This window comes from Manis pentadactyla, chromosome 2 (genome assembly GCF_030020395.1).
Source record: "Manis pentadactyla isolate mManPen7 chromosome 2, mManPen7.hap1, whole genome shotgun sequence".
NCBI lineage: Eukaryota > Metazoa > Chordata > Mammalia > Pholidota > Manidae > Manis > Manis pentadactyla.
Genome location: NC_080020.1, coordinates 48,816,385 through 48,955,921, shown reverse-complemented (window position 1 = coordinate 48,955,921; position 139,537 = coordinate 48,816,385). Strand labels below are relative to the sequence as shown.

Below are 139,537 nucleotides of genomic sequence, written 5' to 3'. Positions count from 1 at the left end.
GTGGTGCTAAAACAGGAAGGAGTGGGTTTGGGGGGGGTCACTGCCTTCAAGCCTGTTTTCCTTAGGAAGGACTTACCCTTCCCCACTTGGCGCAGCCTCGTCTGCAGTCTGAGTGGGGCTGGCCCCACTACCAGCTCTAGAGGTGGGCCCGGACTGGCTCAACACAATCCAACAGCCCCATCACCTGGCCATAGTCCTTGACTCAAAGATGGGCAAGCAACCTAATTCAGGTCAATGAGTGATGCTGAATTCCAGAAAAGAATCCAGAGAGTTTCTCCCTTTCTCACTGGAAAGAACAAAGCAACGTGTAATCTGAAGAGCTTACCCTTAGGATGAAGCTGTGGAAAACGACGCAGAGAGCTGGAAAGAAATCAGATCCTGGGGAGATAAAATTCAGCTCAACCCTGCATTACCTGAAACCTGACCTACCACTTGACTTTTCACTTACAGGAGCAAATATATGCCGGTTTTTTAAAGCCAGTTTGAGTTTTGTCCTCCACCTCTTGCAACCCAAAGATTCCTAAGTGACAGAGATGGTATCAGAGAGGAGACAGGAGAACTGAGGTTCCCTAGTCACCCCCTTATTGCATACATCTGAAACACTGGCCTAAGAGCATCATGGGATTTGGTCGGTTCTGCTTAGAGCACTCAGAGCTGGCGGGTTCCCCTGGCACCTTGCTGCACCCACCATGGGCCTCCAGCGCCCTTACTTTTCAGACCTGTCCACTTACTCCATGCAGTCTTGAGCCTCTGACTGTTCCCAAAGCCCTGGGAGTCTGGAGTTGCTGCGCCATACATCAAAAATGCTTTTGCATGGTGGTCGTTTTTCAATGCATGTGGCTACCTCGGAGCAACTCTGAATGCCCCAAGTGGAGCCAGGAAGCAGGGCTTGATAGATGGCATTGGTCTCCGAAGGAGCCACCTACGTCTTCCTCCTTTCCCCACCCAAGGTGGCGGAGGTGGGGGGCCTAGGGAACAGGCTGTCTGATATTCCCACCCCTACACGCTCCCAATAAACAGGGATAAGCTTGTCTCTCTCTGGATTCCAAAGCATTATTCCAACCCTTAGACACGGAGAGAAAACTTCTTTTGTTATTTTTTTTTAAATCTTGTTTTGCCAAGGAGAAGAAGAAAAAAAGGCAAGCCCGTCAAGTCATTTATTTCTAACACTCCAGCCATCACAGGCTGCTGGGGCTTAAAGAAAAATCGAGAAAATGAGTGGTCCTGAATGGGAAAGACAGCGAGCGCGGTTGGGCAGACACGGCCGCCGGCCCCGCCGTCTCCCTCGCAGCCCCTCCCGGTCTCTGCTCGCCCCAGACCGCCCCGCGCTGCTTTTCTCCCCTCCCGCCGCCCGCTGCCCCGCTCCATAGCCTGACAGACAGCGCCCCCGTCAGGCCACACTCCGCCCCGGCGGCGGCGACCTGCCTGACAACGACTCCTGTGGGGGGCTCAGGAGGAGGACACAGGCGGACCTCCACTGGTGACCCCAATTCCAGATTCGAACCCGGGTCTCCAGAGGTGAGTATGAAGAAGATGCCTAAATTAAAATGCTAATTACCGTCTTCAGCAATTCGTTACCAGTCACGTGTATCTATTACTAACAGCCTCCCGCGACAGCCCCAGCTCCCCAAGAGACACGGATGATTTAAAGATTCAGGGGCAAGAGAAAATACCAGAAAACCCAGACTGCAGTGTGAAGCTCAGCCAGCGGAGGTGTCACCCGACTCTGCCCACCCGGCAGAAACAAGATGAGAAAGCCCGCTGAGGACAGCATGAGAGGCCGCCCCTGGAAACCCCTCCAGGGACCCCCAGGTGGGAACTTGGGGAGTGGTTAGATCAACCTGATGCACAGAATAACCTAGACCCGTGTGCTTAAAAATACCTTATGGCTCACTGGTACCTCCACATTTTCTTAATTAAACATCTGGATTTGGAGAAGGCAGGAGTGTGGGTTTTGACACCCAAGCAGGAAGTGGCCCAGCTAAGACGCCACCCCAGGCTTTACAGCTCTTCCACCACCCTGCCTGCCCCTGGAATCTGGGAGGTTTGCTGCCGGGGAAAAGGTGGCCCATTAGCAGTTATTCCCAGGCAAACCCGTGCTGGCACTTTGGGGAGCCACACCTGTACCTCAACTTCACTGTCACACTGAACTCCAGAAACAGACAGAACCGGTCTGGAGGGGAGCCTTGGGTCCTTGGCAATGCCCATGGAGGGTCTGCCTGGGCCCAGGACTTAGATGGCGTGGAGAGAGGAGGCAAGGAATAAGAGGAGGGTGGGATACAGAGTAGGTGAGGATTACAGGATGGCACAGTGGAAAAGACCTGAGCATGCACCCTCCTCTTTGTCCACGGGGGGCCGAAAAGGACTGAACTGCCCTAGGTCACAAGGAACTGCTCCATCAGGACAAAGGCAGGCTCACGGCTTCTTCCTAGACTCAGTCTGGACACCAGAGGGGCTACAGACAAAGACCTCCAAGTCACATCGCCCTCCACACGCACACACACCACCCTGTTCGGCTGCTGTCACAGGAACTCCATCGCACTCTGAGAGAGCTTGTCCTGTATCCGTGTGCTCACAGAGGCAGGTACTTGGGGCTTCCTGCTGTCCTCTATGTCTGGACACATAGAGGGTGCTTGTGATCTCTTATGGATCAATGAATAAATAAATTCAATGCTATACGTGAACAGCCTCATACACAGGCCGGCTTCTACTGGCAAGTTGGAAGCAAATATTAAATATTCAAGATTCATGAGCTGGTTGTTAAACAACTGGTAGTTTGAAATCAGCATGGTGAGTGTATTTACAACACAATAATCAGCAAATGCTACAAATCGTGGCTAGTTTTCCCTGCCCCACCCCTCCCCCCAGTGAAACACCAATAGCCAATCCTAATCTGCAAATCTTCCAAATAGAGGAAAAGTTGAAATGCCTCTTGCATTTGATTCCCTCACTCTGTTTCCTTTGATGCATAAGGCCCCTAATTTTCAGCCACCCATTGCAAGCCCCAGCACCTCTCCTCTATGTTCCCAAGCCAGACCTCCTTCTGGAGACGGTGCCAGAAGAGTTAATTCCCCACCAGTTCCCACGCCCTCTCAACACACCACCTGTACTGCCCAGGTTCTGGCCCCAGGTGGGGTATGAATACCCCCAGTGATGAATGGCCCTGAAAGCAGATGCTAGAGCCCTCTCCTCCCCCTCTACCACCTGTTCTGTCCCAGCTGGAGGGAGGGGAGAGGAGGAGAAGGCTTCCATCTGAGTCACAATCATCCATCCTAAGTAATTAGCTGCCAAAGAAAATGAAAACCTGCCAAAGGGGAGCAGAGGTCCCCACACCAACTTCTCCAAACTCCTCCTGCCCCAGGCTTACTGCTGGGAGAGCCAGAAACCTGAGGAGACCAGGAAGCCATCTGCCAGGGCTCAGAGTTGCCTTGAAGATCGAAAGTTCAGACACTCCTTTCAAGATGTGGTGACCAGCCTACATCTCTCCCAGGGCCTCTCAATGATCCTCTCCTCAGCCCAAGAATGGACGGTGTATTTGGCAGACACCACTGGCCACCTGTCCAGTGCCCATTTCCTTCTTACCTGACATTGTTCAAGTAGACTCTTGGTGGTCCCATGTCCCAGATTTGTTTAGGGGGAATGGGAGTGTGGCCCAGTAACAGTAACATGTGAAGAGAGGTCTCTGAGGTTTCTTTGATGCTAAGAGAGAGTTATCACAGGGAGAGATGCTCTCTTCTATTTCTTGGCCTTAAGGCATCTGGACATGAATCTTGGAGCTTCAGCAGCCACATTGTGCCCCTGAGGAGTGCCGGACTGAAGTTGGAGCTGACATACCAACAAGGGCAGAGCAGAGGCAGGGAAAGAGACGAGGTCCCCGGGGATGTCACTGGGCCTCTGATTCCTGCCAGAAGCACTCCTCCCCTAGACTGCCTGAGAGGGCAAGTAAGACAGGCCCTTACCCATTTTGAATTTGATTGGTTGCCTGAGGCCAAAAACATCCTAGCTCAGGAAAAGCAAAGCTGAGCATCATTGTCCAGCCAAGTTAGGTCCTGATCTTGAACTCCCACGGGGGCAAAGGAGTTTAGGTTGTGCCTGATGCCCAGGCTTCATCCTCGGCCCATTTTGGTGCCTCCCTGGGGCCTTTCTCTGACATCTGGAAGGCCACTCTTCCCTCCATTATTACAGGACAGTAGTGCTGGAAAATAAATCCCCTAAAGAATAGCTCTCAACTGATAACTGACAGAAGATGTTGTATGGAACCCCATATCCCTCTCCCATTGGGTGAGAGGACTCTGAGGCATGCCATCTCTACTAGCTCCCAGAGCTCCAGGGTTATGATCTAGTTGCTCACAGTGGGAACTTGCTGGAGAACACTGCCTTTACTGGGTGCCTCCCCATTCCCCATCACCTCCCAAATAAGCCACTTACAGTTGAAACCTGTCTCAGAGTTTGCTCCCAGGGGGACCCAAACTGAGACTACCTCCCTCCAATTACTGAGACTTGCTCTGTGGTGGGTACTACAGAGGGACCAGTAAGTGGGATGCACAGGCTCCCTGCCACAGAGTTCAGTTTCAGGCGTATAGACAGGTAATCCACAAGTCAGCCAGTTATATCATTTTAGGTGGTCTTAAATACAGTGATCAAAATAAAACTGGATGACAGCAGTGATGGAGAAGGGTGTGAGGAGGGAAGGAAGGTAAGAGAAGGTCTAAGGGCTGTCCACATGAAAAGCTGTGGGAAGATTCTAGGCAGAGGAAACAGCAAGTGCAAAGGCCGAGGTGGGAGCACACATGGTAGATTTGAGGAGCAAAGAGAAGGAGGTCATGTGAGGGAGGTGAGCCAGGAGAAAGTGGAGGAGCCGAGGTGGAGAGGAGCCGAGCCCAGAGGCCAGCCCAGGTGGGCTCCCGAAGGGTGTGGGAAGGAGTTTCGGGGTTCAGGGGCAAATGGGAAGTCATTGCAGAGTTGTAAGGTGCAGGCAGGAGGTACTTACCCAACCCAAGGCAGCAGCCTTCTGCCTACTATGTGGAGACTGGTTGGGACGAAGGCGCGAGAGTGGCTTAGAGAGGTCAGCTGGGGCCATCTCAGTCACCACGTGGAAGATGCTGGTATCTGGAGCTCTCCCGTCTTCTCTATAGGTGCATCTTCCATTTACAAACTTCCCTTTTTCCTCTCTCTGCCTGGGACTACACCCTGGCCCATGTGTACCATTTCCCAGTCCCTTTCCCTAGCTGGAGGTGACTCTCTATACCTAAGGTCAGTGCCTGAATCCTTGTTGCGTCTGGACGCTTGCCCAGTGCCAAATCTCACTGCCCACCCACCTGCAGGGAAACACTCCAGCTTTCTGAGTTTAAGCATCACCAGGGGCCTCCCAGCCCAGCCCCCGATTTTTCCTGAATGAATGAGCAGGTGTCATTCCAGACTGCGGCACCACCCCCACCCCGACCCCAGACTGGATGCTCCGTGTAAACAGCTCCCTTGCTGGGCAGAAGCCCCCTCCCGGGGCCCCAGGCACTTATCATTTAGTGGCACCAAGGGCTCGGTGCAGCAGCTTTCCCTGAGTTTCTCAGAACACATTACCCACATTATTTTTCACTTGATACCCGTCAAGAAACCCTTGAGAGAGCTAAAGGACGTGGCTTAGTCCTAGTTTACAGATGGGCTGTGCAAACAGAAAAGCTTACACATTTTTCAGATGCACAGAGTAACAGAGTTCACATTTGCTAGAACCTAAACCAGTATCAATAACCAATGGGCACAGTTAGAGGAAGACCCAGAAGCCTTGTACAGAGACAAGCCTGCTGGTTTGAGCCATGCCCCCTGCCTCTTCAGGGTTCTGGGGACCCAAACCCACAGAAGAGACAGAAAAGACCCTGTTCCTTGAGAATATTCAGGAAGAGCTAAGATCTACGTACCAGGGCCAGGGCAGGAGCAAGGAAAGGCTAGAAAAGGCAGGAGAAAAAAGAGATCAGAAGGTATGCTGTGCAAATCCTCCAGCGTCTCTCTGCCTCATCTTGCTCACCTATAACATAGGAAATACAAGTTCCCTCTGCCAGGGCAGTGGGTGAAATAATGGATATGAACAGATTTAGGGATTCTGAGCTATAGACTGCTAGTTATCCCCAATATCTGTTCTTGTCACCCTCTGATCTCTAGCTGCGCCCATGGCTACCTGGAATCAAGACTCTTCCCAACCTCCCCTGCAGCCATTTTGGCCACATGACCAAACTCTGGCCATAACATTGTAAACACAAGTGTGGTGTGCAGTTCTGGGGAGCATCCTTTTAGGGAGGACATGCACTTCTTTGTCCTTTTCTCCTCCAGGAGGCTGTAACAAGCAGCCATCGTGGACCATGAAGTAGAAGCCACTTGAAGAAGACAGCTGAACAGTTAAGAAAGAATGATTGGTATTGACGTTGAGAAACCTCTCTTCCAGCCTCTAGGCTCTTGATTGAGAGAGAAATAAACTTCTATCTTGTTTTCAGCACTGTTTTTTCTTTGTGATGGTGTCTGTCACTCACAACTAAACCTGATCCTGGTCACTGTAGACTAAAACCTAGATCTGTCTGTCCCCAAAGCCCAGGCTTATCCATTGCAGCTCACTGTTTCATTGTAAGTCCTGATGGAAGGTTATATGCTAGGAGTGGGTGGTTACAGCTAAAAATGCACCAGTGGGAGGCCCAGGAGAGCAAGCAGGGCCCTGGCTCATGGAACCCTGCACTTGCTGAACTCCAACCAGAAGGTACCAGTGGCTGACCCTGTGGGCTTTCCAGGACTGGCTAGAGGTTTGGTTTTTGAGAGGGGCAGGAAAAGAGTTTGAAGAATGGGGAGGTAGAGGACAGGAAGACTGCCTGGAAATTAAATTGTTGTTGGCTGGCTCAAATTCAGCATCTTGGAAAGCAGAAAGTAAATTCTCAATCAGCTGAAAATAGTGTGAAGAACACAGTAGCAAGAGGGCCACAGATGTCTGACCTCATCCCCGCAGTGGCTGGCCAGTGAGTAGCTGTAGCCACCACCAGAAAGGACTCAATGGCTCCCCATCCCTCCACCTAGGAAGGCAGTGCCATAGCCCACTGGTGGCTATATAGGGGCTGCCTGTGCTCCAGCAGCCCAGTACCCGTTCACCCTTTCCAGGGCTAACAGCACCCCGTTTTTCTCTGGGAACGTCCACCTGCCTTTCAACTTAAACGGAGTTGACGGGATCCCAGGTACCACAGCCACCATGTGATTCAAGCCTGGCCAATCAGAATGCCTGTATTCCCTTGCTTCCCTGATTGGTCTGGGAAGAGTATATGACCCAGTGAGAATCAGTGAGCGAGATTTGCTGAGTCTATTCAGAGAACAGACTTTCTCTTCCCTGGACTTGAACCTGGTCGGTGTAACCCTGGGGCTGCTGGCAGCCATTTTGCTACCATGTGGAACCTCAGTAGGAAGCAGAAATGGGCAGAGCCAAGAGACAGGTGTCCTGGTCCTATCTTGGATCCCAGCTGGAAGCTCATGACCCCTCACATTTAGAGATATCAGTAGGTTTCTTCCCCCAGCACCACCCAGAACTACTTGCTTGGGCACATTCTGATCTCTCTAACTGAAATGACTTTTCTTTTCCAGCTAGCAGGCAAAAAACCCCTTCTAGCATCTCAAGGCCAATTTAAACCTCCCCTCCCCTGAGGAGACCAGCTGTCCTTCCGCTGCCCTGGTTGATCACAGATCATGCTGGTTGATCCACGTGGGCTTCTCGACCAGTATAGGCGTCTCCCAAGGACAGGGCCTTCATCTCCTTTAACTCTGTATCCAGGGCCAGCATCTAGTAGGCGCTCACTAAATGCTTGTTGGAGAAACAAATGAGTGACTATAGAGAAGCAAGCTAATCATTCATCAAGTTTATGCATGACATGAAATTGGGAGCAGTTTGTAGCCAGAGGTTAGAATCGTAAAGCAGATTGGCTTTCGCAAATGAGAGTATGGCAAGGCTGAATCGGAATTGGATGACGTTCATTAAGTAACTAGTTTGAAGAAGTCATTGCCAGGAGTCTGTAAGAGCTGGGGATGTAATGGTTTCTGTGCCCGTTCCAAGACAAGCTGTGGGTGGCAGGCTCGATGGAGAGAAAGAAGCTGGCCGTGGAGGGCTGGCCTCCCCATCGAGGTCAATTCATGGGTTTGTGACAAGAAAAACTCACAATCCTTCTGCCTCCAGGAAGGCTCTCCTAGCTCTGAATTTTGGCATAGAAGATTCAGGGAAGCAAGAAAAAAAGCATTTAAAATAGTTAAAGGGACGACAAATTGGATTTCTGAAGTCACGTTAAAGAGACTAGAGTTGCTGCATCCGGTAGGAAAAGACAGTAAACCATTTCCCCAAGAGGGTTTTCATGAAGGATGCCCCCCCCCCAGGGTGCACAAGGGGCCACAGAAGGGGAGTGTTGGGCAGGGAGTATTGGCAGCCCGCCCAGCCCCCACTGCAGTCTCCAGAGCTGCCGCCACCCCTGCTGTTTACGCTTTTATCGTTTGCAATGAAAGACGATGATGTGTGTGTGCGCTGTATTGATCGTGCCTCTTAGATTTTTATGTCATTGTGGAAAGCGGCAATTATGCTTGCCGGCTCTGGAGGGAGCAAACGGCTCCAGGGAGGACGACGCCCGGCCAGGAAAACTCGGAAGGCAGCCTGAGGGGTCCAGATCTGGAGCTGGAGGTCTGAGTCAGGCAGTACAGGAAGGGGCTGGGGGAGCCTGAGAGGGTTAGGAACCCCACCGAGTGGATGCACCGTCTACCCCAAGCTATAGCCATTTACTGAGTGCTTATGGTGTACAAAGTACTCAAGTTATTGTCCCACACTCCTCCAAAAGCCCTCCAGCGTCTTTCCTTTTGCATTTAGGATAAATCCACTCTGCTGGCCAAGACATATGTCATCTGACACCCCACCCACCTCTCTGTTCCCACCTCCTCTCCCCTCCTCATTCACTGCCACCTACCCACCTAGCCGTCTTACTGGTGGGCCCAGTAGCAAGAGTCCTTTGAAATAGAAAAGGGAGGCAGAAGAGAGAACCAGATAGCAACATGAGAGCAACTCGGCCCAGCGTTGCCAGCTTTGAAGATGGAGGAAGGGGCCAGGAGGATGGAGGAAGGAACGAGGGCAGCCCCTAGAGGCAGGAAAAGGCAAGGAGGCAGGCTCTCCCTTAGAGCCTCCGGAGGAAGGTCAGACTCCTGCCTGCCCAGTGAGATTCGGTTTGGACTTCTGACCCCCGGGAAGGGTCAGATAACAAAAGTGTGTTGTTTTAAACCTCTAGGTTTGTGGTCATTTTTTACAACAGCAATGGAAAACTAACTCAGGGCAGGGAAGGCCTCTCTGAGAAGGTGACAATTAAGGTGAAATCTTCTGTCACGTTGTTACTGGCTTTCTTTTTAAGAACCTCAAACATGTCAACCTTACCTGATTCAGTTTGTACACCCACTGCTTAGTAGAGGCCCCCCAGGGACAAACCCCTCAGGAATGTTTTCCTTCACAGTATTTTGGTTTGGTTTCTTTTTAAAGTACAGTAAAATTGTCTTTGTGTGTGTGTATAGTCTATGAATTCTAACACGTGTAGATTGGGGTAACCACCACTATGAGGATACAAAAACATGCCTCCGCCCTTGTGAAACTCCTGCATGCTGTCCCTTTATAGGCACACACTTCCCACACCCACCCCTAACTCTGCCAACCTTTAACCTATTCTCCATCGCCATAGATTTGTTTTTCTGAGAATGTCATGTAGAATTATACTGTATGTCATCTTCCTTCACTCAGCATAATCAAGTTGTTGCTCTCAAGTTGTTGTCCGTGGTTTGTTCTTTTTTATTGCGAGTAGTATTCCACCGAATGGATGGACAGTTATACGTTGCATATTGTACTACAGTGTATCCATTCACCTGTTGGAGGACATTTGTATTGCTTCCTGTTCTTGGCAACAGTTGATAGATTGTGTACCAGTTTTCACCTAAGCATAAGTTTTCATTTCTTAGGGTAAATACCAGGAGTGGGATTGCTGGGTCATATGGTAAGTGCATATTCAACGTTATAAGAAATCGGCAAGCTGTGTTCCAGAATGACGATACCATCTTCCATTTCCACTAGCATTGTCTGAGAGTTCCCATTGCTCTGCGTCCTCAACAGCACTTGATTTTGTCATTTTGTCAGTATGTTTTTTATGTTGTCCATTCTACTAGGTGTGTAATTGTAACTTTTTGCCTTTGTGGCTAATGCTGTTGAACATCTCATATGCTTACTGGCCTTCCTTATAGCCTCTTGGGTGAAGTACCTGTTCAAATCTTTTGCCAGGTTTTCAAATGGGCTGTTTGTTTTCTTAATGTTGAGTTTTGGAGTTCTTCATATACTTTGGATACAAATTTTGCTGGATATGTGGTTTGCATTCATTCTCTCCAAGTTTGTAGCTTGTCTTAGTCTCTTAATGGTGCTCTTCTCAGAGCAGAAGTTTTGATTTTGATGAAGCTCAATTTACTCTCTTATGGATTGTGCTTTTAATGTCATAACTCTGTCTGCTACTAGGTTACAAAGATTTGCTGTTTCCTTCCAGTTTTTATCTATAATCTATTTAGAATTAATTTTTGCATGAAGTGTAAGATTTAAGTAAAGATTTTCTTTTGTCTATGAATGTATTCTATTTTATCTTTTTTTTACTAGATCTCTTTGAATAGTTTTTTAAGTGGTTGCTCTAGGAATTACAATAGACATGACTTAACTTTTCTAGTTTATTTAGAAGTAATATTTTACCACTTCACATGGAATACAGAAACCTTGCCACTATCTAGGTCCCTTTACCCTCCTCCTTTCATGTTGTATTTTGTCTCCTATGTTAATTGCATCTACATCCATTGAAAATCCCATCAATGATTTTTTTTTATTTTCAACCATCAGATGTATTTTTAAGGAACTCAACATGCAATTCAACAGGAGAAAAGTCGTGTTATATTTACCTAAATATTTACTTTCTGTTGCTCTGCCTTTATTCCTAATGTTTCAAGTTTCTTTCTGCTATTATCTTCCAACTGTCTCAAGAACTTCCTTTATAAATCTTTTGTGCAGGTCTCCTGGTAACAAATTCTCTCAGCTTTCCTTCATCTAAGAATGTCTTTATTTTACCTTCATTCCTGAAGGATATTTCCTCTAAAGAATTCTTAGTTGATAGTTCTTTTACTTCATCATTTTAAAAATGATGTTCCACTTTCTTCTAGCCTTTATGGTTTCCAGTGAGAAATCTGCAGTCATTTGAATCACTGCTCCCGTATAGGTCAAATGGCACTTTCTCTGGTTGCTTTCAAGATTTTTCTTCATCTTTAGTTTTTAGAATTTTGATGATGAAGTGTCTGGGCATAAATTTATTTATGTTTATGATGTTTGGAATTGACTGAGCTTCTTAAATTGGTAGGTTTCTGTTTTCACTGAATTTGGAAATTTTCCATCATTTCTTCAAATATTTTTTTTCTAAACTGCATGCTTTCTCTTCCCCTTCCAAGACTCTAAGGACATGAATATTTGACCTTCTGCTATTGTCCCACAGGTCCCTGAGGCTCTGTTCATTTTTTCCCCCAATCTTTTTTCTCTCTGTTATTCAGACTAGATAATTCCATTCAGCTATCTTCAAGTTTACTATTTCCTCTATCATCTCCATTCTGCTATTGAGCCTCCTTGGTGAGTTTTTATTTCAGTTATTGTATTTTTTCACTTATAAATTTCCATTTGTTTCTTCTTGATATCTTCTATTTCTGTGCTGAGATCCTCTGTCTTTCCATTCATTTCAGTAGTATTTTCCCTTACATACTGAACCATTTTTATAACAGCTGCTATAATGTCATTCTTTGATATCTCAGTGAAGTCATCTCCCATTGGCATCTGTTGGACTGTCTTTTCCCAAGTGAGTATTTTCCTGGCTCTTCCTATACAGAGTAATTTTAATATTTTGGGGGGATAGGTAATTGACCCTGTTGGGTTCAAGCCACAAGTTCCTACCAGCCTCGTGCAAGTTTGTGGTTCCAGTGTCAGTTCCATTTTCAAAGCTTTTGCAATAGCATTTAGATCAGTCCCGTGTGCACCACCGCCCAAGGCCAGTCTGAGATTTGGGTGGTGGTCTGTCCTCGGGTGTTCAGTTCTCAGGTCTATGCATGCTGTTTAGGGTCAGATCTTGTACAGTTTGGGGATGAGCCTAGGATTTCATAAATAACTTTAAGGGGCTGCTTTTCCCAGCTCCTCCCTCTCTGTGATCTCTCCTAGACTTTCCAGTTCACTGAGCTTCCTCTTTTTCAGTCCTCAGGCCAGAAGGCTAGAGCTTTATTTACTTCCTCCTGCCATGCACTTCTGTAACTGCTTGTGCAGAGCCCAAGGAGCAGATAGGAAAGCCGCAGGGGCTTGCCCAGCCTCGTGGACCATGGCAAGGGAGCTTCTCCTCCCTCAGATTGTAGGTTCCTGCCAGCCCCCTCACTGCTGTGACCACACTGCTTGGATGCTGGGGAGCAACAGAATGGAAAAGGGGGTCAAAAAGGAGGAAGACAAACAGGAGACTTCTGCTTTCAAGCTCTGAGCTATAGGAGACCCCTTTTTTGGTCTTCAAGCCAGAAACAGAGGGCTTCTCCTAGAACTCTCTCTGTGGATGCTAATACCTGCTTCAAGATTTGGGGCTGCATTGAATTTGGCCCACAGGATACTGGAGTGGGAAAAAATAGTAAACTTACCACTGATTTGGTGTTACTTTGATACCTGATCTTCTTTTCAGAGAGTTCAAATAGCTAATCCATGCATTCTGTCCAAGGTTTAAGCTGCATTCAGTGTGTGGGGGGTTGGGGGGAGCAAAATAGAGTGGGTTTACTTCATCTTACCTGGAACTGGAACCTCCAAATATTTTTAATGGACATGTTCCATGCATACACACATGGTGCTAAAACCATCATTTAGTGAGCTCCTCTGTGTCACACACGTGAACAAAGTTTTGCACTCACAGAGTTATGCTCAGGTAGCTCAGGATTTGAACCTGGCTGTCTCTTTCTAGCTGTGTGACACTGGGTAAGAATCCAAACACACACAGTCCTCAGTTTACTTGCCATGGTAGGGTGGCAAGGGTGAGACACAATAATATATATAAAGCCCTTTATTATATATTGCATTACATATTGTATATGATATAATAATATACAATTATATACAGTATATGATAATATATGTATATGTATATGATGTGTAATAGAGAGAGCGCCCCCTCTGTCTGAGGCCCTGCATACATTGGAAGCAGGGTACCTACTGAATGGGTTCCCTTGCGTGCACAGTATGTCTCCTCTCAGCACACCCAGGGCCTGCTCTGTGCTTTTCTCATGAAAAATATCTGTTAATTTGGATGAAACCATCAGGATGAGAAATCTGTTTGCAAGCCCACTCATGAGCTGGGGACAGGGCAGGGTCCCCACTGGGCTTGTGGGTGGAGGGCTTTGGCAGGAGAAGCCCTGAGCTGAACAGGCATGCTGGTCACATGTGGGGGGTGGCAGCTGGGACAGGGCAGGCAGCAGGACTGGAGAGCCAGCAGGACAAGAAGGCTGGGGCAAGGGAGGCAGAGGAACCGCACGAGACCCATCGCGGGGCAGCAGGTGATGGTGCTCTAGACGGCAGGTCATTTTCTTTCCGTATTTTCTTTTTTTTCCCCTCCACTTAAGAAAAAACTGTAACGACATAGCCTATGGAACAGCAAGATCAATTGTGTCGTTCTGGCCTTTGAGGGAAGAGAGGGGAAAAAATCAAATTATCTGACAGGGTCCTTTTAAGGAGCTGCTGCTTTAATTTATTTTCTTATATTTTGTCAATAGCTGTTGTTTTTTCTTAAACAAGTGATGCACTTTATAAATGGATTTTGCTTGGGCAATACAAACATGGTCATTTCATACTTTTCCTTCCTTCTAAACGTACCCTGTGGACACACAGGGCCTGACCACTTGTGGAAGAGCGACAGGTGGTTTTAGAGAGACACCAGCCCAGAGTGGGGTGGGGACAGAAAGGATGTTGGACACAGCAGACCTGTGGCATAGATGATCACCTCCTGGCAACACAGTCGGGAAGCCCAACCTGTTGAAGCTCCATAGCCCTGTTCTCCCACATGGAGGGACATTTTAAAAAATACAGATTGCTCTGCCCACTCTTAAGAAGTCTAACTCATTGGGTCTGAAGTGGGTCCCCAGACTATGGGATTTTTTTTTTTAAGCTCAGGTGATTAGGTAATAAATCCCAGCTCCTCAGCTTGGCCTTCAAGCCACCCCTGGGTGACCTCCCTGCCTTCATCTCACTCCAGCCCAAGTACCCCAAACTCCAGGGCCCCCAGCCTCTGTCCCTCTGCTTCTTTGGCCTGCAATTCAGACTCACCTTTTCAAATGGCAAAATCCTATCTGCCTCATAACCCTGGGCAGGGGTCACTATTCATTCACTCATTCATGCTGCTGCTCATTGAAAATGTATTTATTCAGAACCTCTGTATGCCAGGCCCTGGGGCTTGGCATTACAATGAGTAATATACAGACATACAGAGAGAGGAAGAGAGAATCCTTGCCTCCGAAACCCACAGAATAGCTGAGGGGAAGGAGCAGCTCTGACCTTCTGGCCCTGCTGTGTCAGATCGGGGCAGGGGTCTCAAGCCCAGACATCCCCCAGGGCCGGGCAGGCCCCTTAGTGAGTGAAGAGACAGGGCTTTGGCTAATGCCGGATACTGGACGCAGGCCCCTTCCAGAATCAGGCTGCCAAGCTTGCCTTGTGGAAGGCTGGTCGGTGTTGACAACTAGTTTTCCAGGAGAAACTAGAAATCCAGATATTTATATGAAATCTGGTTTTTAAATGCGACTGTGGTTTTCTTTAAATCCACCCTCCCTGGTTGCCACACAACCCTGCCTGCCTGGTGCAGGGGCTCTCTGGGGCTGAAATCTTCAAGAGCCCATCTCCCACAGAGGGAGGGAACCAAGCACCGTGGGGGCAGGGGGTGGCTGGAACGGCCCTGCCCTTCAAGGCACCACCCTGTGTGGGTGATGGCTGACCAGATAGCCTGAGCTGGAACCACGCTCCTGACACTGGGCCCCCAGCTAGGCTCAGACGCCTCCCTGGACACCCCTGCCTAGCTCCTGCGCCTGAGCCAGCCTCCTCTGGTGCTTCAGGAGGCCTGGCCAAGGCGGGTCTCTTTTTTTCTGCTGCAGCATCTCCCAGGAAGCCTGCTTCACCCTGGTCGCTCTGAGGACTTAAATAATAAATTGCAGCAGAGAGAGGGAAATTAAGCAAAGCAGGGTGGGGAGGTGGGGGCTGAAGGCTGGAAGCTGAGATGGAAAATCTGATGAGGAGTCAGCGAAGTGAAAAGGAGCAGGCGGGCAGGCTGCAGGGGCGGCTCAGGGTGAGCTTAGGCCTGGAGTGGAGCTGCATTGCAGCCTCTCTCTGCAAACCAGGAATCTGGTTCAGTCCTGCTCCTGCTTAAAGCAAGATGAAGCCCACTGCCAAGCCCCTCACCCCCTCAGGACAGTCCCTCAGCACAAGCCTCACTCACACACACGTGGCACCCAGGACCCCTCCAGTTCGTCCCCCTCGTTCCATCCTGATGAGCGTGAGTGGACGCATACCCATCTCCCCATCCCCCGCAGATTTCCTCCTTGCACCCTCTGCCCCACCTTCCTCTCTATATTCCAGTACCTTGAGGACCCCAGGGAACCCTGGGGGGCCTAGGACTAACATGTATGGCACAAGCAATAGGTCAGAGTTGGTTTCTGGTCAACACTCACTAGAGCAAGACCCCCAGGCTGGGGAGAGCCCTGGAGTGAGATGGGGGAGGGCATTTCTGCCCTTTCCTGTATGGGAGGAGTGGGGAAAGCTGGGCTGGCCTTGTGTGCCCCACTTTTTGACTCAAGGCCTGGGGAGCAGTAGGCCCACCCACCCCACTCCCAGCCAGCCAGACATAGGAAACTCCTTTAGGGAGGGGTCAGGACCGACAGAGGGTTCCCTGGGCCCCACAGAGGCAGAATGTCTGTCTTGGAATGAGATGGTCACCAGAGTGGCCCTGAAGTGTGACTGGGGTCCACAGTGGCCAGCAAGGGGCCTGTGGCAGGGGACGGACCCCAGACCAGGAAGGACCAAGGACCTCAGCAGGTGCCAGTGTGAAGGGCAGGAGAGCTCTGGGAGTGTGGATACAGCCGGTATAGATACATGGTGGGCTTGGCCGCCATTCAAGGCCTCCGGCCTTCGTGGGCCCCTACCTCACCTTGGGGGGTTCTTGAAAGTTGGAAGTAACTGAGGAGACCCTGGATTGCCCAAGAGCACCCCAACTTGACTACATTTATACTCAATTTACTAAAATGGGGTTTAAGATAGAAATTAAGTTCCATTTCAGAAAACCTCAGAACTGTTCTTGCATGCCCAAGTTTGTAACCCTGGACGTTCTGCCTGTGTTTGGCACAGAATTCTCAAAGGCCTTTGGTGGGCAGTCAGGGACTCTCCTGAGTGTCTGCTCCATGCTGGGCTCTGTCCTCACACTGGGAATGCCGCAGTGAGCACCGCCAGGGTCCCAGCCCAGGGGTGCTGATCCTGTAGGAGGAGGAGACCGTCAGCACAGAAGCGAAAGTAACTGTCAGCTCATGGTAGGTGATGTCAAGAATAAGCAATGGGTCCTGTGCTGAACTGATCTGATTACTGCCTTTAAAGGGTGGCTCTTGGTGGGCAATCCTTAGGGAAGCCCAGGGCAGGCTGCAGTGGGTTCCTGGGCCTCTTGGAAACCGTCTGACTCCGTGTCCATGCCAGGCTCATGGCCTCGCTGGCCCAGCCCACAGCCCCCAGCACACTTCCATGAGCTTGCCCTCCACCAGCATCTACTTCTCAATACCAACCAGCAAGTAGCACAGGAACTTAATTTGCTGGGAACCAAATGTTTCTGACAATAAGTCCTGGCTTTTCTCTCTTCTCACATTCTCTCCAAATAACATTTCCTGTTGTCCCTTTACCATTTCTGCATCCTTCCTTCCCTCCCCTGATTTGCCTTTCTTTATCTTCTCCCCACTGCTTCCCCCTCCCCACATTTGTGCTTTCTCTCCAGGGACTGAATGAGCACTTCTTCCCCATATGCTGTGTGCTAAGCACATACCTGTGTAGTTTCGATGACACTTGTCACAGGACTCTTGCATGCAAGTTGCAGAAACCCAAACCACATGGCTTGGAATGGAAAGACTTATGTAACTGGCAAGTCCACGAGAAATCTGGTTTCAGGCATAGCTGGACCTGGGCATGCAAAGCATGTTTCTAGAACCCTGTTATGGACTTAACAAATGTGTCCTCTCAAAATTCATACATTGAAGCCCCAAGTCAAAGTGACTGAATTTGAAGTTAGGGCCTTTGTGGAGGGAATCAAGATCTCAAATGAGGTCATAAAGGCTATGATCCCATAGCAGTAGTGTCCTTATGAGAAGAGACATGAAAATGCTGGCTCGCTCTCTCTTCTTGCCCTGGCATGTGAGCACACAGTGAGAAGGTGACTACCTACAAGCCACGAAAAGAGGCCTCAGAATGAAACCTGCCTTGCCAACCCCTTGATCTTGGACCTCCTAGCCTCCAGAGCTGTGGGACATAAAAGTCTGTTGTTTAAGCCCAGCTAGTGGTATTTTGCTGTGGCAGTCTGAGCTGAGACACACTCTGTTGCTTTCATCTCTCAACCCTGCTTTGCAGTAAGTTGGAGTCACTCTCAGACAAACCCACCTCTTCATGGAGGCCCCCAGCAACTCCAAGCTATGTACTCACTGCCTGCCACCCCAGGGGCAGTCAGCTTCTCTTTGCCAATCGTTCTGACAAAGGCGCCAGGACACAGGCATACATGATCATGTTTGCCTCGTCACGTTTCACAGATCCTGTGTTTTCCAAATTGAAGGTTTATGGCAACCCTGCATTGTACAAGTCTATTGGTGCCACTTTTCCAACAGCATTTGCTCACTTCTTGTCTCTGTGTCACATGTTGGAAATTCTCACAATATTTCAAACTTTTTATTATTATTTGTTATGGTGCTCTGTGATCAGTGATTACAACTTGCTGAAAGCTCAGGTGATAGCATTTTATAGCAATAGAGTATTTTTTAATTAAGGTAGGTACATTGTTTAGACTAATGCTATTGCACACTAATAGACTACAATACAGTGTAAACATAACTTTTGTATGCCCTGGGGAACCAAAAATTCACAGGATTCACTTTATTGTGAGATTCACTTTATTTTAGTGGTCTGGACCCAAACCTCCAACATCTCTGGGGTATGCCTGCCTAGTCTTGTCATCCAGGCCTGAATCACCTACCCATTCCTGAAGTCAGGGATTTCCCAAATGAGAAGCACACAGGGGGAAAGATGTGTTCAGGCAGAAACAGCAGAGCCCACCTTGTCTTGGCTGAGGATTAGAGAACTTAGGGACTTGCTCAGGAGCTCTGGAGCTAATTTATGCTCCCAAGTCTGCTGGTTCTTCACCCCATGCCGACTCCAGGACACCTACGTGTCCCAGCAGCCTCCTCCAGGCCTCTCCTACAACCATCAGGTCACCCAGCACACCTGTCTGCCTCCTTTCTCCCTCCTCATTGCTGCTCCTGCCAACGTCACTCACCCAGGTACAGGAAGATAGGTGGTTCTGCGCACCACTCACTTGGCCCTCTTTAGCCCCCAGAACGTGCATGCAGCCAGACAGAAGAGGCCCAAGGAGGGGTGTGGGTTGCACAGGACTATGTCCATGCCCACATCCATCTGCATGGCCCAGGGAGCAGAGAGGGGAGCCATACTCAGCCCCCTCTGCGACCCCCATGAGAGTCCCAAGCTCGCTCATGCTTTGTGGGTATGACTATTCAGACCACTCAGTGTGCCAAAACCACCACTTATGTTCCTACTATCTGAATTTGTCTTTATTTGGAACCCCCACTTTCAGCAGCAGAAAATGAGTCTTGGTCAGTTCAGCAATTAGGGTTTAAACTCAGTTGATTCACGGTTCCCCCTCCCCTGTCTCCTTGTCGCTGGATTCCAGTGAATATGTGATGTCACCATGTGGTGGGCAGGCGGGGAAGGTGGCAGATGGGTCATGGGCCGATTTTCCCTGCTGGCACCCCCAAGACATACACGGGCACATCTGGTTCTCAGCTGTCATCTCCCTTCAGTGTGGGCAGCTGAGGAGGTGTCTGTCCCTATCTGGTCCCTGCTTATAAGGAACAAGACAGTTTGGGCAGTGGTCTCCCCTCCTCACAAGTGGAAGGCCCCTCAGGCCCTCTGGGGGGACTTGGCTCCGCCTTCAGTGCTCTGAGGCTGGGAAACTCACTAGACTGTCTCAGGCCCTCGCTACAAGCCATCTCTCACCTCCTGTCTACTGTCACCACACCTTGTTAGGACACAGGGTACCTGGGGACCTCGTCCAGCCAGGAAACAGGAAACAAAGTTCAGATCCTCAACTCCCCTGGGAGGCGCAAGCCCCCAGGGCCCCAGGTATTTGCATCCCCCCATCCCTCCACCCCATACCTACATGCACTCTCACAGAAGAGAGCACCAGCAGGGCCCAGCTCACTCGTTTCATTCCTTACACTTCTCTTTCCCAGACAGGTGGAATTTGTAACCTCATCTGTAGCGAGGGCGAAAAATGCGCTGGGCAAGCACAGTTCCCAGTGTTCTGTCTGTGATGGGACTGGGCCTCTGGAGGCTCAAAACTAAGATGTAACTTATTTTGTTTCTCTTTATTTCATCCCTTAGGCCTGAGTGGGGTGGGTGGTGGGGAGTGTGAGAGGGCAGAGGGGACATAAAGGCATCCGCAGCCCACATTGAACCATCTTCACAGGGTCACCCGCCTGGCACTGGTTGGGGTGAAGACATAACCTGGGAAGACAAGGCCATCACTGGAGAAACTGCTGAGAGCTGCCCTTGGGGACTGGGGGCAGCTACACAGGTAGGTTCCTCTCTCTGGGGCAGATCTGTCAAGGCATCAAGACTCCCTGATGGCCAGAAAATCTACCCTGCCTGTCACCCAGAAGCCAGTGGACCTGGAAATTGAGAGCACCAGCCAGCAGTTCGTGAACAAGGCCCGGGGACTGATACTGGGGCTGGAGGAGCCTGGTGGACTGGGCCTGGCCGGTGCCTCTTGGGTCCTCTGTGTTTATACTTTTGTGAAGTCCCAACAGTAATAAAGTGGTGCTCAGGGGACCCAAGAAAAAAATTATTCACCCAGAAGCCAGGAAACAAAAAGGGGCAGCACTTGCCACTAACCTCTGAGGAGTGGGTAGCAGGAATCAAAGGAGAGAGTGAAATGCAAGCAGAGTCCAGTTTTACTTAACAGAAGCAGATGTCCCAGGCTCCCAACTCAGAGGAAGGATGGCAGGCTCCCGACAGTGGATGCATTTGCCTGATCACATCAGAGAGTGCCACTTGTCCCAGCAGGTTCCTGAACGCTTGAGTCCCTCAAAAGTCCTGGTGGCATCAGTCAAGTACCTTTCCACTCCAAGGGCGAAAGCCCCACTGTGACCACCAGTCATAGGAGGAAATACACTGACTCACAACCCCAAGTCAGGAGGTGGCTGAGCTGGTCACTGAGAGCCTCTGTGAAAGTTAATTTCATGTGTCAAATTGACTGGGCCACAGGGTCCAGATATTTGGTCAAATATTATTCTGGATGTTTTTATGACAGTGTTTCTGGATGGGTGAATGACAGCGGTGGGGGCTGCTGGAGGCAGTTGGCGGGAACCCCGCAGCGGGGATACTTCAGGCAGCGATCAGGCACATGTCCTCTCCCTGAAAATGCATGCCCCTCTCTTGCCAGTGCTCAGCGGTCCTCAGGAAATTGTCCCAGGCGCCCCGTTAGAGGACAAGGATCCTGGCAGCATGGTTTGTAGTTGTGAATGCTGGAAGCCACCCAAGTGTTCATCAAGGGGACACCGGGTGGCTAAAACAGGCCGGTCGTGGAAGGGAGAACCACGTGGCAGTTCCAGAAAGGACTGAGACCCAAGTGCATCTATGCACAGAGCTTGAAAACACAGTGCAAAAACAAGAAGCTTGATCATACAGTACAATACCATTTACAAAAGGAAAAGAAAATCCACAAAGGAGTACACTGCCTCTTTTAAAGTATCTATATATTTGTAAAATCAAGAGGAAAAAATATCTTAGTAGTACCTCTGGGGAAGAGGGACTATAGGTGGGATTGCAGGGACCTTTATCTGGAATGTTATAATTGTTTCAAAAGGAGAACAGATCCTTGAATGATGTGTGTAATTTATCGTAACTGAAGAAGGAAGAAGAATCCCAACAGCTGGGCCACATGCCCCGTGACAGCCTTGCTCCTGGCGCCCTGCCCATCCCCCATGCCCCCACTCCGCCCATCTTGCCCCCCAGCCCTCAGGCCTTCCTTGAGTCCCACCCCTGCTGGAGGACCCAGCGCTGGAGGCTGTTAGATCTTCCACTTAAAACTCCTCATCCGTGCTGCACTGGGGAGTTTCTTATTCCCTTTCAGATGTAACTGTCTGTCACCAATAATAGTCTTTTTCGATTTCATTTCCTTCAGCTCCTGCCAACCACTCTGAGAGACTCCTTTCCATCCTTACTGCCTCCCTCCAGCCCCAAGTCAAGGGAAAAATACATTTTTGCCTTTACTATGATGTATGCAATCCCATAAAATAGTGAAACAGATATGAAAGGTTGAGAGAAGGTAGATAAATGGCTCTTATTATTCTACCAATCAAATGAAATACCTCTCCACGTCCTCATTTGAATGATAATAAAACTCTGGAGAGGCTGCTGGTTGGCTGTTGTCATCACTGGCAGCAGCTCGAGCGGGAAGCCACAGGCCAAGGTAACCTTGGGTTGTCCTCTGCAACTGACAGGGGCCTGCAGCCCCCGTGTCTTCTCCTCTCCCCATACCCAGGGTTCCCTCTACTCCCATCCTCTTCCTTCTTTTCCTGCCCCACCACCCCTAACCCCAGGTCACCTACTGGACTTTTAAGAGCCTGTCTGCACAGTGCTCAGCTCCCTCTAGGGCCACAAGACAGAGCCAGGGCCCCAGCATAAAAAACCAGGGTCCCCGGGAATGCTTTCTCCCTCATCTTTCTCAGCCAGAGCCCCTCTGAAAGCCTCTGGCCTCCTGTCTAGACTGGCCACCCATCCTGGGCATTCCCTTGACACTGGCTACACTCTGCAGCGACAGGGCTGTAGCCTGTGTTTTGTTCTGTCCCTAGTCCAGGGCATGTCTGTCTCCACTGCTTGACTCTGAATTCGGGAAGGCAGGGGCCACGTGGGACTGGCTTGGCAGCAGCCCCACAACCCAAGCACATGTGCCAAGTCTCATTCACTCCACCATAGGCATGGAGCCCTTCCCGGGCTCAGATGCTGTGTCAGCAAAAGAACAGGTAGGAAGCCCTTCCCAAGGGTGCCCACTCCATAGGTGCAGGGTGCAGGTGAGGCCACCTCCACTTTTGAGCCCTGTAACACCATAGCCTTATGTGCTTACAGTTAGGTTTTCCATGCATTTATGGGGCCTCCCGTGAGTCCTTGCCAGACAACTAGGCAACACCTGTGGCCTTTTTCTTTCTTGCATTTTCCCCACTTTGCAGGAAGCAGCACCTGAGGACTCACTCCTTCCCTATTGCCAGGCAGTCCTGACAGGTTGTCAGTCATGAGACCTTGTACCCTGGTGGGTACTAACACAGGCCAGTGAGGCAGGGCAGACCCCTCTCTGTGATGTGGGCTCTTCAACAGAGTTTTTCATCCTTTATCATCACCACACCTAACCCTAAAGAGATGTTAAGTTCTCACTACTTAGATACCCAATGCTGCCCTGATTTCTGGCCTGTCCTTCCAATAAATTCCAGCTGCTTAAGGTGGTCAAGGTCAATTTCTGGCCCAAGAACTGACCAAGGTCTAGACTATGCCCCAAGTTGGCTTCCCAGACTTTGGGACTTGCTCTGTCATCTTGTCCAACTGTGACATCTCATTGTTTGCCCCCTATCAAAGGCAGGAACAGAGTCATCTCTTCCCTCTGTCTCTCCAGCACCAGGGACAGCGCCTGTCCATCAACAATGGGCAACAACAACACATGAAACGGGCAAGGGTTCCCATTTTAGAGATGAGGAAGATGAGACCCAGAGGGAAAGAGACAAGTCAAAACCCAAATCTGAGTCTTCTCTCCCCAAGCCTGGGACTCCTCCTTCTGCACTGGTTGCTTCCAAAGCCCTGCTGGGCTTCCTCAAGCCAAAGGAAGTCCAGAGGCAGTGTCTCCCAAGAGATAAGCTGGAGCTGAGGGCTCAGGTCCAAGAGCAAGTACAGTACACAGGGTTAACAGACTGCGAGCAGCAGAAAGCTCCTGGAAACACTGGAAGGTTGCCCAGCAGCTCACTGAATTAACAGCTGGCAGGACATCCAGGCCTGGAAAGGGCCAGGAGCAAGGGCTGCTCAGAGCCTGCTCCAGCCCCTTCTCAGTCCTGTTGGGCCTCAAAGCCCCGGGACAGAAATGGGCATGTGATCCTCCTCTGGCCAGGGTAAGGCCTTGCTGGATAGCCCTCACTAGGCACACATGATGGAGAAGGAGGACCCCTGTGAGAAATAAATTGGTACTGTCACCTCTAGCAAAGGGAGGGGACTCAGAGCAGCTGAAGCCCCACAAGCTGACAGGCCAGGCCGCCCAGACTCTCATTCCTGGTTCTAGCCTGGGTTGGCCTCCTGAGGGCCTGGCCCTGTTGCTCAGGCTTCCAGCAGGGTTCAGATCAGAGGCTTGGGGAGCCAAGGGCTTCCTGAAGGGGTTGGAAACTGCATGGGGAACCCAAGGCCCACAGAGAGACCGTGAGAGCATGGAGCTGACCCTGACCAGGGATGTGCAGACCTCCCCCAGGGAAGACAGTGTGATGGGGAGCAGGAGCCCTGAGCTGTGTGACCCTTGGCAGGCCACCACAGCTCTGAGCCCCTGTCTCCTCTTGTATAAGATGAGGCTGCTTTGTAGGACTATTGTAAAGATTAAACCAATATGAAATTGATTTGCTCATATGAAAGTACTTGGAAAGGAAATGAAAACATATGTCCACACAAAGACTTGTACATGAAAGTTCATAGCAGCTTTATTCACAATCTCCAAAAACTGGACACCATCCAAATGCTCCATCGACTGGTAAATGAGTAAGGAAACTGGTGTAGCCACGTGACAGAAAACTACTCAGCAGTAAGAGGAACAAACTACTGACCTTCCCAACAATGTGCATGAATCTCAAAGGCATTATGCTCAACAGGCTGCCTCCGTATGACCCCACATACAGTCTACTCTCCCTATTCATGGTGATGTTCTATAAAGCCACCATAGGCACTGGATTTGTCAATATGAACCACCGCTCCTAGGGGTGGTTCCCACAAGCCTCTGGTCATGTTTTGATCAACCAATCAATATTTAGCCTTGTGTTATGTGTATTTCTGTTTAAAGAAAGAAATTATATTTAATGTACATCATTGATTCATCAACATTGGACTCACTATAACTCTTGTCTGAACAAAACGAATCCGACACTCACATTTTCTCCACGAGGTGCATTGCAGCTTTCTTGCTAGACACTTCAGCACTATGCTTGGGGGTCATTTTAAATAGCAAAACCACCAACAAAAAGCACAAAAATGGGGAACATGGCACTAAATAGACTGCAAAATGGGTCCTTGTTTATGGTATGAGACCTGGAAGAAGAAGGCAGGTGTCGCCTTGTTCAGCCTCAGCTGGGAATGTGCATCAGGCGGATTAAGTGTGTCCCCTGTTTTGCATATGTCCACAAATGATCATGAAAGCACCACGAGCATTGATTTGGGAGTTACAAGTAAATTTTAGTGAGTAGGCAAGTTCACAGATATGGGATCTGCAAATACTGAGGACTGACTGTATGTGAAACTGTAGAGAAGAAAATCTAGCTCCAGGTGGCAGAAGGCAGATCAGCGGCTGTCGGACAGTGGGGTGAGAAGGACCAGAGACTCCACTGGGAAGGACCGCAGGATGATGGAAACCTTCTGTCTTGCTTGTGGTAGGAGTTACACACGGCAATAAATTTTTTAAATTCATTGAAATATATACTTCAACTGCGTACATTTCATTGTTTACAAATTATACTTCAATGAAGTTGACTTTACAAAAACAACTTTGGGTGATTGATCATTCTGCCATTCCTCTTGGGGTCTTGGGGCCAGCCCCCTTGGGCGGGTCAGCACAGGGTACAGGATGAGGCTGGGAGTGCTGACTTGGGCTTCATTTGGAAGCTGTTTTCCTCCCACCCCCGCCCCCATGAGATGGCATGTATGACCCAGACCTTTGGCCTCTCCCACACCCAAACATTCTCATCCCCACTGCGTTAATCAGAACTCTTCTGGTTGCAGGTGACAGAAACCCAACTCAGACAAGCTTAGACAAAGAAGAGTGGGCAGAGTATTTTTGCTCACATCATCAGAAAGAAAGCTCTGCATCAGACATGGCCAGGCCAGATCTAGGGCTCAAATGTCACCAGGCCAAGGCTGGCCACTCTCTCCTGGCTCTGTTTCTCTGTGTCAGCTTCACTCTGGGACCATGGGCAGGAAAATGGTCTCCAGCAGCCCCAGAACTCCAAAGAGAGGGAGTTTCTCTTCTCTGTCTCAGCGAAGACTTGGGAGCAGGCATCCTTTGCCCAACTCTGTACGGTGAAAGGGATGGGACTTGTTGACTGGCCAAGCCTGGGTCCTATTCCCACTGTCCTTGAAGAACAAGGACCAAGGGTGGGAGAGGATCATCTCCAAAAGAAAATGCAAATGCCATTTCTAGAAGATGGAGGGAGAGATGGGGACCAGGCAGGAACAGTAGGTGCCCAACACCCAGTCCGCCTTGAGCCAGAGCTACTTTCCCTGGGCATGTCAGACAGACACATCAGGAACCCGAACCTGTCAGGCAATGGATGGAAAGTGGGAATAAAAACCCAATTTTCTAGAAACCCATGGAGAAAAGCAGGATATTCTGACTCTAAGTGTCCCAGGAGAAAGAGCAGAAAGATTTCCCAGGGCCCAGACCTCTTCTCTCTACAGCTTCCACTGGCTAGAAGACACTGCCTGGCTTTGCTGCCCAGCTCCCGGCTCCCTATGCAGAATCCAGGTTACCGTCTACACCTCTTATTACAGAGATTGCACTGACCTAAATAAACATCTTGTCCCTGTTTGGGGACCAACACCAATTATTTCTAAAACCAAGTCTTCCTGGCATCCCAAGAGCACTGTCATTCAGTTCCAGTCTCAGAGAAATAACGTGCTTCTATCTTTTTGGCAGGATCGTGATCATTGAACCACTTGAGCACCAGTGAATTGTCTCAGGCTCTTGCATTAGAGCATCAGTTCTGCCACCACCCCCTCCAAGAACCTTCTTTGGGGATACACTATTCTCTATGTTTGGCAGCACTGAGATGCGTGATAAAGATGCCCTCTATCAGGTTAAAGAAGTTCGCTTTTTATTTCTAGGTGCTAAGAAGTCATGATTTTTTAAAAATCATAAGTTGATATTGACATTTATCAAGTGCTTTTTCTAGATCACATTTCACTGGAATTTGTAATCCAAAAGCTATACTACAATGAACTCTAGTAGATGGTAGGCAGGAGCCTAGAGGGGGAGTTGAGGAGGACTAGGGACAGCTAGGGAGGTGAAGAACCATTTGAGTAGGTCCTTCAAGGAGTGAAGAAACTGAGCAGCATCGATGAGGGGCATAGCATTGTGGGCTGGGGGTACAATCTAAGCAAGGACATGGTGGTGTGAACATACCTTAAGAGAATGGGGACTAGTCTGGAATGGTCCTTTCATGTGAGACCCCTCCCCTGGTTTGCAAAGGCCTGTGTAGTGTGGATCCAGGACATGCCGCAGCCCCACAATGGCAACATGGGCATTCAACAGTGAAGTCAGCAGGTATGGCAGATACCAGAACAGTCAAGATTACCCTTGGAAATTGCTTAAATTGCCCATCAAACACACATGTGGGTTTTATGTCTAAAGATCTGTAAGAATTCTGGAGTGTTCCTGCTTGCCTGCTAGGCTGATTCCAACCAGCTTCTGTATGAAGCTTTATCCTGTAACATTAATATTCATTAATAGATTTGTTAGTTGCTGCAAGGATTACCTGAGTTGTATCCAGGCAGAAGTTAGATATCCTGTTGCTGTGCCATGAGGCAGCAGGGGCTGGATGCCTTCGCCCAGAATGACCAAGAAGGCCTCTGTGTCCTCTGAGTCAGGCTGAGGCTACGCTGGACATGCCGGAGAGTCCCCCTCTCCCCTCGCAGCCTGCAGGCACAGTGAGTGACAGGGGTCTTCCCGGGCCTGGCCTCCCCGGGGCCCTCCAGCCTAGCTGTCTCAGACAGGACCTTACTCTTTGCCTTTGCCTGGCCGACATCATCTCTGGAAAGGGATCCCTTCGATCATGGCCCCACAGACTGGCAACTGGACTCCTGGCCTTGAACACGACCCTCATTGCTTTACTGCCCCGATTTCTCAGCTCACCTCCCCCACACAGATGTGCTCCAGCCACACTGGCCCCTCTTCTTCCTGAAACATCCCAAGCTCATTCCCACCTCAGGACCTTTGTGCCACCTGTTGCCTTTGCCTGGAATGCTTTTCTTTCTCACCATTCAGGTCTCAGCTCACATGTTATCTCCTCAGAGAGATTTCCCCCTGCTCCTTCATAAGGTACCACTTCTATTCAGTCACCCTTATCACATAACCTTGTGTATTTTCTTCTGAGCAATCATCACCATTTATTACCATCTTAAATACATAAAGTTTCCCAGTTACTATCTCCCCTAACCCACGAAGAAGATCTTGGCTGTCTTGGTCACCTTGCGGCTAACCAGTGCCTGGCACACAGTAACCACTTAATAAATATCCGTCAGTTGACTGTGCAATGTAATCCTTGTTTCTGGTCAGCCCCATGGCTGCCTGGTTCCCTCCCTCCTCCACACTAATCGGGGTACTATGTGCCTTACCATGGGGCTCCGGTGCTCACAGCTTTCCGAGATGCCATCCTGGAAATCCAGCCCCAACTCCTAGGCCAACCTCTCTGCCCCCTTCCCAGTGAGCAGCCAAATCTCAGAGACCCTCTGCCCACCTGTGTGCTCACCCTGCTGCAGGGCCTGTGTTAGGAGCCAGGTGGGCAGCAGGCAGAGGCGGCTGCAGGCTCCCCATCTGAATCACGGCCTGATCAGCACATCTCCATCTCCTGCCTGCCTCTCCACCCTGGGCAGACCTCCTGGCAAGCGTCCCTCAGCAGCGCCTCCTGCCCCATTCATCCCCATTAGCCCCTGTCCACACTGGGCCAGAGGGAGATCAATTACCAGCGCTGGCCACTGAACCGTGCTAATGAGGATGTAAGCTCACCGGGCTGAGGGTGGGGGTGGGTGGAAGGGGCACGGGAGGCCAAGGGACAGAGAGGGATGACAGGGCTACCTCACCAAAGGCTTGGGGAGCAGGCTCCCTTTGGGAACCCTGGAAGAAGCCCCCTGTGGGGCAGGGACCCCAGGAACTGAGATTTAACTCAAGCTGTGTAGGGGAGCAGAGGAGACAGTCTGGCTGAGCATTAGGGTCTCAGGGAGCAGGGGTAACACTGTTGAGCAGAGGGGTGTCCTTAGGCCTGGCCAGTCCAGGCACCTCCTGAGCCTTTGCTCAGACCCTCCCTGCCTCTGCCGACATCCCAAGGGCCAGCTTAGCTGTCTTCACTGCAATGCTCCCAGACCACCTCCACCTTCATGCCAGACAGAAAAATCACTGCAGCCTCTTGGACTTTGGCCCTTGTGCTGTGTCACTCTGACTGTACCATATTGTGCTGACTGTATGAAAAGATGCTCAACCTCTCTCATAAAAGCAGCACAAAGGAAAACCCCGAGGGTCATTTTCTTCTATCAGATTGGCAAAGATAGAAAAGGTGGATAAAGGTGACGGTGGCTGTGGCTGCTGGGAGCAGGAGGGCAGGGGGCTACCTTACATAAATGGGTGGGACCTCATCGGGGGCGATTTGGCAATAGCTAGATAAATTAAAAATGCACATGCCTTTTAACCCAGCCATTCTCTTCCAAGCATTTATCCTCCAAGATACAAGTACTTTTATCAAAGATAAAAGTACAAGGATGTTCACTGACTGGAAACACCCTATATGTTCATCAGGAGCTGCCGTGAAGGTCAGTCTGGCCACATCGCACAATGGGCCATTCCGGGCCTCCTCGCCTGTGGAGCGAGATAAGCAGAGTGCCCATCTCTGAGCTGTGTGGGGGAGCAGAGCAGTTAATATAAAGAAAGTGCTTAGAGGAGACTTCAGCACATAGTAAGTAGAGGTTCTTGCTATTATTATCGGTTTGATGGTGTTGAAAAGAATTGGGTGGATATATACATACTGGTATGTAATTATCTCAGAGAAATGCTGGTCAGTGAAAAATGCAGACAGAAGAGTGTGTGTAGAAGTTGCTGGTTGTGCAGTACGTGGACTGGGTTCTGGCTCGCTTTGTTTCTTAAGATCTGCTTTGAATGCACAGACCATCTCCTGGACCCACCATGGTGGCTGCTTCCGGGGAGGAGAAGGAGACCAGAAGACAGGTGAGAGGGAGATTTGCACATACATTTCCATGCAGTTTGCAGTTTTTAATCTTACGCCTGCACTGCCTAGTCAAACAAATAAATCACTTGTAAAGACTGGTGATTCACCTGTCTGAGTCTTCTACCAGACCATGAATCCCCTTAGGACAGGAGCTGTGTTGGAGGCACCACCAAATTCCAATCACCCAGCACAGCCTGGCACACAGAGGTATTTAACAAATGACTGGCAAGAAAGCCAGTTGGAATTCTCTGTGCCCCTCTGCCAGTACCCCTGTCCCCAGGCACGTTTCCCAGGAGACTCCCAGAGATTGTGGGTGGAGCATTCTGGAGCGGCCTGGGGAGGATCTGGCCTAAGCAGGAGGCAGACCTGGAGAGCTAATTCCCAGGGAGGCTCATTCCTAGCAGCAGGACCCAGGTGCCCAGGCCTCCAGGTGCCTAAGGCAGCCTCTGTCAAGAGCTGGACCCTCAGAAAACAGCAAGAGGCATGTCTGTATTCAGGGTGCTGGCATCCCCATCTGTGCATAGCTGCACAGGAGCCTGGGGAGGCATTATCGTGGCAACAGACTTGGCAGTACCAAGGGGCTAACTGTGTGGCTTTCACACCTCTGATGGGCTGAGTTCCAGGCCTCCAGATCTGTGGTAATGCTGCCCCTCAAGTCAATGCCTGGGTTGAGGAGCAGAAATGAGGCCCCCTCGGCCTGGGAAGGGATAGCCTTGCCTGTGGCCCGCACCCTCCTGTGTGCAGCAGTGGCTGCTCCAGCCAGAAGCCCTAGAGGGAGGGCTTGGCCATGCCTCTAACCAGAGCCTTGGGGTGAAAAGAGCCCCAAAGCAGGAGCAGCTTGACTGTCTACCATCCGCCGGGTAAGGGATGGAGAAGCAAACATGGCTTATCTGCACAGTCACTCAGGGAAACACCCCAGTGACATGAAGTGAAGCAGCTTTACATGCACGGACATGACTAGGCCTTCAAAACCCATCGTGTCGGGTGGGTGAGCAAGCTGCAGCAAGATGGGGACAGTATCATGCCACCTAAAACACCCAAAACAGTGAAGAACATTTTCTATGGGTACACAATATGAGTAGAACATGTAAAAAATGTAACAGGTCCCAGAGGATCTATAGCTCACAGCTGTGATGACACTGGAGGAGAGGGGAGGAGATCATTGAATGGGGCAATAAATTGGTAATAAATAAATAAAAAATCCATTTTTTAAGTGGATTGGGTTCTTATTTTACCTGTGCTATTAAAATAATTTCATAGGTCTTTGCTCCATTCTCGCTTTCACATGGAGGCCCCTCTGGCCACTCCACTTAATGGGAAGGCCTGCCCTTGCCCCCCACACCCACCAAGCCCCTCATTCATTCTGATATTTCTAGAGCATTCGTGCTCTCTCCCAGGAAAGAGCTCATTAGGGTGTTCATTGTGCATCTTTCCCCTTCCTGGTTGGGTTGGGGAGAGCAGTGACTCCAGCCAGGAGGAGAATCCAGCCTGTTTTCATATATCCCCAAAGGACGGTTGCATGTTTTAAAACAGTTATATGTTTTAAAATTAAAAGAGGGATAATATTTTGTGACATAAGAAAATTATGTGGAATTCAAATTTCAGTGTCCAGAAAATTTTACTGGAACACTGCCATGCTTGTTTGTGTTATCAAGACTGCTATCTGCCATAAAAACTGTTGAGTGCACTCATATGTGGAGTATAAGAACAAAGAAAAACTGAAGGAACAAAACAGCAGCAGAATCACAGAACCCAAGAATGGACTAACAGTTACCAAAGGGAAAGGGACTGGGGAGGATGGGTGGGGAGGGAGGGATAAGGGCAGGGAAAAAGAAAGGAGGCCTTACAATTTGCATGTATAATGTGGGGGGAGACATGGGGAGGGCTGTGCAACACAGAGAAGACAAGTAGTGATTCTACAGCATCTTACTATGCTGATAGACAGTGACTGTAATGGGGTTTGTGGGGGGGACTTGATGAAGGGGGGAGCCTAGTAAATATAATGTTCTTCATGTAATTGCAGATTAATGATAACAAAAAAAAAAAACTGTTGAGTGGTTGTATGGCCCAAAAGGCTAAAATATTTACTATTCGGCACATTGTAGACAAAGTCTGCTTACCCCTGGTCTGGACTGTGAGAGCCACAAGGGTTGGGTCTTCCGTTTGTTCCTTTATGTACCCCAAGTACCTGTCAGTGTCTGGTACATAATAGGCGCTCAGCGAATCTGGTTGAATGAGTGAAGGGAGGTGTTTGTGTTGCATGTCACCTCCTAGAGAAAGTGACTCTCCTTACCCAGCTCTGCCTGGCAGACTTCACCACCTGCCAGAACAGGAAGGTGGGCTCATATCTCCTTGAATACTGGGAGAGGCACCTGTGGGACAGGCAATGTGGTTTGCTCCCAGTCCTTGGAGAAGGGAGGGCAGAGGGTGGCAAAGCCTTGATTTGGCACCAAAAGGGTGGGCCCCCAGGCCTCTATTAGGCTGGCATGGCCCTGCTCAGGCAAGGGGCCTCCGCACCGTGGCGTAGGCTGCACTTTGGTGCCCTCTGGTGGTCCCTGCGAGGGGCTCCCTCCAAGGCTTCTGGGAGGCTTGAGCCTGGCCTCCTTAGCCCATCTGCTCTCACCCAGACACCCAAGGCTCTCTCCGTCCCTTCCAGTTCCCCTCTCTGGGACAGCCTGATGTCACAGTATACCCTCCCACTGAGCTGAAGGGGAAGCTGCTGGCTGCTTCCCCTCTGGTTAGACTAGGCAGGCCCAGGGCTCCTGGGGGACGCCTAGGATGCCAGACAACGCCCACTCCTGTCTCCGCCAGGGTGCATCCCTCCCTGACAGCAGGGGCAAGGGTGGCCTTGGTCCCCAGGGCCCAGGGCCCCACTTAGAGGGATGGGCAGGGGACAGCCTTATAAGCTTCCTTGTGTTTTCTACACATCTGGAGAGATCCCCATCTGGGCAAGGGCTTCTCATGCAAGGAAAAGAACTGCTCTAAGTTCTACTTTGGAGACAAGAAATTTGTCTGGAACTAGTATGAAACACCCCTGAGCAGTGACCGTGTGCTAGTCACATGTACACACTGCACCACTAGCAACTGTGCCATCTACCTCTTTCAAGTGGGCTCCAGGAGGGCACGTGCAAGTCTGAGTGGTCTCAGTAACCCCAGCTCCAGCCAGGGCCCGCGCAAGTAGTGAATAGGGGATGGATGGATGGACAGGTGGTTGGGTGGGTAGATAAGAGGGTGGATGGATGTCCTGTAGCAGAACTGAGCTCTGGAGAAGTCTGCGTTGGGAGAACTCCCAGCAAGGATCGCAACCACTCCTACCCATTCATTCCTATCCCATCTCATCAGTCCTATTTCTGAATATATTCTGGTTCCACTTCCTGTCCATGCCCTCTGCCCGTACCCACTCTCACCTCTCCAGCACCCTAGGCTCCCTCATGCAGAGCCCATCCCATCTTCAGGGCCTCTAGGGCAGCTGGTACCAGAACACTGATATAATAGTGTTCCCCTGGAGCTTCCCAGAGACCCCCTCCACCACTCCATTAAGGGGTCCCTTCTCCCAGGCACCCCAGCTGCCCGTCAGTCTGCCACTCTTCCTTCACAGCATTTATCACTAACACACACACCTATCTGCCTGTGTTTCTGTGTCTCCCCCATGAGAATGCAGCACGAGGACCAGGACCTTGCCCTTCTCGCTCCTCTATATCCCCAGCTGCTAAGTAGATGCTGTTCTACAACATGCTTGGGGACTGTCACTGCCCCTTACTGTTTGGCACTTCACCCTGATGTATCACAAGGGCAGGGCGGTTGTGGGGTAGAACTCCACCAGAAGGGGTCAGATCTGGGTGCCTCCTCCCAGCTGTGTGTTCTGGGCAACTCCTTCCCCCCTCTGAGCCACTCTTTCCTCATCAGAAGAATCTCCACCTCACAAGGTGCTGCAAGGTTTGAGAGAGAAAATGACAATGAAAACATTTAAACTGAGAAAATACAAGACTCATGCACAATATTGTGAGCTGCATTTATTACAGTGTGTATAAACCACCCACAGCTGGACTCTGTCAGAGACCCCAGAACACTGTCTGGCCTGCATCTAGGATCCACATGCTGGGTTCATGCCCCACACCCTGCCCACCTGGCAGCAGCTTCCAGCATTCCTGAATGGCACAGCAGCCAGGCCCCTTGGGTGACTGTCCCAGAGGAATCTATGGGGGCACAGCGGCCAAAGCTGCCCCACATTTTTTGTTTGGCTTACAGTGTTTAAAAATTTTTTTCATTAGTTGCCATTAACTTAAAAATCAAGATATTTCACATAAAAATCTGGATTTCTGGCTTCTTTAGATTTCTGACATTAGACCTGCACTTTACAGCAATTAGCTACAACTGAATGACAGCCACCAACCTCAGATGGGGGTCTGTGCTTTGCCAGTCTCTACCACAGCCTATTGTCTCTCAGGGCCAGTTGGCATTGTCAACTCAAATGTGCAAATATTTCTCATCACAAAGCAACATGTGTGTGTCCCTTCTCCAGTAACGACAGGAAAGTTGCACTGCAAAGGCCTCACAACTCAAAGGCCCACTTCATTCATTTATACAACGTACATGGCCCTGAGGGTATCTGTGTTAGAGATCTGTGAACTAGCCTAAATGCTTCCTTTCATCCACAAAGGGCAGCTCAGAGAGAAGTGGGGCAGTCACTCTACACATACCTTTTCACGCAGCTAAAAGGCAGATCTGAGAGCAGCAGCCAGCCTTCCTAAATATGAGCCCATTTGCAGCTTTAGAAGTTTTCAAGTTCCCTGAACCCCAAAGCACTAGTGAGCAGGGTGGGCACACTAGGGATAGGGCTATACCTAGGTAAGGCTGCCCCAGGGCAAAGGCCAGACCTTGGGAATGCTGTGCTGATGTGCCCTCTGGTGGCCATGAAACAGCTCTACAGGCCACTGGGAATATTTTGAATTTGATTTCAAGTGAGCCAAGGAGACCCCCATCCACAGCCCCCAAACCAGACTGCCTGACCTCCATCCAAACCCTTAACCACTCTCTGGGCGTGCTGACACTCATCTCAGTCCCCAGGAGGGCCAGAACCAGGATACGGCCTCCTCAGGACAGGCCCAGCCTCCCCCTTCTTCACATCCTTGTGTCTCCATCCAGGCTTGGCCCACAGCAGCTGCCCAGAATTTGTAGGGGAAACCCCTACCAGGGTGAGGGAGGCCAACTCCCAGCCTACGGGGCCAGGCAGGGCCCGCAGAGAACAGGAAGCACATGTCCCAAGAGAAGATGCCATTGAAGAGCCTCTGTGGCCAGACGGTCATTCTTCACGAGAAGCCAGGGATCTGGACTTTTACATGATATATACCAAGTTTAAAAGGTTGGCTCAAACAATAAGCACCACCCAGGCCAAGAAAACACGTTGGCAGGGTGGGTCCAGGCCAGGGCCCCAGGCGGAGAGCTCTGCTGAGGCCCTCCAGCTGACAGAACCTCCGAGATGGTGGGCGGAAGCCAGTGGTTTTCAAGGTTTTGTTTATTTGAGTAGTTTGTAGCCATCATCATGTTTGATCCTGAGAGGCAAGCAAGGGAGAAAAAATTCTTGGACCTATTTTAGTCAGACATCGAGGCTGTAGTAAGCTTCTGGAAGGGTCAAGGTCATAGTTAGTCGAGAGGAAAGCTCTGAAGTTACATGAGGCCATGGCCTGGGCAAGAGCAGGCCCCAAGCCTGTCCCACACAGCCATGCACAGAGAAGTGTGTCCCAGCCTAGTGGGGACACAGGCAGTCCCCTACCACACTCCACCTGGCCAATGACTTAGCTAGGCCATTCCTAGTCCCCAGAGAGCCTGTCCCCCAACAACAGCTGAGATGGTGGCTCCCTGCGCACACCCACCCACCCACCCACCCACTGTGTGCACAGCTCTGGGATAAGCAGCCCAGGCAGACACGTGCGGCTTTCTCCGCTGGCACCCAGCACACCCCCACGTGAGCCCAGTGCGGAGCTCAGGTCCAAGCATAAACACCTCCTGCAGCCTTGCCCATCACGGGCACAGCGTGGGGGCGGGGGTCCCTGGGTAGGCCAGGCAGGTGGCCATGGCCGGCATGGCAGCCTCACCAGTTGGCCTTCACTGCCTTGATGTCACTGATGAGGTTCTGGGCCAGGCAGATACCAAAGATCTGTAAAATGAAGGGCAGGTGAGGGAATGTAGGACAGGGGTCGGGGAGGGGGCTTGCAGGGCAGCAGCAGTACCTGGAGGAGGGCGATGCCCACGAAGACCCCAGCCACAACGATCAGGTTGTCCTGCAGCCACTTCTCAAACTGGCCCACGCAGCCTTTGGTGTGGATAGAGCCCTGCTGCTCCAGCTCCTAGACACGCAAGTTCAGGGCTCTACCCTCCCACCCTGGAGGGCCTCACCTCAGTCCAGCTGGCCAAGCTCATCTCTGCCCCAGGGCCTTACGCCTTCTGCCTGGAGCCCTGTAGCAGGTCTCTGCATGGCAGGCTCCTCACCATCAAGGTCTCAGAACAAACTCCTCTTCCCTGATGGCCCAGCCCCAGTTCCATCACCTCCCTTATTTTATTCTCTCCCAAGCTCTTAGTTGAAACTGTCACATTACTGTTCACATTTATTTATCCATGAGCTTACTGTCTTTCTCCCCTCACTGGAATGGAAGCCCCTTGAGAGCAAGGGCTGTCTGCCTGTTTCATGAGCACAAATCCCCAGCATCTCAGGCAATGTCAGGCTCAACAAAGAGCTGGAATGAGCAAACACATGTGTCTGTGCCCACAGGTCTGCTGCCCCCCATGGTAGGCAGTCCAAGCTCCGGTGCCCTGCATGGTTCCCAAGATTCAGAATCCCTGAGGCCCTTCAGGGGACCTTATGGGAGGCTGCCTTTCCCATCTCAGGGCCAACTCCGCCCCTGCCCCTCTCACCAGTTTGAGCCGGACATCGTAGCCACACTGGGTGTTGAGAACGTCTTCCTGAGGAGAAATAGGCTAATAAGACACTCAGTGAGGAGACACCACCTGGGGGCGCATGGCACCCACCACCACAGTGGTTCTCGCTTCTCAAGGGGAGTCAATGGAATCACAGATTCTGCCATGCCCACCACTCCTAAGCATGGCTCACTGAGGCCCGTGCCTCCTTCCCTGAGCCAGGGCACACAGTGGCTAACGCCAGCTTGAGCTGCCCCGTTTAGGAATCCTGCTTGCTCCTGTTTTGTAAGAATGGGAAGAACGCTGGCCCTCAATGCCCCAGGTGATATCACTGTGAGAGGTCTCTGCTCTGAAGAAAGCTACAAAGGTGTCAACATCCCCCCACTCCCTGCCACCCCAGCACAACAGCCCAAAGGTGTAGTGCCTGGCTCACCACAGAGACAGGTTTTGCCAAAGAGGTGCAGTCCCCACTCCACAGGCCTCCATGCTGCCCACAGACACAAACTCCCCAACGTGGTAGGGGTACTCCCACGTAAAATGACCTCCCCTGACATCCATGGCCGAGCTGAGCCCTGTGGTGGGTTTTTCCAACACTGGACCTGCACACTGCAGTGCCCCCCACCCCCCTCACCAAGCCCCACTCACCGCGGGGTCCCGGACGCAGCAGGAAAAGGGCACCCCACAGCGCTCCCGGCTTGGGTTCAAGTCAGTGCAGTTGAAATAGATATTGAGGTTCCAGTCATTGGGCCCTCGGGCTCCACAGCAAGACCACTGAGGGGTGAGAAGAGAGCCCAGGTGAGCTAGGCCCACCCTATCCTGTTTGGGGACAGGTCCAGGCTGCAGGGAAAGGGCTGGGCTGGGAGAGGGCCTCAAGGCAGCCAGCGAGTGGGCACCTCCTCACCCCCGCTGAAGGCAGGCTGGGCCTGGGCCCAGAGCATCAGAGCAGTTCTAGGCTCCTGCCTAGGTTGGTGGGAGCAGGGAGGTACTGGGAAGGGGCACCCCGAGGGGTGGGTGTTGAGCCAAGCCCTGTGGGAAGAGGCACCACTGAACCCCACATCTGTGCTAAGTCTCCCCACCCTGGCCCCAGGGGTTTATATGAAGACCTTCTCTTCCTCTCTGCAGGGACAGGAGGGTAATCCTGCCATCCTAACCACCCCCATTGTACTGTGTAAATGCTGCTATGAGGACCTGTATGGGGGTCACCTCTACCCAGAGCACTGTGGGCTTGTCTCCCTGGGGGGACAATGGCAAGTGTGGGGCTGTGTTGAAGCAAAGAGCACATGGTCTGTCAGGGAGACAGGAGCACACACCTTAATTCCCTGACACAACACAGGCCGCCTACAAGCCGACCCTTGAGGGACCCGCTCAGAGGCCTTGCGGGCTGAGTCAGCAGACTGAGGCCTGGCCTTGTGGCTCTCTGTGCACAGGCCACAGCGCACAGCCTGGCCTCTGCCTGCCTCCTCTCACTCTGCTCAGCACCTGCTATTCCTGCCGGGGGACCCTCATCCCTCTCTCCATATTCTTGCTCCTTTTCCTTCTCTACCCTTCCCCATTTCAGCCTTTACCACAATTTATAATTTTATACACACACACACACTATGTGTTTGCTTTGCTTTTTATCATTTGTCTCTTCTAGATTGCCATCCCCATGAGGACAGGTCCCAGCTTTCATCACCAAGTAGTCCCCAGCACCTGGCCCAGGGCCTGGCACATGATAGGCCTGTAACAATTCTGTATTAATGAACAAATAAATCACATCCTAACCTCCTGGCTTTAAGTCGGCCTCTGCCCTGGGTTGGAACTCCTCAAAGCAGAAACCAGCTCTGGATCATCTCTGGACCCCAGAGCAGACTCCTAGGATGGATAACACGGAAGGCCCACGACTCTGAGTGTGAGTGGGTGGGTGTAACTGTAGGTAAGTGGGTGTGAGTGGATGAGACGGTCCAGGCGGGAGGTGCCTAGGAGTTCTGAACTCTTCACCGACTGTGTTTTCACGGGTGTGAGGTATACAAGCTTGAGGGCAGAGCTTCACTGGGGTGAGGGCAGGGGAGTGGGGAGTTAGGAGTTGCCAGTCTGGAGCCTCTGGCCTCTGTTCCCAGCCCTGTGTCCCTGAAGAGCTAGGCACATGCTGACCCACAGGACCATAGGCACTGACTTCCCCCCAGATCTGGCCCTCTTCTCTGGGGCCTGTCTAGCCTGGGTGGGCAAGAAATGGTCCCAACACACAAGGAACTTGCTCCCTCATGCATATGCCTGGCAGACGCTTCCTCAAGGTGGCCCCTGCCGGTGTGGACTCACGTATTCCTGAGCAAAGTCAATGAGGTTCTGGAGGTCAATGTCATCCCGATAGGCCTTGACGTTGTTGTTGATGAAGAGGTTGAGCTGGTCTCGAATCCAGTCCTTGAAAACGAAGGCCAGGATCCCTGTTGCCAGCTCCAGGAAGAAGATGAGGCCAAGGAACACGGAGAACTGGGGTTGGGGGCATACAGACGGTAGGGGTCGGAGACATAAGGCCTGGAGGTGCCACAAAGTGGAGCTCAACCGGCACCATGACCTTGGAAAGCCCAGAGTCCCCACCTTCTATCATGTTGGTATTATTTTATGACGGTAAAAGACAGTGCGCTGTTGTTAGTTACCCATCCATTCCACTTCCTCTGTAATCAACCCATTTTCTTTGAGAAACCACCCTCCATCGTACATCCTCGGTTCCTGCAGCTCACATGGAGCCATCTCCACCATTTCCCCATTCCCAGATAGAGCACTGAGCTTGGGACAGGAGCCCGCCCATCAGAGCACTACCCCCACCCTGGGGCCACAGGGATTGGTCCAGAGACACCCAATCAGAACCAAGAGACGCAATTAAAGGACTGGCCGAATGGCTGTGAAGAGAGAGCCTTGGTCTCCAGTGGGAGTTCCTGGAAGGGCAGTGGGAAGCCAGTACCCACCTGCTCCTGGGCTTCCTTCCACCCTATGGGCAATGGAGCCAACCCCGAGTGACAGAGCTGAGAAACAGAGAGACCAGGCCAAGTGACACTGTGGTAGTCCCTACTTCCAAATGTGCTGGTGGCCAGCACACCCTCGGGGCTTTTCTTAGCGCATGGAAACCCCCTTTTATGCTTAGGCCACTGGGTTTCAGTCACTTACAACAGAAAGGATCCTATAAACATAAATAATTCGAATCTGATGATTATTGGTACAAAAATACCATAATAAAACTGTTGCCAGAGACTGACGAGAATTAGGCTTGGGGTGGATTAATGATTGTGCATTGAGCATTGAGTCCCCTATACAGAATTTTATTGTTGTTAACAACCATTTGATCAATAAATATGAGAGATGCCCTCTCAAAAAAAAAAAAAAAAAAACTGTTGCCAAGCACGCAGTAAACCAAGAAGCAGGTAGGAGGAGGCAGGGGCCCCCAGTGGATGTGGGCAGCGTGAGGTGAGGGTACTCACAAATTTGAGCAGGAAGGTGTTCTCCCGGAGGGCCCCAATGCAGCCAGCAAAGCCCAGCACCGACATGATGCCTCCTACCACTACAAACAGCCACACAGGATCAAGGCCTCCTAGATCTGTCAGCACCGAGATGTTGGAGAGAACGCCCTGTGCCACAGGAGCAGAGGAAGTGGGGAGGCTGACCCTCCCACCACCTCAAGCCAAGGAAACCCTACACCCTAGTACATTGCCTTACCTTCTCAGCCCAGGCCCAGAGGCCAATAGCCAGGAACAGGGCTCCCAGCACCTGCAGGAGCAGAGCAAAAAGCTGAGGGCTGGGGCACCATAATCCTTCCTCATCCCCAGACCAGCTCCTCCCCACTAGGACTCAGGATCTTCTGGAAGCCAGGGAGAGAAAGGAAGAAGGGGAAAGGCTGTAAATGGGATCCAGGGTCCTTTCCACCCTCTCAAGAATATATCTCAGTGCTGAAGATTCCACAGGACACAGGCTGGAAGACTGACCCCTCCCTATCCCTGGAACTCAGAACAGGAGCAGAAGGCAGCAGACACACTCCCACCAAGCCACAGCAGCAGTCTCCTAAGCCTCTTCTCTGCCCCTCCCAAGTCCAGCCCTCCTGCTACCCTGCTACTCTGACTTCCACCCCACCCCACTCCTGACCGAAGACCCCTGAATGGCAAGGAATCCAGATGCAGAGCAGGAGCCAGCTGAGGGGCCCCAGCCTGTGTCAACGGCTTTGCCCTAGGAAACATCTAACCACAGCTCTGTCCAAGCCTTCCAAACACCACCCACCAACCTGCCTCAATTCCTTACTAGAAAGAGCCCTGGATCTTGACATACAGTCTTAAAAGGAAACCATCCCTCCTGCCCAAGCCCAGGGCCACGACCCCACCTCTGCAGACCTACACCACCCACCTGCTTTCACAGACTCCCTCCTCTCAGCACACAGCCTCTGCCAACCACAAGCTCCACCAGTGACCACCCACTTTTAACACCTTCCCCTTCCTGACCTCAGGCTCCTCCCACTGCTATACTCTCTCTAGAAATGTTTTTCCTTCCCTCCCCCAACCAGGGGGTTCCACATGTGAAACCCCTGCCTTATCCCACCTGACTGCCTGTGACCTTTAGACAAGCAACTAACCACTACTTTCTCTTTCTTGAGCCCCTCCATGGTTAAGGTAACTCAATGCCATTCCTCCCTCTGCCCCTTCTCAGCCTCCCTCCCAGGACACTCTGCTTCACCTGCCCCATGCACATGGCCACCCCCGCACTCCTGCCCACCACGAGGTTCCAACCTCATCCTTCTGCCCTTTGTCCTCCTCACCCTCATTTTCCACCCCATCATGATACTGGCATCTCCCAGATCTCCATCCAAACCTCTCCCTGGCTCCAGACCCCTCCAGGTCCCAGACTTTGTTCCATGCATTGGGCTACACCAGCAAACAGAACAGATGAGTTCTCAGCCCTCATGGAGTTTACCCTCCAGGGAGGTAAATCCACAGTGAGCAAACAAGGTAATTTCAGATACCAACAGATCCTTTAAAGAAAATCACAGAGGGTAATGCAATGGGGAGTGACTGGGGGTGGTGGGAGCACACTTTAGTTAGGGAAAGTGGTGACATTTTAGATGAAGTTAGAAGGCTGATGAGGTAGGGTGATCAGAGAATTCCAGGCAAAGGGACTGTCAAAGGCCCTGGAGGTAGTATCATACTTGGTGGTGCAAGTGCTAAAATGAAGGACAGCAGGGCCAGACCCCACAGGGTGTTGGAGGCCATAGGGAGGAGTCTGGACTGTATTCTAGTGAGAACCATTGGGAGGTTCTGAGTAGGGTAACACCAGGGTCTGCTTCCCATTAAAAAAAAAAAAAAAAATCTCTGGGCCTATGTCATTGGCACCTCCCTCAGGCCACGTTGACCCAAACCTGAAACTCTCCCCCAAGCCCCCAGGAGGCCCAGGCCTGTCAATTAAGCCTCATAACTTACCCTGGAGCCTTCTTCACCTTTTCTACTCCCCACCCCCGCTGGTCTCTTCACCTCCAAGCCCTGCACCTCACCCACCCACCCACCCCTGGAGACAGTCAGATCCACTACCCAGCATTAAAGCCCTCACTGCTCCACAGTTCCCTCAATATAAAACTCAACTCTGCCCCAACCCTGGGGCCTTTCAGGCTCTGTCTCTCCACCCCCACTCACCTGCCTGGGAGGCCCCCCAGGAGCAAGTCTGGGTCTCTCATGCCTGTCCCCACTTGGCATTTGGGGGCCCCCTCTGCTCAATGCTCTGCCTCAGAGCTCTGCCTACTGCCCACTGGGCTGTTACCTTGGCTCTGTGCTTACTAGCTGTGTGATTTGGTTAAATGACTTAACCTCTCTGTGCCTGTTCCCTCAACTGTAAAATGCAGTTATTAATAAAGTAGCTATGCAAATACAGGAAGTTAGAATTCATTTAATCTACCTAACAACTCCGCGGGACAGCCTTCATTATCACCCCCTCTCAGTCAGAGAAGCTGAGGCCAGGAAAGGAGAAGTGACTTGCCCCTAGTCTCACAGGAGGCCTGCTACACCCACGCCTCCAGGCTTCCCCACCAGTGCCCTCTGCACAATGCCACACCCTCCTGAGCTGAGCACCACTAAGGCCAAAGGACACCCGCCCACGGGTGACTGCCTGAGCAGCATGTGGGAAAAGGGCAGCACCTCTGAACCCTGCTGAGCAAAACTCAATGGGCCTGGCCTGTGGACCCAGGGTGGCAGGAAGGCCGCAGGCGCAGAGACTGCAGAAGCAGCAAGCAGCCTTGGAGAGATGGGCGGGAGAAAGGAAAGATGACTTGGCAGGGCCTAGGGGTATAGATGCCACCCTGGGAGAGGCACTAGCAGCTCCCTTCTCCAGCCAAAGGCAGCCCCGCCCTAGAGAGGTTTTGTCAGCTGTGGAATGTTGAATTCTGTTCCCTAGGGCCAAGGCCAGCAACTCAACAGAGGAGATGTCCCCGACTGAAAAACTAGGCTTATTGGCCCTCCCAGCCCGAAAGCCTCTCAGTGTGGGACTAGGAGGGTGCAGGTTTGACCCACCCATCTTTGCTGGAGCTTAAGAGGAGGCCGCAGGCCCAGGTGTTGCAGGGGCAAAAGGGGTGGGAGAGCGGATTCGGCCCTTCTTGCACCACAACTCTGCTCTCTACCGGCTAAATAAGGGGTGGAGCTGCGCGCGCAACCCACACCCCAGCACAGCAAGTGAGCTGGGCGGGAGAGGGGGTGACCCCCACCAATCTTGCCCCTGGGGCCGTCAAGTAAACACCTCCCCTTTCTCCACCTGGCTTTGGGGAAACACCAGGAGGCTTCCCTCCCCCACCCTACCCCCTGCACCCTGAGCCGCTCCAAACCTCCCTCAGGTGGCCTTGGGGGTGGGCGCGGAGCCGGGAATGGGAGGAAGGAGTAGGGGGACGGTCCCAGCCCCTTGTGGTGGGGAATGATCTCCCCCCAGTAGGGCACTGAACCTCCCGTCCCGCAACCCCCAGGACAGGGCCCGGAACCCAACCCCGCGCTCACCCAGAAGACAATGTTGAAGCCGAACAGGAAGTATTTCCCACAGCAGCCGACCTCGGGTTCCTGGAAGTGCTGGTGCTTGCCTGGCATGGTGAGCGGCCGGCCGCCCGCCCGCTGGGGAACGGGAGCCGGGGGCTGTACCCAGCCCTCCACGGGCCGCCCTGGGCTGGAGCCGCCCGGGGCCTAGCCCGGCGGCTGCGGCTTCATGGCCGCCACCACACAGAGAGCCGGTCGGGCCCCGCCCGCCCCCCAGGGACCGCCCCCGGTGCCCGGAATGTCCAGCTGGTAGCCCACTTGGTTCCCTCGGAGCCACGGCCGCCTCTAGGCCTGACTCCGCCCCCGCCCTAGGCCCCGCCCCCAGCCAGACTCGGTCTTCTCTGAGCTTTGCTCCGCCCCCACCTCCTCTGTCCCCTCTGAGCCCTGCCCCACACAGGCTCCGCAGTCGCCCCAGGTTCCGCCCTTCGGAGCCCTGCCTCCAGGTCCGAGTCCGCGCTCGACCCAGGCTGTCCCACGCGCTAGCGGACGCAGAGTTCTCCCGGGTCCTTCAGACCTGCCTGCGACGCGTACTGATGGTGCCGCAAGTCGCAGGTACTAAGGATCGCCAGTTCCCCCCACCCCGCAAGGCTTAATACGAGCGCCACCCCAATCCCCGGCTTTGCTGTTGGAGCCTGAAAAGAAGTAACTGCTGCGCTGGTGAGCTGATGGAGATCGTATTTTTAACACACGTGCAGGACGTTTTATTACAGCGGAGTCCAAGCAGAGGCGCTATTCGCTCAACGGAAATTCAGCTCTAGGTATCCTGGCTCAAACTCAGGCTAGGTGACCCCTGGGGTCTTGTGAGGGACTTGACCCGCTCTCCCCTGCCCCTTCAGTTTTGCTGGGAGCATATATACCCCACTCCCTGGCTCAAACCCCTTTTGCTTTTAAAGTACTTCCTTTGTCCCTCACCCCTTTCCATCACACCAGCTTTGGCCCTGACCAGGCTCCTTGGTACCTGCGGGGGTCTCACATGAGTTTTCTCAAGGCAGTACAGGAAGAAATCAAGGTTTTGAGAGAGCCTGAATCTTACTCAATTTTAGAGCCCTCAAAAATAATTCCAATATTGTTCAAAAGTGAGTATTTATTTAGATAGAACAGGGACAGAAAGAGCCTTAAGCTTCATCACGTCCCAGTTAATCCTCCTCTAACAGACAAGGTGAAGTCTGACCACCACCCTCCTCTCCTGGCCCTCACCCACCCACCTCCACTTTAGCCTGGCCATACAGGGCTGTCTCATTTGTCAACTCCCACCTCTGTGAGATGATGGGGTTCTGCCTCTAAGCCTCCAGCCCTTCAATGGCCCCACCCCAGGGACCACCCACAGCTGGTTGAGGGAAAGTACAGGTTATAGGGTAGGCTCCAAGGCTACAGATCTGATGAGAGGCTACTCAAAGGTTTTAAAGCAGAATGGTCACAGAAAACTCTCTGTGCCAACTCCTGTCCCTAAGCTCCAGCTTTCAGTGTCAGTGGCTTTGAGCTCCCTACCCCAAAATGGAAGAGTCTAGCCCTCAACCACCAGGTGCCTTTCGCAGGGGGCACAGAGTACTAAATCTGAGGATTCTCTCCCATCTGTTCTCTTCCTACCTTTGGTTGAGCCCTCCTTTCCCCAGTGACTCACCCCACCTCCCTTCCCAACCCCAGGGATGGAACAAGGAAATCCAGGGGTTTCCTCCACCTTTCCTCTGCCCTGGGTCCTCAGGCTGACCCCACTACCACCACAGAGCTGGCCCTAGGCTTAGACCCCAACTCCTGTTAAAGAGTGTTCACATTCCTCCAGGACAGGTGAAAACTGGGTTATCTGTCCCCCAATCTTGCCCAACATCAGCAGTGCAGCCCAGAACCTCCCTACACACCCAGCAGTGAGAGACTCAGGAGGGCCTGACTCAGGGGGAGTGGCATCAAGGGCCCCTCACATCACAAACTTGTTCTTGGCAAGAGAGTTGCTCTTGGTGGCTGTATCTGCATGGGCCTGGTACCCAATGACCGTCTTTGTGGAGAGGCCCAGGCGCTCTTTGTAGACACGCCTGGGGAGTGAGTGGGAGAAGAAATGAGACAGTCAGCAGCAGGTCCTGGAGATAACCTGGGACCCTGGGTCCTTCTCTGGTTAGTCACTCCTGTTTTGTCTGTCTTACCCATGTGGAAAGCCTAAATACGGCTCTTTAGTGCAGAAGAGTTCTGCTAGAAACAGTTTGAAATCTAGATTCCAAACCTTTTATATAGGTGGGTAAGAAGAAGGGGGAGATGACATGAAAGTTCCAAAGGTCACTCTGGCAGGCCAAGCCACCCTCAACTCACCTTCTCCCCTAGAAGGGGTCCCCCACCCTGTACCAGAGATACCCCTCACCCGATGTGCAGCACACCCTTCTGGTTCTCTGCCGCCCTTGTCCATATGGCAATCTTGTCCCCCTTGGCTCGGATATTGATGACGGCCCCACACACCTCCCGGCTGTGCTCCTCAAAGCTCTCCCCGATGAGACACAGCAGCTGAGGCCAGAAGGGGGGATGGTGAGACCTCCAGCTTGGGCACAGGGACTGTCCCCACCATCCTTGAGACCACTGCCGCACCAACCTGGCCCCTCCAGCCCCACCACTTACTGTCTCCAGCCACAGGCGGTCCAGCTCACTGTGGCGCTGCTGCTTGGCGAGGCTGACCAGCCAGCGGCCACCTCTCTTATTTCTGCTGTCTTCCCACATGGGCTGGATGCCATCCTGGGAGACAGGATGGCAAATCAACTGCCCTCCTTTTGTTCAAAGGGAAGTGGGAACCTAGCCACCTTCCCAGGCCCTGCTCTAGCCCCTAAATAGTCCTCCACAGGTCAGGCTCTCCCTTGCCTGCATTCCCTCTGTATAAGCAGGCTCCATCACCAGCCAGCCCCTCAGCACCCCCACACCCTTCTCTGAGCACCCACAGGTCCCTAAGCCTCAGTACTTGTCACCTTTTGTAGCCTTGCATGTGTCTGTGTATGTCTCCTATATTGAACTGAGTTCTTAAGAGACAAATTTCAAATGGGTAATTCAGGAAGCCTCTGGGGCAACCAGTGTGGCCAAGGGCAGACAACCCAGGCTCAGCTGGGACCTGTCACCTGGGGAAATCTTTAAACACTGATGTCAGGGCCCTGCCTCGCACACCTGCAGGGCCAGCACCTCTGGGACTAGCCTCAGACATTGCCTAGGGGTGTCCTCAGGTAATTCTGATTCCTTCTCCTAAAGAGCCAGACCACAAACCTGGGCTCCTGGTTCCTGAACCTTCTTCCCCCCTCCCCTTCCAGACTCTTAAAGGTCCTTCGAAGTACAGCTGTGTTCAAGCTTCTGTTCAAAAGAGCCTCAAATGGGAAATCCTATGTACACTCCGAGGGAGACTGTCCAAAGCCCCCCACCCCCAGCCCCCTATGGGGAGAAACACAGCAAAAGCTAGGAAGAATCAGTCCCCCCAGTTGATTCGAAGGGGCCAGAATCAGAGGAGCTGCCAGCAGAGCCTACCTTAAACAGGGCGTAGTCACAGCCGGAGGAAAGCTTACTGGCCAACTGGATGTGACCGTACATCCTGGAGAAAGCCCCCAACCCCAGGCTGAAAGTCCAGGCTTTTTAGGGCCTGCTTCCAACTGGCCTCAGTCCCCTCAACTTCTTACCGGCCCCGCTGCTTTCCTTCAGGCCTTCAAGCTTTGTTCACACTTGCTCTTCTTCCCCCAACCAAATTCCATTCCTACTTACCCAAACCCTCAGACCCCACCTTCTGCCTGGAGCCTTCCCTGACCACCCAAGCCCCTGGGGAGGCTTTCAGAGCCCTGATGCCAGCTTTGTTTCTGGTACCCCTCCACCTGAAGCCCCAGGCCCCTCCCCTCCACCCCAGGGTTTGCACAGAACTTTGCAGATGCCCCCATCACCCGTGGACACTCTCGGGAGGCCTAATCCTCAATTTGTGGCTGAGACAAGCTCAGAGAGTAAAAGGAACTTGCCTAAGGTCACAAAGTCATGGAGTGGCAGAGCCAAAGTCAACTCCTTGCTTCTCCCACCCTCCAGGCTCTCTCCCTAAGCCCTAAGAAGTCTCTGGGGTGGCCTCTACCCCAGCCCCATTGACGGCACCAAGCCCCAGCCCTCAGCAAATGCTGAAAGGCCCCAGGGAGGGGCTAGGAAAGCTGTGTAGGAATGCCCCCCACTCCCTACTGGGAGTATGAGGGCTCAAGAGGCCCCTGGCTTTGGCCTCCCTTTGAGGGGGTTAGGCACTTACGCCCAGAAGTCCTCCACAGTGTCAAACTTGGTGACCAGATGCAAATTGTCCTGCCAGGCCCGGCTGCGGTCATTCTTGAAGAACCACAGAGCCCACCTGAAGAAAAGGGTGGCCAGGAGGAAGCAGAGAGCCCCCAGCCCCACCCTCAGCAGCAACTAGGCTGGCAGGACAGTCCTGCCCTTTCAAGGACAAACTGGGAGATGGGATTTGGGATACAGGCTCCCCAGAGGGCCAGGGAAGAGTGAAGGCATTTAACCCAGACTCTCAGCTGGGTAAAGGCTGGAAGGACCATAAGGGACCAAGCGTTAGGCCAGCTCTGACCTTTCCCAGATGAGGAACTGCAGCCCAGAGAGGAAGGCATGGTCGAGGCCACAGCCCTGGGGCCGGCCTTACCTGTTCAGCAGTGGGTGCAACTCCAGCTTGGCTCCCACAGGGCCCTCATCCTGGGCCTTCTTCCTCAGAGGCCGCAGGGCCCTGGGAGAGCTTAGAGCCTCCTCTCCCCCTGACACCCACACGGCAGCTGTCTCCTCTTTCTCTTTCTCCCGCTTTCGGATTCCACCCTCAACCTCTCTGGCCTGACCAAAGAAAGGAGTCAGGGCGGGTAGTGAGCCCTGGCCTGGCCAGCCCAGCCCCTACCTTCACTGCCCAAGGGGCGGGCAGATGGACTTACAGGGCTGGCAGTCGCCATGCTCCTCGCAGGAAGGTAAGCATCCAAGGAGGCGCCCAGCTGCCGGCTTTTAGCCCTCCGGGGTCCTGCCCCCACTGCCCAGGGGAGAGCGAGAGGGAGGAGCCACCATGAGGGTGGAGGAGGGCTCGCAGGGGGAAGGGCTTATATAGTCCTTCATTAGCAAGCATTTAATGAGCACCTTCTGCATGCAGGCTGATGACACAGCTATGACAAAGCAGACCCAGTCCCTGCCCACATGGCACTGATCATGTCAAGCCTGACAGGAAAGTAAGGGTCTGCCTTAGTGAAACAGCATCCCACCAAGGATGGACGTCAATTGGACAGGCCCAGAGACAGCAGAAACAGCAACTGACGTAGCCAGGGGCTGTGGCCACATCAGAGACCTTATACATGCATAGTGGTGTCTCTCTGTTTGTCTCTGCTGCCACTCACCGCCTTGATTTGGCCACCAATGTTGTTTGACACAGGCATTTATCTGGTCTTCGGAACCGTCTGAGGGGTTTTTTTTAATGTAATCATTTAGAAACGGAGATTTCTACTAAAAATCCACATTTTTGGTTACCCTTGAAAATCTGGGAAGGTCTGGCAACACTGGGGCTTCCACCTCACAGGCCCATGATGGGCTGCAGCTGAGGCTGCCCGCAGGAAGGGCAGACGGGGCTCCACTCAGCCCCACTGGCCCGTTGCTCTCATGCTACTTACCTTCTGGCCACCTGAGTGTTCTCCGCCTGGGCGCTGATGGCAAGGGGTAGTGTGACAGTCACCCCGCCTGGGTTCAAGTCCTCCCTACGCTGACCTAAGCCAAGTACTTGGACCTAATGAATCTCAGTTTCCCCATCTGTAAAACCAGAATGTTAATGATCCACACTCAGAAGCTTGTTGTCTTAAATGATATAAAACACGTAAAGCCCATAAAACAAGGCCTGGCTCAGTGGTCAACAGAAGTCAGCTGAGTGCTCCCCTAGGCTAGAGGAGGAATTGGGAAGAGGAATGGGAGAAGAGGGGGAGGGGAAAGCTCTGGGTACCCTTTCCCTGCCTTCTGAACAGCACCCTTTCTTGCAGAGGCTGAAACGTCCCAAGTTTCTTAAGATTCATCACCCTCCCCATGGTTTTTTAGGGGTCCAGATCTGTAAGGGGTACCCTGGTCTTTCAAGGGGGGCAGACATCAGATAACCTCACAAAGACCTGTGTAATAATCATAAATGAATAATCATAAATTCTGAAGAAAAGGAATTTGCAGATGGAAGAAGGTAAAGTCCGTGACCTGAACTGGGGTCTTTTGAGTGGCAGTTCTTACCTGTATGGATCAGAATCACCTGCAGGGCTTATTAAACACAGACAGCTGTGTTTTACCCCAGAATTTCTGATTCTTTAGCTCTGGACTTGGGCCTGAGAACTGGCATTTCTAACAAGTTCCCTGATGATGCTGGTTAGGGATCCCATTTCGAGAACTACTGGCTTAGAGGCAGTTCATGGATGAGGTGGTGTTTGAGCTGAGACCTAAAGCATGAGCAAAAGTTAACTAGATGGGTGGAAGAGGGCATCTCAGGGTGTGGAAACAGCATGTGCAAAGGCTCTGGAGCAAAGAGAACATGGGGTACTGGAGGAAGAGAAGACAGATTAGTGTGGCTGAAGCCCAAAGGAGGAAAGGATAAGTCTTGATCTTAGGAGAGCAGAAAGCCACTCAGTGCTTCAAGTAGGTGCAGATGGGCTGGGGAGGTAATCAGATGGGTTTTCCAGCAAGTTCCCTGGACTGCTGTGTAGAAAACAGGCCCTGTGGTGGCAAGAGTGAGTGGAGGAGATCTATTAGGATGCTAACATAGTTGTCAAGGGGACAGATGGGGTGGTGGGGAAGACAGAAAGGACATGATGGATTTCAGAGGTATTTAGAAGGAACACTTAGTGGTGTTTGGTGATGGATAGGCTCCAGAGAGGTGAGGTCTGGTGTCCCAGCTACCTGTTGGTGCATAACAAACCACCCCAAACTTAGTGGCCTAAAACAATAATCTATTTTGTTCACAGACCTGCAGTCTGAGTAGCAGTCAGTAGGGACAGTTTGTATCTATTCCAAAGCACTATAGGTTGGAGTGGCTTTCAGGCTGGGGCATACACAGTGGGGCAGTTGCTGCTGGCTGTCAGCTGGAACCTCAGCTGGAGGTGTCCACTGGGACAGCTCTACGTGGCCTCTCCATGTGGCTGCTTGGCTTTCTCAAAGCATGGTGGCTGGGTTCCCAGAATGAAATCCCAAGAGATGAGAAGCAGAAGCTGCCAGTTTCCTAAGACCTGAGCCTGAAACCTGGCAAAACATTACATCCACTGTTTTCTACTAGACTCCCAAGGCCCACGTTCAAGGACAGGACATAATTCCAGCTCCCAGTGGAAGGAGTGTCAAAGAATTTTGGACAGATAAAGCACTGGAGGAGGGCCAGGCATGGGGAGAGATCATGGAGATTTGGTGGAGAAAAAGGGAGAAAGGACCCTCTGCAAGTGCTGGGCATGGTCTTGGCTGCTTTAGGGTCCTGGCCCAGAGCCCAGCATTGAATGACCCTGCCAGCCGCACACCCCTTCCACCATCTGCCACAACTTCCACTGTGGGGCAGCCCCTGGAGTCTGGGGTTGGGTGACTGAAGAGACACCCTGGGAGCAAATCCCTGGCCCTACTTGGATCCTGGTCCCTACCCAGGGCCTTTCCAAGTCTACCTGTGGGGTCAGCTCTTGAATTCCAATCCTGCCTTTCTGTTCCTATAATATCTTGAATCTTCTCATTCCTTCACTCCCCACTGCTGCTACCCCAGGTAAGGCCCACCATCTCTGGCCTGGGTCTCAACTAGCAGTCTCCTTCTTTATGCTCCTGCCTCCCTATGGAGCATTCTCCATGTGCCTCAGAAGGATCATTTAAAATATTAATCTGATCACTTAAATCCTCTGTTTAAAACTTTCCATGTCACCCAGGGTATGATCCAAAGTCCAAGGTGTGGGCCAGCAAGTTGCTGCATGATCCAGCCTCACAGCACATGGACCCTCCAACAGGCCAGAATTATTCCTGCCTCAGGGCCTTTGCACTTGCAGTTTCCTCCCCAGCTCTTTATATGACTGACTTCTCCTTTTCCTTCAGGGCTTGGCTCAAATGTCACCTTCTCAAAGAGGTCCTCCTTAACTGCTCTAAAGTTGATGACTCTCCCCATGCACTCTTTAACTGTTTTATCAACCTGTTTTATGTCCCTTTTAGCACTTAGTCCTACTCATTCATTTATTCACTCAGCTATTCATTCAACAAACACTGACCTAGCAGTTACTTTGTGCCAGGCGCTGATTTAGGCACTGGGGATCACAGATGTGAACAAAATTAGTGGTTTCTCCTCTGCTTCAGAAGACCTGAGGACTAAGCCCTTGGACTTCTCTGCTCTGTCAACACCTGCTGTTCCATGATTTCATCTAGTCATGGGCACTAAATGTCATATACACAGTATACCTCTGGCCCCAACTTGAAATCTAGAAGAGCACATGCTCACAGCTCCACCCAGGTATCTAATGTGCATCTATCTTAGACTTATTGCATCCAAAGCTGAATTCCTGACCTTCCCCTAGCCCCAGACCTGCTCTTCCCATGATCTTCTCCATCCTTCCAAGTGCTCAGCCAAAAATTCTGGAATAATCCTGGAGTCCTCTCTTTCTAATCTATCAGTACATTCTTTTTCTGTTTTATCTCAAAGCACATCCAGGATACAACCACTTCTCTCCATCTCCAGTGCCACTACCCTAACCCAAGTGACTATCATCTTCCCTGTATTATGGTGATGGCACCTGGACTGGCCCCCAGTTTCCATCCTTACCCAAGAACAACCTGCTCCCTATACGGTGACACTAAAAATGAAAGTTGGACCACATTGCTCCTCTGCTCACAGTACAAGCGTCTGCAAGGTCCCATCATCCCTCTGCTCTCCTCTCCTGCCCCCTCTTCTCTGGCCACACCAGCCTCCCTGAAGGTCTTTAAACATGCCAGGCCCACTCCTGCCTTAGGATTTACACATTCTCTCAATTCCTAACTCAAGTGAGGCCTTCCCTGCCTACTTAACTGTTTAAGCCCTCAGCTGCACTCCAGCACCCTCCACGCTCTTTTTCTTTTTCAATTTCCCTCCCAGAATTTATCATCTCCTGACTGACTCACCATATATATTTTATGTACTTATTTTACTCATCATCTGCCTTCTTCCACTGGAACCTAAGGTCCCCAAGGTCTCCTTCATTCATGCTGTGTTCACCAGCATCTAGAGCAGGGCCTGGCTCATGGCAAGTCCTCGGAGGTCAGAGTGAGGTGGGGGAGTTGACCATTAGATTTAGCAAGGTGAGTGTCACCGATTTTGACAAGAGCAGCATAATCTAACCTATCTTGATTGGTCATTTGTTAATTGCCTATCACTTCCTACTAGAATGTTAAGGTCTAAAAGAGCAAGGACTTGACTGGTCTTGTTTTCTGCTGACTCTGGTACCTTGAGCAGTACCTGGCACACAGGAGGCACTTGAGAAAAACTGATTGAAAAGAATAGATGCCAGTTTCTGTACCACAAAGGACACCATCAACAGAACAAAAAGGCACCCTACAGTATGGGAGAATATATTTGTAAATGACATATCCGACAAGGGGTTAACATCCAAAATATGTAAAGAACTTACACGCCTCAACACCGAAAAAGCAAATAACCCTATTAAAAAATGGGCAGAGGATATGAAGAGACAGTTCTCCAAAGAAGAGATTCAGATGACCAACAGACACATGAGAAGATGCTCCACATCACTAATCATCAGGGAAATGCAAATTAAAACCACAATGAGATATCACCTCACACCAGTAAGGATGACCAGCATGGAAAAGACTAAGAACAACAAATGCTGGCGAAGATGCAGAGAAAGGGGAACCCTCCTACACTGCGGGTGGGAATGTAAGCAGTTCAACCATTGTGGAAAGGAATATGGAGGTTCCTCAAAAAACTAAAAATAGAAATACCATTTGACCCAGGAATCCCACTCCTAGGAATTTACCCAAAGAATACAAGTTCTCAGACTCAAAAAGACATATGCACCCCTATGTTTATCACAGCACTTTTTACAATAGCCAAGATATGGAAACAACCTAAGTGTCCATCAGTAGATGAATGGATAAAGAAGAAGTGGTACATGTACACAATGGAATGCTATTCAGCCATAAGAAAGAAATCCTACCATTTGCAACAACATGGATGGAGCTGGAGGGTATTATGCTCAGTGAAGTAAGCCAGGAGGAGAAAGACAAGTATCAAATGATTTCACTCATACGTGGAGTATAACAATGAAGCAAAACTGAAGGAACAAAATAGCAGCAGACTCACAGACTCCAAGAAGGGACTGGTGGTTACCAAAAGGGAGGGGTGTGGAAGGGTGGGTGGGGAGGGAGGGAGAAGGGGATTGAAGGATATTATGTTTAGTATACATGTTGTGTGGGATCACCAGGAAAACAGTGTAGCACAGAGAAGGCAAATAGTGAATATGTGGCATCTTACTACACTGATGGACAGTGACTGCATTGGTGTATGGGTGGGGACTTGATAATATGGGTAAATGTAGTAACCACATTGTTTTTTCATGTGAAACCTTCATAAGAGTGTACATCAATAATACCTTAATAAAAATTACAAAATAAAAAAGAAAATAATAGATGCCAACGACCAGTTACATGGCTACTTTTCTCTGGGTGTTGCTTCCCTCATCTGTAAAGTGGGAATGAAAATGCTTGCTTTTAAGGATTGATTTTAGGGCTTAATGATATAATGATGTAGTGCCTGGCACAGAGGAGGTATTCAATAAATATCACCCAGTCTTCTCTCCATTCTCAGCCCCCCACACCACCATCCTGCCTGCCTGTCTTCCTCCTTACCCTGATATCTCTGGGGAGCAGAAATGTTAATAAATGTTTAATCACACTGTCAGTCACCACATACTGAGTTATAAACGCACATCTGGAATTTTGCAGAACCCAGGCAGGGCTGGGATCCTCAGGATACTCTTAAGAAAACACCTTCTGCTCCAGCTGTGATTTTCTCCCACCTCTTCCCCACATCCTCCCACCCTTCCCTCCCCTGAAGCTTCACTAGGCATTCTCCTTAGTATGTTCTTAGAAAGGTGAGAGGGAAGAGAGGAATGGAGAGGCCCATTTTCCTGGGGTAGAGTGAGCAGAAATAAGGAGAGATTCCCAAGAACTCACAGGTTTAGGGCCTAGCCAGAGAGACACCCAGGGGCCTCGGCTCTGCCACCCTATTCCCCAGTGTGACATAGTATAAAAAACCCATTTTGCTAGAAAGTGGTGACCTAGTAACCATGCCACCTTCTGGGGACAGTACACATGGAGAGACATAAAGCAAAATGTAGCAAATGTTTACAGCTGGTAAATCTAGATGAAGCATTTTGGGGTATTCATTGTACTAAGACTGCAACATTTCTGAAGGTTTTGTTCATTGTACTATGCTTACAAATTTCCTCTGGGTTTAAAGTTTTTCAAAATAAAAAACTTAAGGGCAAAAAGAAACAGTGATAGACATGCTAGTGGCCCACTCAGTAACCATTCTCCCCTTCTCATACTTTGCTTCAGAGAAGTCATATGCCTCGCTGCACCCAGGCATAGTCAAGCGATGTTCAGATGTCATTGGCTTCTGGGCAAATTCATGAAAGAGAAACAACTGGTGGGTGCTCTTTTTAACCCTACTTCTCTTTCTCCTGCTTTTTGTGTAGACATGATGGCTGGGGCTGCAGCAGCCATTTGGACCATGTGGTAGGTGACCTTGAAGGTAGAATCCATGAAGCAAATAGGTAGGAGTCTGGGTTTCTGATGACTGTGAAGTCTTCGTACCAACTGTGGACTGCCTACTGCTGGACTTCTTTAAGTGAAAGAATAAACACCCACTTTACCTAAGCTTCTGTATTAGCAGCCACATGAATTTGCTGCCTGATTTAGAATTGAACCTGTTTTCTGCTTCCTCTGCGCTCTGGACTTTTCCACCTGCCAGATCCTCTGCTGGGAATGCTCACCACCACTTGTGAGGTCCTTCTTATCTTTCAAAACCCAGCTCCAACGTCACTTTCTCCTGGAGGCTTTCCCTGGGTGCCTCTCCCCTCCTGGGCTCCCATAACCCCCTGTGCTGCTGTTAAACTCCCCACCAGCCCTCTTGCTGCCTGTCTGAGGACTCCCCTTCTCAGCACTTTGGACTCTCAGTAGCATTTATCCACTTGTCGTCCTCTAGTCCCCTTGGCTTCCCTGCTACTCTCTCTGCAACTGTCCTTCTCTCTGTTCTGCTCCTTCTCAGTCTCTTCCCCAGGGTCCTCTACCCCAAACACACATAAAGGTTGCAGTGCCTCATAATTCTGTTCTGGATCTCTCTTCGCCATGTTCCCCTAGACAACTGAATCGCCCCTTGGCTCCAGCCACCACCTCTGTACTAATGACTCCAAAATCCAGTACTGGGCTGCCTTGGGCCAGCTTGGGAGGACAACTATTTAAAGTTTCAGGAATTTTGTGATCTGGGTGTTAAAAGAATTATATAAATTATGTTAAAAACAAAGATAAACACTCAAAACACAACTTCCTAATTCCCCATTCCTGCAAGAGGAAGTACACAGATCCTTCATGTGATCTTCTTTCTCTCTTCTTTCTCTTACCTCCCTCCCACCAGGCCCTTCTTCATCACCTACTCTGCCATTAGGATTCTTGAGAGTCACAAAAAATCACTTCTGGCTAATTCATTAAAGCAGATAAGTTATTATCCAATGCTGGCAGCTCAGAAACTCTCCAGGAAGGCCCACTTGTAGACGCACAGCCTGGAATGATGCCCCAAATCACAGTGCCAAGCAGGCCTAGGAGGACTCCCCCAATGCCATGGTGGGGCATGGACAGTGCAGAGTCACTGCTGCTCATGGGCCCTGACAAGAGCTGCTACCACCACCACCACCCGTCCTCACCAGAGCAGACTCCCCCCCTTCCTGCTGCTTCCTGGCACTAGCTTCAGATTCCAAGTCTGGGGCTGGGTGGGTGAGGCTGAGGTCACATGTCCTTGCCGTAAGGAAGGCTGGGAAAGCATTGTCGGTTCCTAGAAGGAGAGACGGGCTCTGTGTCATATGGTGGGGGATCCGCCACACAAAGGAAGGGGGCAGTTCCAATACTGAGAGCCTATCAGTAATGACAGATGTCCCCTGGGCTAGCTTTTTGAATTATACAAGTAAAATACTATTCAAGGTAAAATAACTAATAGCCCAAGCAGGAAGGTGATGAAATATAAAAGCTTCTCTCCCTGATTCCCATTTGCAAAGGGTAACTACAGTTAACGTATTGTTTTTTGGAAGTCATTGCAGATGTATTCTTCATCTCTCCAGCTATAAGGATTTATATATTTATATGTGTGTCTGTTTATTACTGTGTGTGTGTATGTATTCTCTATATATCAAAGTTGACTAGTTCTGCACATTACAACTTGGCACCTTGCTTCTCTCACTTCACACCATATCTCGACACACTTCCATGTCCCTGCACATGGATCTGGCTCAATCTTTCTAATGGAAATACAGCATTTCACTGGGTGGATATACCACAATTAACTAGCCAGTCCTCCACAGATGGACATTTAGGTGATTTTCAGTTTTTTGCTACAATAAGCCACACTGCAGTGAACGTCCTTGCACAAATGTCTGCTTGTGCACATTGAGGTCCAAGGGATAAATTCCTGGAAGGGGAACTGTTGGCTCAAAAGGAGTATGCATTTATATTTCTGATAAACATTGCCAAGTTGCCTTCCAAAATGAGTGTGCCAGTTCGCAGCTCTACCAGTGACCTGTGAACATTACTTTTCCAGGCCCTGCACAGTTTGCCTGATAGCTGCCTCCTCACTTCATCACCTGTCACTCTCTCCTCATTTCCAGTCACAGTGCCTTTGCCCATGCTATACCCACAGCCTAAAATACTCCTCTCTGTCTGTCTGACAAAATCTTACCTGTCCCATGAAGCCCAGCTCAGGTGTGACCTCCTCTGTACAGCCTTCCCTAACTCCTACACTGTCAGAGTACCCTCCGTCAGAGTTCCCTCCGTCAGGATCCCACAGTTTCTTGGGCACAATTCTGTCATAGCACCCACTGAGGGTCTATGTGTGCTTGGCATTCTATGGCCATTTGACAATCCCCACCATAATCACACAAAAAAGTGGTCTTCTCCTCCCTCCCTCCTGGCTCTTCAGCTGCACTGCCGTTTATCTGTTCCTAAGCACAGTCCTGCCTCAGGGCCTTTGTACTTGCAACTTCCTCTCATGGATCTTTCCCTTCTTGCCTTTGGTGCCTCTCTGTGGACTCTGCTCCCATTCGCCCCGTTACAGAGTACTTCCCTGACCCCTCTGTCTCAAGCACCCCTCCTCTAGTTGTTCTGTTACATAACCATTTTATTCTCTTCATTACACTTCTCACAAGCTGAAATAACCTTGTTAGGTTTAAGTGCTGACACGTTTATTTTCTGTCCTGTGTCCCATCGCTGCACACACGCAGATACATCACTGTAACCTCCCCAGGAGCAGGGTCCTTGTTTTCCTTTTCCACTGTCTCCAGCCTAGAACCTGCCTGGCACCTGTCTAAGCGCTCAATCAACGTTCGTTGAATGAATCATCTGTCATTTTACAGAAAAAAGAAGCTGGCATTCAGAAAGGAGAGCTGAGAAGCAATCCAAGGTCCCACAGTTAGTAAAAAGCACACCTGGGATTCAAACCCGTCTGAACTCCAAAGCCAACAGCAGTATTTCTTCCCTGTTCAGCGAGCTGCATCGTCTCCCCCACCAGACTAGGTTCTTGGGGGTACGATGCGAGTCTGACGGCCCGGGGCCCCTCAGTGGCGCGTCCCTGGCGGGCCCCGGGAGGATAGCGAGCTCAGCGGAGATGTCACCCTCCCCGCCCCCTGTCAGTCAGGCCGAGGGGGAGGCGCGGCCGCCAGGGGGTGCGCTGAGCTCAGAGCTGCCGCAGCGCGCGAGCTGGAGCCGGAGTCCGAGCGCGTGAGCGAGCTGGGCGCTAGGCGCGAGCGGTGGCTGCCGACGCACCCAAGGCGCGGACAGTACTGCGCCCCTGCCCAGGGCCCGCGCCCCGCCTGCTGCAGCCGGACCTGAGCACCTGGCCACGGCTCGACCTCCCATCGGGCCCTGAGCTCACCCCAGCACTGCCTAGCGCCCGCGGCAGACGCAACAGCAGCTCCATCCCCAGCCCCCGCCCCGCACCCAGGTGAGGCGGTCGCGCTCCGGGCGCGGGGGTGGAGAAGGCACTGGGGAAGTAAAGGGGACTGGTCTGGTGTGGGAGGGGCTGGACAACTGAGAGAGGTCTGCAGTGGGTGAGTGTCACTGAGCCCCGGGGTATGTGTGTCTGCAACTGCCTGGGTGGCCCTGTGGACGTGCGTCCGCTCCCGTGTGTCCGTGTGTGCGCGTGTCCGTGCGCGTTTGGACTTCTGTGTGTCCTGTATATGCACGTGAGCGTGTCCGTGGAGTATGTTTGTGTGCATGACCGTGTGACTCTGTCATGTGTGTCCAGGCAGGCCTCGGGGCTTCGCGCCAAGCTCAATATACCGTTTCCACGGGGCTGCAGGTTGCAGGGCCCCGGATAACCGAGGCGGTGGCCCCTCCCGCGTCCCCAGATTTCAAGGACGCGAGGACTCGCTGCGGCCCAATAGCCTTGAGCTGGGGAGAGGGTAAGGTGGCAGGGAGCTTCGTTCCCTGAAGGGCTCAGGAGCATCCTGAGCTGCCAGCAATCAGTAGGGAGGGGAGGGGGCACAGCGTCCACAGGAAGGGCTGTGGTGAGGGGTGCAGGGCCAGCGCACCCGTGCCCGTGTGTTCACCCTCCCCAGGACGCCAGGATGGACGTGTTCATGAAGGGCTTGTCCATGGCCAAGGAAGGCGTCGTGGCCGCCGCGGAGAAAACTAAGCAGGGGGTCACCGAGGCCGCAGAGAAGACCAAGGAGGGCGTCCTCTACGTCGGTGGGCGAGGGGCAGGGTTTCCTGGGCCACAGGGTTCAGGTGTCCTCCTAGGGAATGGGGCCTGGGTCCTTAGAGGGAGGGAGGGGTCTGGGCAGGACAATATGAGTCAGCAGACAGGGCGGGTCATCAGGGGTCACTGGGGACATAGACAGCTTTAGGTAGCCTGTGTCAGTGATGGGACCTTCCCAAGGGGGAGTGGGGGTAAGGGTTGGTGAAGGTGGTGTTCAGCTGCAAGACCAGGACCAGTGCAGTGATCAAAGCAGACAGCCTTCCTTTTCTTACTCTTCTTCTCATTAGTTACCTGGTGAGCCCTTACTCTCCCCCAAGTCCTGTGGGACATGGCCTAACATCCATTAACTCATTTAATGTTCCCTGCCCATTTCACAGACCAAGGGAACTGGGGCTGCTCAACTGTCTTGCTCAAGGTCACACAGCTGATAAAACCTGAGGTTGGAGTCTGAGCCGAGCTATGGACTCCAAGGCCCACCCATCCCCTTGACGGTTCTCCCACCTGTATTACTGGGGCTCCTTCCCAGCCCACCTCTCCAGCTACTTGCACCTGAGTTTCTCTCCAGGTCCTCCTGCCTCCCAGTGCCTGTGGTTCCACCATTGCTGTCTCTCCTCTGAGTCCACCATCCTTTCAGCTGGCAGCTATCTTTAGGAGAAAGGCCAAATGGTTAAAATCTCTCACCATGAGTATGAAAGGAGAGGGAGCCTTCAGGGTCATTTGCATAAAGACAGGCAAGGCCAGGAAATTGATATCTACTGAATCTAGACACAATTCAGGGCTTACTTGTGTGCAGGGGGCAGAATCATCCCTTATACAGGCTGCAGAGGGCTGGTTCACTTGCCCAGCATTGTGGCATATTTGAGGTTGTGGTAATTTGAAAAGTATTTACTGACCACCTACTATGTGCTGTAGGTGCTGGCTCTCCTGATAGTGATACAGAGTATTCTGATAGTGGGATTTCACATCAGAAATCTATCCCTTTCACATCAAGTGACTGGGATGAGAACTACTTTGGTAAAGTGACCAAAGAGGGTGGCATTTGAGCTGAGCCCCAAAGAATAAGGGGCTGGGGTGGAGGCTGGGGGTGTGGAGCAGAAAAGCCAGGTGCAGAAGCCCTGGGACAGGCTGAAGGAGGCTGGGCTGGAGAGCAGAGGGCAGGAAGCAGTGGGAAGAGTTGAGATCAGAAGGTGGGCAAGCATCAGTCCATGAGGGGGCCCTTCTAGGACGGGCAAAGCATTATTAGAATTGCCTCGAGAGATTGTAAGCTAGGGGCTGACAGTCAGAAAGTTCCCTCAGGCCTCAGGATAAATTACAGGGAGTCCCACTGGGAGCTAGTATAGCCACCAGATAAGGGTGGCTAGAGCTAGGGCAGCTGTGATAGAGCAAGGGAGAAGGCTTGAGCCCACACCTGCTGGACCCCATCTCTGGCCTCCCTCCTGCCTCCTCCTGCAGCCCATTTTCTCCTGTGGATCCCTGGTACCCCTGACACTGCCTCCCTGCTAACACACTCACCCCTGTCCTTCCCCTTAGACTGGCACCTCCTCCCCCTGCCTAGGTAGCCCCAATGTCCCCCAGTTCCTACATGTTAAAGCCTCAGCTCCCTGTAGCCTAGCATTCAACACCTTCATGGTCCTGCCTCAGTCTGTGTGTGCTCTGGGCACATAGACTGTGCTGATGTGCTCCATCCAGGCCCTGAATGTACACATCTCTGTGCCTCGGCTGCATGGTTCCCTGTGCCTGGAATACCCTCCTGAGTCTCCTTTCTGCATATCCACCTGCTCCCCATTTGTCAAGGGCAAGGCAGTGCCCCCTCCCACATCATGTACCCGCTAGAGGCTAGAAGTCATCTCCCCACTACTTGAGGTACAGGACACCATATCTGTTCTCTTACCCCTGCCCGACAGTGAGCCATTGGCCAGGGCCTGGCACAAGCCAGGTACCCGCAAATGTTTGTGGGAGGAATGAATGGGTTTATGTGTGCAGCCCAGCCCCTGCTGTCTCTGGGTCTGGCTGGCCTTCATCCTGAGAATCCTGTTTTCCCACACTGGCCTCTCCTCCCACCAGCCACCCAGACACCCATTTCTGGGTCTATCAGCTGTGTGTGGGTTGACAAATTCTTGGGAGGGAAGATCACCAGTGCCCTAAAGACTCCCACCCTGCCACCTTAGCTCAGGCCCTCTGGCCCTTCCTAGTCACTGCCCTCATGGGAAGGCCCAGCCCATGTCGTGGGTGTTAGTCACAATGTGCAAATCACCCTTAGGACCATCCTGTACCTAAGACTCTCTTCACTTCAGCCAGAAGGAAGGATTTGCACCCTAGTTAGGAGAAGTCTTCAGAAGAAATGGAATGGGGGCTGGCGGCATGTGAGTGTACACAGGTAGGGGGACGGGCAGCCATACATCAGAGGCACTGGGGAACCTTTCCAAATACACAGCCTTTCTGCGCCCCCTATAGCTCCACCCCACTCCCACCGCCACCCCAGCCTGCTCCCATCCTCAGCAGATGATTAAATGAAATGGGGCAACTCAAGTACTTTTCACAGTGCTGGTACTCAGGCAGCACCCACTAGAGGGGTGTGCCTATCATATCAAGTGGGGGTGGGGGCGACAATGGAGGAGAACTAGAAGTCCTGAGGAAGTAGAGGAAGTAGGTGTATGATGAAGGGGGCACTTGTGGGATTTGGGGCCGGAGGAGGCAGTGATGAGGCCAGGGTGCCAACTGGGTCCCTCCGCCCACTCTGTAACCACCATGCTTGCTGGAGCTTCTGTTCCCTCAGCTCAGAGCTCTTGAGTGTGCTTCTTTCTGTTCCTGCAGGAAGCAAGACCCGAGAGGGGGTGGTACAAGGAGTGGCCTCAGGTACCAGCCCAGCCCTGGCACAGCCCCTTTCTCTCACCATGGGCCAATGATCTAGCTAGGACTTGGGTGGGGGGAGAGGCGGGGGCGGAGGAGGGCACCCCAACTCTTCCTGGGGGTGTGCGCCATGGGGAAGGCAGGCACTGGGACACTACCCACTACCGGGGAGGTAGTCCTCTATGCCTACTTCACCCTAGCCCCCAACCACTTCCCCATCCTCTCCCTGCTCCAGTGGCTGAGAAAACCAAGGAGCAGGCATCACATCTGGGAGGAGCTGTGTTCTCTGGGGCTGGGAACATCGCAGCAGCCACAGGCCTGGTGAAGAAGGAGGAATTCCCCGCCGATCTGAAGGTGAGCTGTCCTCTCACTACATACACATTCATGCCCACACATGCCAGGAATGCCCATCAACCAGGCTCCCCACTCCCCCAGCCAACTCAGGGCACAAGCCATCTTGCCTCACTTCTTCAGGGCCCTGCTAGATTCAGCTCACAATGTGTCTGCATGAAGGTGTGTTGGCCATGGTGTTCCCTGTGACCGTGACCCAGATCTGGCTGTATAGATGTATCTTGCTTGTGAGTATGACCCAGACCACTTTTCACCATGTCCTCATGCATTTCTTTTCATTCAGTCTTCAAATCAGAGAGGAATTGTTCTAGGGGTTCCCACAATGAATAGGTTCCTACATTTGTGGAGCTGACAATGTAGTGGGAGAAGATAGTAAAAAGCCAATCAATAAGCATGATGATTTCAGATGGGGACATGGGCTCTGATGAAAAGACAGGGTGGTTGGGTAGAAACCCAAGGGGTAAGAGGCCACTTTTGTTGGGAGGGCTTCTCTGAGGAGGCAACATTTGAGCTGACATCCAAGGGATGAGGTAAGGCATGCAAAGAGTGTATTTCAAGCAGTAGGAACAGCATGTACAAAGACCCTGAGGCAGGCATGACCAGGCCTGGGCCATATGGGAGGGGAAAATTGTGCACCACACGTTTGTGCAGGCATGTTCCCCCAAGGGAGTGGTGGCAGCTACCCACCCATGTGTTCATGCAGACAGCACTCCATTAGGACATACTGCGGGGCCAGAGATGTGAGCTCTGGGGTCCCAGATCTGGATCTGAATCCCAAATCCACTAATTCCTGTCTGTGTGACCTTGGGTAGGTCTCATCATGCCTCTGAGCTCTATTCTTTGCCTGTAGGACAAGAGAGGAACACAGTAGGACTCTTACATAGATTAGAGATATCTATCAGAGAGTCCCAAAGCTCAAGTGTGCATCACAATCACCAGGAGGCCAGATTAAAATAAAGACTGTTGGCCCCATCCCTAAAATTTCTGATTCAGTGGGTCTGGGGTGGGGCCCGAGAATTTACATTTCCAGTAGGTACCCAGGGGATGCTGCTACTACAGGTGCAGGGACTACACTCTGAGAACCTCTGATGTAAAGAGCCCAGCTTGTACAGTGAGTGCTCAGTGAGAGGTGGTGGCCCCATGATCACATGAGCAACAGAGTCTGTCCTCAAGGGCTAATGTGACTATAGGTGTGTGTAGGAGTGTGCCACTGTGACAGCGCACCCTGGGTCTGGACGTCCACCTAGGTATTCCTCCTGCAGACTCCTCTGAGCATGTCCACATACAAGGGCAGACTCTGCCTCCACGGGCATTGAGGGACTCCTTCTTCAGTATTTGGTTTGGGAGATCAGTGTACATTCCACATGAGCATATTTATAGGGCTGTAAGAGGAGACCCCACACAACCTCCATTCCAGACATTGTGCTTCCTTCCCCTCTCAGAAGTTTGGGACTTAACTCACAAGTTCTGGTTCAAGTCCTGCCTGTGCATTCTACCAGCTGTGTGACTTCCCATTTCTTATTATGTTTCCAGTGTTAGCTCCCATCCATTGATCTCTTGTATGGGCAGGCACTCTTCTAGACATGTTACAGGGAGTAACTCACTGAATCTTCACAGTGTCTCTAAGAAGAAGGCACACAGCTAGCCCATTTTACAGATGAAGAAACTGAGGCCCAGAGAAGTGAAGTGACTTTCCCAAGATCCCAAGTCCTGCCTGCCTCCCTGAGAAGCTGGTTGGTAGGATAAGCTCAGGTTCATGTCACCAGAGTCACTTCGTGCTGACACCGGCCAGGCCATGTGCTGGGAGCTGAGGTGCAGAGAGAGGCAGGTGTGGGCCTAAGCTGTCATTCTCAAGGCTGTTCATGAGAAGCCTTTGCACAGAACCATTTTTCTCCAGCCACCTTCTTCCTATGAGCACTTTTGACATAGGGAGATCTAGGGAGTCTCAAGGGAGATCTAGATCATAGATTTAAATCCAAACAGCAGCCCTTCGGGTCACCAGGCATGGGGGAACCTGTGCAAGCGCAGGATGCACATTTCTGAGTGTCTGCCTTCAGCCTGCTTGCATTTATTATCATAGATTCCTCCCCCAACTCCTATAAAGCAGAAAGCACCATTTCATTTCCCATCCAATCTGAGATCAGACATGAAGAGACTTACTGATGCCAAATGGCTAGTGACTAACCAGGCTGGGATGTTTTTTAAGTGAACTTTTTATTGAAGTACAACATATATGCAGAAAGCACACAGCCCCATAAAATTTTCACAAAGGGACTCCCTCATGAACCAGCACCCAGATCAAGAACATCAGCACCTCAGAAAACCCCCTTCCAGTCCCTAAGCCCAGGGCCAAGGCTAGAATGAGATGAGTGAGTGTCTGGGGCACAAAATTCAGGGGGACACTCATTTTGGAGTCCCACTCACCTGGCCCTGAAAGCCGGCATCTTAACACATGCACCTTGGGTGCCTTATTCTCCTCACCTTCTTCCTGGCCCTACCTCCCCTCCAAGGGCCATTGCTTCTGAACTTCAATTACCACAAACAAGTTGGGTGTTTTCAACTTCATATAAATGGTATCATGCAGGTCATGCTCTTCTGTACCTGGTTTCTTTCACTCCACAGTAAGTGTGAGACCCAGCCATGCAGTGGCATGTAAGCACTGTCATTCTCCATTCTGTTGTACAGCACCCACTGGGTGATCAGACTGCAGGACGCACATCCATTCTACTGGTGGTGGACATTTGGGTTGTTTCCAGACAATGTGCTTGAGCTAGGATTGCTAACATTATGTTTCTTTCCTGGGTTCTGGTCACAACTGGGTGACTTTGGGCAAACTAGTATTTCTCCACACCCTGGGCCTTGGTGTACCCGTCTGTACATGGATAGGGGGAGTGGAATGAGCCCAGTCAGGAGTGGTAAACTCATGTGCCCACAAGGCCCACCTAGACAGATAATGTGAAGGAGCTGCATAGGGCTGGGACAACTGGAGAGTAGAGGTGGTCAAGGCAGGTCTTCTCCATGCCAGGCCTCCAGGAGCCCAAGGTTCTTATTTCTACCCATAGGGAAGGACAATGGTTATATGTGGAAGTGGGTGAGTGGCATGCCTTCTGCCTACAGGTTCCCCCAGGGGTGCCAGCCCATATGTGGCCTTGTGCTGCTGTGCATGGACCCCAGTTTATTGTGTGTGCCTATGTTTGCAGTCAGCTCAGTCCCATGTTTGTCTGCATATATGTGCTCACCTGGAGGTGGCTTGCCACATGTGTGGTAGCCCTCAGTTTGTGTGCCTGCTGGGCTAGGCAGCAGATGCAGGGGGGAGGGGAGAGTCTTAGCTCACACATCCAAGCAACACCATGAGCTGTTGCTTCCAGCTTATCTTAAAATAGCAACAGCTGAAGAAACCAGGCCATGCAGGATCCTGGGGGAGGGATGGTTGGAAGGTGGCAGGGGAATGGCTCAGAGCCACTGCCCAGTACTGTCCCTGAGCTTCCATCTCCCTCCAGCCCAGAGGAGCCTCCAGGGTTATCTCTGGGGTCCCAATGCCAGCACAGAGCCCAACACAAGGGAGGCAGTGATAAATGGGTGACTGAATGTGCTGCCCATTTCTCCATTCCATACAGTACAAATGATGGAAGTTCAGGAGGCTGCCAGGTGCTCAGGAGATGGGTATGGAGAGCCCTGCCCATTCCCCTTCAATTCCCCCAGCTTCAAGTAGTGATTTGGAGGAATGTCACCCCCACAACTTCATCCCATTTCCAAGGCACTCCAAATAAACAATTAATTCTGGTTGCACTGCCAACAAAGCCTAGTCTTCTCCCAGTCAGCAAAAATCTTCCCAGGATAGGAATTTGGGGGGCATCCCCAGCTGCCCTCACAAGCCCTGTTCCTTCTCTGCCCACAGCCAGAGGAAGTGGCTCAGGAAGCTGCTGAGGAGCCACTGATCGAGCCCCTGATGGAGCCTGGAGAGAATTATGAGGAACCACCCCAGGTGAGGGGCTGCAGGGCTGGGTGGGGCTTTGGGCATCTGGGGAGATTGCTACCATCCCCAGCTGGAGTAGGAGATCCCTGGCAAGATAGGGTTGGGCCAGGGAGCTTCAGGCTCCCCTTTTCCAGAACCCAGGCCTCAGGAGGTGGCAACAGGGAGGGAGGACAGATGGGGCGTCACACTGGACCCCAGGAACTTCCCAGTTCCTGGCCCAGGAACTTCCCAGCTGTCCCCAACTTCCAGGTTCCTCCGCTGTCCAAGGGGAGGGACATATATGGTTCTTCCTTGAGGAGGAGGGGTCTTGGGACAAGGGCCACCCACTGTGTATCCAACTCCTTCCCCTTTTGCTCTTCCCTGCTCCACCCCCATCTCCCTGATGCAGGAGGAGTATCAGGAGTATGAGCCAGAAGCATAAGGGCCCAGGACCGCCCGCCACCAGCAGCACAATCCACTCCCTGTCCTCCGCCCCCCTCCCCAGAACCAGGGCTGTCCTTCTGCCCCTTTCCCCCCAAACATGAGATCTTCCTTCGCTCCAAGGCGCCTCCTTGGAGCCTGTGTTAAGTGTCTGTCTGTCTGTCCTACCCGCCCGGGTCCAACCCTGTGGCGCATAAGGGGTCAGGGCTGCCGCCAAGGCTGGGAGCCTCACCTCACCTGTGTTGCCTCCTCCCTACCCGTTCCCGCCCAATGTCTGCGCGAATGTAGCATGTTCTATGTGTTTTTAAACGGAGATCCGAAAGAAAAGACTCCCCGCCCCAACCCCAAACAGAGGCTCTCCGAAGGGGTCACGGGGCAGTCCTAGAGCCCTCCACCCTACTCTTACTTCGACCCCAAGAGCCCTTTTTTTTTTTTTAACCAAAACCAGGAGTTAGGCTGTGCCATGCCCCCTCCTCCAGCCGGCCCGCTCCGCACGGGCGTCATATGTCGTGATTGTGGCATGGAGAGTGCCCCAACCCCCGTGTGAGCGTGTCCCGGGCGAGCGGGCCCGGCCGCCCCACGAGTGCCCCTGAATAAAGCCAATCTGTCTGTAGCCGGCGCCGCGGACAGAAAAGGTGTGGGCTGGGCTGCGCTGGGCGGCGGGTGGAGATGGCGATGGGCTTCCAGGTCCCAGCCTGCCCCACTCCCCTCTTTGGGGCCCAGCCACACTCAGCCCAGGTATAACAACGACCACCTCGGCCTCAGCCTCGCCATCTCCTATCCACCCCCAGAGATGACCTGTGGGGAAAGGGGTCTCTCCAGTCTGGAACACGCAGTTGACCAGGAGGCGGGAAGGTGGCCGCAGGTGCCACCTGCTGGACCGTACAGCACCTGCTCGGGGTGCTAGGCAGAGGGAAACTCCGAGCCACCGCGGCACAGGGTGAACCGACTCCCACCTCGCCTCACAAGCAGTGCAGGCGCGCAGATGGCCACTGGCGCAGGGACATGCGTAGGCTGGGTGTTGGACGTCAGTGTGAGTGTATGCACCGAGGCAGGTGCGCACGTGCAGACACGCGTGCACGCACGCTGGCAGGCCCGCGCTCGCACTCCTAGTTGTACGCGCTCCACGAAGATGCTTTCAAAAATCAGCAGCGGGGTCACTGAAAAACATTACTCTCAGACCTCTGCCCCCCAAAACGTTTACACGCACACATCCCTGTGCATACCTGCCCAATTCAGAAAAACCCATCCAAAGGTAGGGGAAATGGGCAATTGCCCCAGAAAGAGGCCGAGCTCGGGTTACCGCGGCTTCCCCCATCCCGGAAAGACGCCCGAAGGTTTGTGACCTCGGCTGAGGTGAGCTAGGGTCCGCAGAAAACTGAAAGCCGGCCAGGAGCCTTGAGCCCATCAGGACTGGCACTAGAGGGCCCCCAACACCGCCTCAGAATGGGGAAGAAGGGGGCGGGGACGCTGTGGTACAGGGCCGAGGCCCCGCCTCCGGCGCGGAGAAAATGCTGCTCTGATTGGCGCAGAAGCGCCCCACACCGCACCTTCGCTGAGGCCCCGCCCCCGTCGCTGCGGCGCTCCTGCGCTGTTGCCACAGCAGCCTCTTCCCCGGTAGCACCGGAGACCCCGCCCCGGCCTTTGCGCCAACGCGGTTTGGTTTTGCCGCAGGGGCCCCCCCAACCTCGCCAGCTCAGGACCTCACCCCTGTTCGGCGTAGTGCGACCTCCTTTGCGACTCCAACTTTGAGTCGCCCTCCAGCCTCAGGGCTGGGAGAAGCTTGCTATATTCAATCAATACCCAAGTGTTAGAGCCTCCTCTTTCCCTGCGTCATGGGGGTGGGAGGAGGTGCCAGGCCCGGAAAGGCTTGAACGCTGCGGGAAACCCGTCCACTCGGGGTCACCTTGGCCTGCATTGTAAGCGCCTTTATTTCCGGAAATAGGAGACAGCTGGCCGACGTGTGTGTGTAAGGAGAACAAACGGGTGGGCTTAGAGTCTCTGACTCAATGTACGCATGCCAGGATCTCAATCAAATCCCTTTTGGCTAAGACACTGTTTACAACCCACAGTCCTCAGGGATTGTAAACTCTTAGCCCTCAAGTTGAATTTGGCCTGTAGGGATGTTTAGTTTACTAACACAAGGTTTACATTTTTTTTTCATTTGATTTCAGTAGGCAACAGTCCCTTTCCCTCCCTATTGTATTCCTCCCATCCGCTTCCACTCATTTTCATGAACGCCCTGGCCTCTGAATTTGTTTGCCATCTCCTTTCCAGCTACCAGCACCTGAACCCATTTTTAGATGCCAAAACCAGTTTCACCATCTAGGGAGGTTTATTCCTCCTTCCCAGGCACCTGGTTTTCTGCTCACAGATTAATGCTCTCATTTGCCAGGGTCACTTTAAATGCATTTCTAGGCACAGGACCAGAAGTATCACTGGAGGATGCCAGCTCTGTGTCAGAGCACAGTCCCAACTGTGGGTGCATGTGTGAAAACACATCTTGGGCTCCTCCCTTGTGACAGGGATGGAACCATTTCCCCAATGCCCAGTGTGTCCCAGGCTTCCGACATTTGTCTCTATTCATTTCACTTGAAACTATCCTCAAGAATTCCTTGTTATTAGCTCCAGTTTACAAATGAGAGAGTGGAGGTCAGAGGGGCAACGTTACCTGCTCCAGGTCACATTGTTGCAAAGTGACAAAGGCCACATGCAGTCCTAAGTCTGACCCCTAAGCCCAACTGCTTTGGAATTTTCCCAAAAGGGTCCTTCTCTGAGAGGAGACAAACAAAACCCACCAACAATAGGAAAATGTGGAGGCAGCAGAGCAGAGATGACAGATGCTCCTGCGGCTTCATGGAGACTGAGATTTGGTGGTGCTTGTTGGTGGGGGAGTGGGTTTCAGCTATGTGTGCACACTTGCCTTACATGATGCGGGTGTTGCATCTGTGTTCACGTGTATACATTATGTTGCCCTCATGTGTTGTGTCCATTTATTTAGTCACTAAACAGCACATGCTGCACACCTGCTCTATTCTTAGAGGTGAGGGGTTGCAGTTCACTGTCCTGATACAACTCACACCCCATGAATCAACAAACACATGAAACAAGATGATATTAAGTTTTATGAAGAACATAAAACAGAGATGTGATAGAATGTGACAGGGAGAGGATAGTGGCACACCCTAAATTGGGGTGGTTAGGCATTCGAGGAGGTGGGTTTGGAGCTGAAACCTTACTGAAAATGGAGTGGTGTAAAAAGTTGTGGGGAGACCAGCATTGCTGCAGAGGAAAGAACCACCTCTCTGCGTGGACACAGGGGTGTCTTCAATGATGCCTCCTGAGATCTGTGGGTCCAGTTCCACCTCACCTGATCCAGACCTTACTTCCCTTTGCTGTGCTATTTCCTCCACCTGGACAGCTGCCCACATCTCTGCCTGTTGAAACCCTTCTCTCCTCTGAACTTCCCCTGGTCTTCCAACCAGAAGTGACCCCTCATCATCCCCATCCTGCTCAGCTGAGCACACAGGGACCCTCCACTCCCACCCATGTCAGTGCTCTGAAGACCTTCACTGGCTGACTCATCTTAAAACTGCCCTTTCCCACTGATGAAGGGCTGGGGGCTGTCCTGCTGCCCACACCATTTGCCTGTCTCCCTCCCAGTCTTCCTACCTCCACCTCTAGTAATTTGGCTCCACAGCTTTCTCTAGAACTTTATTTTTGTTTTCTCCCTTCCCTATTTATAGCTCTCTCCCCTCCGAACCATCCCTGCATCCACCCGGTTGCCTAGAAACTGGCTCTGGGCTGAGGGTGGGGGAAGGCCAGGCTGAGCCCAGGCAGGAGGAAGGAAGAGCTGTCATCCACTCCCCCTTTCAGTACCTCCCCCAGGCTCCCCTGCCCCGCTGTCTGCCCAACACCTACTGGTGTTTTTTAAAAGATAAAACAAAATGTGAAAAAACAGCAGCCTTTATGAAGTCCTTCACAGCTTCTAAAGGGCATGGTGCATGTGATTTCACTTGTGCCTCTCAATAGCCAGTCCAGCCGAGGCCTTGGACCTGTTTGCAGATAAGGAAACTGAGGATTCAGGCAGCAAAGTTTCACAGCTAAAGTCTTCTCATAGAAACTCCATGGCTCTGAATTTGTTAGCCTTGGGACACTGGCCTAAAACACTGAAAAGAAGACTTAAAAGCATAAATAACTCCATAATCCATGAATTGCAGAGGGGAGGAGTAAAGAGAAAAGCGTTGTCAAGGTCCTGCCACACACTAAACCACCAGTCATGCCCCCTGCCATGCCACTCCACCACGCTCCTTTCCACGGCCCTACAATGCCACCGCCATGCCACCCCACATCCCCACTGCCATGCCCCTACCAGGCCCCCACTATGTCCAACTGCAGCTCAACTCCGGCCCTAATGCTTACCTTCTACAGACTGGGCCATGAAGCCTAAGCTTGGTTCCTGGTACTACCATGTCACCAACTGTCACCTTGGATAGTTTATGGGGCCTGTCTGAGCCTCATTTTCCTCAGCTCAAAAGTAAGGATGCTCATTTCTACACACTAAGAACAGTTAGAGAAGTAAATGCAATCGAGATGAGAAAGTGCTTTGAAAACCATAGAGTGCTGTAACATGTGAATGATCAATTAAAATAGTAAATATTGTTATTGTTGTAGCTATTAGGGCCAAGAGGTGGGAGAGGGGAGCCAAAGTGGGCCCTGGCATCAGAGAGGGAGACCCTGGCCCACATCAGGGCAGAAGGATTCCTTTGCCTGGCAGAATGAGGGGCATGATTGGGGGCTTCCTGAGAGCACCTGCAGACCTCTGTGGAGTAGAGCAGGGCACAGAGGGCCTCTTGTGCCTGATTCCTCCTTCTCAAATGCCCCTGTTGCCTGTCCCCATCCCTTACTGCCCCCAATCCCTGTCTCCCACCCCAAGGTCTGCCTCTTCCTTCAAATAGGCTGTCTGGGCAGAATGGGAGAGAGGGCTGCCAAGGAGCAGCTGGGCCATGATTCAGCCTGAGTCACCCATCCAAATCCTGGGACCACCCCCAGCTGGGCCAGGGCCTGCACCTGCTGGGTGGAGGGGGATGTGCAGAGGGAGGGAGGGGGCCTATGGCCGGTATGGGCAGCAGGCTCTGCTCATAGGTGCCCAGGCCAGTGGCTGTCATAAATATCAGGGCAGTGCTGTGAGGGCCTGGGAGTGGTGCATGTGGAAAAATCAGGATGGGGAAGGTGATCCTATGGACATCAGTTATATGGGCTGACTGAGGCAAGGTTTTCGTGTATGTGCATGTTTATGTTTGTGTGTGTGTGTATGTGTGTGTGTGTGTGTGTGTGTGTGCATGTCTGCACATGCCTGGGGTATTACAAATATATCTGACTAAATGAAGAGGGCTAATAGTGTGGGTAGAAGTTTGGCTCCCAGTTTTGTTACTTTCTAAGCAGTGTGACCCTGGCAAGTTACTTAACCTCTCTGGACTTGTTTCCTCACCTATGACATGGGAATGATAATAAGATCAATCTCAGATGGTTTTCCTTAAGGATTAAATGTAATGAGAGAATGACTGTAAAACACTTAGGTGGTCAGTAAATAGCACACCACCACCACCATCATCATGTAGAGCATATCAGGTTGTAAACTGCATGTATGAGGACAGATACATATCTGAGTGTTTGTATTCAAGGATGTGTCTGTACAAGTCTGGTTGGGGGGAGGGAGGCCTTGGTGAGCATTTCTTGATGGAGTAGATGAATATGTGCTGTGTATGCATCTGTGAAACAAAGGTAAGAACTTTCCAGAAAGTTGGCTTTATATAGCACTGCCTGCCATATGACCCCACTCCCCTTTCTCTCCATCTCTTCCTCTCTGTCACACACACACACACACACACACACATACACACACACACACACACACACACACACACACACTACACCTTCCCTAGAGACTATGATTTACTGAAATTTGGCCTAAACCAGGACCAGTGTCCAAGCAAAGGGATGAGAAACTGTGGATACTGTTGTATTGGGAATCTCAGACCTTCTCAAAAGTCTTCAGCCTCAGGCAAAACTGGAATGGGGACTAGAACCCAAGGGTGGTGTGCCTGGGTGTGAAAAGGAACTGAGTTTGATGGAGTGGATGTGAACATGAGAGAGCACAAGAAGTGTTATATATGTGTGAATGTGTGTGTGTGCAGGAGTAGCGTTGGGGGGTGGCTGCTGTCTCTGCTCTGTACAGTCTGCTTGTCTCCATGGTGCCTGTTGCCACACACACACTTGCTTTTCAGAAAGTCACTGGGATTGTTTATTCCACCCCCGGCCTGGGCGCCAGCCAAGGAGCTGCAGGCACTTGTTTATCTTCTGGTGCGTAAGAGTGTGTATGTCTTCCCAGCGGCAGACTGACCGGAGATAGGCGCGCACACACACTCACATGGGTGTGGGTGACCATGTTGGTGGTCACAAGATGAGCCCAAACCCCGGCCTGGGCAGTCTTGCTCCACATGGGGACAAAGACAACTCACCAACAGCTCCACATGGACACACCACCGATTTAGCAACTCCAAAAGCTCCAGGGACATGTGAGAGCCAGTTGCCCTGGCTGTGGTCCTGTGCTTTACCCCCTCCCCAGGAGCTCATCACTACATAGTGATCGCCCAGTCCTGGGTCACTACCCACCCCTACAGCTAGCAGTGGGTTTCATCCCACCCCACCACATGGACTGGGGTGGGAAGGTGGTTCCCAAGGAAAATGGAGGTGCTATAGTGAGAAAAGGATGCACAGTACTGGGCTTGCGGTAACCCTGGTGTCCACCGTGAGTGCTATACTATGCTTGGTGCTTGGCGTGGTTTCTTTTCTCCCTACATCCTCTCAGAGTTCTGAGAGCTAAGAGTTATGCCTTTGAAATTAAGGCTCAGAGAGACCTCAGTCAAGGCTACACAGCTAGTAACTGACAAAGTCAGGATCTGAGTCCACACTGCCTGCCTCCTTGCCCTTTGTGAGCTCCCACTCTGCCTTAGCAAGTGTTGTGTTTTGTTGTCTAGAAATTTTCACTTTTAAATATGTTTTTATCAACAAGTCCCCATGGAACAAGAGTGGTGGGAGAGTGTGGCAAAGAACATAGTTGGAAAGATGTGCTCATGTAGCAGACATGGCCAGGGACCTGACCACTCAGATGCCCTTAATGTTTCTGTGCCAGTCAACAGGACTCCCAAAAGCCAGTACCTGCATCTTTGTCAAGGATTTGCCTCCTGGGCTGTGGAACCCATTTGCCCACATGCACTGTGGGCCAGAAGTGTCTGGAAATTAACACACAGCTCAACGGGTCTGCCAGGTGCTGGGATCCAAATATGCCAGCTCCTTTGCTCTCCGCCAGGGGAATTCTGAGGTGTGCATTTATCCCACTTCCTGAGATTCCCTGCAGGATTAAGTTTCACTCACCCACCGGGGTAGCTGGCTTAATAGCCACCTCTTATTGGATGCCTTCTCTTCATGGGTCACCTTCCCACTCCCCTGCTGGTGTCCTTGCACCTCAGGGTCTGTGAGTGCCCCAGGGCTCTGGATCCTATCCTTTCCTTCCACCCTAAGCATCTGGGCCCAGCCATTATGCTCTTCCCTTCCTGGCATCTTCCCTTTCCCCCACCTACTGGTTCCTCCCATCGGTATTTAAATACCTCTATGTCTCCTCAACTTAACCTCTTATCTCCTTGAAGAGACTGTCATAGTTCCTTTCTCCCTCCAAGCCCAAATGAGCTGAGAGAATCATCTGTTTGCTCTCTCTACTTCCTTACTTCCATTTACTTATCAGTCTCCTACCCTAAGTTTGGCTTCCATACCCACCACTCCACTCACTGGGCTTTCATCAAATTTCCATTACTTTCTTTGCAATTCCAGGGAACATCTCTCAGGACATAGCTTGTGTTCCTGGTGTGGTTGTCCCTGCCCTCCTTCTGAAACATTCTCTACCCTTGGTTTCTGAGACATCACACTCTCCTGAGTTTCTTCTGGTTTCTCAGACCACTATTTCTCACTCTCCTTTGAAGCCTCCTTTTCCCAGCTGGTCCCTTAATGTTGGCATTTCACAGGGTGGACCTGGGGCCTTTATGTCACCTTATTTGTTCTATATTCTCCCCTCATGTACTGACAACCTTCTCATGACTTCCATCATTAGCTCCCTGACCTGTCTCCAGCCTTGGCCACTCCAGAGCTCAGTTTGGACTCAGATACCTCAGCATGGCCATCCCACAAGCCCTTTCACCCCAGGGATCATCAGGTATCTGTTGTCTATCCACACAGATCCTTAAACAAGAATCTCAGAGAAGTAGCAGAATCCTCTCTCCCTTTACACCCACTCCATGTCCAAGGCCTGTTGACTTTACCCCTAAATAGGTATCAAATCTGGGCCCTCCTCTCCATCCCAACAAACGCTGCCATGGTTTGGACATCGTCATCATTTCTCATCTGGACAACTGCCAGAGCCTCTTCACTCATGCCCTGGTTCCACTCCTATCCACCCTCACCCTGCCCCAGCAGGTAGCTTTTTAGATCACAGGTTGGTTCTTACCATTTTCATGTAAACTTCCCCAAGCCTCAGTGTCTTCATCTCTATCATGGAGTCAATAATGTTTATCTTGAAGGGCTGGAGGAGGAATAAAATGAAACAACGAATTTAGAATAGGGTTTGTAAACTTTGGAGCGAAGTGCCCTTTTGGGCAGTGAATAAGCAATTTTTCAGGGCCGGAAACAGGATGCAAGCCCGGTGTGGGTGCTGTCCATGGTGCTGAAAATTGGTCCGGACCGCTGAGGTTTTCTGCTTCCCAGGGATGATGGCTGAAGACTCCGGTCCGATAGATTTTCTTCATTTGCCATCTAGATTAAAAAACAAAGCCAAAACTTTTTTTAAGATCACCGCGACTTGTGGTTGTTTCACTAGGTGAGAGGAATAGAAGTTAGCTCCGCTACTAAATCTAGCTGTGTGAACACAAATGACCTACCAGTATCTCGGTTTTCTTATCTGAAAACTGGGGATGTATTAAAACTAACTTGCTCCTAAGTAATTAGAAACTGAAATTAGATGAAACCTGCAAACAAAACCTTAGCACAGTATCTGTCCCTAAATAGGGGTTACATTAACGTTAGTTGTTACCATTTTCAGTAGGTGATTTCACAGTACAGGCGAGAGGGTTTTATTACCTCTTAGAAATTAAATAATTATTTTTCTCCTCTGGAAATTCAAAGAAGAGGGGCTTATTTCTCTGCCAGGACACGTGGAGGGAGGTGTGCAGCAAGTCCTCATGTCCTTGGCAATTCAGATGCGACTGGAAACGCCTGAATACCTTCTTCAGGCTCCTTCATCCTTCCAAGACCGCTGAGAGGAGACTGATGTTAGTCCCATTTTATCGATCAGGAAAATGAGGCTCTGGGAGGTGAATTGATTGCTGAAGGATATCAGCGAAAAGACCTGGGCTTGCACAGACTGGAGAGGGGCTGGCAACCTGGCCGGTAGCGAGGGAATATAAGGTGCACCCCCGCACCCCCGATTCGCGTCTCCTCCACCCGTCGTACCGTGGGCTACGGCCAAAGGGCCGGGGGCAGGGCTGAGTGTGCGGGGAGCAGGCTGGAAGTGTGGCCAAGGTGGAGGCGGGAAATTTCCACGCAGGGGGAGCTCGGACATCCAGCCGACCTGGGTCCCCATCCAGAGGCCGAGTTTCCTCTGACAAGTGGCTTTCCCTCTCTGAGCTCCCATTCCCTCCTCAGTAAAACACGTAGGGGGCGTTCGCGGGGCTGTATTGAGTGAGACTTTACAAACAGCGCGCCCCGCCCTCAACAGGCGCGCAGCAAATGGGCAGCCGCTCCGCCTCTCGGTCTTCTCGTCTGTGAAATGGGAACCCAGTCAAGGAGGGCGGGGAACCCAGGGACCTCGGTGAGGGACCGCGGCCAAGAAGCGCCCCTCCCGCCCCCGCGCCCAGCGCCCCGCACTCAGACAGCACCACCCCCTCCTGGATTCCGCGGCCGGGAGTCGACCAGCGCGCATGCCCGGGGCGGGGCGAGGGTGGGAGCACGAAGCCGGCGCGGGGGACGACGGCGCGGTGTCCGCGGGTCCGCCCGCCAGCCCGGCCGGAGGCAGCCGAGGCTGCTCGGGCGGCGGCGATAGCCGGAGCGCTGCGCGCGGAGGAGACAGAGCGGCGCCACGGTCGGGTAAGCGCCACGCCAGCACCCCGGGCGGGCGGCGTCGACCCCCTTCCTCTGCTCGCGGCCAACCCCGGAGCCGCTGTCCAGGGTCCTCGAAGCGCCTGGGTGGCCGGACTAGGGCACCGCGCAGCGTGTGCCAGGCGTGCCTCCCGGTGTGTGTGTGCACGCGGCCGAAGGCGGTGGGTGTCCATTTCCCGTCTCTTCGCTGGGGCTGGGCTGGTGTGGGTCCCACCGCCCGGGACCGAGCACCGGAAGGGCCAATAGGGTTAGAGCGCCCAGTGTGTAGGACCCGGGCCCGGGCCCGCCCTCGTCGCAGGCGGCCGCATTGTTCCGCACGGCTGTGCGGGCGGGGACGCTTCCCGCCACCGCGGGGAGGGGTCAGCCCGCGTTGATTCATCTTCCCTCTGGAGCGAGCTCGGCGCTCGAGTGGCTACTGGCACCACTGAGCACATTCACTGCTGCACACTCAGTGTAACACACACTCTGGGCACTGTCACACACTCACCACGTTCACTTATGGGCACATCACTCCAGAGTGAGGCCAGGGATCTACACACACACTGTGGCCCTTGGGCATCCTATCAGACTCATGCACACGGCCACCTGTGCCCTCAACCCAGTACACCAAGTGGGGACCTTGAGTACACACCCAGGTACAGCTATGCACTCACACCAGCCATCACCTGTCACAGCACACTCAATTCAGCAGTACTCCCTGATCATAACACCCTCATGGCCACCCTGCTCTGGCCTGCTTGTGCCTATTCTCATCAGCTCATGGTGTCCCTCATATACCTGGATGCTGGAATAGGCTATGCATATACTCTCTCTTACACATTCTCTGTCTCTTAGCTTGCTGCCAACCCGTCACCCTCACTCGTCCAAGTGTGCACACCCCTGCTTGTCACCTTGCCCTCCTGTGGATGAATGGATGGATGGTCAGGGGGCTCTTTTTAGAAGAAGGTCTGGCTATATTACCCTTTGCTAAACTCCTTCTCTCCTACAGCCCCAGGCAGGAGGCTTTACTGCTCTAAGGATCCTAGGGGACAAAGGGATGATACAATGAGGGGCAGCAAACTGGGATTGTCAGACATACACAGAGGCACACTCCTGCCGAAGCCCTGCAAGCCTTTGTCAGTCTTGTAAGTGGTGTTCGCAGGTTCCTGGAAGCCCTGGCTCCGCATTGGGAAGAAATCCCAGAGAAAAAGGAACGGCTGGCCAGGTCTCTGGTCCAGAATGGCATTCACTGGGGCTGCCCTGCCCAGGAGTCAGGCATAAGCACCACGTGCACAGTCAGGCCAGCTCTCTCATGAGGGAGACTCTGAGGACATGTGGCCACATATGTACACAACAGGGTCCAGGTAACCCCACAAGACACAAATGCATATGTAATTCTGCACACACAGGTTGCATATGTGTACACCATGGATTTCTTGAGCAGAATCCAGGAGCCAGGTCCTGTCTCCCTAGGCTGGCCTAAGCTGCTGCAGATGTCCACAAGCAGTCTATGTGCTCCTCTGCATGCCAGGTGAGCAGGCTCACACACCTAGGGAGGCATTTCAATCTTCTGCCTCAGCTGGGCCACACAAGTGTGCAGGCTCATCTGCTCATAGTTGTGCATATTTCCGCAGGTGTGTGTGTGCATGTGAGGACATTCTTGCTTCCTCTCTTGGATGCTCCCTGGCACTGTTGCCTGTTACGTCTAGGGGATTGGGAGGACCCTTAGCCTGACCCCAAAGAGTAGAAAGGGGCTTTAAGAGCCAAGACAGTGTCCAAGATCTGAGCTGATATAAATGGGAGGAACCCAAGCTTTGGGTTCAGATACAACAACAGGCTTTGAACCAAAGCCCCTGTCCCAGCTGTGTGCCCTTGGTCAAGTCTTTTCACCATCTGACCTTTCAGTGTCCTCATCTGTGAACTGGAATGACAATGCCCCCCTCATGAGATTGTTGTAGAGTTCTGATTATAAAATGAGCCTGAGAGTGCTAGGCCCAGGGCGGAGCACACGGTGGGAAATTAATGGAGATGGGTTCTATTGGGAGGGTCAGGGGTGAGGAGGTGGTACTCCAGGCCTGGGCTGCCTCTTGGTGGAGTGGCTGGAGGATTCCAAGGCTCCCTTGATTACTAGGAAAGGCCCAGCAGAATTGTCAGCAGGAGAGCCTCTGGTCATGGTATTTCAGCAGATCTTAAACTCGGGACTGGGCCAGCTCTTCTAGATATAACTATATCCTCTCCCCCATTTCACAGATTGGGAAACTGAGGCCCAGAGTGTGGGAAAACTCACCCTAAGTCGTAGGGCAAGTCAATGACTAAGCTGGTGCTTGATCCCCTATCTTTCCACCTCCCTAGCCAGGCTGTCTCTATTCCAGACCTTAACCCATGTTTGGGAAGATCTGGGAAGTGAGATGCCAGCCTCTTCCAGGGGTACTTTCAGAAGGAGCATGTTACCAGCTGGGTCATGCCTGTCTCTGTTTCCTGTTCTGGAAAATAAGAACATAACACCTGCCTGGCGGGATGCACATAGTAAACAAGTAAAGGCTTGGTGTGTGTGAGGTCACCTCCCAACCTTCTTAGCATCTAGGTCAAGGGTCAAAACTCAGGTGGCTACACACCAGAGACAGATAACCTACATGAGTAGCTGGCTATAAGAAAAATGACCAGGCAAATTCAGTGATCAGTGGTAACAGGCAGTCAGCCCCAGTGTCCAGGATACCATGGGGAGGTGTGGAGAGTGTGGCTAATTGGAGAGTACACCCCCACTAAGGAAGCAGCCCCTGCTTGGCTCTAGCTGACTGTTACCATGCAGGAAGCACACTCAGATTGCCAAATTTTAGTTCTCTAAGAGAAGCTGGAAATCTGATTTTCACATGAAATCTTGTAGTTTTTAAATGTTGATCAGTTAATTCCTTTAAAATTTTTGTTTTAGCACTCTGGGTCAAACAAGCATGTCTGAGAGCTAGATTTTTGCCAGTTTGTGCCTCTGCTGCAGGCCTTCCCTCCCCTGCCCCCTCCAGGGAGCACAGCTGGGCTCAGACAGGCTGAGTAGATAAAAACAGGCCTCTCATGTACACAGACCAGCCCTAAAGTGAGCAGAGCTGTGCACACCCCTCATCTTATTTAATTCCCACCACAGCCCTGTGGGTTCAGGGTATGGGTTCATCAGGGTCCCCAGTTAGGAGAAGGGACTTGCTTGAGGTCGCAGAGCTGGTAAGTGGGGAGCTGCCTCCATCCTCCCCCTTCCAACTTCACTCCAGCCACTCAGGCCTTTTCATGTCTTGCTCAGATGTTCTGTCCTTGGAGGGGCCACCCTCAACCATGTGTCTAAACCAGATGCCTCTCTATAAGTCCCACAAGCACCCAGCTTCCCCAAACCGGGTGCCCCACCATTTTCTACAAAACTGCACCCCACCCCCCACCCGACTATGTCCTCTTATGGGTCTGCAAAGTCCCATAAGCCCAAAGCCTCAGGAACCCAGTGGTGAACACTATCAGCTGAGTCCCCATCCAGGGACCAGAGATCTAGGCAGGGACCCAGAGGTGTAAAGGGTACACACAGAATGACATGAGTCTGGTTAGGGAATGAACAAGCAGCCATGAGAATCCTGAGGAAGCTGGTAGGCAAAGAAGGCTCACTGGAAGGAGGTGTTTAAACTGAGACCTGAGAATTTCAAAGGAGCCAGGCAAGAGGAGGTGTAGAGGATGAGATGGGAGGGAATGTGGAGCCATGGATGAGCCCCAGCTGGTGGTGTGTATGCATATGTGTGTATGTGTGTACACACTTTGGGGGAGGGAGTGCATAATAAAAGGTAAAGCTTAGCAGGTAAACAAGTAGATGGACTTGGAAGCACATTATAGAGTTGGACTTGGCCTTAAAGATAATAGGGAGTCATTAAAGGTTTCTTTTTTGACCGTTTTTTCAAAAAGTAATATGTGTACACATAATCAAAAGTCAAACATCACAGAGGGTCATACAAAAGTCTGTTCCACCTCCAGATCCCTGGTCTCACGTCCCAGAGGCAATCGCTGGTAAAAGTTTCATGGGTTTCCATCCAGGAATTTTCTCTTTATAAACAAACCCTGATCTTTTCCTTGTCTATATGCATGGGATCCCACTACCCATGCTGTCCTTTTTTTTTTCACTTAATTTATCTTGGATGGCTTTTCTCATCACTCTATACATTCTAACAGCTGTAGAGGACCTCCATGTGGTTTTCCTGCATTCACAGACTGGCTTCCTGGTTTTCTTATTATCACTAGCCATGTTCTCGTGCAGTCTCAGTGCACAATCAGTCTATCTTCAAGACTGTCTGTGGAGGAGGGCTTAGTGGCCCAAATGCTATGAGCATTGTAAACATTTATAGAAATTGATAAATGTCCTTCCAAAAAGGTTATAACCAATTTACTTCCCCAACAAGAGCAAGGAGGGTTTTAAGCCAAAGAGAGGCATGGTTGGACCAACATCTTAGAAAGATCAGTCATTCATTTAACAAATATGTGTTGGGACCTACTTGCTTACTATACGCCAGTCATTGTTCTCAACCCTTAGGATACATCAGTAAACACAACAAAGTCCCAAACCTTGTGGAGCTGACATTCTAATGGGAGAGACAAACCATAAACAATCAACAACCATATATAATATGTCAGACGGTGGCAGGTACTATGAAGAAAAACTGAGCAAGGCAAGGGGGATGGAGAGTTCCAGCCAGTGTTGGGGAGGAGGCTGTTTTATATAGGATAGGTCAGGGAAAGGCCCAGAGAGCACACCATGCACATACTGAGAAGGAAAGCATTCCAGGCAGGGGAAACAGCCAGTGTAACAGCCCCAAGGCAGTGTTCAAGGATCAGTGAGGCAGCCAGTGTGGCTGAAGCAGCATAATCAAGAGAGAGTAGTAGTGGTCAAGGCCCAGAGAGGTGACAGAGCCAGATAATGCAGGGCCACTGTAAGGGATTTCTTTTTACTTTGCATGGGATGGGGAGACATTGCATGGTTCTGAGAAGAGGAGGGGCATGATCTGCCTTGGGTCTTACTAAGATCCTTCTGGCTGCTATGTTGATAATGAACTGTGGGATGAAGGAAAAAGCAGGGATAATCCAGGTAGGAGATGGAGCAAGGTTGGCTCAGGATAGTGGCCAGATTCTGCATATATTTTGAAGGTAGATTCATTATATTTTGCTGATGGGTAGGATGTAGGGTGTGAGAGAAAAGTCCAGGGTGACTCTAGGGATTTTAGCCTGAGTACCAGCAAGGTGGCGTTGGAGGGAGGAGCAGGTTTTTTGGCAATCAGGAGCTCTGCTCACTTTGGCTGCTGATATGTAATGAAATGGAACTGCTTGCGGATCCAGCTGCCTGTCAGACCCTCTCCCTGGTAGTCCCCCAGGCACCATACACTTAGTTTGTCCAAAACACATCCCCCCTTATCCCCACATATCCTGCCCAGCACCCCCCACCACTGTATGCAGAATCCTGTGGGCCACCCCCACTGTCACCCTGCGAAAGCCAGCTGGTTCCTGTCAGTTCTCCCTCAGATCTCTACATTCTGCCAGCTCTCCATCCCCAGGACTTCTGCTGTACCATCTCTCATGTAGATTGTTGCAGAGAAAGGTTCAGGTGAATGAATGAAGAATTGGATGAATGAGAGAGTGAATGATTAGCCAGCCCCTCTCCTCCAGTATCCACACCATCCCAGAGCAATCTTTGAAAACACACATTTCAGACTATGTCAACTATAAACCATTCTTATCTCCCCAGGGCCTATGCAGATATAAACTGGTGACCTACAGACATACTTTATTTGGCCCAAATAGTTGCTCTTTTTTTAAATTCTGAATTAATTAGGATATTTTACATTAAAGTTCTTGATTTCCCACTTCTTGGTGATACTACCAGGAGGCATTTCTCTAGAGTAGTACTTGGCTGGTGGAGTGTCTCTGGTTTGCTGTAGTCCCCACCACTCCCTATTGTTTATATCCACTTGCTTCCCTAACTTAAAATACCTAACTGGCCCCTATGGCATCAGAGTTTGTGACCTGTGGCCTAGAGGACAATGGCATAATTTCTGGGTAGCATATTGCATGGGCCTGGCTGAAAGGGAAGGGTGTTGGTAGATAAAGTTGAAAAGTTAGACTATAGCCAAGTTGTGAAGGGCCTTGAATGACATCATAGGAAGTCTAATCTTTATCTAGAGGGCCACCAGGAGCAGGGAAACAGGGGAGAGATACGGTTGGGTTTGTGTTTTAGCCCAGGCCCTCTGGACAAGAGAGGACCAAATAGGGGCAGAGAACCCTGTGAGGAGGCCCAGTGTCTAGAAGGATGGTGTGAGAGAGAGAAGGCCCCTTCCTGCTCCATCTCACCTAAATCTGAGTCTTCTCTTTCTCTGTTTCAGAATCAGACAGCAGCCTGGGGCCCAGGCATGGTCATGAGGGCAGCTGGGCAGTGCTAAAGACCCACACTGGCTCTAGCTGCTTCAAAAGGACGCCAGCACCCCAGAATCCCAGCCTACAGCCCTCTGCTGCCTACAGGATGGGAGCCTGGCCATGAGGGAGTGCTGCCCGTCCCAGCAAAAGCCCAGCCCTAAACCCGCCAGGCACACACCTGCTCAAAGCCCAGGCATGGACTCCAGCCACAGCAGACCCACTGGGGCTGAGGAAGGAGCCTCTTGCTCTGAGGACCTTGGTGGGAGCTTGGCCTGCCCCTCCCTGACCTGCGTCCCTCCCCAGGAGGCAGCCACCAAGGAGACACTGGGAGCATACAGAGCTACAGTCTCAAGAACACTAGAAACCACCTTCTCTGGGAAGCCAGAGTCTGTGTCCTTAGTGAAAACTGATATCTCATCCTCTGGGAACAGAAATCCTATGTTCTTGGAGAAGATGGATTCCGATTCTTCAAAGCAGGCAGATTCCACTTCCATAGGAAAGGAAGATGTTGGGTCGAGAAAGACAGATTCCATGTTTACAGGAAAGACAGAGCCTACCATCTTGGGAAAGGGGGATCCTGTGGCTTCTGGAAGGATGGATCCTATGACCCTGAGAAAAGAGGATCCTGGATCCTTGGGAAAGGTAGATTCTTCCTGCTCCAGCAAGGTGGATACAGTGTCCCCAGGGAAGAAGGATCCTATATCCTTAGCCAAAGTGGATTCTGCATACCCAAGAAAGGAGGAACCCAGGTATTCAGAAAAAGAGGTTCCTGTGTCCTCAAAAGAGAGGGGTCCTGCATCTGTGGGAAAGGCAGGTCCTGTGTCCTTGGAAAACAGAGAGCATGGGCCCTCAGGAAAGGTGGATCCTATGTCCTTGGAAAACATGGATTCTGCATCTGCAGGAAAGACAAAGCCTGGGTCCTTGGGAATGCTGACTCCGGTGTCATCAGGCAAAGTTAAGCCTGTATCCTCTGGAACAGTGGCTGTGGGGTCATCAGGAAGGGCGGATCCTACTCACTTGGGGATGGCAGACCCTGCATCTATGGAAAATGCAGAAACTGTATCCTTTACAAAAGATGATCCTCAGTTCCTGGGACAGAAGGATCCTGCCTCAGGAAAGGAAGATCCCATGTCTATGAGAATGATAAAAACCCTGTCTTCTGGACAGGTAGATCCCATATTTTCAGGAAAGATGGATCCTATATCTTTGAAAAATGTGGATCCTGTGTGTTCAGGCAAGGTGGGCCCAGTTTCTTTGGGAAAGGTAGCTCCTATGTCCTCAGGAAAGCCAGAGCCCTTGTCCCCTGGGCAGATAGAACAGATGTCTGTGGGAAAGACAGAAACTATATCCTCAGGAAAGGAGGATCCAGTGTCTTCTAGAAAGGTGGATCCCATTTCTGTGGGAAATACAAAAACATCTGGAAAAGTGAATCCTGAATCATCAGGAAAGACAGACCCTGTGCCCTCAAGTCCAGGGAATCCCAAGTTCTTAGAGACAGCAGGACCCTCATCCTCTGTAAAAGCTGAGGCAGTGACTGGGGGGAAAGCAGATCCACTGTCCTCAGAGAAGGCAGGTTCTGTGGCCTTTGGAAAGGTGGGTCCCACTGTCTCGGGGAAGGCTGAAACCCCGGCCTTGAGCAGGGTGGACCCTGTGAGCAGGGAAAAGGCAGATACGGTTCCCTCTGGTGACACGGACTTGGTGTCTTCTAAAAATGTGGCCCCCATGACTCTAGGAAAGATAACCCTGGCATCCTCTGGAAAAGCTGAAGCTGTCCCAGAGGGAAAGGTGGTTCCTCTGCCTCTGGAGAAGGAGAATCCTGTACCCTCCACAAAGATGGATCCCAAGGCCTCAGGGAAAGCAGAACCCAAGTCTGAGGGCAAAGCAGAAACAAAGTCCCCTGGGCAGGAGGGTCCTGCTTCACTGGAAAAAGGGGCTGCATCTCTGCAGAAGGAGAAGCCACTGACCTTGGAGAAGGTGGATCGCAGATCCTCAGAAAAAGCAGACCCTATTGCCTGTGGAAAAGTGGAGCCTGTGGCCCTGGGGAAGGCTGACTCTGCACCTCAAAGAAAAACAGAGTTCCTATCCTCAGGGAAGGTGTCCCCACTGCCTCTGGAGAAGGCCCTCTCCTCCAGGCAGTCAGATGGCAAACCCTGCGGCCCAGCCCCTTCCCCAGCGGAGGCTGGGAGCAGCGGGGTACGCATGGAACCCGTGCCAACAACCAGCACCAAGGTCTCCAACCTTGGCCAGAAAGACCCCATGGCCTCTGGGGCCGAGAGAAGCCCCGGCCAGGAGGCCGCAGCACCCCAACCCGGGCCGCGGACTCGCGATAACTTCACCAAGGCCCCGTCGTGGGAGGCGAGCGCCCCGCCGCCGCGCGAGGACGCGGGCACACAGGCGGGCACGCAGGCCTGCGTGTCGGTGGCTGTGAGCCCCATGTCTCCGCAGGACGGCGCGGGCGGCCCGGCCTTCAGCTTCCAGGCGGTGCCGCGCGTGCCCAGCCCGGCGCCCAGGCCGCCCTCGCGCCGGGATGCGGGCCTGCAGGTGTCGCTGGGCGCCGCCGAGACGCGCTCCGTGGCTACTGGGCCCATGACGCCGCAGGCCGCCGCGCCGCCGGCCGCGCCTCCCGCCTTCCCCGAAGTGAGAGTGCGGCCCGGCTCGGCGCTAGCGGCTGCCGTGGCGCCTCCGGAAGCGGCCGAGCCCGTGCGCGACGTGAGCTGGGACGAAAAGGGCATGACGTGGGAAGTGTATGGCGCTGCCATGGAGGTGGAGGTGCTGGGCATGGCCATCCAGAAGCATCTGGAGCGACAGATTGAGGAGCATGGCCGCCAAGGGGCGCCCGCCCCGCCGCCCGCCGCCCGCCCAGGCCCTGGCCGTGCAGGCTCAGTGCGCGCTGCACCCCCTGAAGGCGCTGCCAAGCGCCCGCCGGGCCTCTTCCGCGCGCTGCTGCAGAGTGTGCGGCGGCCGCGGTGCTGCTCGCGGGCCGGACCCACGGCCGAGTGATCTGCTCTTTTGTACTCCCGGGTTTCCGACCCTCTCAGGCTCCCTTCCTGACCCCAGTCCTCTAGAAGGGATCCCCCTGATAGGCGACAGGCCTCTGAGGGGTGGATAGACTCCAGGGCCTTCTCCTGCCCTTTTTTCCAGCGCCCCTCCCTCCCAAACACACAAATGAACTCCCTCTGCCCAGCCCCCTCATGGTCATGAGCCCACGAACCAGGCCCTGATCCCCCACTGTCCCCTCACAGCCCTCAGCTCCACTCCCTCTCGGTCACACTAGGTGACCTGGGCGACCTGCTCAGCAGCTCCCAGCCCCAAGAACTAAAGCAGGCTTCTGAGATGTTCAGATAGGTACCCCGAGGTCTCTGTGGCCCCCAGGTCTCCAGAATGGGAGAGATGTATACAAAAGCTCCCATGTGTGCAAGGACTGATGTGTGAGACCCCCAAATGTGTGAGGCTGTCAGTATGAGTCAGTGGGAGTGTGTGTCCATGCTGTGGGCTGGCCCCCATGGTCTGGGCTTCTCTTGCATGCTGGTAGTTGTCCTTAATTTCTGTTTCCCCCTCACCTGGCCCAATGCCCAGCCTGATCTCCAACCCTTACTGGACACTGGTTCACAATTCCTGGACAGGGGGAAGGCAGCTGCAGGAGTGCCCTTGGGGCCAGTTGAAAGGAGACTCACAGAAAGGTCAGAGGGTCTCAGACAGGTCTGGGAATCACAGAGGCTCATGGAAGGTCTTGGGCCACAGGCAACGTGGGTGACAGCTGGTCTTGGGTATCGGGCAGGACAGAGCCCGTTCTACAACCACATTTGTCCTTTAAAGCCTGCCCTCCCTAGCACCTTGTCCATCCTTTGCTGTGAGCCCCACAAGTCCCTTGTGACCACTCAGTACTCCTGTACCCACTCCTCCAGCCGCGGTTTTTGGCTACAAACTGTCACAATATACATTGGTAATAAAATTTTTCCCCAACACTTGTCAGCTGTGATTCACTACAAGCAGAAGGGGGCAGAGCAACACAATATATTATGTTTAGGGAGGGGTAGGTGTAGTTAGGGGTGACAAGGCCTCTTCCCAGGTGGACCAGAAGAGTGGGAGGTCCATGTGGAGCTCCGTGGCAAGGGTCCTGTGGTAGGGCCCCCATCACAGGTCTGTGGTGTCCAGGCCATCATTAGTGAAGGACACCGCCTCCTTCTGTCCACCCATGCCTGTCTTCCTTCCTGACAGCACCACGCTCAGGGGCTCTAGATCCGACCCCATCGGACTGTGTAGAGGCTCCTGTGGAGAGAGAGAGGGGAGGTGTAAAGGGCAGGGCCAAGATGGGGTGATTTCCCCAATCTTTAGGGAAGTAGGGGGGACTTCAAGCCCGTGACCACACGGCTCCTTGGCTGGGGTCCCATATGCTCCTCCTGGGACCTCAGTAGCTGTGTCCCAGAGGTAGCCATAGCTAGCTGCTAGAGATACAGATGGATTAGGGAGAAGGGGTGGGCCTTGGGGGATCCACTCTGGCCTTTGCTCCACCCATGGACACAGCAGTACTTTGGTGTTCTACCCAGTCCTGAATAACACCAAGCCTGCATCCAAGGAGCCAGTCCAGCACACTTCCTGCTGCCTGTGCCCCACAGCAGGCACACCATGCTGGGCACAGCCCACCCATTATCTGAAGTACCTGCAGGAAACCTTGAGGGAGGGATCTGTCCTGCATTTTACAGTTGTGGAAACAGGCCCAGAGGGCTCTGAGGGCCGGTAAGGGAGAGAGCAGGGTTTAGACTGCTGGTTTGCCGGCTATAAAGCCTATCCACAGCACAGTGCTGCCCCTGGTTGAATTTAGCATCTCCCTCTGCCACCCTCATAAGAACACATCACACCCAGGATTACACCTGCAGCTCATTATGGCTCACATTCAACTCCCGACTCCCTGTCTTTCCCTTCCCCCTCCCATGTGACATGCCACACACACACCTTCTTGCAAGTATATGCACTCCTGTGGACCAGCTAGGCCCCTAAGCTGAGCTACTCTACCAGAGGCTCCCAGGGAGAACAGCCCTGCCATCACTGTGTCCAAGGCTTTCTCCAGAGGAGCTCTATGGGTCTCAGTAAACAGTGGCACATTTCTGAGAGACGCCAGGAGGGACTGCCCATGCTCCTCAGAGCCCTTGCCACAGAACCAAAGGGGAGCTGTTGGCACAGAACAGCCCATGAAAATGAGTCCCAGCTGGGCAGACAGGAGGCCTGGGTTCTGGTCTGCACTCCTTGCCAAGTTTTCTGACCTTAGGCAAGCCATACCCCTCTCTGGCCTTGGTTGCTTGAAAAGGTTAGATTGGATGACTCCTCATCTCTCTCAGACCTCCACATAAACATTCATAGAGTTCTTGGTGAGTCAGAGCACCAACAGATCATTGGAGAAAGCTCCCCCCACCTCCGTATTCCCTGCCCAGAGACCCCAAGACCCAACGATTGCCGCAGGAGATGGGGTGGAGCCTCAGCAGTTTCTCAGAAATACAACCCCCTGCCCATCCCCTACCCTGCCCACTGATCTAGTCTTGTGGTTCTTAATCCTGCACATTAGGACCCTGGGAGCTTTAACACATTCATGCCAAGGCCCACCCAGCCACTGGATCAGAATCTCTGGGCTGTGACCTGGTATCAGTATGTCAGGAGAGCTCTCCATGTGATTCCAATCAGCAGCCCAGGCTGTGTGAACTCTTGATCTAACTGAACCAACTAACCTATTGAACAAATAACAATACTGTTGTTTATCTGAACCTACCTTCTCTCCTTTGCTAGATTTTGTTCACCTCTAGATCTCTTCTCTCAACCCCACTTGCTTTCATATAAAGGATATAAATGAAAGGAACCAGGATTTTTAGCTTTGTACTGAGTGGTGTTTATACCTTCACTTATTTCACAATAGGCCCACAACAGCTCTGCATGGTTGATGTTCTGATCACACTTACAGGTGAGAAAACAGAACTGGGGGGAGAAGTCACCCACCGAGAGTCACAGTGAAGAAGTAGAGGAGCAAGGACTAGACTCCTTTCCAAAGCCCTGGGGCTTGCCAGGGCCTAGTCCAGAGATGTGCCCATGTCAGCAGAGGGTCCTTCTGCTCTCTCCTGAACCCCACCCCTTCAGAGAAGGACCCCAAGTCAGAAAACCCAGACACCAACTCATCCCCCATCTTGCCTTGATTTCCTGCTTGTCCTTTTCCAGGTCCACAGAGTTGTCATCCAGGGAGTTGAGGCTGCATGGGAGATGATGAAACTCAGATAGTTTGCAGGCCCAGTCCTCCCTGTCTGTGGCCAAGAACCACCACTCTCACCACAACTACCATCACCACCTCCCCCCATTACCAGCAGCACCATCACCAAGACTACCACCACCACCATCACCATCACCACCCACCACCACCACCACCATCGACACCACCACCACCACCATCACCACGACCATCACTATCACCACACCACCACCACCGTCACCACCACACCACCATCACCACCACCACCACTACCACCACCACACTACATCACCATCACCAACAACAACATGACCACCGCTACCACCACTGTCACCATCACCACCACCACGACCATGCTGTCACCACCACCACCGTCACCACCATCACCGTCACCAACAACATGACCACCACCACCACCACTGTCACCATCACCACCATCACCACCACACTGCCATCACCATCACCATCACCACCATCACCGTCACCACCAGCACCACCATCAACATGACCATCAACAACACCAACAACACCAACAACAACAACAACAACACCGTCACCACCACCACCATTGTCACCACCACCACCATCACCATCACCATCACTACCACCTGATACCAGCCTGGCTGCGAGGGGCACTGCATACCTGATATGGTCCAGGTCGCTGGAGGACGATTGGGACTCAAAGCCCAGGTCCTTGGTGGGGAGGTTCAGCATGGGATTAGCCCTGGAGAGAAGGCCTGGTCAAGCAGCCATGGGCCTCAGCTGCCCTATGGGACCTCTTACCCACTTTCTGACCCCCGCTCACCGCTCAGTGGTGTACATGTTAGTCCCAGGTATGGCAGAGGTTGATGGTATCACCCCCGCTGCTGTCCTCCGGGCCTCCTTGGCAGCATTCAAAGCCCGAAGCTTCCGGTGGTAGCTGTGGGGACCCAAGAGGGGGGTCACTACTTCCCTGCACACCTATTGTGTGCCCAGTACAGGCCCTGAGTGTGACTTCATAACTACTCTGGCAGGGGAGAGTGTTAGCTCTATTTCACAAAGGGTACAAATAAGATCCAGAGAAGGAAAATCATTTGCCAAAGGCCACAGAGCTGCCAGTGGCAAGGCGTAGAATCAAACTCACATGAGGCTGCTGACTCTAAACGTTGGAAAGGGCAGAGGAGGCAGCATGTATTAAATTCACAGGAAGTGACAGACATCTTACCAGGTGTGAGGTGCACACTGCTTCCTCGGGTGCTTTGAGAAATCTAGTGACACACCCATTCTGCAGATGGGAAAACTGAGGCTTGGGGAGGGGAGAAAACCTGCCCAAGATGACCAGTCACAAGAAGTCATGGGGAACTGAATACAGAAATACCTGATGCCTAACCCCAAGCTTTTTCTACCCCCTGGATGTCTTGGGTGGTGGGAGAGGTGGGCTTGAAGACACAGGGAATGATGGGAGCAGTACCTCTTCCGGGCACACACGAGGGCCATGGTCATGATCACAATGACCAGCAGCAAAGTCACTCCTAATCCTATGATGACATTACTGAGCATCTTCGGCAAGTCTGACTCCTGACTCTCTTGGGAGCCCTGGAGAAGAAGTATGAGGGAGGCTGTGAGGTCAACATTCCCCCTCCCCACGCCCCCATCACCTGTGCCCTTCAACACTCACCAGTACCACCAGCCCCAGCTGCAGCAGCTGTGTCAGGGAGTCCTGGTCATTCCGGATCATCCTGGCCACAGAGGGTCATTGGCATTCCCTAGGCTCCCTGCTCCCCCGCCTGCCCACATCAAGGGCAGCCCCACTCACACACTCAGCTCCTCAAGTGTCAGGGCAGACCCGTTTGAGAAGACAAAGTAGGCATCAAGGTAGGAACGGCCTCGGGCCCTGCAACAGAGTAGAGGTAAAGAGTCAGGGGCGCAGAAATCACCCAGTAGGCCCCTCCTGCTGCTGCTGCATTTCCTGAACCCAACCACTGGTCCTATGGGCACTCACCGAGCCGTGGACTCTATGTCCTGAATGTTCACGATGTAGACAGTAGTCCTGGTTGCCTGGGCAAGGGCCCTGCAAAGGGGATAGGTGTCACAGAGGCCTGGGGAAGGGGCCTTAGTCCAGGCCTGTGGCCAGGGCTCTGCAGCTGAGTTAGGAATTGTGTGAATTTGAAAGGGGTACCTCCTTTGGACAACTCCATTGGGTAAGCAGGCAGCACCTCCATGCAAATTAGACAAGGAAACCCCTTCCCACGGGGCAGGGCTTTCAGCTTAGCAAACAGAGTGCCCTGTTCAGTGCAAACCTTCACAATTGTACATGGCGGCCCTAGGCCTCTCTGCCCAGCCAACCATAGGCTTCTGGGTGCATACGGAAAGTAAATGCAAGTACGTGTACAGGCTCGAAGATGGGGACAAGGTCACGTGTGGGTCAGGGATGTGGTCGAGAGGCTTTCCACCTAGGTCTTGTCAGCAACCAGGTTTCTAGGCCCTGTTCTTCCCCGCAGCCCATCCTGGGCTCCCCAACCTACGCCTTAATTGCCTCTGTGTTGGCGCCCACTTCCTCCTTGGTCAGGGAGAACTGCAGCCTCACACGGTAACTCTGGTCCACAGTGAAGAGCTGTGGGAGGAGGGCATGGGGGCAGGTCAGGCACAGGGCACCCGGAGGCTAGCCGAGGGCACTGGGGCCGGAAGGTAGGACCCAACACTCACGTGCAGGGTGATTTGGGCTCTCTGGGCAGGACCCACAGAAGGTCTGTCCTGAGCCTGGACTGTCACTTGGTAGGTGCCTTGGAGAGTGGAATCAAGGTTGGTCACCAGCCTATGGAAGGCACAAGGGCACGACTCAGGCCTGGAACCCACTTGTCCACCTCCAGGACAGGGAACTGACTGCCCTGAGGCCCCCTCTGGCTCCTCCCAACCCCTGTCCAGGGGCTGCCCACAGTTACTCAATGTTGCCAATGAACACGTTGGCCTCTGTGGAGGTGGAGACCCAGAAGAAGCCTTGGAAAGGGGTTGTGGCCCCATCCTTCGCGATGAAATCCACTTGGAGGATGGAGAACACGATGGCCCCATTGCTCCCTGAATCACTGTCTCTGGCCTGGGAGGAAAAGTGGACAACATCCGCAGTGGTATTTTTATAATTTTACTCTAGAAATTATTTAGCTACAAGGAACTCATTTACTTTGCAGTTACTGTGATTTCTCTGTAATACTCAAGGATTCTGATGTAGTGAGAAAAATCTACCCTACAAGTGGTTTTTATAGTCATGAAATTTTTATGAGTACTAAATCTAACAATTAATTGAGTTTAATCATATCAATTAGGCAGGTATTCATTTCCATTCTGGGGTTTTCTTTCCATACGTTGGAGCGAATAAATTTCCATTCTTGTGTTAAAACATTTGGGGGTGGCTGAAAGGCCTTGAAAGCCTTGAGCCAGTGTCTCCTGGGGCTAACATGACTGACAAATCCTGGAGCCAGTGACTTACCTGCACAGAAGCCACCTGCTGGTTGGGCATCACAAGCTCTGGGATGATCACTACAAGTGTAGACAGGAAGGGGTTGGTAGTGGCAGGGCCTGTGCCACCCTGGCCTTGTGCTGATCACAAGCCCAGCTCAGAACTCATTTCCCCAAACCTGCCTTCAACCTATCTACCAGCAGAGACCCTCATTACAACTACCCCTGCACCAGTAGTTAGTAGGTCATCCACCACCCATTGTGCAGATGGGAAAACTGAAGTCCAGAGAGGTAGGGTCTGGCTCAGGGTCAGATATGAGTTGGGGTAAAAACTTAGGTCTCCTCTCCTGTTGAAACCCTGGAGAAGAGGCAGGATTAGAGGCCTTCCTCCCTTTCTGAGGGCTCACCTGGGGCCTGAGAAGTATCTGTAGGAGTTGCCCAAAGGTAGTCCTGACAAGAGTACTATGTGTGGGGAAGGGTGGGAAGGGAGAGGCTTCTTGCTTACCAAAAGTCTTATTATCAGGCAGAAAGTAGGGTGCATTGTCATTCACATCCTCAATGGTGATGGGGAGGGTTCCTAGGAGGACAAGGTTGGCTGACTCTGGTCTCTAGGCAAAGGCCTGACCCAGAAAGCCTAGGCCTCAGCTATGATTCCAGTAGTTTCCTTCCCATGCATCACTCATGCTCAATTCCCTCCCATGCTCCTGATCCACGCTGCCCACTTAGCATTCTCGGGCTTTTTTTAGGAGGGAATATCCTCCCCAGACCTCAGAGAGGATAAACAGCTTGTCCAAGGTCACACAGCAAGAGCAGTGAGCCAGGAGTGAGCTCAGCCCAGTTATGTCCCATGAGACCAAAACATTATACTGATACTTACTAGCTATGTAAGCTAGGTTATTGAACTGCTCACTCTGTGCTTCAGTTTCCTCATCTATAAAATTGGATAGGGATCACCTACCTCATGGGTTGTATGACAATAAAATGAAGAAATGCTTACTAGGGGCTTATACAAGAAATGCTTACATAGTTCTTGGCTGTAGTAAGAACTCAATAAATGCTTACATAGCTCTGGGCCGTAGCAAGAATAGCTGTTAATAGAGTTATTATTCCTACTTGGTGTCAGAGGTGGGATACAAGTACACATATGACTCTGCAGTATGCTCTTTCCTTTACACTGCCTCACAAAATAATAGCATTAGGTGCTTACTATGTGCCAATTCAGTGCCAGACTGAATTAAATGTTTTATATGCATGTTCTTATTTAATCTTCACAGCCAACCTACTACCCAATTCTATTTGACAGATGGGGATCCTAAAGCTTGGGGAGGTGTTGTGACTTTCCCAGTGACACAGCTTGTAGGGACTAGAGCTAGAATTTGAATCCAGATCTTGTGGGTCCCGGCCTATAGCCCTTATGCTGCAGCTTGTCAAGCCCTAGAGGCCAGGTTGCCTCACCATTGTCACTGTATGCCTGGAAGCGGGGGTCCGTTGTGAGGTCACAGGCCCGCACAACTAGTGTGACCAGGTCACAGGTCTCATAGTCGATGGCCTTGCTTTCAGTGATGAACACAGAGCCATTGGCCAGCACAGAGAACCAGCCATGGCACAGGTTGCCCACATTGACCCCAGCCTTGGTACAGATGACGTTCACAAGCTGTACTTCCAGCTGAGCTGTGGTATCCACATCCCGGGCAACCACCTCAGCCACCAGGCCATACTGTGAACCATTCTCAGCCACACGGATGCCCTGGAGTGAGGCTGAGTCCAGGGTGGGTGGTTCATCATTCACATCCACCACAGCCACCAACACTCCTACCATGGCCTCATCCCCCTGGGGGTCTGGGTTCTCAGCACTCACTGTCAGATTGAAGGAGGTCTGCATCTCATAGTCCAGGCTTACATCCGAGGGCAGCAAGAGGCGGCCCTCAGCCCACCCAGACCCCAGTACCAAGCCTCGGAGCATGAAATTGTTGGCGCCACTCCCTGACAGGCTGAAGCTGATGCGGTTGTTGGCTTCTGTCTGGTCGGCATCCCAGGCGTCCACCACACCCACCAGGACTCCTGTGGGTGAGGGATGGAGTAAGGCGGGACTCCTGGCCTGGCTTCCTCTGTCCTCACCACCCTCAGGCACGACGGGCCCACCTGGCAGGGGCCGGATACTGCCCTGGGCCCAAACTCACCTGGGTCCCTCTCCTTCACCAAGAAGGAGTAGATGGACTGATTGAAGACGGGCAGATTATCGTTGACATCCTGCAAACAGGAGGCAGTTCTGAGCCCAGGGACCTCAGGAGCCCCAAGGTTCAGCCTCCCCAGAGCCAACCTACTTCTTCTCACCTGAGGCACAGACTGTGCCTCCTCAGGCATCACTGCCACTTTACGTAAGAGAAAATGGCCTTTGAGAGGATGGAGCTAGCCCAGGGCTCGCACCTAGGGCTCAGAGGCCTGTGGCCGGACCCCTGAAGTTAGCTATACACTTTAAGTGAACCCTACCTCCTCCCTGCTGCTCTGACTACAGCTCAGAGCTGTTGTAGATGTTGCGTTTCAGAAGGATGACTCCAATCCCCCATTATGTCCCTGTCTGGCCTAGCGTGACTCCATGTCTCTCAGACTGAGTGTGTTGGCACCAGTACCGCTGCATCTCCAGAGGCCCCACGGCCCAAGCCTTCTCTGGTCCTGTTCTGTCCCTCCTGCTCTCAGCCGACCCCAGGCTTGGGGCACCTGCCAGGACTTAGACCTGGACCTGCCCTCAGACACCTGATGTTTTCTGTTCTGTTCTTCCCTCTCCAGCCCTGCCACCTGGTAGACAGATGGACAGAGCACTGCCACTGCTGCCACAGCCTGAAGGTGACTCCGCCCACTGCTTCCTCCCCTGACACTGTGTGAGCCCTTGGCTTCTCCACCTGCTCCCTGGGGCAGCCCACCAGCATCTGCTTTTGCTTTCAGCTTTTTCTAAGTGACAGTAGACTAGACATTTTTTAAAATAAAGCCTTTTCCCCATAGCTAGATGCTTTTGCTGCTGCTGATTTCTCAGAAATGGTGCAACGGGCTCAATGTACATGGCCAGCTGCATTCTCAAGGACACCCTGTCATAGGAGTGGCCACAGGCACAGCTCTGAGGCAAATCCAGCCCCACCCCTGCCTCATGTGTGACTTGGACATCTCTGGCCTGAAAGTCTTCATCTGCAAAATGCAGTTGTAGTCGCCACTCACAGGGCCCTTATGCGGACTCACTCACGGGTATGATAGGACTTCCTTACTCAGGACATGCAATTCTTCTTTCTTGTTTCTTTGTGGCCTACTTCCACCCCAAGGACAACTGACAAGTCCTAATTCAGCTTCCGTTTCTCCATTTTCCCCACAGTCTCACGATGAGCCTTGCAGGAAAGTGGCACAGCCCAACCAAGTGGCCCACCGGGCTGCTATGTAGGGTGGCACAGGCTCTGCACTGAACCCCCCTAGGGGGCACCATCCACGTCATGAACATTGTGGAGGCACACATTTGTTACAACACTTTTCTAGAGGAAGGTGCCTTATGGGCTGGTGGCAGCCCTAGGATCAGACAGACTGGGTTCAAAACCATAGACTGTGGCCCTACTCAACCTCTCTGTGCCTTCCTGGACCAATAAAATGGTACTAACCACACTTATATTGCAGAGCCAGGTGTGCAGTAGACACTATAAATGCTGATTTTTCCCCCTTCTCTATGCCTTTGAATGGTGGTGGGAGACAGGAGGGTTGGGGTAGGACTTTGTGAATGATAATTAAAGTTAATACAGTAGATTCCCCCTTATCCATGGGGACTGCATTCCCAGAGCCCCAGGGGATGCCTGACAGCCCAGACAGCACCAAACACTCTATATGCTGTTTTTTCTCTACATACATACCTATGATAAAGCTTAATTTATAAATTAGGCACAGTAAGAGATTAACAACAATAACTAATAATAAGATAGAACAATTGTAACAATATAATGCAATCAAAGTTATGTGAATGGATCTTTCTCTCAAAATATCTTATTGTACTGTCCACACCCTTCTTCCTGAGATGATGTAAAATGATAAAATGCCTGTGTGATGAGACAAGGCGAGGTAAATGATGTAGGCATTGTGACCCAGCGTTAGGCTGCTCCTGACCTTCTGACGGTACCTCAGAAGGAGGATTATCTGCTTCTGGGCTACGATTGCCAGGGCTCACTGAACCCGCAAAGAGCAAAACCACAGATACTGCTGTCGGTGAGTACCTTCTATGGATCAGGCTCTCTGAAGCACTTTTCATTTGTTAACTCATTTATGTAATTTTCATCCCCATTTTACAGATGAGGAACTTGAGGGCACAGGGAGATTAAGCAATTGCCTAAGGCCACACAACCACTGAGCCATGATTCTAACCCAGGCGGTCTGGCTCCAGGACTCTCTTACCCACCCCACTGCAAAGGGCAAGAATGTGACTCAGGCTGTGGGGGAGGGGGAGCTGACCATCTGCTGGGAGCCCCTCAACATGGGCCCATCCTGGCATCAAACCACCGGCAAAGCCAGGCCTTACCTCCACAGTGATGGTGACATTGACCTCAGTGCTGAGGACAGGCACACCACAGTCAGCCACACACACAGTCAGTACAATGCGGCCCCCCAGGGCAGGTTCGATGGCCTCTCGGTCCAAGGGCCCCAGGTTTCTGAGGACCCCTTTGTTGGGATCCACAGAGAAGTTTTGGCTGTAGGGACCAGGCAGCAGACTGAAGTGCAGACGGCTGTTGTTGGTATCTGGCTGGTCACTGTCATGAGCCTGTGCAGACAAGCAGGGTTGGGGCATCAGCCATCAGGTGCTCCCCAGCCCCCCAGCCCCTCCTCTGTAGCCTGGCCACCCCTCCCAGCACTGGCCCATGAGGGTAGCAATCGGGCCTAAAAGCCAACGGGATGGTGGCTGATCTCCCAGCCTCGGCTGCCATCTAAGGGCATCAGACCAGCAGCTTGCAGGAGTGCCTGAGGTCTTAGGCACTGAGGTCCTCCATTCATCCCACAGATGTTTACTGTGTGCCTACCATGTGCCCAGCCCTGGTCTAGGCACTGGGAATAGAGCCGTGATCCAGACAGTTCCTTTATAGAGCTAGTTGGGGGGAGGGGCAGTATATTGTAGACATTCAAAATTCAAAACAAACATAAAGTAAGTCCAACAAGATTCTGATTTTCCCATGTGTGTGTATGTGTGTGTCCCTGTCCTGCCAGTGTCCTGAGCACGCCCTTAGTTTGCTTCAGGGTGATCCAGCACAGAGAATACAACAGGTTCTTCCATGCCACTAGGCCTTCCACATGCTGTTCCCTCACCCTGAGTGCCCTCTGCATCTTCTCTGCTGACTCCAGGCCAGGTTGGTGCCCCTCCTGGACCTCCACAACCCCTGTACCACCTTCAGCACAGCACAAGTGGTACTTCTGGGCAGCTGTCTGGTGCCCTCCTCCTAATTGAAAGTCACCTAGGGATAGGAATCATGGTGGATTCATCTCAGAGGACCCGGGCCCAGCCAAGGGCCTGGTGCACAGTAGGTGCTCTGCAAATGTGACTTTGAATCCAGGGCTGGGCTGCACTGACTTGGAGCCATTCTTTTCCCTTCTTCCCTGCCCATCCCTCACCTTCAGCTCTTACATTTCAATTCTATTGGGATCTTGCTTATTTATTAAATGCCTCCTGTGTAGGCAGCCAGAAATGGTTTTTTCAAAAGTCTGACCCTGTCTGTTCATACCTCAGCTCTCTGAACTCAGGACACTTAATTCACCAAGCACTTATGGGGGCTCATGCTGGGCACCCCAGTTACAGCAGCAGACCTGAAGCACTCTTGCTCCAGGGAGCTCACAGATCAGACTAAGAAGTACCAAGGAGCAAGGAGAAAAGGCCCAGGTTTCAGGGCACAGAAGTCTGAGCTCCAGCCCCAGTACTGCCACTTACTGGCTGTGCAGTCACCGAAAAGTCACTTAACCTCTGTAAGCCTCAGTTTCTCCTTCTGTGAAATGGGGATCATTAGAGCATCTGTTTCACAAGTCAGTCAAGAGATCTGGGATGGGAAACCACACAGTCCAGAAAGATGGGCGGGCTCCACAGCCATGTGATTGTCATTCCCAGGACCTGGTTTCCCACTTCCCCTAAGACCCCCTTTCAGATGACTTCATGGGGGAAGCTTCACTCCAGTGTTTGTCTGGAGCCAATAGTGCGTTTTTAATCTCACAGGGTCTGTGAACCTAGCCACTCACCACATTTCCTATATTTGCTTTGGCCACTAGGAAGCTGGGAACTGAATTTTCAGCTTGCTCCTGGAAGTTGTATGGCTGTAAATTTTAACCCGACCTTTGTGCCCTTCAGCAACACTATCTTGTGCCCACAAGAACACTTCAACAACCTTTTAATCAAAGCCATCTCAAATTTCTTTTGGAATGAGACAGGGGCCTGCATTTAAAAGCACATTATGTTTTTGAGGGGTTGCCCTCAAAAACACAGCACAGGCCAGATTTGAACCAGGGCCAGCATGACTGCAGAGCAAGGGTTGGCCCCTGTCCCACCCAGCAAGCCCAGACCAGCTCGCACCTGGATGGTCACGGAGACATTGGCCTCCCCTTCCTGGACAAAGATATTGTAGGAGCCGCTGACCACAGGCTCATTGTCATTGATGTCCAGCAGGACAATCTGCAGTGTGGTGGAGGCCGACAGGTTCCCTCCATCTGTAGCCTGCAGCGTGAGGTGGTACATGGCCTGCTTCTCCCGGTCCAGCAGCCGGCTGTTCCTCACTCTCACGGTCCCGGAGTCTGGATCCACCTCAAAGACGTCTGCCCTGGGTGGGGCGGCAGATTGAGCAAATGAAAAGACAAGATGCCTGTTTAAGTTTGAATTTCAGATACACAATAGAAAATATTTTAGTGTGTCCCATGCAGTATCTGCAACCTACTTATACTGAAAATTATTCGTTGTTTATCTGCAATTGAAATGCAACTGGGTGCCTTGTAGTGTCCGCTTACTCTAGCCACATGGTGGGCAGAAAGGCAGGCCTGGTCCCCACTCGCCGGCCTGCCCTCTGCCCACCCTGAGACCTTACCCAGTCCCTGGAAGCAGGCTGTAGGTGATGTGGCCCCCGTCACCCGTGTCTGGGTCAAAGGCCTGTGATGCAGAGATAGATAATTGGACACTGTTCAGAAATGATGGCACTCACTGCTAACCACACAGTTGTTGGGGACAGGGTTGTCCTGCTTCCTGACGCAAAGGAAGAACCCAAAACACACTCAGATTTACACACCAGCACCCCACCCCACTCTCACTCACACACACACACACACACACACACACACACACACACACACTCCCATGCATGGGCACTTGCTGGGACCCGAATACTTCAGATGATACAGAGATGTGGGCAGGCATGGTCCCCATCCACACTCCCTGTGTCTCTCCCTGCCTGGCCAAGCCATGGGCCCCACGACTCACATGGATGGTGTTGGTGACCACAAAGCCATTGACACTGTGCTCCCAGACACTGAGGTTGTACAAGTTGTGGGGGAACATAGGCCTATGGTCGTTAATGTCTCTGAGGTGGATGATCACTGAGGCGACAGAGGAGTTCCCGCTGACTGAGTCAGTGGCCATGACCTAAGGACGGGAGAAGAGGCAGCAGTAGTGGGACCATGGCAGCCCAGAGACTGTGCTCCCTGCTCCCCCAAGTGCCCCTCACCTGCACCAGCATCACCGTGTGCCTTTCATAGTCCACCAGCGACGGCACTCTCACCAGCACCTGCACGTCGGCTGAGCCTGCCGCCCGTGCTGGGGACACGCTGAAGGCTTCAGCATCAGGGCCACCCAGGGACAGCAGAAAGGTGCCGTTCCTGCCCTGCAGAGGTGGGCAGTATAGTGGGGATCCACCCCTGCAATGCACCCACCCTCACCTTTCCCCCAGTGCCTGTGGCAGACTCCTGCCTCAGGCGGCCCTGTCCACTGCCATCCCATGAGAAGGCTGGGCTGAGCACTGGTCCCTGCAGGCCTGGGTTCATCAGAAGAAGACTTCCCTAGGCACTGTGGGCTCCAGGCCTGGGATGGAAAGACAGAGCCTGGACACACACACTCACTCCCATAAGGCATCACTATGAGCCCTTCCTACCCACCACCACCCAACACCAACACCCGACAGCATCCCATTACCCACGCCCCCTCCACTCCAGTCAATGCCAACCAACTCCATACACCACCCACCCACCAACCCAATACCATCCTCCACATTTTGTACCAACTCAATTTCACCAAACACTACTAACACCATCCTCAGGTATACATCATTCAGTACCGCCACTCAGCATCAAGCTCCACTGAAGAACACCCTCCAACTTAACACTCACTCAGGCCGCTCTGTGCTCAGCATCGCCCACATCCCCCAGTGTCCAATAACGCCACGATACCCCTGGGCATCATCAGCCACCCATCACCGTCCTCTTCTCAACACCACTGACAACTGCATCCCACTCAGTACTCTACCCAGCACCCAGTAATGCTGCCTTTGGTTCCACCACTGCCTAGCACTGTCCTGGGCACAAAACTACACACAGGCCCAGCATCACCCAATAACTCCAAATATCTGCCACTGTTCATGGCAGGCACCACCGTCACCCGCTGCTCACCTCCTCGCCACACACTGCAGTGCCCTGCTCTGTGGGTCCCTCTCTGCCTCCCTCCCCCAGCACCTCCCACCGTTGCCCCTGCCCATGCCCGCCCTTGTCTAGGTGCACCTGCCTTGTCTGGGTCGTGGACCACCATGGTGAGATTGTCGATGGGGATGCGGGTGGAGGCATGCTCGTCCACGGAGCCAGTGAAGTTGGCTTGGGCCTCTTGGGAAGTGAAGGTGCAGGCGGGGAGGCTGCAGTTGTAAAACTCAGGTTTGTGGTCATTTACATCTGTCACCTTCAGTGTAACCCATATGCTCACCTTGGCCTCCTGCCCATAGATGTTGGGGTGCATCTCGGTGGCCTAAAAGCAGAGCAGAGGCCAAAGGGCAGAAATCAAAGAACCAGTGCTCAGAGAGAGCTGAGATCAAAGGTCAGATTAAAGGGGGGCACAAAAGGGGCAGTGGAGCCCCACTCACCGTGACCTGCACCTGCACCTCCTCCTCCTCCTCCAGCAGCTGCTCCCGGTCCAGGGAACCACTGACCCTGATCACCGCATCCAGTCCAATGTCAAACCAGCCAGGCCTTGTGGAGTCTAGCGAGGGGTAGCAACAGCAGCTGCTTCCAGTGGCTCTGACAGAGTTCATACCCCTTCCCTCACTCCAGCACCCCCGGGGACACCCCTGTTCTCACTGGAGATGCTGTAGGTCATGAGGTCATTGATGCCTTTGTCACTATCCACAGCCTCCACCTTCAGCACCGAGGTTCCCTGTAAGGAGGCATGGTCAGTGGTCCAGACCCTTTCCCCACCTCCCGTCTCCTCCAGACCCCTCCAGGCCCCCCAGCACACCTGGGGTGCATCCTCAGCCACAGAGGCCGAGTAAAACTCCCTGACAAACTGGGGGTCCAGGTCTGGCTGGTCGACCACAGAGATGGACAGGAAGACAGGTGAGGAGCACTGGACCGTGGGGCTGTTGTTGTACAAGCCTCCGGAGTCCTAAGGGGAGGAGAACTCTGTGAGCTTGGGCCTTGGTCCCAGGGCTCCCCGCCAACCCGTGTTGCCACTCACACAGGCCTTCAGCTTCAGCTGGTAGAAGGCGCTCTTGTTGTTGTAGCTGAGGCTGCCATTGAGAATGATGGAGCCGCTGGGCAGGATCTTGAAGAGGTACTTGCTGTCCCCGGTGCTGGGGATGACCTGAGGCAGAGCACAGTCAGGCCAGGCTCCCCTGGGACCTCCCTACCCCAGGGCCCTGCTCTGAGAGAGCCAGAGTCAAATCTCTGGCTCTGCTTGTGACTAGTCCTCAACCCTTACATCACCTCTCTGAGCCTCAGTTTCCACTTCTGGGAGATGGGCTCAGAGATTTTTCTCAGAGGTTTGAGAGGAGGGTCCAATGAGCTAAGGTATGTGCCAGGCACAGAGTGGGCACTCAACAGATTTTTGTCAATAAATTTGCTATAGCTAGCAAATTTGTCCTCATGAGAGCTAGGGTCTCTGTGACCCTGGAAGAGACCCTGGACCTCTCTGAGCCTCAATTTCCTCCTCTGTGCCTCAGCCACCTTGTAGTGTAACATGAACTCAGCAAGGCCCCAGACAGTGCTCCAGGCTAGAGGGTAAGAGAAGGATCAGGTCTACAGTAGGCACCCTCCTTAGGCCCGGATACCAGAAGGCCTGGGGAGCAGGCCTGGGCCACTGCAGCCGCAGTCGTCACCCCAACCCCTGAGGTCCCTGCAGTTTATGTGGAAGATGCTGCCCCCTGGTGGCCATGAGGAGTGGTGGGGCCCACACTGCTGCACAGACTTATATACACACTCACCTCGTCTATGGAGTACACCACCGAGCCTGCAGACCCCGTGTCTTTGTCCACAGCCAGCACAGAAAACACTAGGGAGTCAACTGGCAGGGTCTGTAAAGCGGGACTCATTACCTATGAGCTCTAATCCATCTCCTCCACACCTAAGCCATTACTTCCCATCCTGAGCTTCAGTGTCCCCAGTTGTACCTTGGGGATAATAGCGGCACCTCCCAGAACATGAAACTCAAGCTCTTATAAATTACAATTATAAATTGCACAGATACTTCCCTTTTCTTCTCACTTGCCTGGGCCTCTGGAGGCAGCTGAGGGGGAGGGAGCAGGGACCCCTTATCTCAACGCATGCAGCCTCCCCGCCACCTGACGTGCAGAGCCCCTCAGAACCAGGATAAGTGATCATTCCAGAATCCAGGATGTGCCACTCCCCTGCTCAAACATCCCCATCAGCTCTCTATAGTCTACAGCAGTATGTTCCAGGCAGCACTCTGCAGAGCTGGAAGGTTGTTTGGGAGGCCTGGGACCTGTCCACACCCCATTTCCACAACATGACCAAAGAGATGTTTGAAAATCATGAATCAGACCACATCCCTCCGGTGCTAAAAACCTCTAACGGTTCTGCCAGTCCACCTAGAATATGGTCTAGATTGCGTCCATGCCCTCCATGGTCAGGCCACTGCCCACCTTCCTGACCTTGCCTCCTCCTCACCCCTGCCTTCCATCCACACCAGCTTTCTGGCTATGCCTAGAACACACCAAGTTCTTTTCCACCGAGACTTCGCATCTGCTGGTTCTCTGCCTGGAGCTTCCTTTTTCTGGTGCGTCCCATGGCCAGCTCCTTGCCATGTAGGTCTTTACTCAGATGTCATCTACTCAGAGAAGCCTTTCCTGACTGCTCAGTCTGAACCAGGCCCCTCCATAGTCACTTTCTTTCACTTTGCCCTGTTTTATGCCCTTCATAGAGTTCAAAACCACCTGAAATAACCCTCCTCATTTAATGTTTCATTAACTATTGTCTGCTTTTCACTAAAATGTGAGCTACTGAGGGTGGCAACCACGTCTGTCTTGTTCACCAGATAGCCTCAACACAAAGGACAGTGCCTAGCACAGAGTAAGTGTTCCATCAGAGCCGGTCTAATGGCTGTCTAGACCTCACGAGCCCCGTGTCTGGCTGAGTGCAGAGCCCTATGCCTTGCAGATCTTTGATGCCACGTGTTAATGAAGATTCAGGAATGCTGTTGTGTTAGCTGCTCAGGGACCATTGGGGAACCTCCTCCCCATGCACACAGTTCAAGTGGGCCTGCCCTCCCTTGCTAGAGGGGAAGGGCCGTGATGCAGACCTAGCCAATCATAGTGCGCCATGCCCCTAGATTGATGGGCACATTACCTAAAATGGGCCAATGAGAGTCAGCCCTGGGGTTCTGGCAGGGACCACTGAGAAACAGATAATCTGACTGAGAACTGACTGGTGGTTATCAGGAGAAGGGGCTGAGGTGGGTGGATGGAGGGGGTGAGGGGGATAAAGGGGCACAAAAATTCCCAATCATAATATAAGTTGGTCATGGGGATGGTAGTACAGCATGGCGATATGACCAATGATTCTGTAACATCTTCCTATGTTGATAGATAGTAAATGCACTAGTGAGGAGTGAGGATTTAATAATATAGGTCACAGTTGAACCACTGTGTTGTACACTTGAAACCAGTAGAAGATTATATATCAACGATACTTCAATGAAAAAAAGAAAGAAACAGACAGTCTATGTTGAAGTTGCAAAGCTGGTGGGATGTGAGCCTGGAGCTGCTGGGGAGCGCTTTATCACCACAAGGGAGAACTGCCCCCGATTCGAGAATGGAAGCAACAAGAGAAGCAGAGCTAAGAGCTGGAGAGAAATCTCTTCTTGATGACATGGTTGGAGAACCTGGATCCAGCCATTCCTGAAGTTAGATACACCTCTAAAATTTTCAAATCATGAGAAAATCATTTCTTTTCTTTTTAAATTTTGCTTTCATAACTGAAATAATTCCAGTCCAGTCGAACTGATTGCAAAATGTTTCTGTAGCTATTGTTCATGAGGTTACATCCCCCTGAATTTAGTCCCTGAAGCCACCCCTTCTAGGAGGCTTTTCCTGATTCTGGATCTCTTGCTGGCTGTCTCTGGTCCTTCCCACTCTGAGAAGAGCCTCTGGAATTTCTGCATCCTACACACACCCATTATGACAGATGTTACCTCACTGATGCTGGTGGAGAAGTCCGTGTTCTGGAAAACAGGTTTGTTGTCATTTCTATCCTCCACGATTACATGCATTTCCTTCTGCACCTGCAGGTGAGAAAACCCAGATAGAAAATATGAATGCTTGGGAAAACAAAGTGAAGAGCATCTGGGTGGAAGGATAATAGTTGGCATAGCTTCTCAGGTGGACAATTAGGCAATATTTGGGGTAACCTTTTATTTGATACAATTCAAATGCCAGGAAAGTACAAGTTTAGTACAAAGAACTCCCATGCCCTTCATCCAGATTTATCCATGGTTTGGTGTCTCTCTCTCTCCACAGGTTTACTAAACCATTTAAGAGTACATCGTAGACATCATTAGGTCATTTTTAAAGAATCTGAAGTGTGCCTGTCCTATTACAAGAAGGTTCGTATTAGCTTTGTTGGCCGTAGTGTAGAGTTGCGGACAACCTAAGTGTCTGTCAGAAGAGACTGGCGAGAGCACCATGGTATGTCCCCATGCTGGAATACACGCAGAGGAGAAATGGCCCTTGTGCGCAGACACAGAAAGACCTCCAAAGCCAGCTGTTGAGTGAACAAGGTAGTTCAAGACAATATGTACAGTAGGATCCCATTTGGGTTTCAGAAAATGCACAAAAAAACTATAATCTTTCTTCCTTGGACACATATATGTATGTATATGCTTAGCAAGGGGTATGAAAGAACACAGTGATGCTGGGCATGTCAGCTGAGGATGGACATGGAAGGAAGGGTTGCTCAAGGGGACTTAAACTTTATCTTCAATTTTTGAGATGTTTATGAAAAGAATGTATTCATGAATATCCAAGTCACTAAAATGAATTTTTTAATGGATGGGGTTTGAGAAATATAAAGACAAAACCCTCAGCTTTCACAAACAGAAGACACAGTGGTATAAGCATGTTATTTAGAAATACGAGCATTGATACCAACACACTCAGCCAAAGGCGCTAAAAGTGAACACCTCAGAGGAGTTAGGGTAGGGAGGTATTTGGTACTTTTTAATTAATATTTATATTAATATAAATTAGCTATATAATTAATGTTATATTTGTAATATAAACAATATATTTACATAATTAAAATAAACTACTAATAAATATTAAAATCTTGGTAATATTGCATAACAAAAAAAGGACAAGTTTAATTTTGATGAAAATAAACATTGAATCCAAATGCAAGCTTTGTTCACTGGGGCTGTCTCTGCTTGCCTGAGATGGGCAGCACTGTTGGGAGTGGCCTCCAGTCCCCTGCCCTCTGACCCCTGGACCACCCTTCCCTTTCCCCATTTGACTCACTTGGTTCTGACCGTCACTCACAGAGATGTTGATGCTGAACCAGTAGAGCGTCTGCGGCAGGTAGAGAGAAGGTGCCCAAGGTGAGCCCCTGTGCAGGGTGGGGGCACAGGCAGGGCACCCACCACCAGGACACTGCCTCCCAGGGCCCTCCTCATCTCAGTGTTCCCCTTATGGACTCCCAGGCTGCTGTCCTTTACCTCATAGTCCAAAGGGCTGGCTAGCTCTACCTTCCCAGTGTCCAGAGTGACAGTGAAGAAGTAGGCATTTTGGCCACTAATCCCATAAGTCAGATGGTCATTGTCCTGGTCCTGAGCTACCAACCAGAAGGCCTCGGCACCTGGAGATGGGACAGGAAAAGCCCAGGGTCTATGGCTATGTCTTTCACTGCTGGCCTGGTCGAGCCGCCCATGACATGGATAAGGGGCCTGACTCCTCTGTGCACAGAAATCTGGGATGACTCTGGCCCCTGCGTTGTGGACATCAGGTTTGGTTGTTGTTCCTCAGAGTGCACTCAGTGGCCTTTTGATAACAGGATGCTGATTTCCTTTGAGGGAATGGCTCCAACTGCACTGGACACAGTGGGGTGGGCGGGTACCCAGGTGCCTTCCCCTCCCGTGGCCTAGGCCCTGAACTGCCCTCCCTGGAATTTGTTGAGAGAAGATCAAAGACGATTGGAGTTGAGGTAACCAGCTACAGCCCCTGGGTACATCCTGGGGAACAGGGAGCAGTTGAAGACCCTCTGGAGATGCTTTGGCCTCCTCTAAGCTTTTCCTTCACCCCAAGAACTTGCCTAGAGCCGGCCAGGATACTCTTTCTGTTCAAGTGAGTGTCTGCTGCTGGCCTCCCAGGAGCCCCAGCTCTTTTACTGCACCCTCATGGGCACATCCCTAGACAGAGCAGGGGCTGGGAGACACTGGGGGGCTTGAAAATCCCAAGGTCATCTACTCTTCAGCCTGAAAGAAACTTTTACAGATTTATCAAACCCATGCCTCTCCTCCTTTATCACATCCAACCTCTCCAGCCCTGGGACTTACTCTCTCCCAGCCACCCCCCTTCCATTGTTGGACCATTAGCAAAGGCTTTCTCCATTTTATTAAAATGTGTTTCCCTATACATCCCACCGATGGGTCCCCAATAACTCCTTGCAAAGCTTGATCACAGTCCCTACCTATCCCCCACAAAGGCCCCCTCCTCCAAGAAGATCACTGGGCCAATATTCTACTAGAAAGATGACAGCATCTACATGTTTCCTAGGTTGTGAGACATACTGTCAATTTAGTGACTGCTTGGGGGGGAAAAAAGTCACTCTGTGTTAAATGATTATCTCAGTTGTAAGATACATGATTCAGTTAAGATGCAGAAAGATATGACCCTTGTATCTAAGGAAATTTGGGAGGTGAGTGGGTGCATGTAAATCCTTATCGGTATGTATTTGTTAATGGCAGTAGAAAGGTATATCAGGAAGGAAGTGCTTTTGTACAAGTTGGTCTGAAAAAAAAGTTAAATGTAATAAATAAATCAGTAAGAGCCACAAAAATAAAAAATACTTGTTAGTTCTCTATATATTAAGAATTATATATATTTGTCACTAAATTTCATATTTAAAACACTATTATTACATATATATTTTACAAAAGTCTGCCTGACAAAACTAAACTGTTATACAGTGTTAGTGTCAGGAAAACAGGTCTTGTGTAGGGACAGTAGGATGGGGAGTGACGTGAAAGGACAAGAGAGGGGACCCAGGGGTGGTGGCAAGCCTATTTCCTGATCCAGGGGTGGTTACATGTGAATTCAGTGTGCTTTTCTGGAGGTATATTATACTTCAAAATAAAAAGTCCAAATAATGCATTTTTTAAAATCTGACTGAAAATGCTTTCACATTGTAAAAGAACTGCAGAATTCATTGCAGGAAAGATGAAATTGCTCATTGATTTAAGAAAGCCCAGAGAAGGGTATGTGGTTATAAAAGAAATCCCTCACTTGATCTGGCTGAAAGGGAGGAAGTTTCGTTGCTCTGAACACTGAGGTAACCAGTTTTCCGTTTTCAGGGAAGGCTGTAGAGGGCGGAGGGTCAAGAGCCCCAGGGCTAGGGATGCGAGGAGACAGGCAGATGTCAGGAGAGCTGGCCAGGCCCAGAGCAGACCCCTGTGACAACAGTGCCTGGGGTATAATATCCTCCTTTCCCCCAGACCTTCTGTAAAGGCAATAAGAGTAAAGCAAAGGCAGTATAAGTAAAGCAAAGTTACTAACTTCTGGCAAGATGGGTGAGCCGGAAGCCTGCTCTTTCTTTGGAAAAAAAAAAGCAGGGCTGAAGGGAAATTAGCAAGTGAGAGAGTGAAAGAGAAATAAAGGTACCAAATGGATGCTTTCTCCTAGGTAAAATCAGAAAGACAAAAGAGATGGAAAATGGAGGGGAAATGGGAGGGATGTTCTCACAGGGTGAGTCTTGGTTATTTGATGCTATGTGAGGGCCTTGACCCAGAAGAGGAGAGAACAAACTTCTGGATCAAACTCCCTTGCAGCCACTTTTGCCCCATGACGGCCCATGGAGCTGCAGGGATGGGGACCTGCCCATATGGGAGCCCCTGGGAGCTCTCTGTGGGTAAGGGCTCGGCACAGTCTGGGCACAGGGACTGTGACTCACCCACTGGCAGGTCCTCAGGCAGTTGCACTCTCGTCATGTTGTCCAGGAACGTGGGGGCCACATTGGCTGCCACTGTTGGGGTACAGAGCACTGGAACATCTGGACACCCCTGAAAAGCCTGACCCACACCTGCCCCTGGGGGCCCACACCAGTCCCACTGGCCACTCTCAGTCCTGCTCACCCGCCTGGGCCTGGATTCCTCTCCAGACCTCCCCAGGGCAGCCAAGCAAGGGGCCGGCCAGTTAGAGCTGGGTGCTTGCTGATGAGGGGCGCCCCTCCTCTCCTGCCAGGGAGCCCTGGGCTGGAACTGCTCTGGTGGGGGAGGGGAGGCGAGGCACCCACCTGACACCACGAGGGCAGGAAGCAGGAAACTGGACAGCCACAGCCGTTCCATCTGGTCTAAAGGGTCCTAGGGGAAGAGATGTCAGGGAAGAGGTACCTGTACCCAGGCCTCCCTCCCTTTGCTGAACCCCCATCTGTCCCGGTCTGAGCCAGGCCCAACCAACACCACCACTCAACAGTTCTTCCCTAGGGCCTATGGCCTCTGCCCATTTTCCAGATGTTCCACAGTATGGGGAGTCAGGAGGGAACCTAGTGGGGTAGGCAGGGTAGCTGAGCCTGGCCAGACCCCAGCCTGAGACTGACCCTGAACTTGACCCCAGAGTTCGTTGCCCATGGTATAGCAGTCACTGCTGTAAGCACATTATATGCACAATCTACATATTTTTGTAACTGTGAAGAGACTAAGTGGCTTGCCTGAGGCCACCCAGAGTATCAGTGACAAGACTATTCAGGACTCCAGAGTATTCCCTCAACTTCTACTGCACTACCCTGTCTGTTTTAAATGTCCAAGGTAATGGCATCCTTCAAAATCAGGGGCCTGGAGAGAGACTGTGGGTAAGGGCTCAGCACAGTCTGGGCACAGGGACTGTGACTCACCCACATCCAGAGACTCTATGGGTAGAAAGGGTCCTTTGTCCCACTTACTGACACATTTAATAGCTGCCTTTGCAGCCATTCCGAAAATGTGCTCCTAGGAACCCTCAGCCAAAGGGTTCCATGGTCAAGTCAGTTTGGGAAGGGCTCCAAAGCTATGGGAGAATCAAGAAGGAATGACCCCCAACCTATGGAACAAATCATAAGATGGGCCCTGCGAGGGGAAGAGAGACAGAGAAGGGAATATGGCTTCCAGAGCTGACCCTTGACAGTGAAACAGCACCCAAAGCAGACCTCCTCGCCCTTACGCTACCTACCCCTCCTCCCAAGTTGGACTCATGTCAGGGATGCACCCCTTTGCCCATGTCACCCTCGACCCCCCTTCTCCAGAAGGCTCCACATCCAGTTCATGCCACCTCCTTTACTTCACCCTGGGCGCCCCACAGCAGCACCCTCACTGGAGGGCGTTCCCCTCTAGCTCGGCTCAGCCCTCCTCAAGGCCTCCCTCCCACCTCCGGCCTCTCTAATCCAGTCCACTCAGTCAGATCATCCTTCCTCTCCATTGAGTGACCTCCTCCCAAGTTCAAAACCCCAGTGGCTCCCCATCACCAGTCCAAACTCCATAGAAGAGCTCCGCCCAGACCAGCCCTGTCCAGACTGCTGCCACCCCCAGCTTCCTCTCTAACCACACCCTGCTTCAACCCTCCCAGCCCACACATGCACAGACTTGCTCCACTTCCCCTCACTGCTGGGCTTCCCTTCCTTGCACGCACACTCCCCTTTTTCTGGAATGGCCTTCCCTACCTTGCTGCCTGGTGATCAGCTCCAGGGTCACCTTTTGTCCAGACAACCCCCAGTGCCCCTTGGAGATGACTGGACTTCTGCAGTGACCTCATAGGACCGTGCTCACTAGCATAACCTCAATAGCTCTCAGGGACCATTATCTCTGCTGATCAGCCTCTCCCACCAGACCAAGAAAAACATGAGGGCAAGGTCCAGGTGTGATTTGTCTCTGTGACCCCAGGACCAAGCCCAGGGTTGAGCCCAGGGAAGGCTCAGTGAGCACTTCTGAAATGAATGAATGAAAGAGCAAGTGAGTCACTGTAACCCCAGTGGCCTAACATGGAACACCTGTGAGATGGCACAAGCGTGTGATGGCTAAGTATGTGGGCCAGAGAGCCTGCATGCAAATCCACTGTAATCTCTGGCAAGTAATTTAACTCCCCTGGGCCTCAGGTTCCCCATTTTTAAAATGGGAATAATAATAGTATCTATACGATGGGTTTGTGTGAGGCTTAAATAGCACCTGGCTCACAGTGGGTGAGCAATAAATGTTAGCAGTCATTACTGTGGAGGGAAAAATGTCTGTCTCTTGCCTCTTCATTGTTGGAGTCCCCATACCTGGCCCCTCTCTGCTCCCAAACTCTGTCCTGGCCAGTCTTGGTTACCTCATATGTCCTCTCTTGGTCAATGCCCACTGGCTCCAATCTGGTCACCTGCCTCCTGGGCTTGGTTTCCCCAGACCTGCTGGGGAACTACTGGGGTATCAGGAGGTTTGGTAATTTTGAATATCTGTTGGCATTTCCTAAGTACCCACTAAATGCTGAGTACCCTGATTCATTCATTCATTCCTTTAATAAATATTTTTTATTGAAGTATCATTGATATACAATCTTATATTGGTTTCAAGTGTGTAACACAGTGGTTCAAAAGTTGCCCACATTACTAAATCCTCATCCTAACTAGTACAGTTACTATTTGTCAACATAGGAAATCATTGGCTACATTCTCCATGCTGTACTACTATCCCTGTGACCAACTCATATAATGATTGAGAATTTTTGTGCCCCTTTATGTCCCTCACCCCAACCCGTCCCCCATGATAACCACTAGTCACTCCTCAGTGTCTATGAGTCTACTGCTCTTTTGTTCATTTTGTTTTGTTTTTAGATTCCACAAATAAGTGAAATCATATGGTGTTTGTCTTTCTCTGCTTGGCTAATTTCACTGAACATAATACCCTCTAAGTCCATCCATATTGTCACAAATGGTAGAATTTCTTTCTTTTATATGGCTGAATAATATTCCATTGTATATATGTACCACATCTTCTTTATCTGTTTATCTACTGATGGACACTTAGGTTGCTTCCATTATCTTGGCTAATGTAAATTACATGGCAATAAACACAGGTGTGCATATGTCTTTTTGAATCAAGGATTTTGTTTTCTTTGAGTAAATTTCTAGAAGTGGAATTACTAGGTCATATGGTATTTCTATTTTCAGTTTTTTGAGGAACCTCCGTACTGCTTTCCACAGTGGCTGCACCAATTTACATTCCCACCAACAGTGTAGAAGGCTTCCCTTTTCTACACAGCCTCACCAGCACTTGTTATTTCCTGTCTTTTGGATAGTGGCCATTCTAACTGGTGTAAGGTGATATCTCACTGTGGTTTTGACTTGCAATACTCTGATGATTAGCAATATGGAACATCTTTTCATGTGCCTGTTGGCCATCTGCATTTCTTCTTTTTAAAAAGGTCTGTTCAGGTCCTCTGCCCATTTTTTAATTCTGTTACTTGTTTTTTTGGTGTTGAGTCATTTGAGTTCCTTATATATTTTAGATGTTACCCCCTTATCAGATAAATCATTTACAAATATATTCTCCCATACTGTAGGCTGCCTTTTGGTTCTGTTTGTGGTGTCCTTTGCTGTACAGATCCCTTAGTACTAATGGCATGTCCATGATCCACTATGTGCCAGACCTTGTTCCCAGCACTGGAGAACAACAGTGAGCAGAGGAGTCAAAGCATTGCCTTCACCGGGCTCCTGGCTCAGTGAAACAGACAGACTAAACAAGCACGCAAAGTTCTATGTAACTGCTTCCTGCATCTGTGCTATGAAGGAGGAGAATGTGGTACTGTGGGAGTAATAAAAGGGATGCTACTTTAGGCAGCATGGCAGATAGAAAGGGACACAAACTTTTGACACTCCTTCCAGCAAGAGATGAGGACTGACTGGGTCTGCTCCTGTTAAATCTTGTGCAGTCATCATGTTTTTATTTTCTGCACTTGATGATGTTTTGACATCTCAGGGGCCTTGTTGGCTGGGGAGAGACTGCCCTCCCAGGGCTACCTAATTCCCAGAGGCAGCAGACACTTGTCTCATATACAAACCAACCAATCTACAGCCGGTACTCCATGCACCTCCTTTACCTATAACTCTCTCACACCAAGCAATATTCCTTCCACCCTAAGTCACCCCAGGACCAGGTCCTGGCCAACTAAAGCCCACCCCTGTAGCCTGGAAAACTGTCCAATCCCAAGCTTGCTCAGCTTCCCAACCTGCAGCTTCCTTCCCATTGAAAACATAATAAAGGCTCTGGGTCATGCTCTCCCCTCACTCCTGCTTTCTGACCAAACCTGTGCTTCTCCACATGGCCCTGTGTGACATGGCAGGCCCCTTCCTCTAGGGAACAGTAATAAAAATCTTCCTTCAATGGCCTTAGCCTCTCCATGTTGTCACTCAGTCATCTCCGTAAGTTTGAGATCCCACAGGTTTTACATGAAGACATCTGGGCAGGCCCTGTGACTGGTCAATAGGACACAGCCCTGGAGACACTGTGTGTTTCCAGGCCTAGGCCTCAAGGTACTGGTAGCTTCCCATTCCTGTCTCTTGGAACGCTTACTCTTACAACTCAGCAGCCATGCTATAAGGAAGCCCAAGCAGTCCCTGGAAGAGGCTCATATGGGGAGGAACCACAGCCCCTGCCAACAGCCTGGCTGAGCTCCCAGTGTGGACAACCACCCACTGTGTGAGTAAGCTCTGCGTGCAAAGCACCCCAAATGGATCTTCCACCTCCAGATGAGCCGTCCTTGCTGAGCTCTGCCCCAATGATAGATTTCTAAGCATAATGAATCACTGCTACTGCCGTTTACCAGTGAGTCTTGGGGTGGCTTGGTATGCAGCAGTGTGTGATGGGAACACACAGGAGTCTCGGAGGCGGTGGCACGTTAGCAAAGATCTGAGGGATGGGAAGGAGTCATGTGGAAAGTGGAGGAGGGAGCTTCCAGATTAACATGGAGGATTCAACATTTATCTCCACTTCCTCCTTCTTGAAACCCCACTAAAAGGATGGTAAAGATTTTACAAGTTGGAAAGAATTGATGAGAGGTGATCAACTTATGAAGCTGATAATAGTGAAAACCAGAGTAGGGACGGGTGTAGGGAGCACCCACAGCAAGCAAGAAGAAACGCACAGATGCGGAAACATGGGGAACCTCCACTGGATCACTTTATAGTGTGGCTTCCAGGAGACAAGCCTCCCGCAACCCTGGTCCCCCAGCTGGCTGTCTAGAGCCTCACCCTTAATTAAGACCAGCCAATCTTGCCTCCTCATCACAGAGACATTTTACAGACACGGTCATTTGTTCATAATGAGGCCAAAGTTGTACAGTCCGGAGTGTCATCTTCTGGATTCCATCGCTTGAGGAAAATGCACAACACCTGTGTGAGGTGAGGACAGCACCAGGATAAACCTGTCCCACAAGTGAGCCCCATCTCATCGGGCACTATCACTCCCAAGCACAAACCTCTGCCATGGCTCACACTGAAGGCAAGACACATTCTCTGCCCCTCAACCTGGCAGACTAGGTCCTCACAGATCCTGGGTCTCTCTTCACACACAAGCTGTTCCCTTTCCCCTCCTGCGGTCCAGTGGCATTGAATGCCCCTGTTCACAGTCCATACCCTGTATTTTCCTTTCTCCAGGCATTTGCATATGCTGTCCTCTCTGCCCAGAACACCTTCCCTGCCTTGTTCATGTGTGCAAATTCTCTCCATCCCCTCAGGCCAGGTCAGATATGGAGCCACATTCAGGCATTGGTGGCTCCTTCTCTGGCCCTAAGCCCCTGGTATCCCAGCAGGGCCAGGGACAGAGCAGGTGAGAATGAATAAGGAATGAATGGAGCTGGCCATGGCTGGGACTGGAGAGAGGACTTGACAGGGCCCAAGGCCAGGCCTGGGAGGGAAGAGGCAGTCTTAGTCCAGCTCCCAGTCACTGCACGCAGACCCAGAGGCATTTCTTTCCTCCTCTCTGCCTCTAGGTTTGCCTTCTGAAAAGTTGGGACTCCACATTCTAGAAATCATAGATCCTTCCCTGGAATCTGTCCCTGCTCTCGAAAAGCACTGCTTGGGTGGGAAAGGATGGCTTCTGGACCCTCACTGCATGAGACAGGCAGGCCTCCCTGGAAGTTGCCCCTGGCTTGGAGGAGGCACACCAGCCATGGCTGGGGAAGCACTGGCTCTTAAGCCCCAGCCAGGAGAAGCACCAGCCACAGCTCTCAACAGCCCAGGGCTCCAAGACTTCCTAGAATTTGGAGGCACTGTGAGTGGGGACTCCAGACGTGCCCAGGGACTCCAGGAGGGCCAGAGGAGAGGTGACCCTCCTCCCCCGCTGGGCCCCAGCAGGCGGGCTCAGCCTGCCGCCACTACCTCTGGCTCCCACATACTTGCACTTCCACTTCCTTGTTATTTCTCACAACTGTTCCGCAGCTATGGGAATTATCATTCCAGGGTCCAGATGAGGAAACTGAGGCTCAGAGAAGCTCAGAGAGGGATGTCCAAGAGTAAGGGGCAGAATATGAGACCCAGAGTGGCTCCAAATCCAGGAGTTCTGGGCCAAGCCAGTATCACGGGGACCATATCTCCACCCACAGGGCATACATCAGCCCAGCCAGGGTGCCCTGGTGCAAGGATGCAGACCCCAAGGACATGGGCTCCCTGCCACGGAGCTCCTCCAGGGCCCAACCCCCAGGCTGCTTCAGCCAGCAGACAGACATGACGTCAGATGACCCTGGTTTGGAGTCCAATACTTCACTTACTTGCTGTGCCACTTCAGGCAAGCCCTTACCTACCCTCTCTGGGCCTGTTTCCCTGCTGAGAAATGGGGTGAGGAAAAGAACCATAGTGTCCCCACAATGATCACAGCCTGTTTCCATTGGTCAGATTCCAGTGTGCTCTGAGTCCCTGCCCTGTGCTGAGTACCCCAACGTAGCAGTCCCTGCCTCAGGGAAGAGTCCCAGGCCTGGCCCCAGCCCTCAGCTGAGTCTCCAGCTGGTACACCAGGGGCATGAGATGCATCAGGGCCTGGGAATGAGCCAGAGCTGGGGGCCAGCCTGTGGTTAATCCCAGCCAGACACTTCCCAGTACTGGGATCCATCACTGACTACAGGCCCAACTCTGTGAGCCCCTGGGAAGCAGGGGCTCTCCTGCTTCTTTCCTGCACTGTTACCATCTCCATTCTACGGAGGAGGAAAGTGAAGCCAGGAGAGGCCCAGAGCCCACCCAAAGTCAGGATGGAGCTGGACTCTCAGCGCAAGCAGTTGGGGCAGTGCCCAGTTCTTTCTGCTCGACTTCTGGGCCCCCAGCTCAGCCACCCTATCCACACCCCCATCAGCTTCCTGTGAAGGGGACCCAGGCAGGTTAACTCATTTCTCTGGGGGACCTGCCTCCCTTCTGTCTTGAGAAGGATCCTCAGTGGGTCCAAAGTACCCCAAGGACGTGGAAAGGAGGGGAGTCATCAGGCCCTGGGAACTGGTACCATTAGCCCCACACTGACAAGAAACGGATGCCCTGTAGCCAGGTCTACCCAGCACAGAGCGTGCTCAGACCCTTTGCCCAGTGCTTCCACCTAGCTGAGTGGAATCCCCAAAGTTCACCTTGGCCCCAGGAACCCCACTCAGTCCCTCCCCCTGGCCAGGAGACCCCTGCACCCCTGATGCAGCTGAGCTGTGCAGTCCCTACCTGTGCCCCTAAAGGGGCCTGAGGATGGGCACCAGCCGGAACCGTCTGGGGCCTGCGGCAGCAAAGCCAGCAGACTTTGGCACCATCCCCGCCTCTCCTGAGCAATCATTAACCCTGCCAGGGACCGCACCTGCCCGGAGGATGGGCACGACTCCTCAGCAAGGGCTGACCATGGCCGGCAAGGGGGCAGGAGGGTGGGACCCAGAGGATAGGCCCCATGCTCCTGGGGCGGGAGGCCCAGGCCACAGAACAAGGCCTGGCGGAGACTGGGCCCAGAGGGCCTGGGGAGGCAGGAGGCGTGGAGGGTGACGATCCGCACGCAGAGGGCCACGTCCAGGCCCTCAGTCTCCTCCCTGCTACAGGAGTCCTTGGTGTCAGGGCTCTGTGGAGAAGGTGAGAGAAGGCTTAGGTCGGAAGGAACTAGGAAGCAATCAGACATGGAGGCTCCAGACAGCTTCCATGAGGTTTTCACAGAAATGTGAAGGCAACCTTGAACTTGGATGTATTCGCCCACTTATTGGTGCTATTCTTCCTCTCCATTGAGGGTATCTGCCCTCCCACCGGGGCTCATCCACCTCCAGGATGGCTTTAAATAGCATCCAGGTGCTGTGGCCTTTCAGCAGGGTCTGAGCTCCTAAATCCTCCTCCAGCCACAAAGACCCAACCATCCGCATGTTGACACAGACAAAAGGGGGCCCCCATACAAAATCACAAGCCTCTTTTAGTGGGGTAACCCTCTCCTTACTAGGAGCCACATCTGACCCACATTCAATAGATATGTATCAGGTAATTACTATATGCCCCCAAATTTAAAACATATTGTTAAAATATATATGTTATGTGCGCACCCATGTTCATAGCAGCATTATTCACAATAGCTAAAACATGGAAACACCCAAAGTGCCCATCAATGGATGAATGGATAAGCAAAATGTGGGCTTGTGTGTGTGTGTGTGTGTGTGTGTGGTGGAATATTATTCAGCCTTAAAAAGGAAGGAAATTCTGACACATGCTACAACACGGATGAACCTTGAGGATATTGTGTTAAGTGAAATAAGCCAGCCACAAATAGTGCTGTATGAGTCCATTTACATGAGGTATTTTGAGTAGTCAAATTCTTAGAGATGAAAAGTAGAATGAGGGTTGCCAGGGGCTGGGGTAGGGGGGATAGGAAGTTGTCATTTAATGGGTATAGAGTTTCAGTTTTGCAAGATAAAATGTATTTTGGAGATGATGGTGGTGATGGTTGCACAGCATTATAAATGTACTTAATAACTCTGAATTGCATAGTTAAAGTGGTTAAGATAGTAAATTTCATGTTATGTGTATTTTGCCACAATAAAAAAATTTGGAAAAATGCTACAAGCTTAAAAGGGTGAAGAAATCTGGATAAATGGAAGACATGTGAACAAAACAAAGAGAATCTAGGCCTGAATAGAGCCCCAAAATATTTAAATATATTTAAATATTTGCCTTGAAGGTTCAGATAATTTTCAGAAGTGGATCATGAATTGGCTTCTAAGGAAAAATATGTGTGTGTGCATGTGTATGTATACACACTCACACGCACACACACACACACACACACATATGGAGAAAGTGAGGTGAGGGTGCATCAGGACCTGGGAGCTACAATGCAGTTACACCTGAGAGACATTTCCTCGCGTGTGTCCAGGGAGAGGATGCTGCAGGAGGTGGACAGCACTTGACATTATTAAAATGTAGTTGTTAAGAAATTGTCTGTCAGATGACTGGGTTCAATTGTGGTGGGGCAAGTTACCTCATCTCTCTCTATGCCTCAGTTTCCTCATCTGTAAATTGTTAATATATGAAATCTACCTCAGACGGTGGTGGCAGGGTGAAATGAAGTCCTGCTTTTAAAGTCCCGAGCACGATGCCCAGCAGAAGAGTCTCAATGAATATTAGTTTTGTAGTGATGTGGTAGGATTGTTGACAACCTGACTAGTAGGAGGAGGGAGAGGCAGCCAGATGCACCCAAGGCTTTAGGCTCCCTGCCACAGACTCAGGGAGCCAGCCTGGTATCTCTGCCCAGCTCCAGGAAGGTGCACCGCAGGCCCAAGCTGCTGGTCTCCCTCCTTGCTCTGATGGCTGGGGCCAGCAGCTCTGAGTCATTGTTCTGGCCCCAGAGGACACGTGTTGGCCTGGCCAGACCTTTGGACAGCATCTGGGTGAGCCAGGTGTGGCCAAATGGTGACCTGCTCATCTTAAGGGACACCTATCTGCCTGCCACACACAGCCTGAGAAACTCACTGGGCTCTGGGCTGTGATAATCCAGATCTGAGTAACAGGCCCTGGCTGAGTGTCAGCTTCAGGGAATGGTGGGCAGCCAGGCAGAAAGTGGGGCTAAGAGGTCAGGATGTGGACTCAGATGACCTGGGTCCTAATCCTCTCCCCACCGCTTATCATCTGGGGGCCTTGGCAAGGCACTTCATCTCCCTGAGCCCCAAAGTCCTCATCCGTAAGATGGGTATACACAGAACCCAACTCAGAGGTTTACTATAAAGATTAATCAGGTAGTGCAGTGAAGCACTGAGCACAGGGGCAAGAGAGGGAGATGTGCACATGAGGTAGCAATCCAGATATACATCAGGGCTCCTTTGTAGCCACTGTCTTGGGTGTGTGGTTTAAAAAAATTGTGATCAGAAAAACTTCTCACTCCCTGTCTTTGCTGCAACCTACTGTGTACACCCACTATGTGCTCAGAAATTGATCAAGTTGCAGTCAAGTCCTCACTTGCTTCTCACTGGCTACCTGACATTGGGGAAGTGACTCCCCTCTGAGCCACCACTTCATCTGCACCATGGAGACACCATGCTCCATGTGCACAGCTTCGGAGGTGACTTGGAGAGCCTGGGCTGAGGGAGGCTCTTTGCTTTGGATGTGTCCAATCCCTTCTCAGCTTCCCACTCATCCCTCCATATTGCACATGACTTTGCAGAAGACAAAATTCCTTCATTGCTCTGTTCTACAGCTAAGGGACCAGCCCAAGAACAGCTCTCGTGTCAGAGACTCACAGCTTCCTACCCTCTGAGTTCAAGAGACTAACTCCTCTCCAGCCCCCAGGGCCCTAAGTTCCTTTCCAGGACACACATATTCTCCAAAGCACCTCTTCCAAGTGGCTGTTCTGCTATGGATTGCATACATCCAGTGATGGCAAGCTCACCTCCTCTCATGGGCTCCAGTCCATGGCCCCAGCTGTATATGTCTTAAGTTGAGAGTCATCCTGGCCACTTCCACCAGGACTACTTTCTGAGAGTACCAGACCCCACTTCCTCTCTCTGCTCTGGGACTGCTCCCCCAGTGCCTTCCCCCAAGCCCTGCAATCACTCCACTCCTTGCCACCACCACAGGCAGACCTGGGTTCACATTACAGCTTTGTCGTTTCCTGGCTGTGTGACCTAGGGCAAGCCATTCTCCTTCTCTGAGCCTCACCTGCCATATCAAGAAAATAGGGGGAAGTGAAATAATCATGTGCTGTTTCCTTTCAGTTCAGTTAGTGGAGCACTGAGATGGAACATTAACACCTTTGAGCCCTCTAGGAATGTGACCCAGTGTCACATGGCTCTCCTGGCCCTCCTGCCACTTCGCGTTAATGTAACAGATGAGGATTGAACACTCACTTTGTTCTAGGCACTGTGCTTGGCACTGAGCACTGGCAAGGTGGGGGGAGTGGACATACCTGCCTCCACAGAGGGAGAATCTGTGTGAAAGCAGAGTAGGCCAAGAAGAAGGAAAGGAAAGCCCAAGCAGAGGAAATAGGAAATAGACAAAGCCCCACTCTAGAAAGAGCCTGGGCTTTGAGGGAACTGACAGACCAAGGCTGGAACTCAGAGTTCATTTGTTCCAAGGACTGGGTTTCAAAAGCTATTATACATTCATACAGTGGAATACTATTCAGTGATTTGAAGACACCCCCAAGTTCACTGCAGCATTATTCACAGTAGTCAAGACATGGAAACTACCTAAGTGTCCATCAACAGTTGAATGGATAAAGAAAATGTGGTACATAGATACAATGGAATATTACTGAGCCATTTAAAAGAAGTCCCACCATTTGTGACAACATGGATGGGTCTGGATGGCATCATGCTAAGTGAAATAAGCCAGAGAAAGACAAATACTGCAAGGGATCATGTACATGTGGAATCTTAAAAAAAAAAAAAAGATGACTATGTAGAAATAGGTTGCAGAATGAAGGTTGCTGGGAAGGAAATGGGGAGATGTTAGTCAAAGGTACAAGCTTTCAGTTATAAGGTGAGTAAGTTCTGGGGATCTAATGTACAGCATAGTGACTACAGGTAACAATACTGTATCTTATACTTGGAAGGTGCTGTGAGAACAGAACTTCACTGTTCTCAACACAGCAAAATGTAATTATATAGGTGAAGGATGTGTGTCAACTAACCTTTTTGTGGTAAACATTTTGCAATATATACATGTATCAAATCATATTGTAAACCTTAAACTTTCACAATAAAGCTGGAAAAAAAGGGAACAGACTACTAATACATACAATAGATCGGATCTCAAAAACATTACGATCAACCAAAGACGGCAGCATTTACACAGCCAGACATTCCATTGGCAAGAAGTTCTGAACACATAAAACCAATCTGTAGCGACAGGAACCAGATCAGTAGTTATGACTGGAGGGGAATGACTTGAAGGTGGCAAAAGAGAACTTTTCGGAGTGATGAAAATGTTCTAAATTTTGATCAGGGTTTCAGTTATATAACATTATACATTTATGAAAAATTCACTAAGCTGTACATGTAAGACTAGTGCATTTACTATGTATCTGCAAAGGGTTACTCTAAATTACACTTTAATGCAGTTCTGACTTTAAAAAAGGCAGAAACAAAGAAAGAAAAATCATGTATGTTGAGGAATGAACCAGGGTGAGATAGAAAGCTGCTCTAGGTGTCAGGCCTGAGTAGAAATCCTGGGCCCTGTCACTTCTGGCTAAATCCCTTCACCTCACTATGCTGCAGTTTTCAAAGATATAAAACAGACATTAATTTCCTCTCGTGGGCTGTTAGACTTTAAGGATAACCAAGCTAGTTCATGTTAAGCACTTAGAATATTGCTTGGTACACGGTAATTGATCAACAAATGTAAGCTTTGAAAAATGTTAGCTTGAAGGCAGCTGGCTGAGCCAAGTCCTGGGCTGAGAAAAGTGGGTATGGTGGGGCAGCCCCTGGGAGGCGAGGTGTTCAGGGACTACAACGCCGGGCACGACCGGCCCGAGTGGGCCACACAGGGAGCGGCGGTCTTCGCGGGCCTGATACGCCCAAAGATTAGGGGTCGCGGGGGTCCGTTCTGGGACTGGGCAATGCGCGGCCTGACAAACAGCGGCCACGCTCGCATCCAAGCAGGCTCTGGCGACAGGCATACGCGTCCTCTTGTCACTGGAGTCTCCCGACCTCCCGAAGGAGGTATCATCGCTTCCATTTCGCAGACTAGGCGTCTGAGGGCAACATTCTGAAAGTGGTCCAAAGCAGGGAACCAAGATCTGCTCATCCCGAGTCTTTGCTCTTTGTATATCGACCCCGGGTCCCCACAATCCGAAGTAGGGGAGGACAAACTCTTCGGGAAGCGACGGTTCTTTGAACGGCCATGCAACCGTATTATCTCCCCAATTTCACAGATAAGAAGACGGAGTCAGTCACTAGGCCTAGGTCACGCGTGGGGGCTGCGCGCCTTTTGCCGCCAGACGGACGCCGAGGGGCCCCTCCCTCCGCTCCCTCACGCTTGGTGCAGTCCAGGTAGTTCCACACGTGCGCGGGAGCCGGGGTGAAGCTGCGCAGACGGCGTGGGCCCCGCACGCTTCCGTCCCAGTGGTGAGGCCCGTGGACGGTTCCACTGCTCGGGGCCAGGGGAAACCGCAGCGAGTCCTGGACCCTGGGCTGCAGCGGGTGCTACACGCCGGCCGCCCGGTGTTGGTGGAGCCCCGCCGCGGCCCCAGGTAACGCCCCGTCCGGACCCTGAGCGGTGCGCCCCAGGCGCGGGGCCAGCGAGGACGCAACAACAGGGGGCGACTCGTGGGCTGGTAAAATAGCACAGGTACTTCCAGCGAGGCCTCTGCCTGCGTCCGCAGGGCCGGAACTTGATGTCCTGGGACCCAGAGGCAGAGCTGCTCTGCTCATCTGTCCACGCGTTAGGTCCAACCGCCCGGGTTCAGGGAATTCTGGGAACTACAAGTCCCAGCGAGCCCTGCGCCCAACTCAGGCCCCAATAGCATCCCGGTGGGTTCCGGGTTCAGCAGGAGCCCTGGCATCCAGAACAGAGAGCCGAAGAGGTACCGCATCTTTTGGACTCGTCCCCTCCGTCCCAAATATTTTACCAACGCTCCTTGTGCTAGCCGCTGGGAAACCGGAGCGACGTGCCCTGGAGCGGTTGCAGGCCCCAGAACAGACCGCTGCACCCCAGCCCCGTCGTTAACTGCTCTCAGGATATCAGAACGCTAGGGAGTTCAGAGAGGGTGTGTCCTGCCCGAGGTCACACAGCTACTGTTGGTCCTCAGCCACCAACCCCGAGTGGAGCGGGTGCGAAGGGTTTGGAAGGTGTTGTTGGCAGGTGGCAGGTAGGAAGCTGGCCCTTGAGTAGGGAGACACTTAAGATGTAGGGGGAAATGGGGCATTCGGTTGGAATTCCTTGGGCCTGCCAGGCTCCTGCACTCCTGCAGCCCACGGTTTTCATCGCTGGATTGTGGTAATGGTACCTGTTCCCTCCTCTGCAGACCCTGAGGGTCCAATGGTGAGAGCTGTATGGGGGAGGGAGTCAGGGGAGGCCCTCCCAACGCCATACCTACAGAGCTCACACATCCGAGTACAGACCCAAACCCAGAAGGTTGGGCAGGTACTGCCGCAGATGCACAGATGGAACCACTATTGACTCACTGAGGTAGGTACTCTCCCATTTTACCCCTAGCCAAATCCTAAGTAGGGGAGGAGGCTCAATTTGAGCCTCACAGAGGTGGTGACTTCCTCAAGGTCACAGAGCTAGGAAGAGGCAGAGTCAGTGTCCAAGCCCAGGCAGGCTGGCATCAGATGCTCTGTATTTAACAGTGTATGCCTGCTGCCTCAGTAGCCTGGAGGAAACGAACAACAGTGCTGCACACACTGAGTGCTCAGTAAATGTCATCTGTCACTAGTGTTGTTGTTGTCCTGATTTTACAGATGAGAGACTGAGGCAGAAAAAAGCAAAATAACTGACCCAAGTCTCAAAGCTGGAGCCAGAGTGCTGCAGACCTGAGCCCCTGCCCCAGGCACACCTTTACAGACACTCCACCCTCCCTCCCTCTGCACAAACACGGCCACTTCTTTATAAGGGAGCAAAAATGTGGGGCTCAGATGTGAGGGCAGTGTGTTCAGGCCTGCTCTGAGTAGAGAGGACCTGGCAGGGGAGCTCTCAACCCCCTCTCTGGGGTGTGAGGCTCTGGGCTCAGGTCTGATACTTCGTGACAGGTGAGAGGTCTAAGTCCTCAGTTGGCTCTATCAGGCTGTGCTGTGTCCCTGGCATGTTCCTTCAATCTCTTTGTTCTGTGAGCTCTACCACGTAAGGCTACTGGGCCCTGTGTCTGGAGGATGGCTTGAGGGGTCTAAGAAGAAAAGAGTGGGGTACTTTCTGACCCTGAGGGAGAGAGGGAGGCAGCCAGCTGTCCAGGCTCTTGGGTAGGCAGGTGGAACAGGACAGGGCCACAGCAGGAGGCCATATCCCCCATTCTTCCTGCCCAAGCCTTCTTGCCAAAGTGGAATCCCTCCCACCTCCTGCAGAGGAAGCCTGTGGGTGGAGGCTGGAATGTAGCATCCAGTGCTTTGCACTTACTTAGAAGGTCCAGGATGAGGATTTTTCTGCCCCTTATCCACTCTGATTGGGAGCCCCCTGGCCAGTCCCTGTGCCTTGTGCTCTCCTCTTGCCCCAGGATATCTGAGCTTTTGATTATTGAGCAACTCCTGGGCACTTGTGTTGGCATTTGGGAAGGAACCAAACTTAATGTGAGAGAAAAATGTGATCCCAAGTTTGCTCCTTGATGGCTGAGTCATATTTCCCCTCATCCATTTCCTCATCTGCAAAGTAGAACCAAGGCTGGTACCTAGCTCTTAGGTCACTGGGAGAACCACTGAGAAGATGATCAGGATGGGACTTGCCCAGATTGGCAGGAGATCCTAGAACCCTAATTTCTCTACAGATCTCATAGCAGATGCCTGGGCAAGGGTGAGCCATTCCCACCTGGGGTTTCTGGAGCCCACAGAGCCACACTTCTGGGATCTCTGGCTAGGGAAGCTGCTTTCTGAGCCACTTTCCTCATCTTTAAGATTAGAGTAACAGAACCTGACTTCAAGGGGGTTTGGAATAAGAATGAGGCACACAGTAGGTGTGCAGGCCACCCTACATTAAGGTTCCAAAGTATAAGACCTGTCAGTGAACCTGAGGGGATTTCACAGGTAAGTCCAGATTTCTGGCTTTTCTGGAAAATCTGATAAAATTGAGCCTCTTTCCCACTTGCTCCAGAGTGATTCTGCTCATGCCCAGGAAGGTTTTTCAGGTAAAAGAAAGTTATATTATTGGCCTCTGGCCCTTGGGGTAAACTTGAAGGGCTGTAGGGCCTCCCAAGGGAGTAAACCAGTGGAGCATGCATGACAGAAGACAGGGCAGGGATTTCCTGGCCTTGTAGTACCAGGGGCGAGAGTCAAACCCAGAGCCCCTTCCTTGGGCATCCAGCACCAGCATCCAGTGTGAGCCAGGCCCTGCTGAGGGTATGGGCAACAGTCCCATGAAGGTACTTCTGCTTTTGTGATGCAATGTGACAACAGTCCTGCCATGTATTGAGGAAGCCAGAGCAGCTGACTGCCAGGAGACAGGTCAGGGAGGCTCTGGGGAGGCAGTCTTTGAGTTGAGCCCCAAAGCTTGATCAGGGTTTTAAAAACAGAGGTGAGTAGGGATATTGAGGATGCTTTAAACAGAGATAATTGGTACAGTCAGGCTTGGTGGTTTCAAAGTATGTAACTTGATTGTGGCTGAAAGTTGCTTTCTGGGGGTGTGGGAGTGGTGAGGTGTCCTCACTGTGTGGCCTCAGGCAAGTCATTCACTGCTTTGAGCCTCAGATCTTCTCCCATAAAATGAAGCTGGCTACCCCAGCGATGTCTGCTTTCCAGTGAAGGCTGGACATTAGTGCACTTAAACATTCTGAATCCTCTTGGGCCAGGAGGGGATTATTGAGTAAGACACAAAGCATTGTGACAGGGTTATGTGCAAATTAAATGGCATAAAGTGAAGGTCGGGGTGCAGCTATCCCTGAGATCAGAGATGGGAGTGTTCAGTACAAGCTGGAGACCTCACAACTTCCTCTAAGAGGTGAGATGAGAGCAGAATCTGAAAGGGCAGAGAAGAGGAATGAATTGATAGGAAGAGAAGCAGGGAAGGCGAGGAAGCATCACCATAGTTGTGGAGAGGTGAGCCTGAAACGTTTGATGGGGGAAGCTTGTTAAACACAGCCCTGAAGGCAGGCAGTAGGGTGCCATTACAGATTCTAACCTTACACAGGCAATGGGCTCTCTTAACAATGTAGGCACTTTTGAATATGGGAAGAATTTTCTAATTGTTTTTACATAGTGAGAAAAATAAAAAATTGGAAGGGATATAGAAGACGGGAAAGTTGATGATAAGGAGATGGTTAGAGAAAGGCATCACCCTGTACTTCACCTGCAAAGTTTTCACTGTGATGGATAGAGTTGGGAATTCCCAGGAACATCTATTGCACTGCATCATGAACTGTATCTCCTGTGCTTAAAGATCTGCAGACAGCCCATGGTTACCATCTTCCTCCACAATGCAGTTCAGATTGTTGCTGGTCTACACAACACCTTAAATACCCATGTTTCCCAGACTTCCTTCTGGATTGTTTCCATTGGAACCTTTCCAGAAGGGAGATTTCTGACTGTAAGGAAGGAAAGTTTCTATAGCTTAAAAGACTTTAAAACATACTCTTTCACAGTAGTTTTCTTAAGAATTTTCAGTAGGTTATACTGTATAAGGGTTTTTTTTTAAAGAGCAAATGTACAAAAGCATATACAATAAAAGTCTATCCTCCTAATCCAGTGCTCTCTTCCAGTTCTCCTTAAGGCCAATTGTTAATCAGATTGTACCCTGTATATCCTTCCAGAAACACTATATGAAGATAATGTATCTACCCAATTTTAAAAAATATTGATGCAAATTGTTACACTGTGTTCATCATCTTGCTTTCAATTTTTATTTTTAAATTCAGACTTATGAAATAGACCAAAAGAGCCTAGAAAATGACCCCCCGTCCCCCACACAAGCTTAACAAATGTTAACATTTTGCACTGGCATCTTGTGTACGGCTGTATTGGAGGTAGCCCTATGTCAGTGCACCTCCTGTACAGAGGAGTCCAGTTACGATATGCGTACAACATTATGAAGTCTTTTCCCAGCTCTCGCATATTTAGGGTAGTATTGATGTACTCTTTTTTAATTTTAAAAAATTTTTCTTAAATCTGTGTGAAGGTAATACCCCACTCTGTATAATGTCTGCCCTGAGAGGTATCAAGGCAAAGGAGAACGAAGCTCGCCTTTGGCTTGGGTTGAAATCCCTGCTCAGCTACCCTTCCTAACTTACGTGACCTGGGGTGAGTGAAACCCCTGTTAATTCTCTTTACCCATCTGTAAAATAGGTTGTAGTAATATCTCTGTCTCATACCTGCTAGGAGGAATAGAGTAGAAAACTACAGACTTGATTGGGCTCAGTTTCTCAATCCCTTTAGCGAGGGAGCTTTCCGCGGGGACGTCAAGCTCTCGGATTCTGCCGAGCGCCAACTGGAGCAAAGGATAACCACAGCTTCAAGCTGTTCCCCGCCCCTTTCCCTGGCCACGCTGAGGGCGGGGCGGTTAGATGTCTCTGTCAGGCAGGGCCAAATCGGCAGCCTGGTAGGCGATAGCTCGTTTGCATGGGTTGCCCGCTATTGGTCCGTTGGGCAGTGTGGGCCGTCCCAGTTTTTTAAAGCCGCGGCTTTTGTATAAACACAGAGATGCGAAGCGGCCAGGCTTTGATGTCACCGTGACGCAGTAGTTCTTGCGGCTTACGTCATCTCCGGGGAAGTTGCCGTCCCTGAGCTGTTAGAGCCAGCCTAACCACTCGAGCTGACTTTAGAGGCTGCCCCCGCCCCATCAAACGTCAGCTCCATTGCACTTCAGTATCCCAGGCGGCGCCCCGTTCCCGAAGGACCATGATACAGTAAGTCCGGGCTGACGCTTTCCCGGGGGGACCCATTTCTCCGGCAGGGAATCTGAACTCCAGAGGCGCAGTGGTTGGTAACTTGGCATAGCAAGTTTGAGTTGTAGCCGATTGGTCTTGGCCGCTCCGGGGGTCTCCCATCTTTAGGTCAGACCGTGTGACCCCGCCCCTTGCCTACGATGGCCGCGATCACTTTAAGTGAGAAGGTGGGGGCGAAGTTTAAAAAAAATCTGCCTCCAAGATGGAGGTGCACTAGCCACGTGCCTAGCCGCGGCGAGCGATTGGTTCACCGAGCACCCTCGCGGGGCAGAGATCTAGGCGGGGCGGCCCCAGGCGCCCGCCGGCTTCTGTTTGCCGGAACCTCCCGGCGCGCCCCCGCGAACTCCCCCTCCCGCCCGACGCGCGACCCCGCCGCTTCGAATGTTGTGAATCAAATGTGAGGTTTGTTACATTCCGCTGCTGCCGCGGACAGTTCTTAAAGGGCCAGCCGCCGGCAGCTGCGCAAACCGGGTCGCCGCCTGCGCCGCCTCCAGCTCCCGGAGGGCCTGGGGGGAAAGAGGGTGACCGCGCGTAGGCCTCCCGAGGCGTACGCTGGCAGACAACAAAGAGAGAGATCCGCGGAAGGAGCCGGACTACCCCCGGACTAGGGGGTGGGGAGGGGGCTCTTAAAGGGTCCAGGCCGCCTGCCCCCCACCCCTTTCCATCTTGGCCTTCCTAGATCGGAAACAAAGGAGTCAACGTGTGGCCTGGCGGCCGAAGGTGAGTCGGGGCCAGAGCCCCCAACTCCCGATTTGTGCATCTTGGAACTCCCGCCCCCTCCCCTGGGACTGGGTGCTGTGCCCTGGCCGGCTCCGCAGGGGTTAATCGCGGGCCGTCCGGAGTGCGGACCGCGAGACGACCCCCCACCCAGCGCCCTTGAGGCCGGGCCGAGTCTTCCTTCCCCGGAGGCTGAGCTCTGCGGTGGGAGAGGTCGGAGCCGCCCCCTCCCCCTGCGCCGCCACTTCCTTTGTTGTTGCTTTTGTTTCACGCCGAGCACATGGTCCGGGATCCCTGGCTCTTAAAGTCACAGCGCTCTGGCCCCTACGCCGCAGTCGGGCGTCTGGTCCCCCACGTCTCCAGTAGCGCGGCACAAATGAGTGAGGGGGAGATGAGGGAGGCCCCTCTGCGGGCGGGTGTCCGCACCTCGGCCCGCATCCCCGTCCCCGGAGATGGGTGGCTGAGAAGCTCCCCGGAGCCCTGCAGCCTGCCCCTGGCCCGCGTTGAGGAGGGGTCTGCCCCTCAGGGACACTGGTTTTCTCCCCTACTAATGTGACCGGCTGGTTTCTTGCGTCTTGTCTCTGCTGGTTTTATTGGGTGTTCTGGGACAAAGATTTTCACCCCCATTTTACAGTTGTAGCAACTGAGGCTTACAGAAGCTAAGGTATTTCCTTGACCAAGGTCACACAAGGAAGTATGTGCTGGCCAAGGACTTAGAGCAAAGAACCTCCTAGTCTTGCCCTCAGCGGTCTCCAGGGACATGTTGGGGAGCTGTGATTGCCCACCAGGAAGTGCTGAGTCTAGCCTGCCTCTTTCTGGGGGGAAAGGGAGGCTAGAGGGGGCGCTTCTCATCCTACCTGAATCTATTTATGCTCTCAGGGGCTGACTTTGCTTAGCTGTAAAACAGCCCTTGTTCTTGAAAACATCCTGCTGGCCCAGATGACATGACAGAGGCTCCCTAGACCAGAATTGGTATAGCTGCTTTGGGGCACTGAAGTGTAGGGAGTTAGCTGCCTCCTGGGGGAGGGGTGGATCTGTGGTATCATGCCTACTTCCAGACAAGATTGAATTTAGGGATGGGACCCTTAGGACCCATTTGCACAGACCTTATTGAGAGCACAGCACAGAGGAGTGTGGAAAGGCAGAGCAGTTAGGGGTTTGACCTTGAGCAAGTTGCTAGCTCCAATTCAGGGCCTCACTTAATTCTCTCCACAATAGGGCTAGTCACCTGGGCCTGAAAGAGAAAGCTCTCCTGATCCCCTTTTGGGCCTGGAATACAGAGCTGGGACTAGGTGGTTTTTGGGGCTACTGATGCTAATGAGAGAGCCAGGGATTGGGGTAATCTAGGCCTTGTGGCCTGGAGCAAGTGACTGTTTACTTTCTCTGGGTCTATTTCCTCAACTGTGAAGTGGGTGTGTCCCTTCTGGGCCCCTGTTCCTGGTAGGACTTCAAGAACCAGGGGCCCCTCCCTTGCCAGCTTGGGTATTCCCCTAGGGAGGAATATTCCCAGCTGCCCCCCTGCAGTACTTGAAGTAGCACCTGATTTCTGTTTGGAGGGTGGTGGTGGAGGTCGGCCTATCTTATTTTCTAATGGTGATCATTCACATTTAAGCTTTACAAATCCTTTCTGCCATGGCCTTTGAACAGTCCTTGCCATTCCATTGGGAAGTGGTTATTGGGGTGTTCCTATTTTACAGGTGAAGGAGCTGAGGCTCAGAGACGGGAAGTGATATGCCCAGTCCTCAGCCTGTACTCTGGCCAGAAGTTGTGGTGACATGTGTGAGAATGCAAGGGTTGACACTGTCATCTCTCGCATGGTCATCCATAGCTAGAGGCCCTGCTCTCTGCTGGTCTGGTTTCTCAGCTCCTTGCTACTTCTCTTTCCTGAGGAGTGGGAGTGGCTTTGAAGGAGCTGGCTACAGAGCAGATTCCATGGGCCTAGGTCTCTGTGGGGTCCACATCCCAAGCCTTGACACTGCCCAGACTCTGGCAAGACAGCCTGGCATGAGAGGAGCAGTTAAGGCTACTGCCTGGGTTGTATCCCAGCATGCTCTGACTGACTGGCCTTGGACCTCACCCCTTGGAGCCTTAGTTTCCCTACTTCTGAATGTTGCTGTGAGGACTCATCGGTGTGGCATATGGGAAGTTTTTGTTAGTGTTCCTCATCGGCAGGACTGTGGGCTGCCAGGATCTCTGAGGTCAGTTAGAGCAGAGGTTCCCAAGCCTAGCTGTGCCATAGAAACTGCTGGTTGGTAAAAATCTAGGTCCCCCTGTTCCCCAGACCTTTAAAGATTCTGATGCAGAAGGTTTGGAGTAGACCAGGAATCTGTTTCAATTCTTTGAGGGTTTCCTCTGTCTTGGCCTTTTGTGTGCTGGGCTGGATTGTCAGCAGGATTCAGGGAGGCAATGTGTGGAGGGATGTACACATGGCCCACACCAGGGGTCACAAACCCAGTCACCTGTGGTGGGCAGATGGGGAACGGGCCTAGGGGTGGCTTGGAAAGAAAGCTCGTACTCTGAGTGAGGGGGGCTAAGCAGAAATGAGGTCCCAGTGGGACCAGATTTTCTGCTTGTCCCCCACTCCCAAGAAAAGCCATATTTTCATGTACTGTCCCAGTTTTTAATGATTGGCCCTAACTTCACTGCTGTCAGACTCTAGCCTTAGATCTGTGTGATAGGCTCTGTGGTGTGCATGTACCACATCAGGCCTGCCCTGTGCTAGACACAGGCTGGTCACTGGGCTCTGCCCACCCTTTCTGCAAAGTGCCAGAGTTTGAGTAGGGCGGAAGAAGTGTGAATTCTGGCTCCTAGGCTTCCTGGCTTTGGCCTTGGCTGGGCACCATCCTAGCAAGTGGAGAAGAGCCTCCTTTGCAGGCTGGTTTTGAGAGTAAGGGCCCAGGCTTGTAAAGCCCAGCACAGAGGAAATGTTCTTGCCACTTTTGGGCAAGAAGGAACAAGGTGTTGGGACACTACACTGGCTCCCTGGCATGTCAACAGGGAGGCTGCACTTTAAGCTGGGTAGCAAGGGGACGTGGAAGCTTTGTCAGATGTAGAAAGGGTAGAGGGATCCTCCCTCCAGCTGGTCCTCTTTGATGTACCCTTCATCCTCACAGGGCCTGAGTAGTTCCAGAGCTTTCTCTGCCAGGGCCTCATCCCAACCTCTGGAGTTAATAAATGGTCCCCCAGCTTCCCCGACCTGGACCTCCAGCTCTTACCCGAGGGGGAAGAAACCTGCCCCACTCCATTCCCACTCAACTTCCTCCCTTAGGTTCTTGCTTCCTCTTTTTTCTCCACCAGCCCCACCTCCATTTGAAGGCTGTGTTGGTCCCTCCCTGTCAGCAGAATGGTGCAGTGAAAGACTCGTGGTTATCCTACCTCTCAGCTTTGACACTTGGGCATGTCCCTTCTTCTCTCTGAGCCTCGGTTTTCTCTTCTGTAAAATGGAGCTAACCTTCCTAGAGCAGATGAAGTCACACACTTGGGTAGGCACTGTGGGAAAGGGTTATGCAAAGAAAGAAAACGGACTTTCCTTAGGCTTGGAGCCCCTGAGGGCAGGAACCAGATCAGAACCTCTTAACTGGCTGTAATAGAAGGAGACCTGGGCTCCAGGCTGGATTGGAATCTCTCCTGCACCAACGAGGTGGAAAGGAGGAAGCTGGAGTTCTCCCTGCCACCCCCCCACAAGAAACCCCAGCCACCTGGAGGCCAAAGTTGACCCCCACACTAGGACGGTGTGCCCTGGGGACCCCCACCCCTGCCACCAAGGGAGCCAATTAGCCAGAAACATGCTGGCCAACCCTCTGAACTCACCACAGCCCTGAAGGGGGACTTTGAAACAAAGCAGGAAACTGAGGCCCAGGCTCCCTGCACGCCAGGCCTGTCACTGGTCTTTTCAGCCTTCAACCAGTGCCAAGAGGGCCAGACCCAGAGTACAGGCTGCACATGGAGCTCAGGGGCGTGGTGGCATCAGTGGCCCCTGGAATTGTGACTGTGCCTCCCTGATCCCTAATGGAGCAAGTGCCTAGACTTCTGTGCCTCAAGTTTGTCTGTTTGCCTCCTAGGGTTGTGAGCCCCGGCCCAGCCCCTCCATCCCTCTGCCACCCCTGATGCGACCATGGGCTCTAGCAGTGACTAGGTGGCCACCCTCCACCCCTGCAGGTCAGCAGCGAGTCTCAGCAGGACCCTGCAGCACCCCGGGCCAGCTCCGGGGAAGGTAGGAAGGTATCTCCCAGTTCTGCAGAGCCTCAAGTTTGGGCTGGGGCACAGGGGCCAGGGGTGGCAGGGCACAGGGTCCTGAGCTATCTTCCTTCCCCAGTGGGTAGTGACCTTGGTTTCTCTCCATGCTCTGTGAATGAGCAACCCCCCTCAGTCCTTCTGGGGCCTCCTCTCTGTGGTGCAGCCCCAGCCGCGAGGGCCCCCTGGCCAGCCTGCCTGCCCAGGATGAGCACTTACCCTCCCAGCAGCCGCTGCCCCATCCACCACACCTCCCCATAGAGGAGCACCGAGCTTCAGCTCCTGCCGGCGGGAGCCCCCGAATGCTGCACCCAGCCTCCCAACAGAGCCCATTCATGGTTGATCTCCATGAGCAGGTAGGCAGAACACCCTCGCCCCAACGCCCTGCTGATCCCTAGCCTCTGGCAAGTTTGTCTGAGAAGCAGAGGTAGCAGAGCCCTGATTTCACTTGCTTGACTCATTGCTTGTTCAGGAAGGCATTATTAGCCCCATTTTATAAGTTAAGGCCCAGAGATGGAAAAGGGCCTTCTCTGAGACCACACAGTGGGTGAATGGTAGAGCTGGAAGGCCCTCCCTGATGCCTAGAGGGTTCTTTCTGCCCTCAGGAGCTTGGGGCAGGGGGACAGACAGGTCTGTACTCAGGTAGACCCCAGCGAGAGAAGGGAAGGGAACTGACCAGGCAAGATTTCTTACCTGGGGGCAGCTGTGGCCAGACTTCCTCCCTATAGTTCTGGGGTGTCTCTTTGCCCACAGGTGCACCAGGGACCTGTCCCTCTGTCCTACACAATCACCACAGTGACGACCCAAGGCTTCCCCTTGCCTACAGGCCAACATATCCCTGGCTGCAGTGCACAGCAGCTCCCAGCATGTTCCGTGATGTTCAGTGGGCAGCACTACCCCCTCTGCTGCCTCCCTCCCCCGGTGAGTGGGCCTCTCTGACTCCTGCGCCACCCAGCCCAGGCAGGCAGCAGAACTGAGATGAAGTTAGGACACCCGTCTAGGCTATCATAGCGCCTACCCAGTTCCAGGCTATCGCCTAGGAAAGTGTGGGTGTGCTCATGTACAGTGAGGGAGCATTTCAGTGCTCAAGGACCTCTCTGCACCCCAGTGCCTGCCTTATGATTTGGAGTTATAACTGGGCTTTAAAAGTGTACTGTCCTGCTTGGATAGCCTTGGCCAGGGATGGGTTGGTCCAGAGGGCTTCAGTGGGGATCTCCTGCTGGATGGAATGGTCTCTGGCCCTTACCACAAGTGCAGACCCAGCCCAGAGCTCAGAAGAACGTTCTCTAGCTCCCTACCCTCTCTCTCAGCAGCTGATCCAGGCATGTACCATGCAGCAGCTCCCTGTGCCCTATCAGGCGTACCCCCACCTCTTCTCCAGTGACCACTATATCCTGCACCCCCCACCACCAGCCCCACATCCCCAGCCCGCCCACATGGCACCTCTGGGACAGTTTGTATCGCTGCAGACCCAGCACCCACGTATGGTGAGTCCGAGCAATAGGCCTGATGCTAGAGGAGTGGGGGGACTCTCTATCACTGACTCTGGCTGATCCACCCCTGCCTCTTCTAGCCCTTGCAGCGGCTTGACAACGATGTGGACCTGCGTGGGGAGCAGCACCCCCTGGGGAGCTTCACCTACTCCACCTCTGCTCCAGGTCCAGCCCTGTCCCCATCTGTGCCCCTGCACTACCTGTCCACTGATCCACTGCACCAGGAGCTGTCTTTTGGAGTGGTAAGTGCTGCCCCCGGCCCAGGCTCTAGGGTGGCCAGAGACAGGCCCCAGGCTGACCTGCCCCTGGCCCCCCAACAGCCGTATTCCCACATGATGCCACGGAGACTGAGCACCCAGAGATACCGCCTGCAGCAGCCGCTGCCCCCGCCACCCCCACCACCGCCCCCGCCGCCGTATTACCCCAGTTTCCTGCCCTACTTCCTGTAAGTACCAGCACATCTGTCCCAGGGCTGTGGTGCTCCATTCTCCTGAGGCCTCCAGGGGTCAGACTCAACACAGCCCTGTGGGGTCCCTGGGCCTCTGAAGCCATCCAGCATCCTAACCAAGACACATGCTCTCTTTGTCACCATCTGGGCTCCTCACCCATCTACAGCATCCTGGGACAGACACTGGGGTGCCCTGGTGTGAATGCAGCAGAGCTCTGGGCTTTGTTTCATAGAGGGAGTCGGGAACAGCTCTGCACCCTGTATGCCTGCTAACCTTGAACCTGGCTCCCCCATACCTGTCTCCCCCTAGTTCGATGCTGCCAATGTCACCAACAACAGTGGGGCCCACCATCAGCCTGGATCTCGATGTGGATGACGTGGAGATGGAGAACTATGAGGTCCCGTGGAGCCCTGTCCTGCGAGGTGGGGGTTGAGGGGAGTTGTAGCCCTGGGCCCTAGTGACCCTCCCCCTTGCCCAAATCCAGGCCCTGCTGAACCTGGCAGAGAGGTTGGGAGATGCGAAGCCCCGAGGCCTCACCAAAGGAGACATTGAGCAGCTCCCATCGTACCGCTTTAACCCGGACAGCCATCAATCAGAGCAGACGCTGTGAGTGCCATGCCCCCATCGCCTGCCCTTCTGTGACCACAGATGGGCTGCGAGGGGCCCCCCTCTTCTGGGGGCAGTGAGCCTTCCCTCTGCTGTCAGCATGGAGGTGACGCTCTGTGCCCTCCTCCAGGTGTGTTGTCTGCTTCAGTGACTTTGAGGCACGGCAGCTGCTCCGCGTCCTCCCCTGCAACCACGAGTTCCACACCAAGTGTGTTGACAAGTGGTTGAAGGTAACACAGCCCAGTGAGCTCCCAGGTCTTCCTCATGTGGTGAGGGAGGAGGGAGGGCCTGGAGGGTCTCCCTCCTCATCCCTCATCCTTGCCATCATCCACAAGTTTGGGCTCTATTCAGGGGCCAGGTGCCCACCAGCAGAACAGACCTGGCTGGGGTGGGGACAGGCAAAAGTGGAGCCTGATGTGCCACTGCTCCCCCAGGCCAACCGGACGTGTCCCATTTGCCGGGCTGATGCCTCCGAGGTGCCCAGGGAGGCTGAGTGAGGCCCACAGCTGCCCAAGAGAGCCCTGCCCGAAGCTCTGGAAACCTGGGGGTACCCGGGGAGGATGGGAAGGGAGAGGCCCAGACCTGCCCCGTCGATCCCACCTGCATTTCCAGAGCTGGTGCCAGGGTCAGCCCCGAGATAAGCTCCTGCAATAAGCCCCTGCATTTGCCAAGCTCCAAAGACTTCTTATACCTGCCAGTTCACCCACCATGACGCTGAGTGTCCCCAACTCAGTCTCCCTATTTGCCCTTTGGTCCATCTCCGTTTTCTGCCATTCCTGGGAGCCAGGGGCCCAATCCCCCAGTGCGGCTGGCTGGTGGAAATTCTTGGCCACAGGATGGGCAAAGAGGAGCCCCTGTCCTGGGTCACCTGGTCTCCTGCACTGAAATGGTGTGCCCTCTGCCTGGGTGGCACTGACAGGCATACAGACAGATGGTGGATGGAGGCCATTTTCTGAGCCTCAGGCCTTGATTCTATCTTGACCCCAGACAGACTCAGGCAGGCAGCCCTGCCCAGGCTGCTGTGATGTGTGGGTCTGGCTCCTTTGACTCTCACCCCAGGCACAATATTCCAGCCCCGCCCCAGCCCCAGGCTGGAGGGCATCAGAGCCAGCCTCCAGAGAAGATAGGAGACAGGCCCGAGCTGGGGTGGCACGTATCCCGAGGGGGCCGGGCCATTCCCGGGAGGGTGAGTTTCTGTGTTCCTGGTAGCCACCTCTCCCTGGCATTGATGGGGGCCAGACAAGTGCCCAATCCCCTCTGTCGTTTTGCATGTATGTGAGGAGCAGCAAGCAGGTTTTTTTTATTCATTTGGCCCAAAATCGCGTGTAGGATTTGGGGGGTGGATTTTTAAATATTTTCTTTTAGTTTAATGGGGAGAATAGGGACCAACCAGGACCGTGTGCCCAAGGGGGCCAGGGCTGGGCCAGTCAGCTAGTGGTCATGGGCAGGGCTGGGGGTACGGTCTGCTCAGCTAGTAACTGCCATGCACAGCACTGCACGCGTCCCCAGAGCCTCCTGGGACCGCATGCTCTTCAGGGCATCTTTCCCTCTCCCGCCAGGGCCCCTCTCCCACCTGCCTGGGTGAGTCTCCTCCAAGGAATTCCCAGGGGGACAGGGACCAGGGAGGGCGCGGACCCCTCCTCCAGGGGCCCCCCTCCAGCCTGAGCCCTGCCCACTGCGGTCAGGAGGCAGCCCCCTGTAGGGACTGGCTGAGCTCCCAGCCTCTCCCTCCCTGGTCCCATCCCTTTCCTTTCCTACCCCAGCTGGGGTTGCTGCCCTGAACGAACCGCGTGCGGGGCAGGCACATCCTAGCAGGCCGCCCCTGGCGCCTGCTGCCTCAGGGACGCTCCAACCACCCTCGTTCTCCCCCGCAGCGGCCCTGGCTCCCTGCCCTCACCCCCAGCCTGCCATGGGGCCCCATCAGCCTGGTCCCACCCCCGTGGAGAACCCAAAGTCTTACTGTATATAACTCCAGGTGATGTTTCTATATTTATAGCAGTGTTGAAACCCCATGTGTTTTACACAATGAACCCCTCTCCGATCCCCCTCCCTTCTCCACCCCAACAAAAGGTTTTCAAAACGCTTATGGTTCCTGGGGCAAGTGGCAACAGGCTCACGGATTGTGTGTCAGCTGCAGCAATGATTCTAATGAGCAGCTGTTAGGGAAAAAACTATTTAAAATAAAAATCATTTTAAAAAATTTCTAAAACAATTATTTAGGATGTTTGTGATTTGCTGACCTTGCTATAGATGCCATGTTACCATTGATTTCCTGTGGTGGGGGCTTGTCATTGTTTACTCTTATTTACCAGTTTCTGGCCTAGGCATGACAGTGGGCACCGTTCCCCCAGCCCTGGCTGGGCCCAGCACCTGTGTTCTGTGTTAGAAAGGTTTATATATATATATATAATTATATATATATAAAAAAATGTAATCTTGGGGGGCCCTGTTCCTTGCACATTTTACAGTTACCTCATTTTTCCCATGTATGTATTTGAGAAAATGCTAATATATAGAGAAAAAAATGGTTCTTAAAGCTTAAATGTTTGGTTTTTTCCATTCCATTGGATTCACATTGGTTTGTAGCATTTAACATTACTAGTATGTTGTATTATATATATGTGTATACTGATTGAAATTTTTAACAGATTTGTACTTTTTTTAAAAATGAAAGTTGCTAGTTCTGCTTGACCAAGTAGTGCAATCATTATTTTTTTTAATATTGTTGCTGATTTCAGAGGGATATTCACTAATAAATGTATGATGTATATCAAGTATTGCCCAAGCTGCCTTTGGCTGCCTGTGTTCTTTTGGTGGGAAGGAGTAGTGGGAGTGAGGGGTGCCATCATTCTGAGAGTGGGTAGGGGACAGAGATGAAGTGGGCAGAAAAGACTGTCCTGTGCTGTGGAACCTTCAGGGGCTAGGCGGGGGCTAACCCCCAGTTAATGATAATACAATATTCTGGGCCGTCTGCAGCAAAAGCAAATTAGGAAGGATTTCATCTAACTGGTT

General features: G+C 52.0%; 6 protein-coding genes across 21 annotated transcripts; 3 read left to right on the top strand and 3 right to left on the bottom strand.

The window, feature by feature from the left end:
- Window positions 1-33,587: 33,587 nt before the first annotated feature.
- TSPAN17 (tetraspanin 17) lies at window positions 33,588-43,819 on the bottom strand. 5 transcript variants are annotated; one of them, XM_057492107.1, is made up of 10 exons: window positions 43,494-43,819; window positions 40,195-40,245; window positions 39,960-40,106; window positions 39,450-39,506; window positions 38,803-38,904; window positions 37,150-37,275; window positions 36,502-36,549; window positions 35,820-35,936; window positions 35,685-35,746; window positions 33,588-35,141 (listed from the first exon to the last, which is right to left on the bottom strand). In XM_057492107.1, the coding sequence occupies exons 1-10, from the start codon at window positions 43,578-43,580 to the stop codon at window positions 35,105-35,107; spliced, it is 834 nt and encodes a 277-aa protein (XP_057348090.1). In that variant the 5' UTR covers window positions 43,581-43,819; the 3' UTR covers window positions 33,588-35,104. The 5 variants fall into 5 exon arrangements, with proteins under 5 accessions (XP_057348090.1, XP_036740666.2, XP_057348105.1 ...); XM_036884771.2 differs by lacking the exon at window positions 39,450-39,506 and having other exon boundaries at window positions 33,588-35,109; window positions 35,684-35,746; window positions 38,803-38,973; window positions 43,494-43,818; XM_057492122.1 differs by lacking the exon at window positions 39,450-39,506 and having other exon boundaries at window positions 43,494-43,818.
- Window positions 43,820-44,722: 903 nt separating this feature from the next.
- Window positions 44,723-48,445, bottom strand: EIF4E1B (eukaryotic translation initiation factor 4E family member 1B). The gene is made up of 7 exons (XM_036884799.2): window positions 48,428-48,445; window positions 48,151-48,332; window positions 47,758-47,853; window positions 47,010-47,073; window positions 46,125-46,238; window positions 45,874-46,013; window positions 44,723-45,553 (listed from the first exon to the last, which is right to left on the bottom strand). The coding sequence occupies exons 1-7, from the start codon at window positions 48,443-48,445 to the stop codon at window positions 45,439-45,441; spliced, it is 729 nt and encodes a 242-aa protein (XP_036740694.2). The 3' UTR covers window positions 44,723-45,438.
- A 9,997-nt stretch (window positions 48,446-58,442) lies between these two features.
- On the top strand, window positions 58,443-67,682 carry SNCB (synuclein beta). Of its 2 annotated transcripts, none has more exons than XM_036884818.2 (6): window positions 58,443-58,822; window positions 59,333-59,462; window positions 62,287-62,328; window positions 62,558-62,676; window positions 66,572-66,658; window positions 67,038-67,682. In XM_036884818.2, the coding sequence occupies exons 2-6, from the start codon at window positions 59,342-59,344 to the stop codon at window positions 67,068-67,070; spliced, it is 402 nt and encodes a 133-aa protein (XP_036740713.1). In that variant the 5' UTR covers window positions 58,443-58,822; window positions 59,333-59,341; the 3' UTR covers window positions 67,071-67,682. The 2 variants fall into 2 exon arrangements, with proteins under 2 accessions (XP_036740713.1, XP_036740712.1); XM_036884817.2 differs by having other exon boundaries at window positions 58,444-58,716.
- A 9,386-nt stretch (window positions 67,683-77,068) lies between these two features.
- Window positions 77,069-87,621, top strand: GPRIN1 (G protein regulated inducer of neurite outgrowth 1). Its single transcript, XM_036884794.2, has 2 exons — window positions 77,069-77,263; window positions 83,644-87,621. Exon 2 carries the CDS (start codon window positions 83,795-83,797, stop codon window positions 86,672-86,674), a length of 2,880 nt encoding a protein of 959 aa, XP_036740689.2. The 5' UTR covers window positions 77,069-77,263; window positions 83,644-83,794; the 3' UTR covers window positions 86,675-87,621.
- Window positions 87,622-87,670: 49 nt separating this feature from the next.
- CDHR2 (cadherin related family member 2) lies at window positions 87,671-117,727 on the bottom strand. Its single transcript, XM_057492072.1, has 32 exons — window positions 117,711-117,727; window positions 110,313-110,379; window positions 109,971-110,042; window positions 107,521-107,660; window positions 107,324-107,374; window positions 106,003-106,092; window positions 103,778-103,867; window positions 103,033-103,158; window positions 102,814-102,960; window positions 102,657-102,732; window positions 102,443-102,558; window positions 102,094-102,327; window positions 101,045-101,200; window positions 100,801-100,962; window positions 100,412-100,473; window positions 99,907-100,150; window positions 97,879-98,118; window positions 95,516-95,585; window positions 94,791-95,396; window positions 93,841-93,912; window positions 93,367-93,416; window positions 92,825-92,976; window positions 92,589-92,697; window positions 92,408-92,496; window positions 91,885-91,953; window positions 91,699-91,776; window positions 91,561-91,621; window positions 91,354-91,478; window positions 90,709-90,822; window positions 90,547-90,627; window positions 89,849-89,906; window positions 87,671-87,943 (listed from the first exon to the last, which is right to left on the bottom strand). The coding sequence occupies exons 2-32, from the start codon at window positions 110,362-110,364 to the stop codon at window positions 87,809-87,811; spliced, it is 3,927 nt and encodes a 1,308-aa protein (XP_057348055.1). The 5' UTR covers window positions 110,365-110,379; window positions 117,711-117,727; the 3' UTR covers window positions 87,671-87,808.
- An 11,036-nt stretch (window positions 117,728-128,763) lies between these two features.
- RNF44 (ring finger protein 44) lies at window positions 128,764-139,310 on the top strand. 11 transcript variants are annotated; one of them, XM_036884732.2, is made up of 11 exons: window positions 128,766-128,988; window positions 133,806-133,957; window positions 134,144-134,333; window positions 134,731-134,898; window positions 135,288-135,464; window positions 135,551-135,712; window positions 135,791-135,915; window positions 136,229-136,316; window positions 136,404-136,525; window positions 136,656-136,755; window positions 136,960-139,310. In XM_036884732.2, exons 2-11 carry the CDS (start codon window positions 133,851-133,853, stop codon window positions 137,020-137,022), a joined length of 1,302 nt encoding a protein of 433 aa, XP_036740627.2. In that variant the 5' UTR covers window positions 128,766-128,988; window positions 133,806-133,850; the 3' UTR covers window positions 137,023-139,310. The 11 variants fall into 11 exon arrangements, with proteins under 11 accessions (XP_036740631.2, XP_036740627.2, XP_036740630.2 ...); XM_036884735.2 differs by having other exon boundaries at window positions 128,767-128,988; window positions 135,291-135,464; XM_036884733.2 differs by lacking the exon at window positions 128,766-128,988 and adding an exon at window positions 129,038-129,747.
- Window positions 139,311-139,537: the final 227 nt, after the last annotated feature.

Bases quoted from the DNA above. Each gene is read 5' to 3' on its own strand.
- TSPAN17 (XM_036884771.2), bottom strand. From the start codon at position 43,580: ATGCCAGGCAAGCACCAGCACTTCCAGGAACCCGAGGTCGGCTGCTGT. The intron at 40,246-43,493 runs GTGAGCGCGGGG...CTGCTCCTGCAG, and splicing joins GCTTCAACATTGTCTTCTGG to GTGCTGGGAGCCCTGTTCCT. The intron at 38,974-39,959 runs GTGAGTACCCTC...CCCCAACCCCAG, and splicing joins ACACCTTCCTGCTCAAATTT to TTCTCCGTGTTCCTTGGCCT.
- EIF4E1B (XM_036884799.2), bottom strand. The intron at 47,074-47,757 runs GTAAGTGCCTAA...GGCTTTCTCCAG, and splicing joins ACTGTGGAGGACTTCTGGGC to GATGTACGGTCACATCCAGT. The intron at 46,239-47,009 runs GTAGGCTCTGCT...CCTGTCTCCCAG, and splicing joins GTGACTACGCCCTGTTTAAG to GATGGCATCCAGCCCATGTG.
- SNCB (XM_036884818.2), top strand. From the start codon at position 59,342: ATGGACGTGTTCATGAAGGGCTTGTCCATGGCCAAGGAAGGCGTCGTG. The intron at 59,463-62,286 runs GTGGGCGAGGGG...CTGTTCCTGCAG, and splicing joins GGAGGGCGTCCTCTACGTCG to GAAGCAAGACCCGAGAGGGG. The intron at 62,677-66,571 runs GTGAGCTGTCCT...CTCTGCCCACAG, and splicing joins AATTCCCCGCCGATCTGAAG to CCAGAGGAAGTGGCTCAGGA.
- GPRIN1 (XM_036884794.2), top strand. From the start codon at position 83,795: ATGAGGGAGTGCTGCCCGTCCCAGCAAAAGCCCAGCCCTAAACCCGCC.
- CDHR2 (XM_057492072.1), bottom strand. From the start codon at position 110,364: ATGGAACGGCTGTGGCTGTCCAGTTTCCTGCTTCCTGCCCTCGTGGTG. The intron at 100,474-100,800 runs GTGAGTCGTGGG...TCTGCATCACAG, and splicing joins TGGTCACCAACACCATCCAT to GCCTTTGACCCAGACACGGG. The intron at 91,479-91,560 runs GTGAGTGTTGAA...CTTCTTCTCCAG, and splicing joins AGCTGGGGCTGGTGGTACTG to GGCTCCCAAGAGAGTCAGGA.
- RNF44 (XM_036884732.2), top strand. From the start codon at position 133,851: ATGCGACCATGGGCTCTAGCAGTGACTAGGTGGCCACCCTCCACCCCT. The intron at 134,899-135,287 runs GTGAGTGGGCCT...CCTCTCTCTCAG, and splicing joins TCTGCTGCCTCCCTCCCCCG to CAGCTGATCCAGGCATGTAC. The intron at 136,756-136,959 runs GTAACACAGCCC...CTGCTCCCCCAG, and splicing joins GTGTTGACAAGTGGTTGAAG to GCCAACCGGACGTGTCCCAT.